At 35.8% G+C, this 144,179-nt stretch overlaps 1 protein-coding gene across 4 annotated transcripts; it reads left to right on the forward strand.

The window, feature by feature from the left end:
• The first annotated feature begins 2,208 nt into the window (after window positions 1-2,208).
• On the forward strand, window positions 2,209-106,941 carry TMEM260 (transmembrane protein 260). 4 transcript variants are annotated; one of them, XM_043988502.1, is made up of 16 exons: window positions 2,209-2,365; window positions 7,242-7,273; window positions 7,971-8,122; window positions 52,981-53,158; window positions 63,471-63,584; window positions 75,468-75,647; window positions 77,027-77,067; window positions 79,804-79,887; window positions 80,702-80,816; window positions 81,904-82,076; window positions 84,526-84,697; window positions 86,270-86,418; window positions 88,035-88,211; window positions 89,854-89,907; window positions 90,989-91,079; window positions 106,821-106,941. In XM_043988502.1, the coding sequence occupies exons 1-16, from the start codon at window positions 2,248-2,250 to the stop codon at window positions 106,896-106,898; spliced, it is 1,908 nt and encodes a 635-aa protein (XP_043844437.1). In that variant the 5' UTR covers window positions 2,209-2,247; the 3' UTR covers window positions 106,899-106,941. The 4 variants fall into 4 exon arrangements, with proteins under 4 accessions (XP_043844437.1, XP_043844436.1, XP_043844438.1 ...); XM_043988501.1 differs by lacking the exon at window positions 106,821-106,941 and adding an exon at window positions 94,151-98,691; XM_043988503.1 differs by lacking the exon at window positions 106,821-106,941 and adding an exon at window positions 97,895-98,691.
• The last annotated feature ends 37,238 nt before the right edge of the window (window positions 106,942-144,179 follow it).

Below are 144,179 nucleotides of genomic sequence, written 5' to 3' on the forward strand. Positions count from 1 at the left end.
TGGCTAAAATGACAACAAAGGAAAATAATAAACGTTGGAGAAGCTGTGGGAAAATTGCAACACTAATCCATGTTGGTGGAGATGTGAACAGATCCAACCATTCTGGAGAGCAATTTGGAATCATGCCCAAAGGGCGATAAAGCTGTACATACCCTTTGACCCAGCAATACCACTTTTGGGTGTTTTTCCCAAAGAAATCATGGAAAGGGGAAACGGACCCACATGTACAAAAATATTTATAGCTGCTTTTTACGTGGTGGCAAGGAATTGGAAGTTGAGGGGGTGCCCATCAATTGGAGAATGGCTGGACAAGTTGTAGTATATGAATACAATGAAATACTATTGTGCTGTAAGAAATGATGAGCAGGAGGAGTTCAGAGAAACCTGGAGGGTTTTGCATGCGCTGATGATGAGTGAGATGAGCAGAACCAGAAGAACATTGTACACAGTATCATCAACATTGAGTGTTGATCTACTGTGATGGACTATATTCTTCTCACCAATGTAATGGTACAGAAGAGTTCCAGGGAACTCATGATAGAAGAGGATCTCCAAATCCAAGACAAAAAAAAAAAAAGAACTGTGGAGTATAGATGCTGAATGAACCATACTCTTTCTTTTGTTTTTGATGCTGTTGTTTTTTTCTATTTGAGGTTTTTCATCATTGCTCTGATTTTTTTCTCTTATAACATGACTAATGCAGAAATAGGATTAATGTTATTATGTGTGTGTGTATATATATATATATATATATATATATATATAACCTATATCAGATTACCTGCTGTCTAGGGGAGGGGGAGGGAGGGAAAAAAACCTGAAAATGTAAAGCTTGTATAAACAAAAGTTGAGAACTTTCTTTACATGTAATGGAAAAAAATAAAATACTTTATTAATTAAAAGAAACATTACAGTTTATCAAACTGGTTCTATATTTTATGTTACTTTTATACTTTAAGCTTGGGGGCAAAGACCAATCCCCCTAATCATTAAGAGAAATTTCTAGCACAGCTGTTTGCAAAACTAAAAGTGTTTGTTCCTTTCCTTTATAAATTCTTCATGGTGCACAAATAAATTCAAAATTGATAAAATTTTTTTTCCTTACATCTTCTTTGAAATCTGACACATATGAAATATATGGCACCCTGAGTTTTCCTTGGGATAATAAAGGAAATTCGACAATTTACTCTTAGGTTGAAAGGAACACCCGAGTTCAAATTCACACTTACTAGCTCTATGACCCTGTGTAAAACACTTAATCTTAGTCTACCTAAGTTACCTCTTTTGTAAAATGGGGATAACAACAGAACCTACCTCCCAGGGTTATTGTGAAGATCAGATAATAATTATAAAACACTTAGCACAGAGCTTGGCATATAGTAAGGTTTATATAAATGTTAGCTGTTTATTATCACTATTATTGGTAGAATATAAACTCCTTGAGGACAGACTGTTTGCTTTAACCCTTATATTCCCCATTCATGGTACAAGTAAGAGGGGTGTGTGTGTGTGTGTGTGTGTGTGTGTGTGTTTACACACAGGTGGCTCTTTACAAGTGTTTCTTACACCGAACTGGATCACATATTGATAATTTGACCTTCACTTCCCATCTCTAAGCCTCAGTTCCTTCATCTGTAAAACGAGCAGCTTGGCAGACTAGTTGGTCTCTTTTCAGCTTTGAATTCTGAACCCAAATGACAAACACTTCCTTCCTAAAGGCAGTTTGTCTTGGTGCCTGCTCCATGACAACTTTCGGGTTGGGTGGGTCTCGTGGATGTAATACCACCCCGCACCACAGAGGGCGATGCGACCCTCCTCCTGTCAGCAGGTTCCGCAGCCGCCTTTTCCTCTCCAGAACTTACCAAATCAGGGCACAGGAGAGGGGGGAGAGGATAGAGAGAGGTTGCGTGGAGGTGGCCCGGCTCTCGTTCCGGCCAAAGTATTTCCTTCCACGAGTTAATTCGGCCTTCTCTCTCTCCAGACTCTCCCGCTGTCCGCCCTTTCCAGAGAAAGCGAAGGCAGCGTGTGCCCACGCCGTAGTGGTGATTGTCCTCTCGCTCCCCCCGTAGTGAGGGGGAGAAGATGTGGTCCTCTTAAGGAGCGGCCTTCACCGGGAAGCAGCCTCGGCAGCTGCCGCTCCGCCGGGTGCACGGGGGTCGAGGCGCTTGGGGACCCAGTCGCCTCCCCTCGCTTCACGTCCCCCGCCCCTGCCCGCTGCTCCAGCCGTCTACCTTGCCTGGGCTGCCCATGGGTCTCCATGGCGACGGCGGGCGGGTTGGCCGCGGCGCCGCTGTCGCCGTGTTCGCCGTTGTGTCTGTCGTGTTCGTCCTCACGCTGCCTCCCTCGTTGCCGGGAGGAGACTCGGGTAAAGTAAAAATTGGGCCATCCTTCCCTGCCCATTGCTTCCTTCTCTCCCTCTTCTTATGAGGTAGGTCCTGGGACCACACCCTCGTGGTCAGCCTCTTCCCCGCTGCGCACGTGGAGTCCTAACTCTGGCCTGTGTGTAGTGGGGAGGGGGGGGCGTTCCCCGCTCCTCCTCGTGCGCCCCGCCCACTCGCGACCAGCCTCCTTCTGGAGAGCGGATAGAACCGCAACAGAGGATTGGTTAGCTCTCTCCTCCGTGTTGCTCTGGGCCCCGCCCCGTCGCAATCAGCCTCTTTCTGGAGAGCGGGTGGAGCCCAGCTCTGGAGATTGGTTAGCTACCTCCTACATTTTGCTTGGGGCCCCGTCCCCATATGACCCTCCTCTTTCTGGACAGTGGGTGGAGCCGTAACCTCTGAGCCTAGGAGGTTCCCCCCTACACCCCAAGACTGTAAGGCCTTTTGTCCTGATGATCCTCCATCTCCGATAACTCTTTTCGTAGGGGAATATACTAGGCACACAGTAAGCACTTAATGAATGCTTGTTGACTGTATGTAGAGGCAGGGGTTGAGTTACTCAGTGTACCTAGACAAGGGCAGCCATTTGACGAGCCCCTTATACGCACCTTGAACCCTCCGTCCAGACACTTGCTTTTTCAGCTTCGAGTTTCCAAAATGTTTAGTGTTCTTAATTTAACTAAATCTTGGAATTAAAGAAGACTTGGGGATCTTTAAAACCAAACATTTCCCCTTTGCTACAAAGACCTTGCTTCTTCAGAATCTTAATCAGCGATCTCATTGATCATACAGGTCAATTGCCTTATTTTATATATGAAAAAAATGAGACCCTGAAAGAGGGAAGTGACTTGGCCAAGGTCACACGGTTAAATAAATTGTAGAGTCCAGCTCAAAGGCAGAACAGGCCCTCAGGGGCCATCATGCCAGCCCTTTGTGCTCATTTTATTTTATTTTTGGGTGGGGCAATGAGGGTTAAGTGATTTGCCCAAGGTCACAGAGCTAGTAAGTGTCAAGTGTCTTGAGTCTGGATTTGAACCCAGTCCTCCTGAATCCAGGGCCTGTGCTTTATCCACTGCGACACCTAGCTGCCCCTTGCGCTCATTTTACAAAAGAGGGAATTGAGGCCTTGGGAGGAATAGAGACTTGCCCCAGGTTACACAAGCAGTAAGCATTGCAAGTAAAACTGGAAACTAGGGCCTTTAACTCCAAGGGTCAGTGTTCTTTGAAACCCTGAACAGAAAATTAATTTTTCTCCTATCCCTAAGTTGCAGTGCACGATTTAAAAATCTTGAATGTATCTTTAGCTCTTTCTTTTGAGACAATGAAGGCACAGTGCTTTTGCAGTCATGTTAAGTGAAGATTTGATGATTTGGTGTAATAGCTCTAATAAAGTTCTAATGCCAAAGTTCAGAACAAATCTGTCCACTTGATTAAATTTGTCTATATGCAGCATCTTCATTCATCTAACTTATGCTAGGGGAATGCCATGGATTTGGGCAAGTTGAGTAAACAGTATTAGTATTGTTTTATTTTGAGGTACTTAACATTGTTACTTGTCCATGAGTACTTCAAACTGGTTTACAGTGAGAAGCTGGAATAATGTGACATTCAAAGAAGAGTGAAGAGAATTGCAAAATATAGTTTCTTATTTAAAAATAAATTTTCTTGGCCTACTTTACATCCTTACAGTCCTTGCAGAAAGAACTTCTAGTTTTCTTATCTGAGTATCCCTCTCTGCTAACCCCTCCCCCCCAAAAAGTGCCATCTCTTTTAGATTAGGCATATGTAATTCTTCCCAAATGTAGCATAAGTCTTTAGAAGATCTTACTAAGTTTTCCATCCTTATGATACTGTAATTTAAAGGCATTGTCAAATCAATGATTGTGTTGTATGTAGATCTTGCTAGTATTTTAAGATAACATTTTGCCTATATAAATACTTTGCCTTTAAGATGAGTGTCACTAAAACTTTTCTCATTTGAAGTTCTTACTTTTGTTTATTTTTATAATTGGTAATGATGAAAAAACTTATTTCTAGTATATGTCAATATAGTCTTTTGATAACTTTTCCTTTTGACTTTTACATGTGTAGATGGAATATTGTACATTTAAAAATGTGTCTGCAAGTAAATGTTCTTTCAAATAAAGTTCATAGCATAAAACCAATACAAAATATTAATTTTCCTCCTTGGTGTGTCCTACTAATTGTCTTGCATGTGCGATCTGAAGACATCACATTATCATGTTTCTCATCCTCTAGTTGTTATACAAAGCTAACTTTTTAAAAAGTTCCAGGACTGGAATGGCACAAGGATTTGAAGTCCTTTGACCAAATTATTGGGGGGGAGGGAGAGGGCCGGGAAAGGAGACTTTCACTACAGTCTAAAGTTTTTGGGGACTAATGAATTGTTATGACTTTGTTAGTTGAGGCCAAGTGAACCTACTAAAATTTTTCATTAAAAGCATCTGCAGAGATTTTACTCCAACTTCCTGTTCATTTGGGCCTGGCTCCATAGGTTGGGAGAAAGTAGAGATTCTCTCAAGAAGAGCACATTATGATGCTTATATATTTTATTACTATTTTCTCTCCTTCAAGTCCAGCACTTAATATAGATACTAAAGCATCTCTATTTAGCTTCTTGTCAAGTGTGTATTTCAATGCTTTGTATCTGAAGCAATTTATCTGTTTTCTCCACCCTAAGTTTTAGTTTAAATGGCCTTAGTAGTTGTTAATGGAAATTTCATGCATCCCATATTTCTCACTAATTTGAAACTCAAGTGAAGTAAAAGACTTGTTAACCTTTTAGTAGGGGAGATGGAGAAAGGAGAAATAAAATTTTTAAAATTGCATTTTAAGTTACTTGGGAGCTACTATGCTGTCTTACACATTCATTTTACGTATTGACTTTAATAGTGAGTATTTATGGCATGTATGGTAATTTTAAAATGATAATCGGTAAGATTATATCCCCTATAATCCATGTGATTTAGGCGCATATGCATACCTATTATGACCTGTAGAATTACTCAATTTAACAATTATAGAAACAAACAGAAGATTAACAGTCTTTAAAAAAATCATTACCTCCTGGCATGGCACCTTAAACATATGATGTTTTAACTTAATGTTGAATCAAATAGTAACAATACTTAACCTTGAACTCATCATGACATGTAACATCCACAGTTGTGCCAATTGCCTAACATTACACTTCACTTTGAATTGTGTCAACTTAGTGTATTAAGAAAATTTTAGTTTTCCTTTTCCTTTTCCTTAAAGAAGTTATTAACATTAAGAAAGTATTTGTGGTACATAAATAGTATCTGTTGTTTAAGTTTGCTTTTAAGGATCTTGATGAGAAAAATTCAAAGACAAGCAACTGACCCATGTAGGCTGATTTTGTCTTAAGCTGTAGAATGCTTCAGAGGCTATGAGAATTAAATAATTATGAATTGATTTTTGGATTTTGGACAGTATGATATCATTGGCATAGACAACTCCTGGTGAGTAATCTCTCCCTCCTAGTGTGGATGACTGCCTGCTCTGCAAATTATATAGTTTTAAAGAGTTGCTTGGGGCATTGAATGGTTAAGTGACCTTCCCAGGGTCACTCAGCCAATATGTCTTAGTGATGAGACTTGAACTCAGATTTTCCTAATTGCAAAGTTGTTATTATGCCATGCTGCTTCAGAGTTACTAGCTTATGATAGACAAACATCAAACAGTTAGAGTTTTACCATCATTTTCTAGTAGTTACTTAGCAGCAAGAATGACAACTTTACATGCTTTTTCAGGTCTTGAAATAACTAAATATGATAAGCATCCTTAGTCCTCTTAAAGCACAGAATATTGACATTGATGTAAATTTCCCAGTCATTTTATTTTAAAAGAAATGATCAGAAATGCTGTTTAAAACGAATAGATTCTTAGAGTTGCATTGTCTCGATTTTTAAGGAATGGTTACTTATTTTGAAAGTAGGACTATGCCAGTGATAGCCAATATAAATAATTTACCTTCTATAATGAAGCCTTATTCCTTTATCTCATCATGGCAAGGAAATGACTTTGGATTCTTGACAATGTCTGGCATGGACTAACCCAGGATCTGAGGGGTTTACCACCAGACTGGCTTCAATGTGTTGTCTACAGCTACTCTGAAAGATCATCTATTATAGAGAGCTTATGATTTTTAGATGTAGGGGGTATTTACAATATATTTACAAAAACAGATCCTTGAAATGTCAATGTAGTCTGAAAGTTAAAAGTTATCCAATCCCCAAATGTTTGAATTACTCAATTGCCTAATATTCCACTTGACTGTGAATTGTGTTAACTTGGTTTAATGAAGACATTAGCCAAATATCAAAACTGAAACTTACAGCAAGCACTGAATATGTTTTACAAATAATAAAATTATTAAAGCATATCATCTATACTGTGGACTTTATGATTGCAGGCATATTTTACTTGACACAGTTATATACATTTAAAGAAGCAATATAGGCAGTTCTGTACTAAGTTCTTGAAAACTAATGCAGTGTTCGGTAACAGTTTTGATACTTTTCAGCAGTTCCTTAAATCAAAGTGTTTTTATGTTTACAGGTTAAAAAAGTACAAATAAAGCATATTTAATAAAACTCACCTGTACCTTGACCAATTAAAAAGTACCAAAGATATTTTGTGCAACAAGATCAGAGGGAGAAAATATTCTTAGAAAATTTCATGCCGTTAAATCTCTACAGATTTACAGTTTTATCCAGTCAAATTAATGCAAAACCCCAATGCAAGCATTTGGATTTTGAAAACTTTGGAGGAGTGTCATTTTCTAATAGTAATTATTGGTTTTACATTATTTTTTCACAGGGGAGCTGATCACAGCCGCATATGAGCTTGGAGTAAGTATTAGTTTTATTGTTTAATCAATGCTCTCATTAACAGTGTTAGGAATTAAGAAAGTTTAATTAAGCATGGAGCAAAGTAGATTAATTTATTTTCAAACCACATTTTTTACTAACTTATAAGTACAGTATGTGACAATTTACTTTAAATTTGCAATCCAATTATACTAAATTATAAAGCAAAGGCTTTACTGTATATATAGTAGCTGTCTTATTATCAACCCAAATTTTGTATAAGCTGTGGAGAATAAAATAAATCGGGTTAACAGTTTTAATAAGTTTTATTATTTAATAAACTTTATTATGGTGCATGATCCCTTTAGGCAAGACCTTAGGACTGTCAGCATGGTGGTAATCCAATATGAGTGTGGTCTTTCAACTTTCTAAGCAATAAAATATTTGGGAATCTCCTTTTTAAAATAGCCTTTTGAGTGACCCTGATTTACTATGAACCTAATAAATAAACCGTTTAAGAATTTACAATGAAATATATCATCTTTTCTAAATAACCAATTAAAGAAAATACTTGTTTATGTTGGCATGAGAAGATTGTTACAGGGAAACTATTCAAAGATATGCTTATGGGGTTCTAGTATTGATAATTTAGTTGAGAAAGGAATTGTTTTTTAAGTTAATATCAGTGTAAATTGTTTTGACTCAGTGAAAACTTTGTGACTTGCTATTTTATCCATAGGTTGCTCATCCTCCTGGTTACCCTTTGTTCACTCTGTTGGCCAAACTGGCAATTGGTCTATTTCCTTTTGGTTCCATTGCCTACCGAGTAAATCTTCTCTGTGCCTTATTTGGAGCAGCTGCAGCATCGTTACTTTTTTTCACAGTTTTCAGGTAAAGTAATTGATAAGTCAAAAGAATTAATTTTGAGTTATTAAAGGTAGCAATTTTTCCCATGAGATCTGTTATTCATATATATATATATATATATATGCATACATATATATACACACATACATACATACACATATATATGTATATAGATAAGCTCATAATATTTTTTCCCAAATGGTTTTTCTAACAAGTGATTTCATTTTGATAATTTCATATTAATGTCAGATAACTCCCTTCAAACAGCTGCCCATTTGGGTTTGTTGCCTACAAAGAAGTGATAGTGATATTCTGTCTCATTATCACATATCTCTTTTTAGGCAGAACTAATGATGTTTGTCATTTCTGAAAATGCAGATGGTCCTGTTGACAATATGAATTTCACCTTTTGGTAAATGGTAAACATAATTACATTACTTACATTGTTGTTGGTAGGCAGCTGCTTTTCTATTACCAGAAATGATTTCCAGTTACCATGTATTTTAGATATTATAATGTTCCATTAATTTTTTTCAAGGAATAGAAAAATTATGCTCAGTGTATTTTTTAGGTACTTTTACTGTTTAAAAGTAAATCAGAAGCATATTTATTTTGCCCTTATTTTTAGAAATAAAGCCATTGGTTGTAGGTTTGTTGTTATTATTTATTCAATTATCTTTGATATTGATGGACTCTACTAATAATCTTACTCTGATCTGAACTTCAGAGGATTATAGTGAAAAATACAAACAAATTTTGAATTCTTCCTGAAAAAGAAAAAAATAAACAATTTCTTCATTCTAAAAACACTGCCACATTTCATGTTAAATAGCTATTTGAAATGATTTTTTTATCTTTGAATAGAGAAGTATTCTCAAAATATAAAACTTATACCTGTTTGAAACTGATTTTTTTTTTACAGTGTCATTTTTGTTAAAGTTGTCATTTAGTCCTATGGTAAAGTTTTTAGCAAGCTTTTGATGTCTCATTTTTAAAAAGACTAGCCTTAGTATTCTAACATTCTTATAACTTTACAAAAAGAATCTAGGTGACCACTTGTCAGGTATATGATTGTAGGAATTCCTTTCACGTATAGCTTGGATTAGAAGACAACAGAGGTTCCTGCAAACTCAAATTCTTTGATTCTATGAACTTGCATCATTTATTATTTTTAATATTACCCCTTTGTATTCATATTTTGTCATCTATCACATAGTAAATTGTTATCTATGTTTTATATAATACCCTTGCATTTTATCCTTACATATATTAAAAGTTATTTCTTAATCTTAAAGGTCGGATTAAAAAATAATTGTTTGGATTGATTAGTGTTAAGAATCCTTTTCCACTTTTCCCTAAGTTGGTCAGAATAATCTTTATTATAGCTATTCCTACTGGGACTGCTATAATTAAGAATCTGTCAGTCTTTTCATTGAGAGAGAAGCCGAGTTTTCAGGATTTAAAAAAAAAAACTGACATAATCTTTCCTAGGTTAAAATTTGGAAATGCATATATTTATATGTAAAATATCATTTTCGAAGAAACATATACCTAAAACTTGTTTATTTTTCTTTTGACAGTTAATTTATGTCTTAGAAAGCCATACAAATATTGATGTAAATATTGTCCATGCCAATATTGCATTTTATCCACTAATTTATGAATTACTAATATCATTTGATACTCAAGTCAATCCATGACAATGGAACACCATATATAAAAGGCAGAGTTTTAAAATGTCCAAGATAGACTTAGAATATAGTTTTCTTTTGAAACAATTTTTTTTTTTAGAAAATGATCTGCATTATTGTACTTGACAGTAAAGGTCTTTACATATTTTGGCATATTATCCATGATGCATTTTTAAAGATCATAATCTTCAATTTGACTTTATTATGTACATATTTATGCTTGTTATTGTCTTTCATTTTAAATCAAAACTGTTTGAAGAGCTTTATCAATATTTCCTACATTCTTTTAAAACATTTACTCATACTATAGTCCTACATATTCTAATATGAAAATGTTTCATTATTTTGAATACAAATAATTGACAAAGTACACATCCTTTGGGAACAACACAGTTCAGTTGACAAATCTGTTTTGTCAAACAATAGACATCCTTCAGAAGGGAGCAAGCCATCTCTATGGTAATAGGACTAACAGTACCCTATTGATTGAGTGGAAGAAGACATTATACAATGTCAGTTGGGTTGTTACAATTTCATTTGTCGTGTGACCTGAACTTAACCTTTAAAACCTTTCTTCTGTGAACATAAACTCAACAGCAGGGCATAGTTTTTGTACCGCCATTACAGTGGAGGCTTTTTTTCAACCTGAGTGTATAGTAAATGTATTCCTTTTACAGATTTACATTTCTGTTAAGCATTTGTTTGAGATATATTTCACTACTTTATTCATTTACATGTCAAATCATCATAATATTTTGATGTCAAATTTACTTTTGTGTCCCTTAATTTAAAAAAAAAATATTTATGAGAACATTACTGTACATGTAGGATTAGTGCTAACTGGTGTGCAGTAAATTAATTCTTTTAACAGGTTTATGTTTTTCCCAGGTAATTGTTCACATGTTGTTCACTATATTTAACTCTTGGGGTGGATATAAAGACCTTTAGTTCCTTTTTAAACAAAGATTGTATTTTAAAAGCAAATTTCTATTTAACTGTATTGATGTAAAGACCAACAATTTTCAGTAAACAAGACTTTGAAAGAACAATTTACTCTGTCTTTGATTACTATGTAATTTTTTGCTTTTTTTGCATCTCTTTAAAAACTCATGCAATGTCATTAACAATGTATTTTAGTAAATTCTTAGAAACGATTGGCAACAACTTAATATTAGCTGTGCTCTTATGTTGCATGTGCATCAGGAAATAGCACTGAATGTTACTGTTTTAGAAAATAGTCTCAAGAAGTAACAACATTGTAATTTTTAATTATGTACATTTCTTATAACTGTCAATATGTTACTCTTTTAGGAATATATCTGAGAAATTATAGGCATTCATAAGATCATAAGTCTAGAATTAGAGGGTATCTCAGAGGTTGTCTGTTTAGTCCAGGACTCTCATTTTACAGGGAAAAAAAAAAAAGGAAACTGAGGCCCAGTGAGGTTAGGTAATTTGCTCAAGGTCACACAGGTAGTAATCCTCAGAAAGAGGATAATAGACTTCATTAGTATGAAATCACATACTTATTCAAGGTAATGCCTATTTCAGTATAGTACTGGATGACATGTGGTAATATCTAATAAAATCTTTGTGATTTTATTGTAGTTTCAGGGTTAAAGTAGTCATTGTGTTCAGTGACTGAAATTTGGTAGAATGATTCTTGAAGTATAAGCTTTGTAATTCACAAAGGAAAAAGTTCTTGTAATAATGCAAGCTAATGTAGATTTAATGAAAGACTATTATTGATTATTTTAATTTAAAAATTATTTTCCAAGAAGTTATGGATCAGAAAAATTAAGTTAAAAGTTTGGGTAATCATGAATGATGAAAAATTTATGATATCCACATACAACAATAATTACCTTTATTTTTTAGTGAAAATAGTTGCGTACACTTGCAATCGCTGTCAGTTAACCCATCATTCATCTTTAAGTTTCATATGCATATTACTATAGTACTCTGGTATAAGAGTGAGACATGTGACTATCAATGTGTATTTCAAAAGCATCATTCTTTAGATTGGGCTTAAATTGCTTTTGCTCCTGGAGTCTTAGATTTTTATTAGGACATTTTGTTTGTTTTTGTGTGTTAATAATTACGAGATAGAGGAATGAGAAATGCATTGTCACTGGTCATCGGGATGGTTAGAGATAGCATCTTTTTAAAAAATTAAAACTGAGTTTAATTATTTAAAATCAGTTATATTAAAGCAGATTCATTCAACACATTTATTGGGCACCTACTCTAAAACTGAAGATAGAAAAATCTGTGCAATTTTTAAAGAACATCGGAGATTTAATCATACCCACCATTACCTGTCAGGTTCTAGTTAATCTGTAGGTATGGTCACAAGACATTATATGAGAGTGAATGGTTTAAAATGGTGAAACTGAAAAGATAATAAATAGTAAATGGTATGTACTTGCTGCATGCTAATTAGAGCATTAAGTTTAGTGCAAGATGTGTCATACCTGTGTACTGGAAGTGTACTGGAACTGATAATATACCCAGCTTAAGATTGCTTATATCTGGCAAATTGTTCTGTGTCATTGTCATTATTTATGGATAGCAGAGAAATTATTGTAAACATTTTTTAAAAATTCATTGCTGTCGAATGATAATTTGATGAAACTTTTGCAAATTGATTGAAACTATTATCATTACAGCTTTGACCATGATTCTATTCAGTAATGAATAGAAAATGTAAATTCCATACCTTAAAGAATGTAGAATCTCCTTATTAAGGAATACTAGGGTTTTCCATTTCAAGTATTATTTTAGATTATTGCCATAGAGAATAACATGGAGGTTTTCCTTATTTCAGAAGTAGCTATGCATAAGTAACAAATAGTTACAAGTTTTAATAGTTGAAGAATGGAAAGTACTGTAGCATTAATTTCCTTTTAGAAGAATATCTGCTGTGATCCCTAGCTAATTGATCATATATATTTTCTCATACTTGTAATAACATTGCATTGAATCAAACTGTTTAAGTACGTTAAAAGCTTGGTTCATTTGCATTTTTTTATAAAGCAGACATATTAGGCTCAAGTAGCAGTGCTTCATTGTTGAAGGAAAAAAGCAGGGCAAAAACTCTTTTTTTTTTTTTAAGACTGTGGAGTCTATTCTGACAGCTAGTCAGAGTTAGAATTAGTTCAAGGAAATGTTAATAATGCACTGCCTAGCCTAATCCCTTTGATATCACCAGGTATCCTCCTGTTCATGGGTTAATTGCTTTAAAAGCGAAGGCAGTATTCTGAGCGGTGGGCCGCTTCACCTTTTCACAGCTGTTACCATTGAGTGACAACTAAATCCCATGTGTAAGATGAGGAAGAGCTCAATCTCCAATTGGGAGAAAATTTATGTAAACCGCAATCCCTTCAGAATGTTCGGAAGTCATAGACTTTCTTGATTTACTCTGCTTTTCCCAGAAAGCTCTATTGTTCACTTTCCTAAGTCCCATCAACCCTTTGTAGCAGAATATCACAGCAGCAGCAGATAGCTTGAAATATATAAATGCTATCATAGCTCTGATTAATAGCAGTGCTTATGAGTCAAGTCTGATAACAGTGCAGCTCTCCACTCAATTTCAGATACTGCTAATGGAATCTGTCTTCTTCAATTGTAATATGAGAAGGCCTAATTTGCTATGGAGCTTGGAGCTGTCACCAGTAGGGGATTGTGGGGTCAGATGGGAGCTGCCAGGTTTTTGCCCTGCAGCTTGTATCTCTCACTTTGAATAGAGCAGCCCCCTGCCTGCCAGTTAGCTGATAGGCCGCTATGGGGTTTATGCCACTATATACAATAGGAAAGGACTACATAGGCTGACTTTATAATTGTGAAGTGAGCTCATATTTCCACAGCTACTGTGCTGCATAATTTCTAATAAGTGGTTTTTAACAAATGTCAGATTATGAAAAGTTTCCTCAATTACAAAAACTTATAAAATACTTAAATTGCTAAATCTGTTTCCTGCCGAGATTTTGCTACTGGAACTACTCATCACTTATTATGGTTGTAATATTAAATGCACATATTTTGTTAAAATTATAAATATAATAAGTTGAAATTCATGTAACTTTTCTGCTCTTTAATGACATAATGAAACCATTTTAATGAATTGAAATAAACATGCTGTTTATAACTTGAACAATAAAGATTAACATTAGAATATGTATAATTTAAAGTATAATAATCAAAATGAAGTTGCTTAATATTGCTAATGAAAAACATTTCACATCTTTCATTCTTTTTATTTTAATTTATCATTTTTAATTTTTGTTGAAATTATATTGGTATATTAATTTTAAAAAATATACATTTTGAAAATTTGGAACACATCCTTAAATTTTAGCTTGAAAGTTACAAGGCTTTAGCTGTGATGATATGCCTTACTCTGTGCCTCTGGGAATAATATGTTGGTGTATACTTTTATCCAATTTTAGTGGTTGTTGTTGAATGCAAAATTCACTCTAGACTGAAATATGCTCTAATCTAGACTGAAAAATGTGACAGCATTTTTTAGTCCTGGTGTATATATATGTGTGTACATGCCTATACATACGTATATACACATACATACATACGTACGTACATACATTTCCAAAACATGGGCCATGAATTGGAGAGTATAAAAAAAAACATTTGTAATTTGGGGAGTTATTTTGTATTAGACTTTCATGAATGCTTTTAGGTTTTGGTCATTGTTTCCTACTATGCCTGATGATTGGCATAAAATAAGTAATTGTAAAATTAAATTGTTCCCCCTTGAATGACATATTTCAGGCAGAATATAACAGGTGACAACAATATTTTTGAGTTTTTGTTAAACTTGAATACAATCAATTTTATCTCTATAATAGCTCTAGCATCTATCCCCTATTTCCTCTCACATGGCCACCAGCATACTTCAGACTCTTATCACCTCTTACGTGGACTACTGCAGTAGTCTCCCAATTGGTTTCCCTACCTTAAGTTTCTCAAATTTCAAATCTATGCTCTTTCATACAACCACCAAACTAATATTCAATCTAAAGCACAAATCTGCTTGGGGCACTCAAACTCCAGTGGCTTCCCTTTTTTGTTGTTGTTTAATGGTTTTTCAGCCCTGTCTGACTTTTTTTTTTTTTTTGTGAGGCAGTTGGGGTCAAGTGACTTGCCCAGGGTCACACAGCTAGTAAGTGTCAATCGTCTGAGGCCGGATTTGAACTCAGGTACTCCTGACTCCAGGGATGGTGCTCTATCCACTGCGCCACCTAGCTGCCCCAAAGAATGGTTTCAAGAATTTTAAGTGGGGCAATGAGGGTTAAGTGACTTGCCCAGGGTCACACAGCTAGTAAGTGTCAAGTGTCTGAGGCCAGATTTGAAGTCAGTTACTCCTGAATCTAGGGCTGATGCTCTATCCACTTCACCACCTAGCTGCCCCGTCCTGTCTGACTCTTCATGACTCCTTTTGGGGTTTTCTCTGCAAAGATACTAGAATGGTTTGCCATTTCCTTCTCCAGTTGATTTACGAATGAGGAAACTGGGACAAGGGTCAGTGACTTGTCTAGGGTCATCCAGCTAGTGTCTGAGGCCAGATTTGAACTCATGAAGATGAATCTTCCCGATTCAAGCCCAGTCTTCTATCCACTGTGCCACCTAGCTGTTCAGTTCCCTATTACTAACTCCTCAATTTGGCATTTAAAGCGTTTACCATCTAGCTCCAACCAACTTTTCCAGGCTAATTAAATGTTACTTTTCAACAAATTTTACAGCCCAGTCAAATTGGCTTTTTTGCTGACCTTCAGTGTTTCATTTCTTGTCTCCTTGCCTTTGTACAGTTTGTGTGCTATAGCTACAATGCATTTCCTCCTCCCCATGACATCTTAGAATCTTGTATCCTTCAAAGCTCAAATCAGCTTCCACCTCAGCTAAGCTGCTGTTTCCAACAGGAAGCCTTTCCTGATCCCCCAGCTGTTAATGTCTTCTTGCACTGAAATTACATTGTATTTATTTTATATGTATACTTTTTTGTTAACATGTCTGTATGATGGAATGTAAACTCTTTGAGGGTAAGAACTTTTATTTTTGTCTTTAAATTCCCAGTACATAGAGTAGAGACTGGCACACATAGCAGGTTCTTATTAAGTGCTTGTTAAATAACCGATTAAATAGCTTTATGTTCATATTTAACCTTCAGTTATAGTAGACGTTGTGTAATAAAATAATATGCTTATAGAAATTCTCGTGCTTTTCTCTGATTTTTTTTTCATTTTAACTTTTTATCTGGTATTTAAAATAAAGATTCAGTTACCTTTTTTTTTTTTCTTTTAGTACTAGTAATTAGTAGACAACTGGAGAGTTTGGAGTGGGGGAAAAAGGACCTCTGTTTTCTTTAATTCTAGAGATCCAAGCTATTGACCAAAGTTTCTTTGGCAAGTAGATGTAACTATGATAGGATTTGATTTCAAGAGATAGTAGGGAGTCATTAGATACTTGTTGAATGAATGGATCAGTCTCTGATGTAATCAGAAACTATTTGGTTTACTTATAGTTTTAGCACTGCTGCATTCATTGTTTATTTAAAGCTTCCTTTTTAGACCTTAGACTTAGCTTTTAGACTCCACATTTGTATATACATATGTATTTGAAAACTTTGAGAAACATTACTTATATATACATAGATATGTACATATAATGCATATGTACATATATATAGTTGCTTTTTATATACTTGTCTTTTAATATTTTAGGGACAACAAGCCTTAGAATAGCTAGAAGTAGAATTTTTGCCTTATTTGCAGAGATAGTGATTTGCATGAACTAAATATGAAAATGGCAAAAAAGGAGTTATTTTTGATGCAAGATAATTGTGTGCCATAAATGACTCCCAAAATTGAATGAAAAAAAATTGTTTTCATAATTTGGCTATTAAGGAGATAGCTTAAAATTAGGTAGCAATTACATATATATATATGTGTGTGTGTGGTCTGTGTATATATATAAGCTGGAAAGGTCCTAGATAGTATTGTTTTGTAAACAAGGCCCAGAAATATAAGACTCGTGATAGGATTACCAATTTATTGTTAATCATGTCCTAGTTTAAGGCATGATTTAGAAAGTTTCTTTTACTGTGTGTTCTCCTGGTACCAGTTTTTGCCAGAGTTCTCCCCTTACCCCTCCTCATTTCATGTCTCAGACATCACCCCTGCTTTCTCTATTCTTGCTGAGGCCAACCCTTGATCTCATTCTCTCTTGTCTACTCCAGCAGATTGCCCACTTCTACCAACATCCATCATCCATCATGTCTTTTCTCTGTTTCATACCCTTTCTCTCTTTCTCTGTCTCTCTCTGCCCCCCCTTTAATCTCTTCTCATCTACTAATTCATTTTTTGCTACCTACTTAGATCTTCCCCATTTTTAAGATATCTTACTATACTGGCTAGCAGTTGTCTATTTTTCCCTTTTTTCCCTTCTTGGCTAAATTTGAACAAGCCATTTACAATGAATACTTCCATATCTTCTCCTCTCATTTTTCTAAATTCTCTGCAATTTGGCTTCTTCATTATTCAACTGGCACTGCTCTCTCCAAAGTTACTACTCTCTCTTGCCAGATTTAATGGCCTTTTTTCAGTCTTCATCCTTTTTGAACTCTTTGCAATATTTCGTACTGTTGAACATGTCCTCATATATATTTTCTTCTCTCTGGGTTTTCATAACTGCTCTCTCTTGATTCTGTTCCTATTTGTCTGACTACTCCTCAGTATCTTTTACTGGATTTTTATGTCACCGTTCCCCAGGGCTCTATTCTGAGTTCTCTTCACTTTCCTCTCTATACTCTATTTTGTGACCTCATCAACTCTCTTTGGGTGCAGTGATCATATCAAAACATATGATTCCCAGATCAATTTATTCAGCTCTAATCTGTCCTGAGCTCCAGTTCCATATCACCAATTGCCTAATGGATATTTCCAGCTGGTGTCCTATGGTCATCTCAAACTCAAAATGTTCAAAACAGAACTCTTAATCTCCTTCCAGCCCCCCAACCCACTTCTATTCTTCCCTGTTGCTTTTTTTTTGTAAACAAGAAGTTTATTTAAACAACAAGATGTTTGACTTGAAGGAAAAACTATCTAGGATCAATTTCTTTATAGTAATTTATCCCTACTGAGAGACAGAGATTGCCCTACATGTAACAGCTACATACAAAAAAGTTATAAAATCGCCCTTGGTAAAAGAAAAACATTGAAATTATCCAATAAAGGGCAGCTAGGTGGTGCAGTGGATAAAGCACCTGCCCTGGATTCAGGAGAACCTGAGTTCAAATGTGGCCTCAGACACTTGACACTTACTAGCTGTGTGACCCTGGGCAAGTCACTTAACTCTCATTGCCTCACCAAAAAAAAAATAAAATTATCCAATCAAACAAGGTATGCAAGGATTTTTTTTGTGTGTGTGTGGTTGTTAAACAGTAAGAGCAAAATAACTTACTGGAATATAAAGGTAAAAGTTGAATGAGCATGCTACTCATGGAAAAAAGGGGTATTTTCAAAGAACCAGTTTGTTTTTTCCCTTCCCCATCTCCATTTGATGTTGATCAAAACATACCATCGGCCATATAGTTAAAAAAAAGTACAAATACACCAGTTACTTTATGTACAATAAAGGAATGGGGGAAGGGAATTAAAGAAGAAAGAAAACTATATTGCAGTAGTCAGGATGTGGATGAACCAAATCTTGGTTTTCTAATTGTGAATGTATTGTTTTCCTTGGGAGCACAGTTTTGGAGTAGAGTTGCAGGTTCTCTTTTTAGTAAACACCACCTATCTGCTGCTGGAATACATCCATTGTATCTTCATCCTCCATTTCCAACTGTGCAGGTGTGTCTATTTCATTGATTGGTTGCCCATCAAATCAGAATCTGATCTGCCTCATTGACAAACTGTGTCATTCGCAATAGGCTTTCATTAGTTTACTAAGTGGTGTGTGCCTCTTAATCTTAAATTGCACCACCAAACCATCTTGCCCTGCCACCTTCAAATTAACATGGTCGTGTTATATGTATAAGGTCTTCTGTTTAGTATTCCAAGCTTCACAAGTTGGTCTCTGTCTTTCTAGTCTTTTAACATATTACTCCCCTCCACACACTGTATGGCCCAAATCCCATCTCTACGCTTAGCACTGGCTGTCCTCTATGCCTGGAATGAACTCCTTATCTCTGCCTCTTAGATTCCCCAGCTTTCTTTAAGAACTCAGTTTAAGCACTACTTCCTCCAGGAGACCTTTCTAGATCCTTATTGCTATTAGTGCCTTCCTCTCTAAGGCTACCTTCTTTTTACTCTGTATTTATCTCATGTATCCTGACTTATATATGTTGTCTCCTCATTAGAATGTAAGTTCTCTGAGACTAGGGACAATATTGGTTTTCCTTTGTAAACCTAGCACTTAGTGCAGTGTCTGACATATTTGTTGTTCACTAGTTTGGTCATGTCCAACTCTTCATGATCCCACATAGGATTTTCTCGGCAAAGATAGTAGATTGATTTGCCATTTCCTTCCCTCATGGAATAGGCAGATAGAGGTTAAGTGAGCTGTCCAGGGTCACACTGCTAGTTCTGGATTTGAACTTGGGTACTCCAGACCCAATACTCTATCCACTGAGCCACAGTGAGTACTGGTAAATGCCTGTTATTTGATTGACTAGTTAGAAGGTACTGTTAACTACACAAGTAGATTGCATTCACATCAGGTAGCAGTGCTGCTTGGAGGGGAGCCACATCTTTTTTTTTTCTCCCCGGCACAAAAATGAATAGAAGTGCTTTAATGAATTTTATGGGGAATGTCAAATATGTATTTAGAAAGACCTATCAGATTTCTGTTATTTGCCTTCTGATTGACATTTTAATATGTAACTAAAATTGAAAATATATTTTAGCAGAAAGGAAAAAGTCACATTATCAGTAGCAAGCCTTTATTACTAGCGTAAATTGTAATGCCCTAATTTACCCAGTGTCAATACATGAATATTATTTATCAGTTAAAAAAACCCAATACTTGTCACAGTTAGTAGTCTTTTAAGAAATTTCATTCAAAGCCCTAAAGATTAGAGTCAGTCTCTCCATCCTAAAAAAACCCCCAAACTAGTTCTTCCTATTGTTTTAATGGTTTTAACACCATCAAGCTTTTCTTATCAAAGTAAGGATTTTCTGCTTTGTGGACAATTTTGGGAGAATTTTTTAAACCACCAGGCTACCTTCATAATACTTAGCATGCCCCTGAAAGATTTCCTTCACTGTTCAATCACTGTATGTTCAGGAATTATAAATTTCAGCAATTCTCTGACAATTCAACTATATTGAAATTTAATTATTTTACACAGGTTAACAAAATGTGTATCACAAGAAAAACTAAACATTGGATTTAACAAAAGCAATACTTCTGAAAGTGGTACAATATTTGTTTTTTTTCCAGGAAGTAATATTACAAAATGATCAACTCTGGGGCATTTTACCACACTAGGGGCACAAAGTTGTTAAAATATAGTTGTGCTCTCCTGAGCGCATAAATCATAATTGTAAGGTAAATAATTTATAAATACCTAATATAATGAATTTTAAAACCTACTTTTAAAATAATTTGATATACTGCATTGTCTGTACCACTACTTTTCTCAGTTAGTGTGAATTATGGAGGACTGACTGTACTGCTCTTTCATATGTTTTTCTCTATGTGCCTTTTTATTAGCCATCCCCCATGTGGAATCTTGGTTTTCCCATAAGATGCAGCACAAGCATCACTTGAAAAAAACTTACTTATTTTTATTGATTTCATTAAATATTTCCCAGTTGCACTAAACATTTTTTTAACAATCACTTAAAAATATGTTCAGGTCCAGATTCTTTCCTTACCTTCAGCCCCTCCCCCTCCTTGAGAGGGCAAATACTGTGATTTCAGTTATACATGTGAGGTCATGCCAAACATTTCCATATTATTCATGTTGCAAAAGAAAACACAACATAAAACAATAAAAATAAAGTAAGTAAAAGGTAATATGCTTCTATCTGCACTCAAGAGTTCATCAGTTCTCTCTCTGGAGGTGGATAGCATTTTTCATTATGGGTTGTTTGGAATTGTCTTAGATTCTTGCCTTGATCAGAGTAGCTAAGTTTTTCATAGCTGATCATCCTTATAATATTGATGTTACTATATATAAAAATGTTCTTCTGGTTCTGCTCACTTCATTTTGCATCAGTTCATATGTCTTCCCATGTTTTCATGAAACCATTCTGCTTGTCATTTTTTATAGCACATTTTTTATAGTATTCCATCACAATCATATACCATGTTCAGCTATTCCCCAGTGGATGGACATCCCCTCAATTTCTAGTTCTTTGCAACCACAAAAAGAGCTGCTATAAATATTTTTCTATATATAGGTCCTTCTCCCTTTGATCTCTTTGGTATACAGGCTGAGTAATAGTATTGTTGGGTCAAAGGGTATGCACAGTTTTATTTTAAATGGAATTTTTCTTTCTGTTTCTACTGGTTTTGTTGATAGTATATAGAAATACTGGTGATTTATATAGGTTTATTTTATATCCTGCGATTTTGCTGAAGTTGTTAATTGGCTTGGCAATTTTTTTTCGTTGATTCTCAAAATATCTGAAAAGAATGGGTTTTGTTTCCTCATTGCCTTTTTTATTCCTTCAATTTATTTTCTTGTCTTACTGCTATAGCTAGCATATGTAATATAATAATGGTGATAATGGACATCCTTACTTCACTGAATTTTATTGTGAAGACTTTTAGCTTATTCTCATTATAGATATTGCTTGTGTCTGGTTTTAGATAGGTACTGTTTATCAGTTTAAGAAAGGCACCATTCAGGGGCAGCTAAGTGGCACAGTGGATAAAGCACCAGCCCTGGAGTCAGGAGGACCTGAGTTCAAATCTAGCCTCAGACATTCAACACTAGCTGTGTGACCCTAGGCAAGTCACTTAACCCTCATTGCCCCTTAAAAAAAAAAAAGATAATGTGAGAAAGGCACCATTCATTCCTATGCTTTCTAATGTTTTTAATAGGAATTTGTAATGTATTTTATTGAATGCTTTTTCTGCATCTTTTGATATAATCATATTTTTTTGTTATTGTTATTGTCAGTTTTCCTGATAGTTTTTCTGATCCTGAACCAGCCTTACATTCCTGGTATAAATCCCACCTGGTCATGGTGTATGATCTTTGTGATATATTTCTGTAATCTTCTCGCTAGTATTTTATTTAAAATTTTTGCATCTATATTCATTAAGGAAATTATTCTATAGTTTTCTTTCTCTGTTTTTGCTCTCCCTGGCTTAGGTATCAAAACAATACTTGTGTCATAAACGGAATTCACCTATTTAAAAAAATAATTTATATAGTATTGGAATTAATTGTACCTTAAATGTTTAATAGAATTCACTTGTAAATCCATCTGGTTCTGGGGATTTTTTCATAGGGACCTCATTGATGATTTGTTCAATATTTTTTTCTAAGATAGGTTATTTAAGTATTATATTTCCTCTTCTGATAATCTGGACAGTTTATGTTTTTGTAAATGTTCATCCATTTTATTTAGATTGTCAGTTTTACTGGAATATAATTGGTCAAAATAATTTGTAATAGTTGCTTTAGTTTCATCTTTATTGGTGGTACATTCACCCATTTTATCTTTGATACTGATGATTTGGTTTTCTTCCTTTTTAAAAAAAATCAAATTAACCAATGGTTAATTTTATTGGGTTTTTCATAAAATTAACTCCTAGTTTATTATTTTTTTACTTTTAATTTTATCAATTTCTCCTCTGTTTTTCGGTGTTTAATTGGGGATTTTTAACTTGTTCTTTTTATTTTTTAGTTGCATGCCTAATTCATTGATCTCCTCTTAATCCCTTTTATTGATGTATGCATTTAGAAATAAACATTTTCCCCTAAGTAGTTCTTTGGCTGAAGCCCACAGATTTTGGAATATTGTCTCATTGTTGTCATTCTCTTTAATGAAATGATTGTTTCTATGATTTGTTCTTTGACTCACTCATTCTTTAGGATTGAATTATTTAGTTTCTAATTAGCTTTAATCTATGTTTCTATGGCCCTCTATTAAATACAATTTATAGGCATCTACTTTGTTTCCAATAATTAGCTATCACAAAAAAGTTCTGCTATAAATATTTTGAAATAAATAAGGACTTTTCTTATATCAGTACTTTCTTTGGGGTATATGCTCAGTAATGGTTCAGAGTGTATGGATGTTTTAGTCACTTTATTTGTCTAATTACAAATTGCTTTCCAAGCCATTTCATAGCTTCACCAACAATGTATTAGTGTGCTGATTTTTCCACAAACCTTTTAACAGTGACTTTTGCCATTTTTGCCAGTTTTGGAGGAATGAGGTGATATCTCATTCTGGTTTTGATTGACATTCTTTTATTTATATTAATTTGGAGCATTTTTATGTGGTTGTGAATGTTTTGTAGTTCTTTTGAGAATTATTCATATCCTTTGACCATTTATTTATTAGGGAATGGCTGCTAATCATATATGTGTGTGTGTGTGTATTTATTTATTTCTTAGATACCAAACTTGTATCAGAGAACTTCAATTAATATTTTTTTCCCATTTGATCTCTTTTCTTCCCATCTTAGATGAATTAATGTTGTCTTTCCAGGAACTTTTCGGTTTCAAGTCCTCTCTTCTTTTCTAAACACAGTTATTTTAGTATATTTTATTAGCAGTCCTGTTGCTACTGGCTCTCTTTTCCCCTTCCCCTTGGTCCCCTCTTCTCATTTGATATTTCCCCTTCCTGTCCTCTCCTTCAGCTAGTCCTGTTCCTTAGTTTTAAGATTTTATTTCCATTTTCCTTTTTCATTTTCCTGTTTACTCTAGACCCTCATACTCTGATTTATGACCCTTGTAATTATCTGGTTTCTCTCTTTTCTCTATATTATTCATGTAATCAAGCCTTCTAGTATATATTCTAGACTTCCCTCTCTAGTCACTTTTTGCTACTGCCCTGGAAAGCTTGACTCATGGATTTTAGAATAATGTCAATTATTGGCGATGGAGAGAGGATGCTGCCCCATGTTGTAGGGCCCCACCCCATGTCCTTGATTATGCTACCTACCACTGATCTATACCTTCTCTTGTTGGTTTTTTCCTATATTTTCCTGGAAATCTTCCTGTATCCATGTTCTCCCTTTCCTTTAAGTACCAGTTTCCCATAGTTGTTCCAACTCACCCTCATCTGAGGACAGGTAGACTTTTCAGGCACCAAATCCACCAGGCCTCATCCAGTCTAAAGTTCTCATTTCCTTTCATTCGCTATTTCTCTCAACCCATGGGAACATTTATCAGTGAGACCCCCTCCCACCTCCAAAGAAAGGCCTTCTTCCTTTGACCATTTCAAACTTTCCTGCCTCTTTCTCTCATCCATTCCCCTGTAGACTCTTCTCTTTCTGAGACCATAGAGCTCACGTTTCCCTCATTGCTAGTCTGTGATTTGACTCATTCGTTCCTTTGAATTCCAGTGTATCATTCATTCCTTTTTATCCTTCTGCTCCCCAGCCTCCATTATTCACCATTCCATGTTGTAATGTGGTTCCATAAAAAAAAGAAAAAAAAAAGAGCATCGATTCAGCTGTAGGCAGTGTGTTTCAAGGTGCTGTCCATAAAATTACTTGTTTACCTCTTCACTGTTACATCTACCAGATTTCCTCTTTCACCCATGTCTCTGTGTATATTTAGAAACAAGTCTCGGCTGTCACACTGTTGCTGATAACTGTGCTTGCCTGTTGCATATATTCACTCTTATTGCATTTTTTTTTGTTTGGGGTGCCTGAGAGGCAAATAATCTCTTTAGTTCTGATTTTCTTTGTAAAATGTTTCCAATTCTTTATTATTCAATGTCCATCTTTGCCTCATACCATTAAGGTGAGATTTGCAGGAAAGGTCACTCTGGGCTGCATCCTGAGTTCCACTGCTCTTTTGAAAATAAATTCCATTCCCTCTTCCTTTTTCTGGTGGATACAGAATAATCTTATATTATTCAAATGTTCTTTCCTTTGCATTCTAAGGTCTTTCTCCTGATAATTTAAAAAACTCATTTCAGAATTTAATTGTTTAAGTTTAACTACTATGGGTCTTGGAGTTTGCAGCCTTGATTTTTGTTTTTGTTTTTGTTTTTTTTCTGGAGGCAATCTGTGAACTATTTCAATTGGAATTTCATTTTCTATCTTCAGAATTGTTGTTGTTTTTATTCTATCCTTCATTATGGTATTAAGGGGTTTTGCCCTGTTGTGCTTTTCTGGGAGACCTGTAATACTTAGATTGTCTTTGCTCCTCCTGTCTTCGAATTTAGTATGTTTTGCTTTCATAATGAGTGTATTTTCTTTTAATGCTTTTTTTGGGCTTCTATTCTTCTAAGTTATCCTTCATATTTACTTTCCGAGTCTGTTATTCTCTCTTTTGTTTCTTTGTTGAGGCTTGCTGTTGCAGATTCAAATTTTTCTGCTCTGTTAATTTTTTTTTTCTGTGCAGACAGAAATTCTTCTCTCGTAATTCTCATTTCTTTTTAAACTATTCAGAAATAGCATATTGTGGTTTCATGTTCTCTTCAAATCCCACAGTCTTCATCTCTTTAAATGTTAAAGGGATCACTTTCCCTTATTTTGAAATATTTATTCATAAATGCCTGAATTTATTTATTAGATCTGGAGGCCATATTTCCTTCTGTTGTTACTATTTTTCCTGTTGATTTATTTATGTTTCAGGTCTTTGAGCTTTTTTCTTCCTGAATACTTGCAGGGTTTTTTCCATATTATTTTCCTTATCTCTAATTTCCTGGCTCCCTCCCTTGTGATTGGGATTTTATTGGGGCTTTAATCTGAAAGTATCTCAGCCTCCTCCCACACTGGACAATTCATAGTTCACCTTCCTAGTTCTCTTCCTCAACTGACTTCTGCATGGTCAGAGCTGGCCCCAGCTGGATGCTATATTCTTTGCCAGGCTTGGTAGAGTGCTGCACAGCCCTCGGCATGCACAGTGTCCTATCCTGGTGGACTGTCTTATTCCCTCTGTTCCTTAGTTCTCTGATCCAGCACCAGCAGTTCAGAGACCATTTTCCTTGGTATGGATAGTTCAGGGCTTTGCAGCACTGGTGTTTCTGGGTTGCTGCTCCTGGTAGGCTTTTACTCCTGAAATGCTGTGGTCAAGCTGGATGTTGAGGCCCTAACCAACTTCCTTATCCTGGAGCCAAAGTCTGTATGACACTGAAAAGAATGAGGGGAGATGGGTGGATTTTGTTACAGGTCTATGGCTTGTCCTTGGGTCTTCTAATGCTATCTCTTTTTTGATATTGTGTGATGTGGTAGAGGGCCACTCCTCCCCCAGCTCTTGCTGATTCTTCCTTTCTTTTTTTTTAAACAAACCTTAAGGGTTGGCCAGGGTTACTGTTTCCCTTAGAGACTGAGGGTGGCCAGTACAGACATTGCTGCAGTGAGATTCCTAATGGCCACTTAAGTGGGACCTATTTTCTATTTTGGTTAATCCTACTTTTTTTTAACTTTTAATCTTTTCACTGAAGTATGGAACTATGAATATGAAATATTGCTCATAATGTCAGATGAAGTTAATGCATAAGTTTTACTGAACTGCTTTGCATTAATCTGTCACAAGACAAGGCTCACTAGATAATGGAGAGATACATTTGGAAATGAATGTGATGTAAAACCAAAAGTATCATCAAACTAAAAAATAAGCACACCTCAATGAGTCATATTGATTGCATTGAAGTGGGTTTCTATCATGAATAGGTCATGATGTCCCCCTTGTTTTAAAACTGATTCTCTTATCAAAGGGGTACTGAAAAGATCTGTCAGAACTTGTAATGTAGAAGGTATAGTGTTGGTAAAGTAAGGTCAGTGCTTTCCAGGCCTAAATACTAGCAAGTAGAAAAGTGATTAGAAGCCAAACTAGAACAGAAGTAGTAATGTTGCTTTTTTGGTTTTGAATGAAAAAAGTATGTTTTAGTATGCACTCAGAGTTCCTCAGTTCTCTCTCTGGAGGTAGATATCATAATTCTTTTTCTTTTAATTAAAAAATATTGTTTCTTTATTTTTAACATTCATTAAAAAATCATGAGTTCCAAATTCTCTCCCTCCTGCTCCTCTCTTACACACTGAGAAGGCAATAAATGTAATATTGATTACACATGTGAAATCATGGAAAACATTTCCATATTGGCCATTTGTGGGAAAAGAAACCAAAAAAAAGTGAAAAAAATCATGCTTCAATCTGTGCTAAGAGTTTGTCTGGAGGTGGATAGCATTTTTCATCATAAGTCCTTTGGAATTAGTTGTCTTGTATCATTGCATTGATCAGAATAGCCAAGTCATTCACAGTTGATCATTGTACAATGTTACTGTTACTGTATACCATGTTCTTCTGGTTCTGCTTCTTTCATTTTGCATCAGTTCATCTAAGTCTTTGCAGTTTTTTTGTGTGAAAGCATCCTGTTGACCATTTCTTACAGCACAATAGTATTCTATCCCAGTCATATACCACAACTTGTTCAGCCATTCCCCAAATGATGGGCAACCCCTCAATTTCCAATTCTTTACTACCACAAAAAAGAACTGCTATAAATATTTTTGTACTTATAGCACCTTTTCCCTTTGATCTCTTTCAGATACAGACCTAGTAGTAGTATTGCTGGGTCAAAGGGTATGCACAGTTTGAGAGCCCTTTGGGCATAGTTCAAAATTACTCTCCAGAACAGTTGGACTAGTTTATAACTCTACCAGCAGTGTATTAGTGTTTCAGGTTTTCTACATCCTCTTCTGTGGCAGGTGAAAGATGAAATGACTGAGGAAACAAAGGCTTGAGCTTCCAAGCATATTGATTTATTAAGCAGTTCATGCCAATTGTGTAACAAATCAGGACCAGTCACCTTCCTCAGCTTTGGCACTGGACCACGAATATAGGGGTAGGCAGACCTTATACATTAAAAACAATTAATCAAATAAGACCACCTAATTAAAAGAAAACAATCAGGATACAAAAATAGGTAATTTGAATTCTAAGTAGAGGAAAGATTAGGAACTTTTCCAATTTGGGAAGGAAGAGTGAATAGGTGCAGTTCCCTGAAATCAGAAAAAAATGATTTTCCACTCCTCCTAAGTATCTGTATTCAATTAAAGGAACATGGAAACAATAACTGATTCATTAGTATGGAGCCAGTTTTCAGATAAGACATTTTAGTTACTTGAGATGTATAATTATGAGAAAACTCCGTGCATCAATCTTCAGATCTGACTGGGTTGCTGATCAATATGACCTATGTCCTTATTTAAGAGTGTCTAAGCAACAAGTAGAAGTAGTGCAGCTTCCTAGCTATGTAGAGCTAAGTTCAAATGGTACAATAAGGTTTTTTCCCTGTTCCCACAATTGAATAACGTTTTCTCACAGTTGAACTAGACCCATAATTGAATAGGAGGGGAACTGAGCTAGCTCCAGAGTTGAGAAACAAGATGGAATCATTGTGGTTCACTCAGTTCCTACAGCTAGCCATTTGATATTCTAATCCCTTCAGTTCCCTCATTCCAACGTTTGTCATTTTTCTTTTCTGTCTTGTTAGCCAATCTGATAATTTATCTTTCTCTAATCAATTGCAATTTAGAGAATTTTTTCACAAGTTGGATAGCTTTGATTTTTTTCTTCGGTAAACTGCCTTTTCATATCCTTTGACCACTTATCAAATGGGGAAAGGCTCATATTTTTATAAATTTGACTTAGTTCCTTATGTATTTGAGAAATGAAACCTTTATCAGAGAAACTTGCTGTGAAATCCCCCCCCCCCAGTTTCTTGCTTTCCTTCTAATTTTGGCTGTATTGGTTTTGATTTGTGCAAAACCTTTTTAATTTTATACAATCAAAATTATCCATTTTACTTCCCATGATCTTCTCTATCTCTTGTTTAGTCATAAACTCCTTATCCATGAATCTGACAGGTATGTTTTATATTCATATTCATCAGTTTATTAAATACCTCTATGTGGGCATTGGTTTAATAAATTCCAATACCATTGCCCCAAATCTAAATTTACACAATATAATAAAATGTCGGGGGCAGCTAGGTGGCGCAGTGGATAAAGCCCCGGACCTGGATTCAGGAGGACCTGAGTTCAAATCCGGCCTCAGACACTTGACACTTACTAGCTGTGTGACCCTGGGCAAGTCACTTAACTCCCATTGCCCTGCAAAAAAACAAAACAAAACAAAAAAACAAACAAAAAAAAGTCATTCTTTGCATTTTCAACTAATTTACCTCCAAACAGTACCTTTGAATGAACCTGGGGAATCAGGAAAAGTGAAGTATTAGAATCCACTATTACTTGCAGGATTGGTCAAAATTGAAATGAAAGCATATATGAAATTTAAATGTAAATAATTTGGAAAATTAAATTATTTTAATAAAAACAAACAAACAAAAAGTTTCCAAACAGATTTTCAGGCTCTTGACTAACAGGACAAAGCAATATAGTGAGTATATAAGTGAGTTAATTAGTGTGAGGATACAAATAGAAAAACAAGATAGTTCTTGCTCTCAAGGAACTCACATTCTAGTAGGGGGAGACAACACATGTAGGAAATTTTATTTGCAAGTCAGATAGAAACATCCAATGGTCCTTAGGGAACAGGTACAAAACAGATAGATGAAAATGCATCTTTATTTCTGCTGATAAGACTATATCTGTTTCTAATGTTGAACCATCTAACAGTACCAAGAATGTTAGTGGTAAGAACTATATTTTCTGCTCATTAGTAGTTATGGCTGCTAAAGACATTGGGGCTGTAGCACCTACGGAAGCAAGTTCAGCCGGCATCCTCACAAGTGGTGATTGCTTGGATTCAGGAAGCATGGCCAGTGGAAGGAGGGGAGGGACTGGTGAAGTTCAAGGAGTAGCAACTATTTGGGATGGTATCTTTACATTTTAAATGTATGTGGTTTTGAAAAAAATATATATTTACCAGCATTTAAAGCAAAAAAAAGTCAGTTTCCAAATAGGTTTTCAGGCTCTTGGGTCAAGTGACATTCAATAAGTATTTATTGTTATCTGGATGGTGACAGTTGGGGACAGTTGGACCTATGATTTTATTGATAACTGGGAACAAACACCCAGGTGAAGAGACTCCTGTCAATGTAAGATGTCATTTTATCTGCAGCTTAGAGTCTTAGAGAGTTGTCTACGATAACTTTAGAGGTTGAGTAACTTTCCTAGGGTCACAGAGCCATTATGTGTCAGAGATAGAATTTGAATTCAGGTTTTCCTAAGAGGGTCACCTCTCTATGCCGTGCTACTTCTTGTAAGCAAAATAAATAGTCATATTTATGTAGTGCTTATAGGTCATATTTATTTAATGTTTTATAGTTTGCAAATCCCTTTACATACATTATGTCACCTCCACACTACAGCCTTCTGAGGTAGGTGATAAAAGTATTATTTTCTCAGTTAAGGAAATTGGTTCAGATGCACTGTTACTTGGCCAGATGTCACATTGTTATTAAGAAGCAGTCTCAATTTGAACCTAGGCCCTTTGACTTCAAACTGGGTGTTCTGTCTACTATGCCACAGTAGTCTCTCTGCTTTTATGGTTTTTATAGCCTTAATACAGGCACCAAGATAAGCATATCAATACCTCTATTTAACAAGTAATTCTATTAAATATGGAAAGCAATAAATGACCTGAGAAGAACAAAGTACTTTCAGAATACAGAGGAGGGAGAGGTTTACTTGTGTTTGGGGAAGTCAGGAAAGTCTTCAATTGAGTAGGTAGAACTTGAACTGGACCTTAAAGGATAGAAAGGTATTTTAGATAGAAGGAATGGTGTGGAGGGGGGAAAAAAGCATGGAGATAGAAACTGTGGGATATCTTTGAGGAACTATGGATAAAGTCAGTTTGTGCCAGTTAAGGATATGTGGATTTTCAATTTTATGGGGACTGTGTGATACATTGATAAAAACTCTGTATTTAGAATCAGAAGACCTGGGTTTGAATCCTGACTTTGCTACTTACTATTTTTGTGACTTCAGATAAGACAAGTTAACCTCTTTGGTTCCATTTCCTTCCTTGAAAAATTGGAATTTGAAAATGGGCCCTGAGGCCTTTTCATCTCTAAATTTGTGGTTATATTTATTCTTCCATTTTAAGGCTGCCACTTTTATTTTTTTTAATCATAAAAGTATTTTATTACTTTCCAGTTACATGTAAAGATAGTTTTTAACATTTGTTTTCATAAGATTTTTAGTTCCAAATTTTTCTCCCTCCCTCCCTTTCCTTCCCCTTCCCCAAGACAGAAAGCAATCTGATATAGATTATAATGTACAATCACATAGAACATATTTCTGCATTATTCATGTTGTGAAAGAAGAATCAGAACGCAAGGGAAAACCTCAAAAAAGAAAAAAAACAACAACCAAAAAGTAGAAACAGCATAGTTCAATCTGCATTTGGAATCTGCAGTTCTTTTTTCTGGTTGTGGAGAACATTTTCCATCATGAGTTATTTGGAATTATCTTGGATCATTGCACTGTTGAGAAGAGCCAAATCTATCATGGTTGATCATCACACAATGTTGCTGTTACTATGTACAATGTTCTCCTGGTTCTGTTCACTTCACTCAGCATCAGTCCACTTAAGTCTTTCCAAGTTTTTCTGAAATCTACCTGCTCATCATTTCTTACAGCACAATAATATTCCATTACATTCATATACCACAACTTGTTAAATCATTTCCCAATTGATGGGCATTTCCTCGATTTCCAATTCTTTGCCATACCATTCTTATTGATACTCATTTTGGAACATATTTCATTTACATGGTTTCTTTCTCAACAAACCTATCATTAGACAAGTTGCTTTTCCTTTGTTTAATTTAAGTACAGGATGCTGTCTTTGGAATATTTTGGCTAAAATTTTACAAAACATTAGAGAAAAATCTGACAAACTTTAAACCCAGTGTGAAAAACATTGACTAATGTTATTGAAAACCCTAATAAAACTCATCTTAATTTACATATTTATTAGGATAATATTAAAATTCCTTTTCCCTTCCTGAACACAGTCAATTTCTTATGCTTAGGCATTTCAAAAGGATCCAGGTTCCATTCAGAATTTTACCTAAGATGTGAATTGGATAATAGAAAAGACCAGCATGTAGTCATTTTGCTAAATATAAAACAGTTTGAGCAATCCAGAAAACTGCAAATGTTCCAGATCAGAAACCAAAAGAAGGCAGAATTGGTGGTAGCATATCAAGCATGACATGATCTGTTTTTCTTTTTTTTTCTTCTTTCTTTGCTGTAATCTCCATTGGCCTGGGATTGCTTTTGTTAAACAAGACTGCAGGACCTTATGTACAGGTGTATTACTAAAGGGATAAACACACCAACTAATGACATGAAAGAAACAGCTGGGCGGCAGAAGTCAGGTGTGTGTGTGTGTGTGTGTGTGTGTGTGTGTGTGTGTGTGTGTGTGTGTAGATGTGGTGGAAAGAACCCTAAGTTTAAAGTCGGAGCCACCTAGATTCAAATCCCACTTGAGACTTTACTATCATGACCATGGGCAAATCATTAAACTAGTTGTTCCAACTGTAGAATAGGGATAATTTAATTTGTATTAACTGCCTCACAAGATTCAGATGAGTAAAGGTCTGGGAGAACAAATACAATCATCATTCCTATTTATATGACTTTTTTTTTACAGAAAATTTTTCTCACAACAACTGTGTGAAGTAGGTAATGCAAGAGAAAAGGATGTATGACTGAACAGGTTCAAATCTAGCGGTGGCTCTGGAGCTTGCTATCTTAAAGAAGTTCCTGATATTAAGTTACTCTGTAGTTATTTGCCTCTTTCTCATAAATCTGCACTCCCCCTTGAGCAGTACAAAATGGCTGCAAAATTAATCTACTAATCAAAGGCTCAAGCAACCTTTCTCAAGTTGTTTTCTCTCTTTCCAGAAAATCATCTTATTCTTCACTGTTGATATCAATGTCTTTTGACATATTAACACTACTGAATATATAAACTTTCATTTCTGCTTCAGTGTTGTACTGGACTATGCTTCTATCACACTTGTACTGAGTTCATAGTATGTGAAGAAGAAATATCCCTAACCACATCAAAAATCTGTGCTAGTGTGTTTGGGGCAAAACTTATTCCAGAGCCTCCAAATTTATCATCACTAGAAGAAGACATTTCTGCTGACATGAAACCAGTCTGCAATTTTCTCCAAGCTTTCCTTAATATTTGACTTTGAACAGAATTCCAGGCACAAGCAACATTTAAAAATGTATGTTTTATGTTACAAGATTGAAAGTCTTGCATAGTATCTGCCTGATGGAGCAACTTTCTCATGAAATTCACTCTTTTAATAACATTCCATATTTTGAATGACATTGGTTGAATCGAGTAATATTGGGGGGACAGGAAGATGATAAAAATTCTCAAACTAATCCTACCTCCTCAGAATTTGCTCTGTAGTTGTCTAGGCATATATTAACTTCACCATCCTCCAGTGAGTTCTAAAATAATCTTTTGCTAAAGATATCAAGTGCTGGAACTAGTCAGAAAAAGTTTTGTCCATCCACACAAAGCAACAGGTATATGTCACATTGGACACTGTTGAAAACTTTAAAATGATGAGATGTCCCAGACACCAAAGGTTTGATTTTATGGGCTCTATAGTATTAGTGTATACAGAAATGGTCAATCCATTCTTATTCTATTTAAATTCCAGGGAAATTTGAATGGCCAGCATCAGCATAGTAGTTTGCTTTAATTTGTATGGTAAAACTGTTCAGAAAGTTAATAGCCCTCAGAAATGAATTTTCTGAAAAAGCCAGAAGATTTTCCTTTAGCATTATATTTGTTTTGTTCATTTTTCCCACCAAGTACATCTAATACTACTTCTAATTATATGTGACATCATGTATAGAGAGCCGTTTTCAGAGCCAGGAGGGCCCTCATTCAAGTACCACCTCTGAAACATACTAGCTGTGAATCCCTGGGAAATTCACTTAACCCCTCACTGCAGAAAAGGTGCTCACTGCCATTGATAGTGGTGAGTTACCTTACCTGGGTCTGGCCTCAATCCTTATTTGATACCTTGTATAATTTGAAATACCAAAGCCACTTTCCCCAAACTTTACACAACTCAGTGTATAATTATTTGTAAACTATTATACTTATTTGTAAAATACTATAATTATTTTTTTAAAAAATGACTAACTCCTTTGGAACTATCTTGGACCATTGTATTGCTGAGAAAAGTCAAGTCTATCACAGTTGATCAATACACAATGTTGTTGGTACTGTGTACAATGTTCTCCTGGTTCTGCTTCTCTCACTCAGCATCAGTTCATGTAAGTCCTTCCAGGTTTCTCTGAAATCGGCCTGCTCATCATTTCTTACAGCACAATAGTATTCTATTACATTCATATATCACAACTTGTTCAGCCATTCCCCAATTGATGGGCATCCCTTCAATTTCCAGTTCCTTGCCACCACAAAAAAGAGCAGCTATAATTATTTTTGTACATGTGGGTCCTTTTCTCTTTTTTATGATCCCTTTGGGAAAAAGACCTAATAGTGGTATTGCTGAGTCAAAGGGTACGCACAGCTTTATAGCCCTTTGGGCATAGTTCCAAACTGTTCTCCAAAATGGTTGGATCACTTCACAGTTCCACCAACAATGCATTAGTGTTCCAATTTTTCCACAGCTTCTCCAACATTTATTATTTTCCTTTTTTGTCATATTAGCCAATCTGATAGGTGTCAGGTGGTACCTTAGAGTTTTTTTAATTTGCATTTCTCTAATCAATAGTGATTTAGAGCATTTTTTCATATGGCAATAGATTGATTGCTTTGATTTCTTCATCAGAAAACTCCCTGTTCATATCCTTTGACCATTTCTCAATTGGGGAATGACTTGGATTCTTATAAATTTGATTTAGTTCCTGATTAATTTTAGAAATGAGGCCTTTATCAGAAACACTGGCTATAAAAAATTGTTTCCCAGCTTTCTGCCTCCCTTTTAATTTTGGATGCATTGCTTTTGTTTGTACAAAAACTTTTTAATTAAATGTAATCAAAATCGTCCATTTTGCATTTCATAATATTCTCTATCTCTTGTTTGGTCATAAACTGTTCTCCTTTCCATAAATCTGGGTGGTAAACTATTCCTTCTCCTAATTTATCTATGGTATCACCTTTTATGTCTAAATCATGTACCCATTTTGACCTTATTTTAGTATAAGGTGAAAGATATTGGTCTATGCCTAGTTTCTGCCATACTATCTTCCAGTTTTCCCAGCAGTTTTTGTCAAATACTGAGTTCCTATCCCAGAAGCTGGAGTTTTTGAGTTTATCAAACAGTATATTACTAATTTACTACTGTATCTCCTGTGCCTAACCTATTCCATTGATCTGCCATTGATACCTGCCACTTTATAGTAAAGCTTCAGATTTGGTACAGTTAGCCCACCTTCCTGTGCATTGGTACTAATAAATTAAATGATTTATTCGGGTCCAGAGATAAGACCTGAACCCAGGTATTCTTGACTTCATAATTTTTCATAACCATAGTAATTTTGCAAAAAATTATCCTAGCCATTTGGGATTTACAAAACATTCTCTTCACAACAATTCTGTCAGAAGGTAGTATATTATCCTCTTTTTACATATAAGAAAATGGAGGCTCTGAGAAACTATGACTGCCCATACCACTACTATGTATACACTATGTGTAAACTAAAGCTGCTTTTTATATCTATGTTAAAATTTATAGTGAAGCATATCCTTGAACATAAATCATAGCAGTGTATCATTAACTCCTAAATTTCTTTCTGATCTCATTGAGTAGGTAAGAGTATATTTTTTAAATGTATAGCTATTGATGGATATACACTGTTCTGTTTCTGATTTGTTTTTACTTTGTATTTTATATATGCTTTCCATATTTATAGTTCTTTGCGATTCTTAGTGGTGGTGTAATTTTTCGTAGTACAGTATTTTAAGGCAGACGTATCAAATATGCAGCCCCTGACCAACTTGCATCAGATTAAAATGTAATTGGGAAATATTTAACAAAATAAATAAAAATACAGTAGAACATAGATAGCATTAATATGTGGTTTTCTAAGTCAATATATGGTTCTCAGGCATCCTTATGTTCAGTTTAGTGGCTCCATTTCTATTTGAGTTTGATACCTCTGCTTTAAGGAATCTGATCACATTGATGTGAGTATTTCCTCCATTGGCACAGGTCACAATGCATCCATATTCTATTCTCCATTGTGAGTTTGTCTTTGTTTTCCCATAGACCCTCTACCAGTATCCTACCTGTTGTGCTGGAAGCCCTTTTCTAGATGCTTTAACATTTTGTGTGGACCATTAAAGCACTTGGTTTATCTTTCTGTTATCCCTTGCTCTCACTATCTGACTGGCCTGTCTTTCTTTTTCTTCTCCAATCATGCATTTCCTGAATTATGTTCCAAACATCAGCTGTATGTACAACATTATTGAATGTATACTGCTGCCTACTTGCTCCTACTGTGCTTCTCTCTATTGCCCTTTGATTTACTCCATTCTTTGGGTATGTGATGTTTCAGTTTTTTGTTTTTTTGTTTTTTGTTTTTTCCCCCCAGAATGGGTTTTTGTATTGGGGAATTGCTTCGGAATTTTCTAAGAACTATAGAATTTTTAAAAACCCAATTTAATCCTCTTTTCTTCCTCCTATTCAAATTTGTGTCTAATTCATTGTCCATCTGCAAAGCTTGCCCTAGATACCATATTAATGTTCTAATTGATTGCCTATAAACATGCCATAGTCTGGACAACAGGCATTTTTCATTCATTTAGATTTTCCTATATGGTTTATTAGGTTTATCTCTTTTGAGTAATCATGTATCTCATTGAAGAGATTCTGTAATGTCTAGGACTCAGTGCAATTCTGAGATTGCTAAATAGGATCATCTCAAGAAAGTACCTTACCATCTATAATGCAGCACTCTTCTGTCTAGAGTCTGCCATAGAAGTTCTCCATGACAGTAGTCAGCACCTTTGGCAAGCTTACATCACCTTCTTTTAGATTATCATTAATATTGAAAGTCATTAAACTGTACTTTAAAGTTTGCTACTGATTGAAGGTGGAGAAAATTACATAAGTATTTTGGATCCACTATAATTTTTTGTTATCTAACTTCAACTGGGCCCTCACTGTTACTAGGAAGTCCTACCGTACCTCCCTTATCAACTCACCATCCCACTCTCCACAGCAGCTCTTCTAAAACTTTTCATCCCTCCTCAGGCCTTCATGTTTCTCCTTCCCCTCACACTCTTAGTTGAGAACTTTGTCCCATATTTTATAGAAAAAAAGGAGGCCATTCACAATAAACTCCCTCTTTTCCCTCTTCCTCATCTCATCACTTAGATGTGTTGTCTTTATATCCTTCTTCACTCGTCTCACTTGATAAAGTGGCCTTACTCCTTACCCAGGCCACCCTGTCTCTTCCAACAGACTTCCTGGTCTGTCATCTTCACTCTATTATTATTTCCAATCCCTTCCTCTCTACTGGCTTATTTCCTTTCTCTAAATGGCATCTCCATGCTGATGATTCTACTTTTAAAATTTAATTTATTTTTTTGGTTACATTTTAAATTTAGAACTGTCTCTTTCCCCCACCCCCATCCTGCAGTAGAGAAAGCCACCATTTGACACAGATTTATGATATGCTGATGATTCTTAAATCTCCCTTTCCTACCCCAGTCTCTCTGCTGACCTCCAGTCTCTCATCTCCAATTAACTTTCAGACATCTTGAACTGGATGTCCAGTAGATATCTTAAACACAATATGTCTAAAATCCCTCATTATCTTTCCCCCTTCAACTCTTTTCCTTTCCTATCTTCCCTATTATTGTATAGGGCAAAGTCATTCTCCCAGTCCCTCAGACTTAGGAGTCATTCTGAATTCTTCACTCTCTCTCACCTCCCATATCTAAGCTGTTGCTGAGGCCTGCTGATTTCACCTTTGCAACATCTCTTGAATAAGCAAGCCCCTTTCTGTCCTCTGACACTGTGATCACTTTAGTGCAAGCCCTCATTACCCCATACCTTGATTACTGCAGTAGCCTTCTGGTGGGTCTTCCTTTCTCAAGTCTCTTCCCACTTCAATTCATCCTCCATTCAGCCACTAAAGTCATTTTCCTAACGTACAGGCCCAGTCATATCATTCTGCTGCTCATTAAGCTCCAGTAGCTTCCTATTGCTTCTAGAAGCAAATACAAAATGTTCTGTTTGGTGTTCAATGACCTTCATAAGCCAACCTCCTCCTCCTACCTTTCCAACCTTACTCCTTACTTACTTACTTACTTACTTACTTACTTACTTACTTACTTACTTACTTACTTACTTACACCTTACTCCCTGTCAGTTACTCTGATCCAGTGACAATGGCCTCTTGTCTGTTCCATGAACCAGATACTCTATTTTGGCTCCAGGCATTTTCTCTGAGTTCTCTCCCATAGAGGGAATGTTATTCCTCCTCTCTTCTGACTACTGACCTCCCTGGCTTTCTTTAAGACCAGACTAAAATTCTGCCTTCTTTAGGAAGCCTTCTCCAATACCTCTTAATTCCAGGGCCTTTCCTCTGTTGATTATTTTCTGTTCCACCAGCCAGAAAAGCTTTGATCTCATTGAGGGCCTGACTGTGTTTGCTGTTCAAGGTAGCTCAGTAGAGAGAAACTCATCACTATCAGTCTGGTCAATGCATGATAAAACTTTCTAATTGTGGCAATCCATGAAACAAAAGTATGAAGTGGTCCTAAATCATGATTACATAGCCTACTTTTGACTCTTAGGTGATAGTGGCAGAAAAAGAGGCAGTGTGAAGAATCACATAATTTCTATATAGCCTATAAATATTAATATTACTGTTTTTACTCTAAAGGTGATATCATTGTCCAGTGAACAGAAAGTAACCATACTTCAGGAAGAACTTAATCATAAAAATTTTGATATTTTTGCTGTAAATGAAACCAAAAGACAAAAGAAAGTTACAACTGAGTGGGAAGATGACTCACAGGTATTCTTGAGGGAGGCAAATAAAGGAGTTGGCAGAGATGGTGAGCAAAATCACCAAGAAACAGTTTACATAATGCATGCTTATGTTTCCATTTTGTATTCATATAAGTATTTGTAAATACATAATTCTGGCTCATGCTTAATCTGTTACAGAGGATGAGGTAAGAGAAAAATTCTTCAAAGAACTGACTAGCACCCTTCAAATTAAATCACCAGACACTTTAATATAGAAGACTGCATGGGAGTATTTGAACTGGAGTCAAGAAAACAAGTATTGCCTCTTAGTATAATCATAGACAAAATACTTAATCTCACTGATTCTGAGTTTCTTTATTTATTAAATGAAGACAGTAATGCCTGCAATACCTATCTCATAGCATGGTCATGAGGATCAAATGAGGTTGTCTAAAGCAGGACTTCTTAAACTTTTTCCACCCATGACCCCCTTTCCCCTGAGAAATTTTTACATGATCCTGGGTATATAGATATATGAAATAGGTTTTCATAACCTTTTACTATTGCCATGTTTTTGGTGACCTCTGCATTCAGTTACTTGACCTTATATGGGGTCATGAACCAAAGTTTAAGAAGCTTTAATTTAAAGTACTGTACTGTGAGAAATAATTCATTTGGGCCTCTCCTCTATTCCAATCAGTATTAATCAATTTGATATGATTCCATAGGACTAGTGATTTTAAATTCTGTATATTAGGCAGATAGTAAATTCACTTGCTTTATTATAGGAGGCTAACCAGAGGCCCTTCACTCTTGCTTTGTCTTGTTATGGTGACCAAGTCCAGTGTGATGGAGATAATTAAGTTATTTTTGTACCTCTGGTCTACTGCCCTCTTGTCCAACATGACCAGGTGACTATCTTATAGTCACTGAGTTAGTGGATTGCTTCTCTCAACCCAAGACACCCCCTGTGCCCCCTGCTGACATACCATTTCTAGCTGATGCATCATTTTTAGCTCATGAAGCAAGGTCTATCAGCAAATGTTGTTCAGGTATTAAATCTGCTATCAAGCCTTATAAAAAAAATTAGGCCCTGGAAGAAAGGGACATTTCAGATAGTGAGGAAGATCTGAGGTCCACTTCATTAGAGAGGAGCTCCATGGACCCTTTAATAAAGTGCTGTTGACTCAGAACTCTGCCTCAGTCTCTTTTATTGTAGGTTGGACAATATTAATCCCCACAGGGGAAGCTAGGTGGTGCAGTGGATAAAACACTGGCCCTGGATTCAGGAGGACCTGAGTTCAAATCTGGCCTCAGACACTTAACACTTACTAGCTGTGTGACCCTGGGCAAGTCACTTAACCCTCATTGCCCTGCAAAAAAAAAGAAAAAGATAATATAGAGAAAAAATATTAATCCCTACAGTACGAGCCTTAAAGAACTATGTAAATATGAGCTATTGTCATTATTATGATTGTACTTATTGAAAATTTTTTACTTCAGTGAAAAAGTTGGCCTAGTAGTATTGTCAAACTCAAATAGAAATAAGGGCCACTAATCTGAATCCTTGTACTGCATATTGATTTAATTTAAAAATGTAATGTTATCTTTATTTACTGTATTTTTATTTTGTAAATATTGATCAGTTACATTTTAATCTGGTTTGGGCTCACTCAGGAGTATTGCCACATGTTTGACATTTCTGACTTAGAGAAGAATAGCTAAACAGGGGTGGTATTGTTGAAAATATGGTTTAGGAATGATAAAAGAGAGAAAATGCTTTCAATCCACACAGAAGCCTCACTCTTATATCCTGTATACTTCCTTTAATAAGCATATTAGATAGTGCTAGACAAAAAAAAAAAAAAAAGATAGTGCTAGACATGATGAGTACCAAATAACACCATATAAATGAAATGGATTTTATCTTAATATATAGGAAATGATTGACTTTACCACTGTGGGAGTCATTTTCAAATCACCTCTCTCTGTACAATGAGAAAATCAACATGTTAGAGCAAAACCCAGTGTGGATGTTAAATTAAGAGAAGGTATAAAAATGATGTGATATGCAAACAAAACAACTCTTAGTTGACCTGTTTTAAGAGGTGTTAATGAGAATTTGGAAAAAAAGATAAAAAAAAAAACAGGTTATTAAGTTATGTTGTTACCATTTTCTAAGGAAGTTTAAGGTAAATTAATCATACAAAATTCTTTTTAAAAATTACAACAGTACTCAGTATCATCAACATTATGTGTTTATCAACTGTGATAGACTTGATTCTTCTCAGCAATACAATGGTACAAGATAGTTCCAAAGGACTCATGATAGAAAATGCTCTCCAAATCCAGAAGAAAAAAAAAAAAAGAACTGTGGAATATGGATGCAGATTGAACCCTACTTTTTCTTTTTTGAGGTTTTTCCTTTTTTCTCTGATTCTTCTTTCACAGCATGACTAATGCAGAAATATGTTTAATGTGATTGTACATATATAACCTATATCAGATTACTTGCTGTCTTGGGGAGGGGGGAGGGAGGAAAATTTGAAACAAAATCTTAGAAAAACAAATGTTGAAAACTATCTCTACATGTAACTGGAAAATAATAAAATACTTTTATAATTTAAAAAATTACAACAGAAATAACCTTGTTGATTGACCATATAATAATTCTGCTCACCGAAGTGTGTTTCTTTCATAAAGTTTATCCAAATACAAATGGAAAAGGAAGGGGGCTTCCTGGTGCTCCTCTTTGTGAATGACATTGTGTTGATTACATTAAGCCTGAAAATATTTCAAAGCTTCCTAAATGAGAGCAATAAAGCTCTCAACTGTTGGATCTCATTATCTACATAGACAAATAGTAAAAGAATATCTGTTGTCTATACCAGGATATGCAATAAGGTAGGCAGCCCATAAAAGTGGTTCAGCAGCAGCACATCTATTTTAGATAGACAATGAACTCTTACTAGAATGGAATAGAGGAAGAAAGTAGGATGTATCGCAATTGTGAAATTCCATAATGCTTTTAAGGGCAGCTGGGTGGTGCAGTAGATAGAGTGCCAGGCATGGAGTCAAGAAGACTCATTTTCCTTAGTTCAAATCTGCCCTTAGACATGTATTAAATCTGTGACCCTGGGCAAGTCACTTAACTCTGTTTACCTTAGTTTTTCATCTGTAAAATGATCTGGTGAGAGAATGAGAGAATCACTCCAGTGTCTGTGTCAGGAAAACCCCCAAATGGGGTTGCGGAGAGTCAGATTTGACTGAAACAACTGAACAACAACAAATAATGCTTTTAATAACCCATAGTATCTCCCTGAAACAGAAGCCCATCTTTTAAATACCAATATTCTTTCAATGAGGCTTTATGTCTGGAGAGTATACCATAATCACTATAGCATCAGTTCTGAATGTGAAATCTGTGAATTTTTTAAAAAAATGTTTTCATAACTTTCATTATAATTGGTTTCCTTTGCAATCCTTTGTATTTTATTAAGTTAGAAATTAGGATTCTGAGAAGGGGGCCATAGACTTCATCAGACTGCCAGAGAGAGGTCTGTGACATAAAATGGTTGAGATAATTAAAAGTTGTAGGTTATCCAAAGGGCAATCACTAGTTGCCCAAATACTCATGCCTGAGGATGAGTAGCCTACAACATATTAATAATGAAGAACTACTTACTTCTCTGGGAAAAGAATTATGAAAAATATTGTCAAAGGATTGTAAGAATAAAAAACGTGAAATGTAATTATGTAGTAAAAGAAAGTGATGATTGATGGACAGTCCTTAGACTCCATTGGTACCCACATAATACCTAGAGGAAAACCCACTATCATACTGGGTGAACTTTCCTGTAGAGGGTTTATGGACATGACAGTCAAAGCAGCACAATGATTTGATGGAGCATGCGGTGTCTATCCCTTCTTGAGCCATCTTGTAAAACCATCACTGTTTTCAGGAATGGATTTCCTTAGCATGTCCAGTTATTGTTCCCAACTTTGTCTTCTTAAGTGCCTTTTCTATATCCTAATCAGGAGCTGATGTTTTAAAGTCCAAATTTGGTGATCCCATTCTAAATTGTTGTGGATATTCCGATAAATCTGTTCTATTTTCTATCTTATTGTTGCTCCTTCTCAGATTTGTCTATTAACTGTCTTGAAATAATACAGCTTGGGGGCAGCTAGGTAGCTCAGTGGATAAAGCACCGGCCCTGGATTCAGGAGTTCAAATCCAGCCTCAGACACTTGATAATTATTAGCTGTGTGACGCTGGGCAAGTCACTTAACCCTCATTGCCCCTCCCCCCCCAAAAAGAGAGAGAGAGAGAGAGAGAGAGAGAGAGAGAGAGAGAGAGATAAAATGGCTTACTTTGTATCTCTTGCTCTAATTTCTGTACTTGTTTATTCACCTTGCACAATTTTTTTGTGGATTTATAAGGAAAAATTATAATTTTCTGATATGTTCATAATTATTGTTGTAAATAGGTTTGTATTTTGAACCGGTATTCCCCAAGGTTGCCAATTTTTTTTTCTACTTGTCAAGGAGATCTAGGCTCTTTAATTTGTGTGTGTGTGTGTGTAGATTTGTTTCATTTCATTTAAATTTTCCCTTGAAATTAATGTAAGTACTTTTTTCCATTTCCCATTCTTCAGCATTGATGACTAATTTGAATAGGTTAGGTTGAAGCTATTAAAACTGTGTGCTTTGTCTCCTTATCTTTGAAATCCTTTTAAAATTTTTTCCTGATTAGATAGTGGTTTTAACCTTTACTGGTTAACAGCCTTATTGCACACAGCTGTTTTGGAAAGAACTACCCCCTTCAGTTACTAATTAATATCTAATTAAGATATAGTCATTTTCATTTTTTGTTATTTGGTACTTGTTGACTTGGTTTGGAGGGTCTTGCCAAATTCTTCCTAGGATTTTCTACCTCTTCATCCTCTATAGTAGATATTATTGTGTAAGTTAAAATTATCTTTATGAAAGTTTTTTTGTTTATGCTTAACGTGAGCACTAAAAGATTCCCCCATTAAAATATAAGCCTTTTGTGAGTAGAGATAGTTCATTCTTTATACTTGAATCCCCAGTGCACAGTACCTGACACATAGTAGGTATTTAATGAATAATTGTTAACTGATACATTGAGATTTATAGATTACCTTAAAGGATGTTGTTATCTTTGGGTACTGAGTAAAATCACCCATTATACCACAGTTGAGTCAACCATTTCTCAATCACAGAGCATTTCTTTTGTTTCTAGTTATTTACAAGTAACATAACTGTAAACATTTATATAGATTTTTTCTTTTTAATGAGGTCCTTGGAATTTATTCCCCATATGGTCAGTTTTATGATTCTACAAAACTCTATAAATCACACACGTACTTATCATGAACCTTTTACTTTTAGCTATTTTCATCCTTTCAGCTGTTTTCCATTAAGTCAGGTATCTTGTATACAACATTAACTTGTTTTATTTACTTCTTTTCAATGATTTTTTTCAATTAACAAATATTTTATTTTCTCTACCTTCCATCTTTCATTTTTCTGAAGCAACAACAAAAAAGAATAACAAAACTCTTGTTATGATTATATCACAATTACCTTATAATCAAAGATTCCCATGAAAAGCTTAAAAAAAGGTGATTAAAAACAGAGATAATATCCACTTCTCTTTCCAATATAATGCTAATGAATTGGAAAGGTCACAGGTTTGGTTCTTGCCAGTTTCCCTCTATTCCTTAACGACAAACATTCTCATCTAGCAGTCTCACAACTACATACCATTTAGTGGTCACTAAGGGAATTGATTGAGTTACTCTGAGTAGTTCAGGGCAAGATATAATGATTACTGTGATGAAATCTTCTAGTTCTTGGTTTATGGATGATGAGTCTATAGTGTCATCTTCACATATAAAGGTCAGTACAAAGATCTTAGGCATGCTTTAATTAGAAAGTTAACATAACCTTATTTAAACACATCAACAAAATGTTTAGATTCACTAGATTCAGTCATTTTACCTTAATTTCTTCAAGCTCAGTCAATTTGTGAAATATTTTTAAATGAATAAACTAAAGATTTTTTGGCTGATTTATATTAACTCTTGGATCACAATGATTTACTAAATATAATCCTATTATTTATTTTACAAACTTATGCCTATGAGTCTTGATTGTTGCTCTTGGAGTAATACACATACTTGGGGTTTTAATTTTAATTCTGTTTAGTTGTCCTCTGTTATGTGCACTTTTTAATAGTGTGGTATAGAGGCTTCAATGTGACCTGAACCAAATTAAAATGTAATTGGGTAATATTTAACAAAATGACTAAAAAATGCAATAAAACATAGATAATGCTAATTTTTAGTTTTCTAAGTCAATATACAACCCACAGGGATCCATTTCTATTTGAATTTGATACTAGTGATACTTTGTATTTTTTATTTTTATAAGCTATAATTTAATTTATAAAGCCTTGGAAATAAGTATAGGGTGAGACAAAAGAATATTTAATAACTCCTTTATTTTCTGTTTTTAATTTACAATACCATGATATCATATACAGTATATATGTATGTATATGAAATAAATATGTATATATAGGAGACGAAAATAATTTGTGACCTTTGGCCCACTCTATACTTAACGTCTTGTGCCCATGCACTCTGAGACTATAAGTTATAAACAGAGCTTCCAAACCAGGAGTTTCCTATACTGACAAAATCCTAGATCTGTACCAACACACAAACTTATCAAAAATGATTGTTTAATGAGCCCTTGCTCAAAAATTTCAATGGCTCTTCATAGCTTTTTGAATAAAATACAAACTCCTTGGTCTGACTTGTAAAACTTTTCATTGTCTAACTTCAGCCAACCTCTTTAAATGTTATTTTACTCTGTTCCCTTTCACATTATACTATGAGATCCTGCTAAAATGAATTACTTGTGCTTCCCTGAAATCATCTTGCTTTCTCCCATCACTTTGCCTTTGTCTATCTCATCATCCATGCCTAGAGTAGACTTCCCTATCACTACTGCCCATTTTCATTTATTGACATCCTTCCCCATTTTTAAGAGTCAAGTCAGGTGCTACTTCCTTCATGAAATGCTTTCCTGTTTCTTTTCTTCACTACAGCTGGAGTTGATCCTTGCCTTTCTTTAGTCTTTCAAGTAAATCCAATAAACACTTAAATGTCTGCTATGTGCAAGGTATTTTGTTAAGAACTGGAGAAAAAGGGCAAAAATGATATAGTTCCTGCCCCAAAAGAACTTCCATCCTACTGAGGGATAGAAACATGTATACTGATAAGTAAACACAAACTATGTACAAAGCAATTTCAGGAGTAAGTGAGCACTTAGAAGTAGGGGGACCAGGAAGGGCCTTCTGTTTAAAGTAACATATGATCTATATTTTAAAGGCACCCAGGGAATTTCAAGAAACAGAGACAAGGAAGTTAATTCCAGAGCCAGAGAAGTTCTCAGAGGTCGAGTCACCTTAATATAAGTGTTATATGTAGGGAACAGCCAAAAGTAATAAGAAATAATAAATGATTGAGTGAATGAAAAAGCATTTATTAAATGCTTAATACATTCAAAGCATTTGGGATACAAATAGAAAAGTGAAAAAAGTCCCTACTTTCAAGAAGCTCACATTCAAATGGAGAAGACAACATATATATGTATATGTATATGTATACATACATACATACATACATACATATATACATATACATATACATATATATACACACACACACACACACACACACACACACATATATATATATATATATATATATATATATTAGTTTAAAGTCAAATGGAATGGTCTAGGTCATTAGCCTGCAGTGGCAAAGCAGATAGTGTTGCATCATCTTTAATTTCATTTCTACTGGTAGAAGTATATTTCTCATGCTAAACTATTTGACAGTCCAATTTGGTGGTGAGAACTTTGTTCTCTGTGTTTTAAGTAGCTGTAGCTGCTGAGGAGTCAGGGCCTACACCACCTGCAAAAGCATTTGCTAAGTCACAAACTATAAGAGTTGATTCTCTGGATGATGACTTCAGAGGCTAGACTTTACTCAAGACCCTACTTTCTCCATAGCTTTTGGACCCAGGATCCTGGGCAATCTCCATTGGAGTCTGAGGTGAGGTGGTAACCATAATAGTAGCAGTGGTTTGATTTGCCTGGTACATCTTGCATCTTATCTCTCTCTCAATGTGTCTTACTGGTTTAGTTAGTCTCCCCTGTAAGTGGTAGTTGGTCAGCAATTGGTGGGGATGGTCTGATCTCTTCTCTAGAGGGGTTACTTTCCAGGTAATGACTGCAGGGCCTGGACTGAAAACAGAATAAACTGAAAATGTGAGAGCCAGGTTATGCAAAGCTCTAAATGCCAAATCGAGGATTTTGTATTTTATACTAGAGGCAATAGTTTGCCACTAAAGATCTTTTAGTAGGGAAGCAATGTGATTAGATCTCCATTTTAGGAATATCAGTTTGGGAGCTGTGGGGAAGATAGAATGAAAAATGGACAAACTGGAAGCAGAGAGGCCAATTAGGTTTATAGTTCCCACAATGGGGACCATGGCTTATATAGGGGTAGGGGAGGAGAAAACAGCATGGCTTCAAAAGAGCTGTGTGTGGTCTGACCCTCATGGGGTGAGTGATCATAGGGTCAGAAGATGGTTCGCATGCCGCTCTCCCATAATAACCAGTCATGAGGCTTGTCTCTTACACAGCTATTCTATATCCTTTGCCCGTTACAATTCCAACATTCTCCCACTCCACCACCAGCAACTATCTGAACTACACTGGGTATTTGCTTTGTAGTATGCTTATGCTCTAACCCCAACCTAGGCATCTATAGCAACAGCTATATGGGTATAATTGAAAAATGTTTGTCTCCTAATACACTCACCCCGTCCTCAAGATCACATTATCTGTTCTACATTATAGGGTGGTAACTAGTAAGAGGCCTGCCATTCCCCTTTTTACTTTGGATGGGACAGAGCAAATTGTAGAATGTATGTATGGTTTGCAATCTGCATCAAAGATCTCATTAAATATTTCTCCCCAAATCCACCCTTCTTCCATACTTCTCTATTTCTATCAAAGATATCATGATTTTTAAAGTTATCTAAGTTCACAATCCCATTATCATACTCAACTCCTTACTTTCATTTACCCTCCATATTCAAACAATTGCCAAATAGTTTCATATTAAAAAATAATAAACATTTTTATTTAAGGTTTTGAATTCCAAATTTTATCCCTCCTTACCTCCCTCCCCTTCTCCCTCACTGAAGTGCCAAGCAATCAGATATAGGTTATACATGTGCAATGATGTAAAACATTACCATCTTAGTCATTTTGTACAGGAAAACTCAAGTAAAAGAAAAAAATGGGGGGGGCAGCTAGGTAGCGCAGTAGATAGAGCACTGGCCCTGGAGTCAGGAGGACCTGAGTTCAAATCTGACCTCAGACACTTGACACTTACTAGCTGTGTGATCTTGGGCAAGTCACTTAATCCTCATTGCCCAACCCCCCAAAATAATTTAAAAGAAAAAAATGAAAGATAAAGTGAACAGTAGCTTCAGTCTGTGTTCAGTCACTATCAGTTCTTTCTTTGGAGGTGGCTAGTATGCTTCATCATTAGTCCTTTGGGATTGTCTTGGATCGTTTTATTGCTGAGAATAGTTGTCATTCACAGTTCTTCATCAAACAGTATTGCTGTCACTGTGCACGATGTTCTCTTGGTTCTGCTCATTTCACTGTACATCAATTCATACAAGTCTTTCCACACCTTTCTGAAATCATCCTGCTTGTCATTTCTTATAGCACAATAATATTCCATCACCATTATATACCACAATTTGGCTATGCCCCAATTGATGGGCATTCCTTTGATTTCCAATTCTTAGCCACCACAAAAAGAGCTGCTCTAAATATTTTTGTATAAATTGGTCTTTTTATCTTTTTTGGGATGTCTTTGGGAAAGAAACCTAGCAGTGGTGTTGCTAGATCAAAGGGCCATTGGGCATAGTTCCAAATTGTTTTTTGAAATATTTGGATCTTTTTACAACTCCACCAATAGTGGATTAGCGCCCCAATTTTCCCACATCCCCTCTAACGTCCAATATTTTCTTTTTTTGTTATATTTGCCACTCAGATAGGTGTGAGATGATACCTCAGAGTTTTAATTTGCACTTATCTGATCAATAGTGATCTAGAGCATGTTTATATGACTATACATAGCTTTGATTTCTTTCTCTGAAAATTTACTGTTCATATCCTTTGACCATTTATCAATTGGGAAATGACTTATATTTTTATAAATTTGACATAATTCTCCATATATTTGAGAAATGAGGCCTTTATCAGAGATCCTTGTTTCAAAAATTCTTTCCCAGTTTTCTGCTTCCTTTATAATCTTGGTTATATTAGTTTTGTTTATGTAAAAACTTAAAAATTTTATATAATCAGAATGATCTATTTTATATTTTGTATTGCTCTCTATATCTTCTTTGGTCCTAAATTCTTCCTTTGTCTATAAAACTGACAATGTCATTTTTTACACCTACTTTTTCATTTGTCTCCTTCTTTCTACTCACACAACCATGACTGTAGTTCAGATTTGTACCCTCTGGTCTATTGAAATAGTTTCTTCCATGGTTTCCCTGCCTCAAATCTCACCCCACTATATTTCACATACCTACAAAAGTGATTTTCTTGAAGGGCAGATCTGACTAGGTCATTCTTCTACTAAGCTAAATTCCAATGACTTTCTATTAACTCTAATATAAAATATAAACAAACTTCCCTGTTGGGTATTTAAATCCCTTGACAACCTGAACCCAACCTACATTTTTAGTCTCCTTCCTGCATTCTGTAGTCTAACCAAATTGGCCAGTTTATTCTTCCTCGCACATGAAGAAAAACAACTAAAATATTGAGATATGAGTAAGAAATTCAGGCATAATGCTATCCATTAAGCATAATGATATAAAGAAAGAGGAATGGATTTATATTGAAAACTTGAGTTGAAATCAGACAATAAAAATACCTTTAAAACAGAAATCCACACATTTTGCTAGCTACATTGATCAAATTAACCAAATAATTACTAATAATTATTATTTACAAGTCTATTTTATCCCTCAAGATATACACAGAAATTTTTCTAAAGTAATGAAACATTTTATGACTGCTTTTAAGAGCAAAAGTGTTTTTGTAATGTAGGGAAATAAAATATTTTTAAATATTGTTTATTTAATCTTTAATCTTTTAAATATCTTTAATATAGTTTATAATATATGTAATATAGCAACAATACATGCATGTAATTTACTAATAAAGTATCTTTATTGGGTGTGCTAAGACTTTTTATTGATAAGGATGTGATAAAAAAATTAGGAAACCATTGAATTATGATCTTTGTTCAGCCAAGAAATCAATAGTTCAAGTATAAACTAGAATAAGTCTTATGAGTAGAGAGAAGGAGATACCAAGGAGTAGAAGTATTGATAGGATTAAGCCACATACATAAAGTTATTGAGGGTAATATAGATGGCAACGAATCAGGGAAGATTTTACGGTGGCAAAATAATAATTGGAAAGCCACTGGTGTCCTTAATAGAGAGAGAGAATTTTGGAGGAGATAAAGGTATGGAAGAAGATAATATAAATTCCATTTTGAACATATTGAGATTATAGCCACTTGGTCCTGAATCATTTTATAATAATTATTTGTGTATTTTTGAAGGCAGGAGCCATATAATTTTTCATTTTTGTGTGCTTGGCACAGGGCCTTGCATGTAATAGATGCTAATTGGTAATTACTGATTAATTGATGGTTGGAAGTGTGAACACCTTTCTCAGAGAGAATTCAAGGAGACACACCCTATGGCCTCATGGTCACTTTTCTGAATGGTCATTACAAGGTAGTTCGAGAATCAAGTTAAAGTCATTCCCAGCTGAGAGCCAGCAATAGAGGGAGAACATGACTCCTGAAAGGGAATAGCTTTTGGTGAAGGAGGAAGGAATTTCTTCTGCATTTTCTCACCACTGCCTCCATCAGTCATGTCAACTAGCACCAGAGCTACTTAGCCAGATGGAGACACCCCATCTAGCAATTGGATTGCGGATTCCAGAGAGATTAAGACACATTTGAAGGTACAGAAACACATGATGCTTGAGGTGAAAATGCTTAGCTACAGAGATGCAGTCATTCAAGGCTGGAATATGCTTCAAGGAGTATGACCTCTGGCAGCAGAAGAGATCTGTCTATAAACTTTTAAGAAACACTATGCGGGGGCGGCTAGGTGGTGCAGTGGATAAAGCACGGGCCCTGGATTCAGGAATACCTGAGTTCAAATCCGGCCTCAGACACTTGACACTTACTAGCTGTGTGACCCTGAGCAAGTCACTTAACCCCCAATGCCCCGCAAAAAAACCCCAAAAAAAAACAAAAAAAGGAAGACTGCCATCCCAACTGAACAATCTACCCAGCAGAGTTGTTGTACCTAGGGGGAACTCTGAGGTCTCCATGGGAAAGAAGGGACTTGGCAGGAGCAGAGTTGTGAATTGCCTTTGCCGAATGTGTTCCCTATGTATGTACCTCATGACATCATACTCTTTAAGTTTGTGCCCACTCTTCCCATGGACACTGTGTGTATTTGTGGAAGAGTGTGCTTCAGTTTTATGGGAAAATGTTTTGTAGTTACTGTACTACTTTAGTAAATGCCTTTCTATGAGATAGTGTTTACTGGATGATTATTAATAGGAAGCACACAAATGGGTGCTATAGTTTTATAAGTAGCTAATCAGAGAGTACCCTAGAACCACCTTTGTGAACCCAACCCATAAATGTGGGCACAAGTTTCAGGAATATCCCAGAAGAAATATTACATTAGTATTTGAAAGGGCCTCATTTGCTATTTAGACCAACACAAACATGAAAAATAATCCGCTTTACAATATACCCAAAAAGTGATTACCCAGCCATTGCTTGACAACCTCCAATGAAGTCCCAAGGCAGCCCATTTAATTTTCAGATAGCTCTGTTAGAAAGTTTTTCTTCCATCAAGCCTAAATTTGTCTTTTGGCAGCTTATACCCTTAACTACTAGTTCTGCCCTCTGGGGCTAAATAGAGCAAGTCTAATCCCTCTTCCACATGACAACCTTTCAAATGCTTGAAGACAGCTATCATGTCCCCCTGGAGTCTTTTCCAGGCTAAATATCCATATTTCCTTGAACCAGTCTTCACATAGTGGGCCATTTCATGTCATAAATCAGAATAATGATCTCATTTCATATAGGTCTATTAGTATTCCCAAAGTTACTCACTACAATCCAGATTTATTCTTGGATTGAAGCATATAGATCCTCTTTAACACTAGGGGATCCTTTTTTTGTGCCCAAGAGCAAAATGTGATTCTTTTGTTTTTAAAATTCACAGTCCTTTCTTTTTTCTTAACATTGTGGTTTACTTTCAAGTAGACAAGTCCTCTCTTGAGAAGAAACATTACTGGATTAAAATTTTTCTTCTCCCCAAGTTTTCTATCTCCACATGATATTAGCCATACTTCCCTTCCCCTCTAGATTGAAATATTCATCTAGAAACTAGAGTGAGGGTTCATAATTTTATTTTGCCATTTCATCACATTTTTCATTTAATACATTTCACTTTTAGGTTCATTTTGCCATCATTCCTCTTGGTAAACAAAGCTGAAAGATGATAGTTTTGTTTCATTTATCTGTAGCCATTCTCTTATCAGGGTTTCTAAAATGACTCAAGCATCAGAGATTTTTAATCTGATGAATACAGCCCATTCTCTCCATCATATATTGAGCCATGTGTCTTCCTTTTGCTACACAGTAGACTAATATATGACTGTTCTAATTAAAATATGGTAGAAGAAAATTATTACAAGAAGTAATGTATTAACCATATAATGTTTTGGAATGGTGGTGGGTGGCTGTCATAATTTCTGCTTCTACAGTATATGAAAATGGAAAATAAAGTAGGGTTTTTTTTGTTGGGAAAGAAGATTTCATGTTATCTGTGTTTGCAGGCTTTCTGGCTCATATGCTGGAGGAATCCTTGCTGCGGGGGTGTTTTCATTTTCTCGCCTAACATGGCAGTGGTCCATTGCAGCAGAGGTTTTTAGCCTAAACAATTTGTTTGTGGGGCTGCTTATGGCTCTTGCTGCACATTTTGAGAAGGCAACAACTGCAGAAGACAGATCAAAGGTAACCTATTTTGATCAAAGTAAAATTATTTTTGTTTTAATTTTTGAATCAATGCTGTATTTTTTAAAGAATTTCAGTTTAAATACTAAACTTATACGTTCCACTTACTGTCACAGCAATCTAGAGAATATTGACTGAATACGTATATTCACTTATTTTACTGTATATTGCTACTCTACCCTTCATAAACCCTTCTCAAATTAAAAAGTCAGTTTCCTATGTAGTTAACCCTTTCTTTGCATGCATGTAGTAGAAAAAATAGTTTTGTTTTGAATAAATGTCTAATAGCTTTAAGCTAATTTTGCATGCCAGTATCATATCCCACACTACTAACAGTGTCCTCTGTTATAAAATAGTGGTTCTTAATGGGTATGACACAAATTTTGCTAAGTGTATCCTTAATGGGATAAATTTATTATTTAGTGGGGATCTATGAGTTCATTAATATAGAGAAAAACTTCTGAGGAACTTCCTCTATCAGCACAGATCAGCACCTTTTCAGAAGCTTGTAGTCTTAAGAGACATGCCTAGGGAACTTGAGAGGTTTAACTTGTGACCCATATGACTTTAACTTTTCTGGGCCTCAGTTACTTTATCTGTAAGGCAAGGTGGTTAGACTAAATCATATCTAAAATCTTTTCTAACTTTAAATTCTATGTCAGTATGAGGTGTTTGTTGTATTAATTCACATGTCCATGGTGCTTTTAACTTTCTTCACAGTAACCTAAAGTATAAGTATAACCTCCATTTTACAGAAGAAGAAATTGAATTTAAGAGCTGATAAGTGACTTGACCACAGGTACAAGATTACAGTGTTTGCTGCCACAGGGATAGTCTTTGGGGAATAAGTTACACCTCCAGCACACAGCTACCCATGACCCACCTACCTAAGGAGAAACAAAAACTTCAGTCCAATTACAAGCTACAACTAAAATATGAAGAACTGTCACTGCTAAAGTTTTGAATGTTGGTGAAGGGTTAGCTATAAATACTCTCTTCTCCATTTCAACTACCTACTGTTAAGGGCTAAAATTCTAGCTAGTCTGTCTAAAATATCTAATGAGTGGTCGCCAATAAATTATAAGCTTTAGCAAGAGTTAGACTTTTAAGCATTTATTAAGGAGAATAAGAATTTGGTAAAGAGAGAGAGAAAGGCCTAGATTCCTATCTATTAAAGGGAGAGCACATTTTTAGCTCCCTTCTCCGCCAGCGTCCCCAGGAAAGAGAGCGAGACTGAGCGCCAGTCTCTTCCTTCCTCCTCCCACTAGCCCGCATCACTTCCTGACTCCTGGTCTTGCCCTCAAAGACCTTCCCTTCATGGGCAGAACTCTTCTACAGTAAGTATCCAGCAGGTGGCGTCATTCCAATTGTTACACTACCTGGACAAATTGGGGTTTGGGACACTAAATGAGGCCTTTTTTCACTAGAGATGTTTCTTGTTAAATAGGAAACTATGAATGGATTTGTCATTTATTCCCTCATGATTAGGATGTGTATAATAAGTAACAAGATGAAGTTTTTCCTTAATTATTCAAGTCTTTGATTTTAAGCCACTTAGTTTAAATCAGCAAAAATGAACATAAAATGTTGAACCATTTTCTCTTTTATCTCCAAATTGGTGGATGTCACTGGAATATTTGCCTAATTGTGAAGCATATTTCCTCCAAACCTACCTAAGTAATGGGAGACAGTGTGGCATGATGGATGGGGAGCCACACACTGGCTGCATGACCCCAAGCAAGGCCCTTAACCTTGGTGCCCCAGGAAGCTGTGTAAGACTTGAAGCAGCAGAGAACACAATAACCCTCGTAGGGTAAAAGAATGTTCTTATTTTGGGGTTCTCTATGCCAGTGAAATCACAGGTCTTATCCTTATAAACAGTCATCCCTAAGGTATCACTAAAAATAGGTTCTTCAAACTTCCAGGTTCCTAACCATGGATAACCATTAGAAATGGCAGAGGATTATTTTGTGAATATAGTGCTTATCCCTCAATTATAGCCAATAGATACGAAATATTTTACTTGCAACAATTCAGTAAAGTAGGGAGTAAGATTTACTGTTGTCCCATTTTGCAAATTGTACAGCAGGAGTTCATAGAGGTGAAGTGATGGCTATCTAGTAAGTTGAATTCTGTATTAACTATCACCATCCCTGCATCTCCTGCCCCTGAGGCAGTGTGGAGTGGTGGTGGTCATAGAACTGGCCTTGAGACTCAGAGAGACTTAGGTATAAGTCCCACCTCTGACACATTTTGGCTGTGTGACACCCTTACCCCCAGCAAATAACCTGTTGAGGGAACTCTCTAAAGACTCAAAGTTTGAGAGAAGATTAAAGATCTGCATCATTAGAGGAAGTGCCTTACCATGAACCTCTTACATCGAAGAAATGACAGGCTAGACCCCAAGACAATAGAGTGTGTTGCAGTTCTTTCTATCAAACAATACTTTTCCATGATCAGGAAAAAAAAAATAGTTTGAGAACCAAGGTTGTAAACCATTTTGACCTTGGTTACAAGTTCACTGATTTTTAGCATGATTGCAAAAAATATATATTTATCCTACAAAACAAAAACAAATGAAATAGTGCTTCAGTTTTTAAATGTAAGATGCCAGAGATAAGAACAATGAATTTTAGTGTAGCTGTTGTCAACAAATAAAACCATTTCTTGATCATCTTTGGCAAACAGAAATGTTTCTATGTGTTATAATCCCATAGAACTATGAGTACCCACAGACTCAAAGGGAAAACAAAACCAATTATGAGTTTGATAGGCATCCTAGAAGTGTGGCTAAAGAACAATATAAATTTTTAGTCTCTTTATAGTTCATGTAATAACATTAAATAAATTTAATGCCAATGAGATGCCTATGGGTTACATTTGAATAAGTGATTCACTTAAAATGAGGAATACAATTCACTATTACTGTTGGGAAATTTATTTCTGAAACTTCTCTGAACTTCCATAAATTCATTCCTATTGAACCTGTTCTTCATCTTTATTACCTCTTCCCTCTGTTCTTCCATATTCTAGTTTTCCTCTTCAACCTCCCATTCTGACTTCATTTGCCTATCCATTATAGATCCTATGATCAGCCAATTCATTGATGTACTGATCACAGCACTGGAATCCTTTGCTCACTTGACCTCCTAGCATTTCATATTTGTTAATTCCCAAAGCTGGGTAATCATCTTTACCTGTTTGAGGTTTTTTTCCCCCTTTTTTTCTTTTTCTTTTCTTTTCTTTTTTTTTGGGGGGGGGGTGGGACTTATGCCTCAGAGTTGGCAAGCATGACTGGTGAAAATCACAAAGCCATGTTAATGGAGTCTACTACAAATTAATGGTATTTGACCTCAGCTGGATGCTCCTTCTATGTACTAACTGGGACGAATTGGGTTAACTTCTTAATGAATTCTAGCTTATACTGTTCTATGTAGCAATTGTTTCAAGCATTCTTTTCAAAATCCTAAACATACTACTACCCAGGTTTTTCAGCAGATAATTTCTACTTTTCAAATAGGGGCTCAGGATCTCTTAGCTTCTCTCCTTACTCCCTAAAAGTATTTTTGTATTATTCTTTTCCTTTAGCTCTGTCTCTGAAGTATCCATTTTTCTTTCCAAGGCTAATCCTATACTCTTTTAAAAAATTAAATTAAAAATTTTGGGTTACATTTTAAGTTCTGAACTGTCTCCTTCCCCAACCACACTAGAGAAGGCTACCACTTGACACAGACATATAAATAGATACATAGATATAGACATATCTACACACACACATACATATATCCATATCCATATCCATATCCATACCTATATCTATATATCTATATCTATATCTAAAACCATACCATGCACACCTCTGTTCATCAGTTCTTTCTCTGGGGTATGTGTAGCATCCTCCTTCATAGGTCCTTTGTAGTTTATTTGGATATTTATAATTCTCAGAATAGCCTAGTCATTCACTTATTTTTTGAATAATATTGTTATTACTATGTACAACATTCTCTTGGTTCTGCTCATCTTATTCTTTATTATTTCAGGTAAGTCTTTCCATGTTTGTCCTAAATTCAACCTGCTGATCATTTCTTATAGCACAATGGGTTTCTGTCACAAATATATACCTCAGCTTGTTTAGCCATTCCCCAAATGATGGACATCCCCTCAATTTCAGTTCCTTGTCACCCTGAAGAAAGCTAATATATATTTTCTAATATATAGATTCTTTTCCATTTCCCCTAATCACCTGGAGAAACAGACCTAATAGTGGTATTTCTTGGTCAGATGGCTGGACATCATTCTAGATTGCTCTCCAAAATGGTTGGATAAGTTCACAGTTCCACTGGCAGTATATTAGTGTTCTAATTTTTCCACATATCCTCCAATATTTATCATTTTCCCTTTTTATCATTTTAGCCAAGATGATAGGTATGAGACGATATTCCAAAGTTGCTTTCATTTGGAATCTAAATCAATAATGATTTAGAGCATTTTTTCATATGACTATGACTATATATTTTTTTTTATCAAAAAACTGCCTGTTCATATCCTTTGACCTTTTATTAATTGGGAAGTGACTTATATACTCATAAAATTGACAAAGTTCTCTATATATTCAAGATAGGAGACTTTTATCCAAAAAAGTCTCTAAAACCCCCCCCCCCCAATTTTCTACTTTCTTTTTAATCTTGGTTACATTGATCTTATTTGTACAAAACCTTTTTAATTTAATGTAATCAAAACTATCCATTTTACATCTCACAATGCTTTCTATTTCTTGTTTGTTTATAAATTCTTCTATCTATAAGTCTGATAGGTAATATGTTTCATGTTATTCTAATTTACTTATCTCCCTTTATATCTAGGTTGTACATCCATTTCTTGATAAATGGTGTAAGATATTGGGTAATACCAAGTTTCTTCCAGACTGCTTTCCAGTTTTCCCCCAAATTTTTACCAAATAGTGAATTATTATCCCAAATGCTTAAATCTTAACATTTGTCAAACACAAGGGTACTTTAGTAATTTACCACTGTGTATCATATGTCTACTGTGTTCTACTGATCTACTTTTGTATTTCTTAGCCAGTACCAAATAGTTTTGATAATTACTGTCTTACATTACAATTTAAGGTCTGGTCTTGCTAAACCTCCTTCCTTTACCTTTTTTCCTTCTTTAATTTCTTAAAGGAATTGTTATTAATAATATTAAATATTTTTTACCTTTTGTTCTTTCAAATGAATTTTGTTATTTTTTCTAGTTCAATGAAATATTTTTTTGGTAGTTTAATTTGGATGGTGTTGAATAAATAGATTAGGTAGAATTGACATTTTTACTAAATTGGCTCTGCCCATCCATGGCTAATATATCTTTCTCCAATTATTTAAATCTAATTTCATTTATATAAAAAGTTTTATAATTATGGTCATGTAGCTTTTGGGTTTGTCTTGGCAAGTATACTTCCAGTTATTTTATGCTATGTGTAGATTTTTAAATGGGGTATCTCTTATAATCTATTATTGCAAGATTTTGTTGGTAATATATAGAAATGCTGATGGTTTACATGGGTTTATTTTATATCCTGCTACTTTGCTAAAATTATTGTTTCAGCTAGCTTTTTAGGTGAATTGCTAGGATTTTCCAAGTACATTGTCATATCATCTGCAAAAAGAAATAATTTTAATACCTTACTGCCCATTCTGATTCTTTCAGTTTCTTTTTCTTATTGCTATTTCTAGCTTTTCTAATACAATATTGAATAACGTTGGCGATAATAGGCATGCTTGTTTCACTCTTGATCTTATTGGGTAAACTTCTAGCTTATATCCATTACAAATAATGCTTGCTGATGATCTTGGGTAGATGCTTATTGTTTTAAGAAAAAAATCCATTTATACCTATGCTTTCAAGAGTTTTTAAAAGGAATGAGTGTAGTCTTGTCAAAAGCTTTTTCTGCATCTGTTGATTTAATCAATTATGTTAATAGTTTTCCTTATGTTAAACCATCCCTGTATTTCTGGTATAAATTCTACTTAGGCACAATGTATAATCTTTGTGATATATTGTTGTAGTCTCCTAGCTAGTGTTTTATTTAGAAATTTTGTATCTGTATTTATTAGTGACCCTATACTCAATAAAAGCTCTTGCTTTAAGGTACTTTGCATATATTATTTCATTTGATCCTTATAATAGTCCCTTGAATCTAGTGTTCTTGTCACTATATTATACTGCCCCTGATTACCTCCTGCGTTCTCTGGGAGTTTGTTTTTATCTCTTTGATGTTTCCCTCTTGTACTGGCCAGTCATTTCTCCCTCAAACCTGCTCAAGTTTCCCTTATCCATATTTAGTATTTTATTTCCCCCTAATTACATGTAAAAACATTCATTAACATTCATTTTTAAAACTTTGAGTTCCAAATTCTCTCCTTTCCTCTCCCACCATGTCCCATTAAGAAGGCAAGCGATTCAGTATAGGTTATACATATATAGTCCCTTATCTTTTTTTTTTTTTTTGGTGGGGCAATTGGGGTTAAGTGACTTGCCCAGGGTCACATAGCTAGTAAGTGTCAAGTGTCTGAGGTCGGATTTGAATTTAGGTCTTCCTGACTCCAGGGTTGGTGCTGTATCCACTGCACCACCTAGCTACCCCACCTCATCTTTAAAAAGAAAAGCAAAGACTATTCTCACACTCTTATTCTTGCTTTTCTCTTTCCTTCTAAGAACTTGACTTCTTAAAATAGTATTATATAATAGTACTACTTGTCTAAATTCTCTACCCATTTCTCGGTGACTTGTAATCTCTATACCTCTATGGCTTAGTTGAAACTACTTTCCCAAAGAGCATCACTGACCTCCTCATTGTTAGCCTTTTCTGTTTCCATCTTTTTCAACCTTTCTGCAAAAGAGATACTATTGACTACTTCCACTCTTTGAAATTCTCTTCCTTGGCTTCTTTGGTACAGTGTTGCTTTGTTTTTTCCCTTGCCTATCTCACCATTCATTCTTTGCCTCCTTTCACTTCTCTCTTTTTCTCCAGCCCTACAAACATAGGCATTCTCCAAAGTTCTGCATTTGTTCTTTTTTTTCTCTCCTGCACTATTATTCTTTGATTAAATGAGATAATTTTAAAATGTGCTTGTAAATATTAGGTATTATTAAAATGTCTGCTACTCCACATTTTTTTGTAGTAGCAAAGTACTAGAATCAAAATAGATACCTGTGGACTGAAGAATGGTTAAACAAATTGGTACATGAACATAGTGAAATGTTACAGTGTTGTAAAAAAACAGAATATAATAACTGCATAAACATAAGAGGACTTTAATGAAGCAAAGTAAGTAGAATCTGTAAAACAATATATACATATATGATGACAATAATAATTTAAATATAATAAATTTAAATGTTTTAAACAAAAACAATCTAACAGTTGAAACTAAATGCCATAAAATTACAATTACCGAGCTTGGCACCCAAAAAGATATAAGAATGTACCACCAACCCTTCTTTGAAGAGATGGGTTATTTGAGATGTGGAATTCTGAACATAATGTCATATTTGGTTAATGTGTTGGTTATTTTAATTCAAGTGTTCTTGTTTTTACTTTTTTTTTTTTTTTTTAGTGAGGCAATTGGGGTTAAGTGACTTGCCCAGGGTCACACAGCTAGTAAGTGTTAAGTGTCTGAGGCTGGATTTGAACTCAGGTACTCCTGACTCCAGGGCTGGTGCTCTATCCACTGTGCCATCTAGCTGCCCCTTTGTTTTTACTTTTTATGAGGTATAGTTCTATGGTGGCATAGGCAAGAAGCTCAGAATATTATAAAAATTTAAGTGATGTATAAACAAAAGATATAAATCAAAATTTAAAATAAACCAAAAAAAAATCAGTTATTACTATCACTAAATCTCAGATGACCACCAGATCTAGCTTAGTCTTTTTTTGTTTGTTTTTGTTTTGTTTTTGTTTTTGTGGGGCAATGAGGGTTAAGTGACTTGCCCAGGATCACACAGCTTATAAGTGTCAAGTATCTGTGGCAGGATTTGAATTCAGGTCCTCCTGAATCCAGGGCCAGTGCTTTATCCACTGTGCCACCTAGTGGCCCCCAACTTAGTCTTTTTTCCAACTTCCAGCCATGCATTGTCAGTTGCCTGTTAGGTATCTCTACCTTGATGCCCAGTCTTTCAAATTCAGCATGTTCAAAGTTGAATTCTTCATCATTTCTCTAAAACCTATTCCTTCTTCTTATTTATGTTAAAATCTTGCCATTGTATAAAATTTTGGTGTTATTTTAAACTTCTCCCTCTCCCTTCCTTCCCACATCCAAACAGTTGTCAAGACTTTTGCTTTTACCTCCTTCTTGCTATCCCAACTCCTCAGCCTGGCATTCCAAAGTCTTTGACAACATGACTCATATCTTTGCAATGTATCTCCCATTCATCACTCCCCTATTCTTTGTACATGATATACATGCTCTACATTTCAGCCAAACTATACTACTCATTATTCTTGCAACCTTTCAAACCTTTTCTGCTTAACCTGTCTTTTATCATGGCCTCTGCATGAAATGCCTTGCTACTACAATATATGTCATCCTCTTGAAATTTTAGTTTTCTTTTGTGACCCAGTACAAAATCTGTCTTCTGGAACCTTCCTGGATTATTTATAATCACATGTAACACACGCATAGCTCTAAACTTGAGATCAGTGAATGAGCCTTACTTAGCTTTTTATTCCCTCTAGTTTATACCATAGCATTTGAAACACAGTAAATATCAGTATCCTTTGTTGAATTATTGAGTTAAATACTAATCTGTTTAATAAAAATAAATATTTGATGATAGATAATAGTTGTGGTAGTGGTGATGACAAAAGGAAACATTCACAGCAGAGAAGGGTAGACTCAAATAGTCTTAACTGTATAGCAGTTTTTAAAGTAGCATGCTAGGTAGAAATGCTTTTATTTTGTTTTTTAATTATTTTTCCAGTTACATGTAAAGATTTTTTTTGAGTTCCACATTTTTCTTCCATCCTCCCTTCCCTTCCCTCTCCCAAGGACAGCAAGCAATTTGATATGTTATACATTACAAACATGTTAAACATATTTCCATATTAGTCATGTTGTAAGAGAAGAATCAGAACAAAGGGGAAAATGCAAGAAAAAATAAACAAGAACAATGACAAAAGAGTAACAATAAAAGTGAAAATAGTATTCTTCAATCTTCATTCAGTCTCCATAGTTCTTTTTCTGAATGTGGAAAGCATTTTTCACCATAAGTCTTTTGACATTGTCTTGGATCATTGCATTGCTGAGAAGAATTAAGTCTATCACAGTTGATCATCACACAGTGTTGTTGATATTGTGTACAATGTTCTCTTGGTTCTGCTCATTTCACTCAGCATCAATTCATGTAATTCATTCCAGGTTTTTCCAAAATCCAGCTGCTTATCATCTTTTACAGCACAATACCATTCTATTGCATTGATATACTACAACTTCTTTAGCTATTGCCCAATTGATGGGCATCCCCTCAATTTCCAATTCTTTGCTACTACAGAAAGAGCAGCTATAAATATTTTTGTACCTGTGGGCCCTTTTTACTTTTTTATGATCTCTTTGAGATATAGACCTAGTAGTGGCATTGCTAGTCAAAGGGTATGCAGTTTTATAGCCTTTTGGGCATGGTTCCAAATTGCTTTCCAGAATAGTTGGATCAGTTCACAGCTCCACCAGCAGTGCATTAGTGTTCCAGTTTTCCCACATCTTCTCCAATATTTGTTATTTCCCCTTTGTGTCAAATTAGCCAGTTGGATAAGTGTGAGGTGTTACGTCAGAGTAGTTTTAATTTGCATTTCTCTAATCAGTAATGATTGAGAATACTTTTTCATTTGGCTGTTGATAGTTTTAATTTCATCACCCAAAAACTGCCTGTTCATGTCCTTTGACCATTTCCCAGTTGGGGAATTACTTGTATTCTTATATATTTGATTCATTTCTACATATATTTTAGATATGAGGCCTTTATCACAAACACTATCTGCAAAAATTGTTTCCCATCTTTCTGTTTTCCTTCTAATCTTGTTTGCATTGGTTTTGTTTGTGCAAAACTTTTTTAATTTAATGTAGTCAAAATGATCCGTACTGCATTTTGTAATGTTCTCTATCTCATCTTTGGTTATATAGAAATGCTTTTAAGTATGACTTTTCACATCTGACCTTTTATTTAGCATTAAATTGTAAAGAATTAATTGTGACATACATTTCACTATAATTGAATTTTTAGCTTTGATTTATTAATTGTATTCATTTTTTTTCAGATATCTAAGATTGGTGCCTTCTGCTCTGGCCTTAGCTTATGCAATCAGCATACGATCATACTTTATGTGTTGTGCATTGCATTGTGGGTTCTCGTCCGACTTTTTAAAGAAATGGTAGGTATTTAAACCTTGTAAAATGGTACAAATAAAAAACTTTTTAAGGATCTTATTTGAGCCTGACATAAATATGGGACAGCTAGGTGGTACAGTGATAGAGTGCTGGGCCTGGAATCAGGAACACTTGTCTTCCCGAGTTTAAATCTGGCCTTAGACACTTACTAGCTGGGTGACCTTGGGTAAGTCACTTAACCCTGTTTGCCTCAGTTTCCTCATCTGTTAAATGAGCTGGAGAAGGAAATGCAAACCACTCTAGTATCTTTGCCAAGAAACCTACAAATGGGTTCATGAATAGCTGGACATAACTGAAAAACAATTGAACAACAAAAACATAATTATTCTTAAGAAATAAGAGAATCTAAGTCCATAATATTTCCCATAGGAATAACAGTCTTGCTTCTTTGTACAAAATATAAATAACCATAATCCCTGAATACAGCAAAATTTTTAAAAAGGATTTATAAAAATTAAACATCTTTGGACATACCCTCCCCCAAGAGATCAAAGACAGAAGGAAAGATATTGATATGAAGGCAAATATTTATAGTAGTTTTCTTTGTTCTGCCAAAGAACTGAAAACAAAGTGGTGCCCTTCAATTGGAAAATAGCTTAAATAAATTATTATATATGAATATAATTGTATATTTTTATACCATAAGCTATGATAAAAATGATGACTTCAGAGAAACCTAAGAAGAACTGTATGTACTGATGCATAGTGAGGAGAATAGAACCAAGAATAAAGTTTAAGGAGCAATTACAATAACATAAAGGAAAATGACTGAAATATTTAAGTATGCCGATTAATGTAATGACCTGTCATGACTTCAAAAAACTGATGATGAAGCATGCTTCTCTCCTCTTTGTAGAGGAGCAATGGACTAGAGATACAGAATGAGATGTACGTTTTCAGACACAACTAGTGTGTGGATTTGTTTTGCTTGACTCTACTTATTTACTACAAGGGAGGGCTGAGGGGCAAGGCGGGGAAAGGGGGAGGGTATGGGAAGGCAAAGTGAATGAGCAGTGATTATTATTAAATCTATTGAACATTTATTAAGCACTTACTATTTGCCATGCTCTATGCTTTGGACATACAAATACAAAGACTGAAACAATCTCTACTCTCAGAGAGCTTACATTTTAACAGGAGAGAAAGCAAAAATACACAGTTATACAAGAAATGAATATAAAAAGGATAAATACAAATATAGAGTATTTTAATACAAAATGTTTTGGGAAAGAGTCTTTGTTGGGACAATTGGGAAAGACTTGATGTAAAAGGTAGTGCCTGAACTGTATCTCGAAAGAGCGATTCTTTGATGCAAAGGTAAGAAGGAAGCACATTCCTGGCATGGGAGATAGCCAGTGCAAAGGACAGAGATGGGAGATAGAGATGAAGTGTCCTATGAGGAACAGAAAGTCACTTTGACTGAACCATAGAGTGCTGGAAAGAGAATAATGTACTATAAAGCTAGAAATAAATTATTATTTTCCTAATTTTAAAGCACCCCTACATTCCTGTTACAAACCCTTGATCGAAATGGAAGTTTTGGGGGAGGGGCATATATAGCTTTATTCATGTTTATAATTAACATGTTTATAGCCAGCATTTATAGGGTGCTTTGGAGTTTGCAAAGAACTTTACAAATATTAACTTATTTTATCCTCATAACATCCCTGGGATTACAGATGAGGAAACTGAGACAGTCAGAATTTAATTGATTTGTCCAGTTACACAGCTAGCAAGTGCATGCGACTACATGTGAACTCAAGTCTTTCTGACTCCAGATCCAGCATCCTATATACTACATCATAATATTATTAATTAAATTAAAATTAATAATATTCATTAATGATATTTTCTTTTCTACTTTAATGCAGTCTGTTTTAAAAAACAGTTTGTGTATGTGTTCTTTCAATTTTCTTATGATATTTTTATATGGCACCTTAATAATTATAAATACTAAATATTCTTATTAATTGATTTATTATTTATTTACTTTTTGGCTACCAATGCATATTAGGAATTATTCTACAATTTATAATTTTAGAATAGCCTGAGACAATGAGATGATAAGTGACTTTCCCAGGGTCACAAAGCCAGTATTTGTCAGAAGCAGGATTTGAACCCAGGTATTTCTGATCTTTGAATAGTTTCTGGAATAGCTGAAGAGTGTAAAGGCAGGAAAGAAAAATCAGACATATTCAGTTATGTTAGTAATGTTGCTCCCATTCTCTTCCTTTCTTTCCCTTTTTCCTTTCTATTTGGGGTGAGGTGGGTAAGGGAGAGGAAAAACATAAGGGAATATGAGGAGAAAGAAACATAAATAACAATTGTAAAAGTGAATGGGATGCCTCTCCTTTGAAACAGATGAGCATAGCAGAATGAATTAGAAAGCAGAATTCAACAATATGTTGTTTACAAGAGATACATGTGAAACAAAAATACACACACACACAGTTGAAATGAGGACCCGGAACAGAATTTATGCTTTAGGGAAAATTTAAAAACCAGGGATACCAATCATCTCAGACAAGGCAACAGGAGAATTAGACATAATTGTGGGAGGTAAACATGAAAATTACATTATTTTCAAAAGCGCCATAAATAATGAAATAATATCAATACTTCTGTGTAAGTGCATCAGATGACATGGCATCCAAGCACTTAAAAGAAAAGCTTATCAAACTACAGGGAGAAAGAGGCAAAAAACCTAAAATATTTGGGGACCTCGGTATGGCCTTTTCAACCTAGAAAAATTAACATAATGAAGTGAATGACCTAAATATTTAGAAACTTACATCTGATAGACTCTAGCAATCAATAAGAAATCAAAGAGTATGTGTGTGTATGTATGTACACACATATACATTTGTGTATATATCTCAGTTTGGCATTTTACATTTACAAAAATTGGCCATATGTTATGGCATAAAAAACTCCTAAAATGTAGAAGAGTTGAAATGTTAAATACACTTTATCCTGACTATAGCTTAATAAGACTTATATTCTGTAAGGGTCTTTTGAAGAAAAGATTAAAATTCAGATCAGGACTAAACATATAAGCCTAAAGAAATATCTGTATCAAAAACCAAATAGAAACAGTAAACAATTGTACCAAAGAAAATGGCCACAATGGAGCAGTGTGCCAAAACTTATTGGATGTAACAAAGACAATCCTAAAGAGAAAAAATATATCACTAAACACTTTCATTAGTTAGCCATACAACTAAAATAGGTGGGGAAAAGCATTGACAAAATATTTTAAAACTATATTGGGGGACAGCTAGGTGGAGCAGTGGATAGAGCACCGGCCCTGGATTCAGGAGGACCTGAGTTCAAATTTGGCCTCAGACACTTAACACTTACTAGCCGTGTGACCCTGGGCAAGTCACTTAACCCGAATTGCCTCACCAAAAAAATAAAAAGAAAGAAAAAAAAAAAGAAAAGGTATTGGGGCAGCTAGGTGGCGCAGTGGATAGAGCACCAGCCCTGGAGTCAGGAGAACCTGAGTTCAAATCCGGCCTCAGACACTTGACACTTACTAGCTGTGTGACCCTGGGCAAGTCACTTAACCCCAATTGCCTCACTAAAAAAAAAAAAAAAAAAAAACAAAACAAAAAACTCTATTGGAGAAAGCAGAAGGACATTCAGATAAGGCAGTTTTATTATTATCATGTTAAGTATATATATGTGTGTATATAAACAAACAATATGATGGAAGTTCACAATTTTCCAGTTCTCTTCAGTACTTTGAATATTGAAATAATCATGGTTGTGGATGTTTAAGATCATAGTAAAAAAGAAAAAAATTTAAATTTTGAAATGAATAAAAATAAGACTCTGGGCCTCAGTTTTTTTCATCTACAAAATGAAAGAGTTGAACAAGATGGCTTGAGAAGATGCTTTCAGAGACCACAATATATGGTGCTTTGGATGGAATGAGGAGAGTTGATATTGAAAGAATCCTAAAAAACCAGAAATTCCCCTTATCATATCAGACTTCTATTCCAGAACTTATAATGGCCTTTATATAAAGCTATTGCCAGGAGATATGTAGCACAAGTTCATTCTATGAACCTTTTTTTCTCTCTCTTTTTTGAAAAAATTATATTTATTTGATATTTTATTTTCCCCCATTACATGTAAAATAATTTTAACATGTTTTTTTTAAAACTTTGAGTTCCACATTCTCTCCCTTGCTCCCCTCCCTACTCATTAAGAAGGCAAGCAATTTGATATAGGTTATACGTGTGCAATCATGTAAAAACATTTCTATATTAGTCATGTGAATGAAAATACACCAATCCTCCCCCTCCCCAAACCCACGAAAAATAAAGTTTAAAAAAAGTATGCTTTGATGTGCATTTAGACTCTAGTTCTTTCTCTGGAGATGAATAATATTTTTCATCAGAAGTCTTTTGAGAATTGTCTTGGATCATAGTACTGTTGAGAATAGTTAGGTCTTTCACAACTGATCCCTGTATAATTGTTGCTGTGTATACTCTTCTCCTGATTCTTCTCACTTCACTTTGCATCAGTTCATGTCTTTCCAGGTTTTTCTGAGAGCATCCTACTCATCATTTCTTATAGCATAATAGTATTCCATCACATTCATGTACCACAATTTGTTTAGCCATTCCCCAGTTGATGGGCATCTCCATAGTTTCTGATTCTTTGCTATGACAAAAAGCTGCTATAAATATTTATGTACATATAGATCCTTTTTTTTGTTTATCCCTTTGGCATACTGATCTAGCAGTGGTATTGCTGGGTCAAAAGGTTTGCAGTTTTTTAGCTCTTTGGGCATTTAGTTCCAAATTGCTCTCCAGAATGGTTGAATCAGTTCACAACTCCACCAACAATTCAGTAGTGTCTCACTTTTCCCACCTCCCCTCCAACACTTGTCATTTTCCTTTCTGTCATATTAGCCAATCTGATAGGTGTGGAGTGGTACCACAAAGTTGTTTAATTGCATTTATCTACTCAATAGTGTTTTAGAGCATTTTTTTCATATGACTATAATTTTGATTTTTTTCTTCTGAAAGCTTCCTGTTCATACCCTTTAATCATTTTATCAATTGAAGAATGGCTGTTATTTTTACAAATTTGACTCAGCTCTCTATAGATTTGAGAAATGAGACCTTGATCAGAGATATTTGCTGCACTTTTTTTTCAGTTAAGATTGCTGTGTGTTTCCCTTTATCCTATTTCCCCATTACTGCCTGTCTCTCTCTCCCTTAACCTTGTTCCTTCTTAAAAGTGTTTTGCTTCTGACCACCCCCTCCCTCAATCAATCCTCACTTCTATCAGTGCCCCCCCCGCTTTCCTATAGATTAAGATAGAATTCTAAACCTAACTGTGTATGTTCTTCCCTCTTTGAACCAATTCCATTGAGTGTAAGTTGAAGTGCCCCCACCTACCTCTCCCATCTTCCCCTCCACTTTAAAGCTTTGTTGTACCTCTCATATGTGAGATAACTTACCCCATTCTGTCTCTCCCTTCCCCCTTCTCCTAGTGCATTCCTCTTTCTCACCCATTAATTTTATTTTTTTAGGTATCATCCCTTCATATTTAACTCACAACTGAGCCCTCTGTTTATGTATACTCCTTTTAACTGTCCTGATAATGAGAAAGTTCTTAAGAGGTACAAGTGCCATCTTCCCATGTGGAAATGTAAACAGTTTAACTTTATTGAATTCTTTATGATTACTCTTTCCTGTTTTCCTTTTTAAACTTCTCTTGAGTCTTGTATTTGAAAATCAGATTTTCTATTCAACTCTAGTCTTTTTTATCAGGAGTGCTTAAAAGTCCTTTATTTCACTAAATATAAAATTTTCCCCCTAAAGGATTATACTTAGCTTTTCTGGATAGGGGATTTTTGGTTGTTATCCTAGATCATTTGTCCTCTGGAACACCATATTCTAAGTCCACTGATCCTTTCATTTAGAAGTTGCTAAATCTGGGCGGCTAGGTGGCACAGTGGATAGAGCACCAGCCCTGGAGTCAGGAGGACCTGAGTTCAAATCCAGCCTCAGACACTTAACACTTACTAGCTGTGTGACCCTGGGCAAGTCACTTAACCCCAATTGCCTCACTAAAAAAAAAAAAATTTTTTTTAATATTAAAAAAAAAAAGTTGCTAAATCTTATGTTATCCTGACTGTGGCTCCATGATATTTGAATTGTTTCTTTCTGCCTGCTCGCATTGTTTTCTCTATGACCTGAGAGCTCTGTAATTTGGCTATAATATTCCTGGGAGTTTTCATTTTGAGATTTCTTTCAGGAGGTGGTTGGTAGATTTTTTTTTCATTTTCTATTTTACTGTCTGGTTCTAGAATGTCTAGGAAGTGTTCCTTGATAATTTTTTGAAAGATGATGTCTAAGACCTTTCTTTAAATCATTGCTTTGGGTAGTCCAATAATTCTTAAATTATCTCTCCTTGATCTATTTTCCAGGTCAGTTGTTTTTCCAATGATATAGTTCACATTTTCTTCTGCTTTTTCTTTCTTTTAATTTTGTTTGATTGATTCTTGATGTTTCATGGAGTTGTTAGCTTCTACTTGCCAATTCTAATTTTTAAAGAATTATTTTCTTCATTGAACTTTTGTATCTGCTTTTCTGTTTGATCAGTTCTATTTATTTTTTTTACAGTGAACATTTCTTAAATTTTTTCCAGTTACATGTAAGGGTAGTTTTCAACATTCATTTTCATAAGATTTAGAGTTCCAAATTTTTCACCCTCCCTCTCTTTCCTCTCCCCTCCACAAGATAGCAACCAATCTGATATAGGTTGTATGTGTTCAATCAATATCAGTTCTTTCCCTGGAGGTGGATAGTATGCTTCATCGTTAGCCCTTTGGAATTGTCTTGGTTCATTGTATTGCTGAGAGTAGTTAAGCAATTCACAATTGCTCATAAAACAATACTACTGTCACTGTTCACAATGTCCTCCCAGTTCTGCTCACTTCACTATACATAAGTTTATATGAGTCTTTCCAGGTTTTTCTGTAATCATCCTGCTTGTCATTTCTTATAGCACAATAATATTCCATTACAATCATATACCACAGCTTCTTTAGTCATTCCCCAATTGATGGACATCCCTTTGATTTCCAATTCTTAGCAACCACAAAGAGTTGCTATGAATATTTTTTGCACAATTTTCTCCCTTTTCTCTTTTTCACAATTACTATTGTTAACTGTTTCCCTCCATCCCATTCTCTTTCCCATGATATTTACTCTATTATCCATCTTCTTTCACCCTATCCTTCAAAAGGGATTTGCTTCTGACTGTCCCCTCCCCCAATCTGCCCTCCCTTCTTTATCCCCTTCCCCTCCTATTTTCCTGAAGGGTTAGATAGATTACTCCACCCAATTGAGTGCCTGTGTTATTCCCTCCTTGAGCAGATTCTGATGAGATTAAGGACTTTGAGCCTATTCTGATGTATATAAAGTTCATTTACTGCCCTGCTCCTCCCCCATTTCTTCCCCTACTCCATAAGCCCTTTCCTGTTTCTTTCATGTGGGATTTGACCCCATGCTACTTCTCCCCTTCCCTCTCCCCCAGTGCATTCCTCTCACCCCTCAATTTTACCCTAAAGATGTCATCATGGGGCAGCTAGGTGACACAGTGGACAAAGCATTCACCCTTGACCCAGGAGGACCCCAGCCCCACTCTGGCCTCAGACATAAGACACTCACCCAGTGCAAGACCCCAGGCATGTCACCTAACTCCAACTTTTTCTGGTTCTCTAGGGTCTTGTATTTGAAAGTCAAATTTTCCATTCAGTTCAGGTCTTTTCATCACAAATACCTGAAAGTGATCATTTTTATTGATGTCCCATTTTTTCCTCTGAAAGATTATAATCAGTTTTGCTGGCTATGTGATTCTTGGTTGTAATCCCAATTCCTTTGCCCTGTGGACTATCATATTCCATGCCCTTTGATCCTTTAATGTAGAAGCTGCTAGTTCTTGTGTTATCCTGACTGGGACTCTGCAGTACTTGAATTCTTTTTTTTTTGGCAGCTTGCAATATTTTCTCCTTGACCTGGAAGCTCTGGAATTTGGCTAAAATATTCCTGGGAGTTTTCCTTTTGGGATCTCTTTCAGGAGGTGATAGGTGGATTCTTTAAATTTCTATTTTACCTTCTGCTTCTAGAATATCAGGGCAATTTCCCCTTATGATTTCTTGGAAGATGATGTCTAAGCTCTTTCTTTGATCATGGTTTTCAGGTAGACCAATAATTTTCAGATTGTCTCTCCTAGACCTATTTTCCAGGTCAGCAGTTTTTCCAAGAAGATATTTCACATTGCCCTCTGTTTTTTTATTCATTTGGATTTGCTTTCTTGTATCTTGGTTTTTCATAAATTCACTAGCTTCCATTTGTTTAATCCTAATTCTTAGGCAATTATTTTGTCAGAGAGCTTTTGTATCTCTTTTTCCATTCGGCTTTTCAAGCTGCTGACTTTTTTCTCATCTTTCCTGCATCACCCTCATTTCTCTTTCCAGTTTTTCTTCTACCTCTCTAACTTTATCTTCAAAGTCCTTTTTGAGCACCTCTATGGCCTGAGACCAATTCATATTTTTCTTGGAAGCTTTGGATGTATGAGCCCTGGCATTGCTATCCTCTTCTGAGGGTGCACCTTGATCTTCTGTTGTCCTCGCCTTTCTCTGTCTGCTCATCTTGCCTTTCTTTTATTCGACTTTTAGCTCCTTAACGTGAGTCATTGTTTCCAGGCTGCACTGTCCCAAGCTTCAGGGGGTCCCAGGTGGTATGATTTAAGGAGGAGCAGATTCTTCACACAACTGGCCTGTTCCCTGGTCCATAAATAACCCCAGGCCAACTTGCTAATCAATCAGATAGCAAAACTTTGTGTTCTGTGGTTTTCAGCTTCGATGAGCCTGTGCCCTTCCCCCACCTGGGCCACTGTTACTCAAGACTACCTCCTGGTTCCCAGCAGGGGTGAAAAACCCAAGTCCCGCCTCAGCACCAGCAGAAACCCCTGTAATCTCCCTCTTGTCAAGAGCTCAGCCCTCTTACCAGACCATGAGCTTAGTTCCAGATGACACTGGTGCTGCATAAGTACCATTAATCTTATCTCTTCCCATTCATTATTCTCATAATCATCACCCTACATTTCAGCTCACCCTTTCTTACAGGTTCCTTTCCTGGTGCTTACAATAAAGCCCAAATATCCCCATTAAAAAAATACAAAACCGGGGACAGCCAGGTGGTGCAGTGGATAAAGCACTGGCCCTGGATTCAGGAGGACCTGAGTTAAAGTCCAGTCTCAGACACTTGATACTAGCAGTGTGACCCTGGGCAAGTCACTTAACCCCCATTGCCCCAGGAAAAAAATTAAAAGCAAAAACAATACAAAACCTTCACTAAATCCTACCATTCCCTCCTGCATTTCATCTTATTTCTATCTTTCCTGTTTCAGTCAAACCTCTTAAAAAGTCTGTCTGTACTCTTCATCTACTCCCTCTTCTCTCTTTTAAATGCTTTGTAATTTGCCTTCTGACCTTATTACTATGTAGAAACCATTTTCTCCATAATTACCAGTTATCTCTTATTTACAAAGTCTAATGACTTTTTCTCAGTTTTCTTTTTTGACCTTTTTGTAACATATACAGTGACATATACCCCCTCTTTCTGAATAATTTCTCATCTATGGGTTTTCTCAACACTGTTTCTTCCTAGTTCTTCTTATTCCTTGGCTGGACCATCAACCATAATATGCTCCCTAACTGTGTGTTTCTCAAGGCTATATTCTGACCCTTCTCATTTCTTTCTGCTCTTCTTTGGTTAGCTCATCAGCTCCCACAAATTTAATCATCATTTCTATGCAGATGACTCGTGTGTGTGTGTGTGTGTGTGTGTGTGTGTGTGTGTGTGTGTGTGTGTGTGTGTATAGTCATAGTCTCTCTCTGAGATCCTGTCCTGAACTATCAACTTTCTATTGGATATTTCAAACTGGATATGCTATAGGCATATCAAATTTAAAATTTACAAATCAGAATATACTCTATTTTCCCAAACCCACCTGTTTTCCATACTTCCCTATTGAGGGCACCACCATTCTTCCTCTCACTCAGGTTCACAACTCAGGTGTTATCAACATCTCACCTTCACTCACCTCACATATCTGATAAATTTCTAAATCTTTTTTTCCCTCCTTAATATTTCACATCCATTAACCATTACCCTTCTATTAATGCCATTATCACTTCTTGCCTCGGTTATTATCAGTAACCTCCTAAGTGGTCTCCCTTCCTTAAGTTTCTCTCCTCTCCAATCCATTCTCCACATAAGTGCCAAAGTGATTTTTCTTAAAACACAGTCCTAAGTCACACACCCTTAAGAAACTCTGGTGATTCCCTGTAATCTTTAGGATTGAGTATAAATTCCTTGGCATTTAAGGCTCTTCATAATTTATCCTTTTAATCATTATTACCTCTTTGTTCTCCATAGTCCAAAATTCCATACTTATTACTCACACATGACATTCCAGCTCTTTTCTCCATGTTTTTGCATTGGCTATCTCCCATTCCAGGAATACATTTCTTCCTTACCTCTGCTTTTTGGTATAACCAGTTTTCTTCAAGACTCAACTGAAATACCATCTTCTGCAAGAGGGCATTCTTAGTCCCTTCAGCTTCTAGTGTCTTCTCCCTCTAGGGTACCTTATGTTTTGTTTGTGTTTAATAATACCTAGGTACATTTGTGTTATCTCCTTCTTTAGGATATAAGTTCCTTGAGGACAGGGACTGTTTTGCTTTTGTCTTTGTAAATGTAACTGACATGTAGTAAGCTCTTAATGAATGAATGCGCACTATGGATAAATCTTCTAAGTGATTCATTCATGTGACTTGTGCTTTCCAATGTGACTTCAAAAAGAGGCATTGTGGTGTACTTAGATAGCCAGCCTCAAAATCAGGAACACTCTAGACTCCACTCCTGCCACTGACACATACTGTCTGTGTGATTCTTGGCAAATCACTTTACTTCTGAAAGCTCTAGGTAATTCTTTTAGACTTTAAATTATAGAATAGTTACTGATATGCATTGGTATAGGGATTTTTTTCCCCACTGTGTAATTCCCTACAGAGGTCGTTGTAATCACAGGCCCAAAATAAAAAAAGTAGTCTCTGGAGACTCAGGTAATGAATAGTGAGATAATGAGAACCTTCTGTAGATCAAGAAAATGCTTTAAAATTTACTTCTAATAGCCTAAAGTGCATATTCTACATTACATATTGTGGTTAAGAAAAGTTATTTTTAAACTTTAATGACCATTTCAAAACAATATTGTAATGGAAAGACTTTCCCACTGTGTTATTTTACATGAAGCATCTAAAACAGCTACCCAAGAAATACTTGTAGTGGTATTTCATAAGTTGTATATGTTATATAATCATGAAAGAGAAAACGAACCAACTCTACTGCTGATGAAGACACTGAAGTATACCAACATTGGAGGGACATTTTCTGGCATATGCAATACAAGCCAACAACACTTAATCACTTCAAAGTGGGTTATCTTAGCTTTGCAGGGTTTCAGCCATCTATGTATGTCATGACATGATTTAAATGTAAAAAATGCAATGAATATGATACTCATGAGCCTTTCCTAATGTCATTTGCTCCACTCAAATTTTACCCAGCCATGCAAAGAAGATCAGGCTGATGAAATTTTCTTAGTAATCCATAGTAATCGGAAGGTTTAACAAAGTATTTTGTGGTGACTTACTATAAATTGAGAGATCAACTCTGTAAATATATTTCATGTTTTTCTTGGTGTGTTCTTAAAGTTCCAAATAATTAAACTAAAGTAAACATTGTAATACAATCTTATGTGTTTTGACACAGGAGCTTTCCCTAGGCCATTTGCTAAAGCTGAGTCTATTCTTCTCTGCTGGTTTTCTGCCTTATCTCTACCTGCCTATCTCATCCTACCTCAATCAAGCTCGTTGGACCTGGGGAGACCAGACAACATTTTCAGGATTTCTGACTCATTTTCTTAGGGAAGAATATGGAACATTAAACCTGGTAAATTTATTTTTTTAAATCCTTTTAAAATGAAATGTATAAGAAAACTTCCTTGAGTTTTTTCCCTGGGCAATGATTAGAAAAATTACATTTGTTAGACTTTTCATCATAGTTATTTATATGACAAACTTTTCCTTGGGATGTGCCTTTAAGGATGCTTTAGAATGTGGTGGAATCATTTAATCCACTTTTTTTTTTTGCTATTGTGGTAGAATAATATTCTTTTCAGAATAACAAGCATTATGCTGCCTACAGTGGAAACAACATTTCAATAATTTTAGCAGTAGGTGTCACTGTGAGCATTGGGTTTATGAATAAAACTATTAGAGGAAAGTTGAAGAATAAATCCAATATTTTGGGATGCATTGGTTGAATTATGGTCATTCACAAATTTGTTGTATACTGTCAATTCAGTAAGTTTTTCTTTAAAAGGTAGGTGTTTTATTTATATATGTATGAACACACACACACACACACACACACACACACACACACACACACACAGAATCACTATTTGGAGAAAATGTGCTTCCGAATGAGTCTAAAGGTCTTCGTTTCACCAAGATGACTATTAACATGCACCATATATAATTTAAGGAGTGATGAAAAACCCAATCTAAAGTGAGATTACAGTATGTTTGGTATATGAAAAATGGAAGAACAATCAGTAGTCTCATTGAGAGGCTGTTTTGATTAGGATGGGTAGGATAATCATTTATTAATTCTTTATGCCATAGTCAATATATAGAAATGTCATTTTATGGAATAGTGCTCATTATATGAAAATGTTCATTGAAATTCAAGAGGACTTGGAAATAGAGAATTAAAGTCACTTAGCACTTGTGAGATTAATAATTATGCATCAGCAGGCATAATGGGACCAAAGATAGTAGAAGAACTTATATATAGATGATTAGAATTGTCTATAAAGCTATAGATAGCTAAAAAAAATGAAATTGTTAATTAACTCTTCCTTCTGAAAACATTATTTCGGTTGGTGTTTAGCTTATGATGTAAATCATAGAAAGATAGATTTACAGCTGAAAGGTATGTTAAAGGTCATTTAGTCTAACCCCATCATTTTAAATATGTGGACTTGCCCAGGGTCCCACAGATAATTATGCCAGACTGGTATTCAAAGTTAGGTTCTTTGCATTATTTTCTGGAGTTCTTTTTAAAACATTATAACAGCTTACACTACCATGATTGTTCTTTTAAAAAGTACTTTCTTAAGATTCTGAAATGTTGATCTTGAAAGATAAAATGTATTATATAGTCTAAATGTATTATTTAAAAATTTTTAAATTAAAAACTAAAACATAATATGATTTCATTCTTAGATGCATCATTGAACATAATCATTTCTTTCTTATGACCAGGCCAAATCTGAGACCGGATCCAGTATGTCTGAAATATTATTGTGAGTAAAAAATACCTGGAATAACTTTTAAATGTATTTTCTATTACTAGAATTTATTTCCCAAAACTTGTCAGGATTGTTTGCTTTCCTCTGAGTAAGGAGCATCCAACTCTGATATATGTTTCTACCTTTGGTTGTTTCTTTGTATACGGCTACTTGTTCTTGAATAAAAAACAAAAAAAGAGGATAGACATGTTGTCTGAAATTTTTATACTAAAATATAATACTTCTGTTTGATATAAGATGACCCAAAACAGAATTTTTAGAAATAGCTTATTTTTTGTCATAGATTTTTGGTAATAACCTTTCTTTAGAAATTATTATTCAAACATTTTATCTACCAAAATTTGAACAAATGTTTTCGTATAATTCGTATAATGAACTAAGATTTTTAAATTCTTCAGAGATTCATTTATTTAGGATTTCAAAATATGTTTAAGCTGCCATTGTAATACATGTGCAAATAGAAAAAAATTCTTCTTGACTTCTGTATTGATTAGTAGCACCTTTTAGAGTCAGTATGATGTAGAGCAGAGGTATCAAATTCATGGCCAACAGGTATCTGCAACACTCCTGATCATGGCCAAACCAGATTAAAATGCAATTGTTGATTAATTTTTTAAAAGTACATTAAAAGATAGATAAGGTTAATTTGTGGTTTTCTAAATCACTTTCTGGCCACCAAGGATCCTCATGTAAGGTTTAGTGACCTATATTTCTCTTTCAGTTTGATAACAGTGGTGTAGTGGATAGAAAGCTAGTCAGTCTTGAGTTCATGTGCCACCATGAACTCATACTGACTTTGTGACTGGACAGGTCTTAGTTTCTCAGTGACCCAGGCAGAACTCTAAGATTATAAATTGTAGAACAAATGCTGATTGATCTACATTGGTAGAGGGAATTAATTTTCTCATCTGTAGTTCCCTATATCACTGAAATCAAAGGTCCAGTCAAAAATCACTCTTATTAGAAGCTAATTGCAACTGAACCACTTCAATTTATTTTTTCAGCAAGTAATATGACTTGCTAAATCTTAAGTAAAAATTTTTGAAAAGGGGATTTGCTGACAAATAGACAAATTGAGACTACTTGAAATCTATCTTGCCCTAGAGGGAATTAGGAAGGGAATTTTAAAAAACAAATGTTAAAATTTGTTTTTACATGTAATTGGAAAAATAAATTTTTTTAAAAATTAGAATGACTAATATAAAAAAAAGAAAAATGTTCCTATCCATCTTTATTACTTTAACTGAAGTCTGAATCTCCTAATAGTATTCTTAAGTAAAAATGAAAGGAAATGCATTTTTAATGAAAGAGAAGACAAATTGTAGCTCCTCATTATTAGTAGTAATTTCTGTACATTATTTATTTAGAGGCAAAGGACTTTAGAGTTGGAAGGGACCTTAGATATCTTTTATAATCCTTTCATTTCCCTGAGGAGGAATCCCTATGACCCAGAGGGATTAAGTGACTTCACCCAGTTGTACTCTTCTGCTAAGGAGATAAACATCCAAACCATTATTTGTTCATTCTTCTTTCATTCAATAAACTCTTACAGGTACCTACTGTACACAAAGCACTATGCTAGGTGTGAAGGTCAGTACAAAGATAGATCTTGTGTAGTCCATGCACTAAAGGAGTTTACAAGTACATTAAGTGATGTGACTCTACCTTGGTTCCCAGTTTCTTCTAAATATTCCCTTGGCATTTGACTCACTTTTGAAAACTCCTTTTCCTTCCTTTTTTTCTTGTTTACCCTTTCCTTAAACTATAAATATTATGTCTTTATTCTCCTAATGGTTCTATTACTTTATTTTTCATTCTTCTTTAGTCTGTCACAAAAAATGGACAGCCTCTGTGCTCTTCCACTTTTTTTCTTCACCTTAATTAGATGTTATGCTTTTTTTATCTTGTGATATTGGTGTCAGGGAGAGATCACTTTGAGGTGAAGAATATTACCTACTGTTTTAAGTAGAAGAAGTTCCTAGAGCAAATAGCTGTTGATGCATCACCTGGAATGGATAGTAGTTATGTGTTTTTTCAGTTGATAAAATAATTTAAGCCTAAAAGAAGCATCCTATTTATCTAAGATTGACTAAATACTATGTGCACCAGAAGAAATTGACATAAAAGAAAGCATCTCTTGGGAGAAATGATTGGGCACTCAGTGGAGGGCAGGGTTAATGGAGATTTCTTTTTTTGCTACATTTCCGTTAAGTCTGACAAGTAGATGTTCTCTAGAAGGACCTCCAGGAACTAGTATTGCTTTCAACATTTTAATTCATTGAGGTAGTGTCTACATCTGTGTCAACTTGAAGTTCTAAGAACCATTTTTTTAACTTTTGGTCAAACCAGTTAGCATGATCTAACTGAACTACAGAGGTATAGTCAAAAGAGACCTGTTACTGCCCTTGGAGATGATCTCACTCCTTGATTGACAAACTGATAATTGACCAGTAGCCAATTTTTGGAACTCTTCTGAAAGTGTGTGTGTGTGTGTGTGTGTGTGTAGACATAACCTAAGTTTAACTCTCTATCATGTTCTTCTATGTAGTCTTTTTTTCTCCTAAGCTTCAATTTTTTGAAATTTTAAAATAATATGTTCTGACTAGTATATGTTTTGGATTTCATCAGACATACTTAGGAAAAAATGCTTGATTTAGAATTTTAAATCATTTAAAATATAAAATTGTTTGTTTTCTGACTAATGAAAATAATGAAATGTTTACTTTTTAGTTTCCAGATGGAAAATATGAAGGTTGAATTATCGATTAATATTCAAGTCCTTGCAGTTGTAGCTTGTTTATGTTTAGCAAGACAGTAAGTAATATCTTGACTTTTGCTGTTTTGTTTTTTCTATTAAGTGAATGAATTTTCACTGTGTGGTTATATAATTACATTCTGAAAAACCTAATGTTACTCTTTTAGTTTAAGTCAGATTTACACACTTTGTAAATACTGTATGATTTCCAGATTACAAAAGAATGTTGAAAAATTGAATTGAATAATGTTACCTTTTCAGGGTAACCAAGTTAATCTCTTGATAGTCTTAAGCTTTTAAAGCACTTATAACATTCATAGTTTAAAATAACTTATTTAGATATCAGTTAAAGTTAAGAGTACAGTCAGTCCACAGTTTACATTCACCTGACTTATGTGTGCATTGCTATGTAAGACTAGTCAGCAGCTGAAAGAATTCCCTTAGTTTTTTACTACTACTGAAGTTTATATTTCTTCTCTTCCCTTACCTTATTTCCCCTTCCCCATATGCCATTTGCTTCCTAGGACTACCTACTAAATCAGGACTAATAGTAAGTGAGGAGAGGGTAAAACCCAGATGACAAATATCCTTCACAATAGGCCTACTGTGTAGCTAACTCTGCCTCCATTTCATCTCTTCAAAAAGTAGTGCCATTTGCAGTTCCATAAGAGCTCTACCTCAACTCCAAATGAGGAAATATTTATTACTTTCCTCTGAAATGTAAACAAATCTTTCTTGATACCTGTTTATACAAAGAGGTACCAAAAAGCATCTACTGACATTAAAAAAGTTCATTTCAGTTTTTGTAATGTTTATTTTTTATTTTAAATCCAAAATAAAAAAACCCCGACATTGTTGTATTATGTCTTACAGGAACAAACAAAATCCACCATTGGTTTGGCTTTTTGTTGGAATGCTTTGTGTTTATTCGTTGTTCTTTGCTTGGAGAGCAAATTTAGATATTTCAAAACCTCTTTTCATGGGTGTGGTAAGTTTCACACAGTTATTTCCCTTCATCTAGACTTTTGTAAGGCTTCATCAGCTTACTTCTTAACAAACACTTTAGAAGTAAAAATAATAATGAGAATGCAAAATTAAATTAGAGTTATGACCTTTTAAAAATCCATCAGTTGATTAACGGTAGGTAAATACAAATAAATTCAAAGTGGGTTTCATTTAGTCAACTACTACTATAGCTCCTGCTTTGTTCCTGTTTAAAATATAATTATTTCCAGGATATGAAATTTATTTCTGTCAGGCTGAATGCATTGTTCAGCCTAGAGATAGAACTGGAGATTAGAATTGCATGTAATCCCTATTTCATTTCTCTTCCATCTGTTTAAGCAGAAAATGTCAAGCTTCTCTTTGTCCTTTATTTTCTTCTCCTTTCTTCTCATACTCTCTCACTTGGTAATGTCATCAGTCCATTGGGTTTAATTATCATCTCAATATAGATAATTTTCTGATCATTGCCTCTAGTCCAAACTCTCCTGAGCTCCACTTCTACACCATCCGCTGTGTAGTGGAATATCGAACTGGATGTCCCATAGATAGGCATTTAAAACTCAATAGGTCCAAAGCAATAACTCATTATCTTTCCTCTTAAAACTATCCCTCTTTTGAATTTGCCTGTTTCTTTCAAGGGCACCACCATCGTTAGAGTCACCCAAGTCTTCAACCTTGATGTTATCTTTGACTCCTCAGTTTCCCTCCCTCCATGGGTCCATTTGATTCCCACATCTTCTCATTTCTACCTCTGCCACCTCTCTCACATCTTCTTTTTCACATATCCACTACCTGATTCTGATTAATCAGTCATTAAAATTAAGTGCCCACTATGTGCCAGGCACTTTGCAAGACTATAGGGATACAATTTTTTAGTATTTGGATAGAAAAGTTATAGGGTTAATAAGGAATAGGTCAGAGGAATTAGCTTGAAAGACTTGGATGCCAGCAAACTAATAGTGGCAGTAGTAATTAGTTCTTGCAGGAGAGCATTTAAAGGTATTTTTATGTATGGTACAAATACATATGCTAGTCTGCTGAACACATCTTGTTCATTTAATGCTTCCTAGGTAGAACGCTTCTGGATGCAGAGCAATGCAGTGGTGACCGTTCTGGCTGGCCTTGGCTTGGCCTCATTTTCCTCCCTGAGTAGGAGGATGCTGAGCAGCAGCTCTATATTTCAGTTTCTGGAATGGCTTTCAGCAGCCATATTTGTACTCTACCAAATTTATTCTAATTACAGGTAATAAATTAAGAGGCATTTTTAGAAGACGTAACTGATGTTTCATTATTTATTTGCACAAATTTGTGAAGAACCCAAGTGACTAGTGTGATCTAATGTATTTCAGGCTTCTGAGATTATCTAGTCCCTCTGTATTGCTTATCATCCTTCACAACCCCCATTTCTTATATTTATGACTTAGAGATGTAAAGTGTTTGCTATTGGCAAAATTTCTTCCAAAGAACCTCCAAAGGAAGACTGTGGTTTTGGGAGAAACAGTATGAAAAACATGGGTCAGGAATAGAGGATATTATATATTTTGAGTTTTATTCTCCATTTGTCTATGGCATGTTGTTATGTGCCCAGAATACCACATGCTTCAGCCTGCTCATCTTCTAAATATGTACAGTAGTGCTTTTCCTTCTCTTGCTTTGTAGTAATACGTTAATTATTTAATCAAGAACATTTTTAAGTGTCTTCATCAGCTTATAGGATCATAAATTCAGAATTGGAAGGGATTTAAAAGGTTATCAAGTGCAACCCCCTTCCATTAACAAACAAGTAAAATGAACTCCACTGAGTTGAAAAGTGATTTGCTCCAACAAAATATAGGTTGTATGTGGGAGAGCCAACATTCCAAGCCAAATCCAGTGACCTTTCCACTGAACCATGTTCCCTTTCTTCAGCTAAGGAACTATGCAAATATTGAGGGTTTTAGCTCTTGTATTTTACATTTTTGGTCAGTCAACAAGTATTTATTTACTTATTTATTTATTTAAGGCAATTGGAGTTAAGTGACTTGCCCAGGGTCATACAGCTAGTTAAGTGTTAAGTGTATAAGGCTGGATTTGAACTCAGGTACTCCTGACTCCAGGGCTGGTGCTCTATCCACTGGGCCACCTAGCTGCCCCAACAAGTATTTATTTATAAAGCACTTATATGTGCTAGGAATTGTGCTAAGTAGTAGGTCAAAGGCAAAAACATGGTCCCTGCCTGCTTGAGGGCAGAGACTGTCTTCTGCCTCTTTATATCCCTACTCTTAAATGCTTGTTGATTAGTCGATTGTACAGTCTCATGGCAGAGACAACATATAATAATTAGGTACACATATGGTACATACAATATGACATAAAGGTAATCTGAAAGAGGAAGACATTAGCAGTTTGGAGGGAGAGAGGAAACCAGGAAACTTCATGCAGAAGTTGGAATTTGAGCTGAATCTTGAAGGAAGTCAAGGAAGCCAGGAGGCAAAGGTGAGGAAGGAGTGTTCTAGACAGCCAAGGAGAAAGTTGTGAAAACAGGAGATGAGTATTGTGTTTGAGGAGCTGTAAGCAGGCCAATTTAGCAGGATAATAAAGTATATGGAAGGGAGTGAAATGTAAGAAAGCTGAAAGTTAGGTAATGGCTAGGTTACCAAGAACTATAAAGGCCCGGATGTTAAGATAAGGCAGGAACCAAGACATCTGGAAAGGTGTGATATCTGCAGGACAGGTACATTCATTTTTACTTCTTAAAATTTGCTTTGGGGTTAGCCTTTGCATAAAGTATCAAAAACATTGGAGATTAAAAATGGGAATTATACATGCTTTATCAAAACAGCAATTAACCAGAAATATGGTTTTGTTTACAGATGTGTTTATTTGCTTTATAGCACTACACTGGTTATTCTTTAGTTATTTTAAAGGACAAAAATTAAATGCTATGTTTCTTATTATTAACTATAATGCAACTAATATTAATTACAAGTAAGGATTCATTTGCTCCATTTTTTGGCAGTGCTTCCACTCATCCTTTTTTAATTTTCATGGAAAGCTTTTAGATTTTATGCCATTTTTTCAAGTACTAAGAAAGTCGGCTTCATGATTAAAGAGTCATACTGCTGTTATGTGCAATTGCAAATATTCACTATATTATTAAAGGCAAAATAAAGTCTGTGCTCATTATTTCTTATCTTTCTCCTTATTAGACTCAATTCCCTCTGGCCTTTTCCTGAACAGTTGAGAGAGGGGAATAAAGGGAGCTTATGGTTCAGGGAACTGCTCAGATTTGCCATTTTGGGGAGGAGTTTATAAAGATTGAATTTTTATTTTTTAAAAAAGTAAGGAAATTTAATTTTGCAGTTTGAACATTCCCAATGAAATAAATGGGAATTATATAGAACTATCCAAAACTCCAAATGAAATTGGTTGTAATCATGTTGCCATCCCTTAGCAATTAACCTGTTTTCTTGCTTTCAAAGAGTTAACTTACTTTCAAAGATGAAACAGTAGACTCTTTTCAATCATAGAATTTGGCCCCTTCCTCTCCATCTTTTTAAGTGGCATTACTCTAAATTGGGATATCATCTCTACGTTGGATGATTAATGTTAGAATCCTTCTTATGGATTAGAGAAAGGGGAAGGGAGTGTCATCTTATAATTGTAGTAAAAAAATTGAGTTTTCAAAAGATATTTTTGTCCTTTTTATTTAGCATTTGTGACCAAAGCACTAACTATGTCATTGATAAATTTGCAAAGAACCTTCTATTCTCTATGCCTCATGATGCAATCATCTTACTCAGAGGAGATTTGCCAGGGAATTCTCTTCGTTATTTGCATTACTGTGAGGGTCTGAGGCCTGATGTTTCCTTGGTGGATCAGGAAGTAAGTATACTAAAAATAGATTAAGTATATTATAATTTAAATTTTTAAAAAGTCACACAGGGTTGGGTTTTTTGGTGAAGTAGATTTTATTTTTGTGAAGATAAAATTTTCATGACCAATGTAATAATTAGAATGTTACTTCATATTCCCCTGGTTCTTTTAACCATTCAAACAAGTTAATAAGACTACCTTCTTTGTTTCTTTCTTTTTTTGGTGGGGCAATTGGGATTAAGTGACTTGCCAAGGGTCACACAACTAGTAAGTATCAAGTGTCTGAGGCCAGATTTGAACTCAGGTCCTCCTGACTCCAGAGCCAGTGCTCTATCCACAGCTCCACCTAGCTGCCCCAACTACCTCCTTTCTTATGCTGAAGGTATTAAGAATTGACGAGCTTAATTTTTGATTTAAAATAAAATCCTAGGTTGACGTAGTAGAAACTATGAAAAATTTTCAATGTATAACAAGTTTATTTTTTTAAAACATTTATTGTAAATAATGATATCTGAGCCATGCAAGCAAACATACAAACTCACAAATTTAGGGATTAAAAGAAATTATGATGACCTTAAAGAAATAACTTTGTGAGAAAATAGAAATTTCATTAAAAATTAAAATTATGTTACTGCAGAATGTTTTTATGAGCTTGCTGCACCTTTACCTTGGGAGAGACTAGTGAACATTTCTTATTTCATTAAAATAACATTGTGAACCTGAAAATGTATTTTAAACAATGGGCACAATGATAAGAAAGATGAATTCTTCTATCAGTTCATCAACAAGCATTTATTAAGTTCTTCCTGTGTGCCGGGCACTGTGCTAAGCACTGGGGATACAAAGAGAAAGTGAAACTGCCTGTGCCCTAGAAGAGCTTGTTGAGAAATATGACATGCCCGTAAATAAGGAGACATTGGAGTTATGAGAAGCACTGTTGGGACTGGAGAAAAGAAATTGTTCTTATTTTTAAGGTGCCTTGTTAACACTTGAACACATTTTAGAGCAGGACAAGAACTCAATGAATGAAGGAAGATTCGTGGCCATTTTTAGAAGATAATGTCCTTTTATATAAGTTTGCTTTTTTTGATTTTTGTTTTTTTACAGGCAGTGGGGGTTAAGTGACTTGCCTAGGGTAACACAGCTAGTAAGTGTCAAGTGTCTGAGCCCGGATTTGAACTCGGGTGCTCCTGAATCCAGGGCTGGTGCTTTAACCACTGCGCCATCTAGCTGCTCCCTTTTATATGAGTTTGCAAAGATATATACGTTAAACATTTTTTCTACCTCTTGTTTGGGTTCAGCCAACTTGAGTTTCATTCTTTGGTTTGATCCTGGGAAAATGAACCTCCCAGATTATTTTTTGGGAATAGATTAGTATTAGTAAAACATAAAACCCAGGATTTAGGTCAGTAGAAAAAAAAAGACTATTATCTGCCTATTTATGTCTACCTATACCTTTGAATGTCTATAAATTAATTTAATGAAGTTCCATTTTCATAGTCTATTAATTGTATTTGTTCATTTGATTTCTTTTTAGAAACCTGAAATTAAGCATGAAGTTATTTGTGATTTTTCTGGCAGATGTTGACTTATGAGTGGTATTTACCTAAGATGGCTAAGCATTTACCAGGTATCTACTTTCCTGGGAACCGGTGGAATCCTGTGGAAGGAATATTACCTAGTGGAATGGTCATGTTTAATCTTTATCATTTCCTCAAAGTAAATAAACAGTAAGCATTCCTTTCATGTAATAGCTTTTCTAAAATCTTTAAGCTTTTCAAAAATTGTTTATGTAGCAGCTGTGCCTCATCCAAAAGAACAATTTTCTACACTGATTTCCCTGTCACTGGTGAGATTATCTTTGTAATTAAATTGAATATCTTTGCAGAAATAAAGCTAGGCAAAAATAAATGTTATTTTTCTGAGTGAAGTAAAAATAAAGACAGATTAGCAAGAATGGCATATGAGATCTTAGCACAATTCAGGGAAATTAGAGATGTACCTGCCTACTTGAAATCTTTGTGGGTGGATAGCAAACAATTAGTTTCCCATTGATGAACACCATGGCCACCCTTTTAATGTAAAGCAAATGTTTTCCAGGAATAATCACTGTATAAAAATAGCCCAAGATTTAAAAAAATAAGATGAAGCATTTTTATGACTAAAACACCTACAGTTGTACTAGCTGAGAAAAATTATGAGAGTTGTCAATCCCCATGCTTCTGGGCATATCGTTTTTGCTAACTAATGTCAATGGTATTGTATGTTTGTCCTTTTTTTTTGAAAGGTTGAATTTTGTCTGGACTTGGGAGTTAGAAACTTTGGTGGACTCTGTTGGTTTATTTAAACATGTCTTTTCTGTAAAGGAATCCTGAGGAATTCCTTGTGGTTTTCATAGTAAAGTAGATGAAAGCAAAGTGATGCAGTGGTTTTGGATACTCAAAACCTTAATAAACTTTTTAGTAATTATTATCAATAACTACTAATTATTAATAATATTGATGACAACAAAAGGTATGAAATGAAAATCTGCTAGGAATAAATGTTCATGAGAGCAGTGTTTAATATTTTCTAGTTTTATAGATTAGGAACCATGACAATATCAAAATTAGGCAGTTGATTGCTGTCTTTTGTTCTGAGATTATTAGGAATGAAAAGGAACTACAAAAATATACTGCTTTTATATCTTTAAATGATGGTATGTCAAAAGTTTCAATATAAAATCATGATCCAATAAATATTGGATTAAATTAACATTTTTAAAAGTTTATTTCTGTAGATTCTAGCTTAAAAACAGCTATGATTAACCCCTAAAAATTGGGACAAAAACCAGTTTGGCCAAACCAAACAACATGCCCCATAATTGTTGTAGAATTGTTTCTTAACATACTAGTAGAAATTGTGCATGTTCTGTCTCCCAATTTGATTTTTCCAGCCTAATCTGGAATCATATTCCTATCTATGAAATGAAAATTTATTATCAAAAGATAAATGTGAAAAGATAAGTAACATAAGGATTTTTTTCTTAAGAGTCTTTGTTTCTTGAAACTTGCTAGCTGTGTGACCCTGGGCAAGTCACTTAATCCTCATTGCCCTGCAAAAAAAAAAAAAAAAAAAAAAAAAAGCTTTATTTACATGGTGTTTATTATAACACTGGCAGACATACTTTTCCCCTTGTCATTTTTTTACACTCAGCTAATTTTTTTTTTTTAGAAAGTCTAAATGAAACTAAATTACTTACAAATTTTATGAGTAACAATGCACTGTGCTATGAGTAGTATAAATTTAACATTTAGATCCTGGAGCTGAACTTAAAGATAAATCCCATTTGTTTTGTTTTCAATAGCAAAGAAACATTTGTTTGCATAGGACTTCATGAAGGTGACCCAACTTGGAAAGAGAACTATTCACTTTGGCCATGGGGTTCTTGTGACAAATTGGTTTCTTCAGAGATTATATTCAACCCTGAGGAATGGATTAATCTTACTAGAAATATATATAACTGGACTGAAGAATATGGGAGGTATGAACAGTTTCATTTGTTTAGATGGTTGTTTTATGTGCCTGATATAACCCTAAGTGTTGATATAATTTGTATTTTCCATTCAACCAACATAAAACTTTGGTCTGTGTCATATAGGGACAAAAGGGCCCATTCAAACAATCTTTACCTTCAGAATTTCACAATTCCATTTCAGTCTGAAATGAAATATCTAGGTTGGCCTCCATTAGTAAGGAATTGCAGTTTAGAAGCTTTTACTTGGGGACCTAAAAACTCCATTTTTACCATCAGCCTTTGTGTAATGATTGCTTTGTCTTCATGAGGACCGTCATTGATCTATATGATAGCCCAGAAATTGATGTGCCTAGCTACAGCAATAAGAATTATACAGGAAGCAGGATAAAGTTGTGGGTGCTTGCCCCAGGGAGTACACATTTGAGACCTACTCCTAGGTGTAGTCTCTGACTTTTCACTTTGGAGGACAGAGCAACAGCAGGAGGAGGATTATTAGGGGAAAAAATGATTGGGATAAAAATGATGACACAAAAATAGTGCAGAACCAAGTGGCTAGTCTCCTCTGTCTATGGTACAGTTTAGAGCAAAGCTTCTTAAACTCTGAGAGTCATGAAACATTTGGCAACAGTAAAAGGTTATAGGGCAGCTAGGTGGTACGGTGGATAAAGCACCAGCCCTGGATTCAGGAAGACCTGAGTTCAAATCCGGCCTCAGACACTTGACACTCACTAGCTGTGTGACCCTGGGCAAGTCACTTAACCCTCACTGCCCCACAGAAAAAGAAAAGAAAAAAAAGGGTTATGTATACCTATTTTATATACATATATACCTGGAGTCTCATAAAAATTTCTTGGGTAAAAAGGGGTTGCAAGTGGAAAAAGTTTCAGAAGGCCTGGTTTAGAGGATGGAGCAATAGCAGCAACAGGAGCATATGTTTATATGTGGGACCTTTCTGTCTTTGATATAAATATATATCCCTAGCAGTGGGAACTATGGATCAAAGGGCATGGACATTTTAGTCAGTTTATTAGCATAATTCCAAGTTGTTTTTCAAAATTATTAGACCAACTTACAGCTTCTTTCTTCCCCAAACCCCTCCAACATTGACTTTTGTCACCTTAGCCAATTTTCTGGGTTTGAAGTGATAAGTCATAATTGTTTCAATTTGCATTTCTCTTATTAGTGATTTGGAGCAGTCTTTCAGATGGTTATTAATAGTTTGGCATTTTTCTTTTGAAAACTATTTGTTCCTATTGTTTGACCACTTATCCATTGGGAAATGGCTCTTGGCTTTGTAAACTTTTGTCAATTCTCTCCATATCTTGAATATCAGACCCTTATCAGAGGTATTTGATGCAAAGATTGTTTCCCAGTTAATAGTTTCACTCAACTTTGCTGCATTGATTTTTGTTCCTGAAAAAGTTTTCAATTTCATATATCAAAATTATTTATCTTCTGTTATTTTATTCTGTTCTTTTACTGGTTAAAAACTTCCTCCTAGCCATAGGTGTGAAAAGCAGCTGATCCCCTACATCTACATTTTAATATATAATATGTTTTTTTGTATTCGGGCACTATGTCATAGAGACAATACATCATTAACCTTTTATGTAACTGCCAGAAACAGATTATTTTATTCTAATTACAGGTTTGACCCATCTTCTTGGGAAGCTGTAGCTAATGAAGAGATGTGGCAAGCAAGGTGATTCTGCATTTGTATGCACTAATGATTTTAGTGTCTTTTGAATAATATAGAGAGGTGCTGATGGTCCTTTCATCTTGGTCGGTAATAGTGGGAGATGAAACTTTTTTAATTAATAGAGCATAAGAGGCAGAATTTTGTGAGTATACTCTTAACTACCTTTCAGACATATTGTCTGAATATACTCTGAATTCCCGCTTACTTTCTCTGTATTTCAATTTTCCCTGCATGTCAGTAGGACAGTTTATATTGCTCAGTACTCTGTGACAACTGAAACATGGTAGTATTGATGCATATTTTAAAAAACTGAATTAATTTTCTCTTGGACCTCTCCCCATCTTGGGATAATGATAACCATTTTGAAGGCATCACTATACTCCTAGTCTTCCATACTTGAGTCCTGAGAGTTATCTTTAACTCAACTCTCTTCCCTTATCCCCTACATCTAGTCATTTGCCAAGTCCTGACAATTGTACCTCTTTTCCTATTTCCCTTTGTTTTTCCTCACTTAATAACATATTTTCTGAATTGAGTATCTTTACAAGTTATCAGTCTAATAATAGGGGCAAAAGGGGGCAAAGGTATATCATATAAACTTACCTCGTCCTGCTTTGTAACTTAATGCTTTAAACCTCAGGAAGACCTAAGCAAAATAAGTATGCAGATGATTATTTGTATTGATTTGTGTGCTATATGTGATTTGGAAGACTGAATGCATAAAAAGTATATGCCCACCCTTAGAGAACGAAGCTTCATATTGAAGAACTAGGTAGCAGTTGTGATGAATGCTTCTGAGACATGTTGATTAACTGAAAAATATTCCTTCTCATACTGCTTCTTGTATGGAATACATTTTATCTGGAGGAAGGAATTGTTTCTAATAGCCAATTTAATTTTCTTAGCTGGTATTTCAGTTTAAACTTCCATAATGATGAAACATAAATATTAGTACACAGAAAACATGCTTTGTGTATTCTTTGCCTGTGGGATACTTTTCAGATTTATCTTTGAATGTAAAATAGACTATATTTAGTTAAGTAATTAATACTGTGATTTTATTTACACATATTTTCTTTTCTAGGATGAAAACAGCATTCTTTATCTTTAACCTTGCAGAAACTGCTAATGTGCCTACAAATATGAAAGGAAAACTTTATGCTTTTGCATATAATGTATGTTATTTTATAAAACATACTTTTGGTTATGGGGGGGTGGTAGTATGGGGGACTTATAAAGAGTAATTTATTCTTTTCTCTTCATCTTCTCTGGCCTTTGTAGAGTGGTAAGCTTAACAGATATATGGATAAATACCCAAATGTATTGTTTTACAAATCAGTTTATACGTGTCAAGTGAATTTGTAAATAACAAGTCCTGCCAAACAAATGTTAATTTCCTCTGTCATATCTATCTTGACCTACATACTATTGAATTTGAATGTAAAATTCGTTGGTATTTTTTAAAGATGCAAAACAGTGGCAATAAGCTTTACTTCTAACCGTATTCCTGGGGTGGGGCTAACTGACATGGCCATACAAACACTAGGCCAAGCACTTTGTGACTAGAGTTGTGAGGGAGGACAGAGGAGAAACATCCTTGTAGCTGTAGTTTTATTTAAATATCTTTCTCCAGAGCCCTAGAAATCTGGATCTAGACTTTCCTATCTTAAGTAGTCTAGGGACCTGCTCTATAGGAAAAGAAGATCTTTTGACATAGGAATTCCCAGAACTAGATGTGTGGAGGGTTGGGGTATTCCTTATTTCCTACAGGCACAACTGTGAATCTACTAAGCTAGGGTATATGGTCAAGTATTCGGGTCAAGAGGATAATTTGTTCTTTTGACTTCTTACGATCAATTGAAGGATTACACTGCACAACTGTAAGCAGTGATTCATTGTCAAGCTCACATCCAATTATATGATATAATATGAAGCAGTGGAAAGTACAATGGCCTGAAAGTCACTAAAGTTCATGAAACAGTTGTTTTTTTTTCCCCTAGCCTATATATTCAAAGATTATCAATATTTTAATTTTAGGTCCTTTTTTCCCCCCCAATAGCCACACTGTGTTTTGGTTTCATTTTTGCCAGACCGTAAGCTACTTGTGGATAGGGATTGTTTAATTTTTGTCTTTGTGTTCTCAGTGCCCAGCCTAGTACTTGGCACTTAGAAGAAGGACACTTAATGATTCCTTGTTGAGTGATTATATTACTGATTGGTTGTTAGATAAGCCACTTAATCCCTCTGAACTTCCATCTGTAAAAAGAGTAGGTGATTTATAAGATTTCCTTCATCTCAAATTTTATGTTTCTGTGGAAAAACAAGTGGCAGAACTGTCTTAGGCCCAGTACTGTTTATCATATCAGTAATCTGACTCACGACTAGCTAATTTTCTTGGTTAGAATATTATGGAAACTCTGATTGTGTTTGATTGATACCTCTTTGGACTAACCAGATTTGCTCTGTTTTATGTCTATAAGGCCAGTCCCATCTATCTGTTCTCAGATGTATGGTCACAGTACTAGACAAAATGATGTGAATGTTTTAGTACAAACCACACTCATCACCACGACTGGGAAGATTGTTCAGAACAGTGAATGATGATGGATCAGTAGCAGCAACATTATATATAAAGGGTAGCATAATTATTTACAGTGACCCAGATGAAAAGGTGATAAGCTATAGAAGACCTGTTTGCTAAGTTCACAGGCTATGACAAAACCATGGTAGGGAACAGAAATGATCAGCATCTTAGAAACTTGGATTCAAATTTAAGTACTTTGCTAAACTGAAAATGTCAGAAATAACAATATATAATAACACACTTAAGAAAAAACAAACCCTCTAGATAGAAGATGAGAAGTGGTTTTGTTATATAGAAGATAAATTTCAGTGAATATCAGAAGAAAATCAACTTATGAATTAGCAACAAAACATAGTTAAAATAACAGTATGGTATGATGGTGCAACAGAGATCGTGGTATGTAGAACTTGAGTACTTAATTGTCTTGAGCAGTTGGTGAATTTTTTTTTAGCTTGGAGAAAGTTTATGGAAGAGAAGCAAAGGTAGCTAAATGTTTAGAGGAAAAGAAGACCTATAATAAAAAAGACTGAAGAGCTTTGATTATTTCACCTAGAAAAGAGAAGCTAATAGTTTACTAAATAATGATCTTTATGTATGGGAATGTATATAATGACCATTCTTTCTTCCAACTGCTTGAAAACCTTCAATCAGCCTTCAAATCAACCTTCAGTTCTAATGTTAAGCATTAGAATAACTTATCAAAAGCACGTTACAGAAATTCTTTTTCTAGAGTTACAAGGTCCCTAGTTGGTCTCATATAGCTTTGGGTGAGTGTGATAATTTGTTAGGGTCCTTTCCATTCCAGTAATTCTGTGAATATTGATTGCCCTATGCAAAAATAACACCTTCCCCCTGACAGAAGTTTTTTGCTCTATGATTTGTTTCTTGGTAAATCTAAATTTTAACACAGAGGTCCTGTTAAGGATATGAAATCACTAGGCAAGCAAGTGTTTAGTTTTTGCAGATTTCTATCTGACATTTATTTGTTTGTTAGATTTTAGTTGTGCCTTTCTTCTCTTTCCTCTGGAAAACTCAATTATGTGAAATCTCCTATCCCTCCCAATAGATATAATATCTCTGGTGCTTAAAATCTGAATGCCTGAAGGGAAGAGAGTATCAACCTGAAGTTAAAAAAATGTACTTATTGTTTTAAAGAAGACAAAAATTTGAATGTTGTACCTAAAGACAGTTAAAATTGTGAGTTTGTTGAAAGCTAATATGGGAATATATATATGTTTTTTTAAAAAAACACTTTTAAAAAGTAAACCAACTGTAAAGGATATTTTTTCCTCTAACAGCTAAATTTAGTTTCCAACCTTTCTGCCTGTTGAGTAAATAGCTTTCCATGAATTACAGCTAAATCCCTTTCCCAGAACATCTTTCTGGAGGAAGAGCATTCTGTTCTAACACAGTGTGCCTTAGATTTCCCCCAGCAGTATCCTAAAAAGCCCAGAAGCAGTTTTATATGAAACATATTTGCCACCTGTTACTGTGACAATTACAGTAACATCTTCACATTTTCTGCATGATGCAGCAAGTATTAGATTTTATTGGTTTCTTGACTTTGTTGATATCTATGCTATGTGTGCTTTCTGGATTTTTTTGTGTGTGTTTAGGAATTGTTTCTCATACAATGAAATATTAAATACATACTTTTTTCAGCTATATAAGGAAATTGTACATCGACAAAAGGAACATCCAGCAAATTGGCACAAGAACTATGCCATAGCCTGTGAAAGAATGCTTCGTTTTCATGAAATCGATGTGAATCCTGAAGTCCTGTTGTCTGAAACTATCAAACATTTCCACCTCTATGTGGAGAAAGTGCAGGATGATCCACAGCGGGCTAACATTTTAGGGGCTCTTAAGCACCTCAGAAAGGAACTGCAGGGACTAAGAAAGACCAAAAGAGTCTGAGGCAGCAACATTTGGAAAAACGTGCCTGTCATCTAGCTTCATGATCCTAAGTCCTGAGAATTGTCCAACTTTTCATTCCATTCTTAAACAGAAGTTTTTAAAGGAACAGAAATGTCAGTGATAGCTTCTAGAAATAATGAAAGCAGTTAATGTGGTAACCTGCCTCAAGACAGAAATGTTCCCAGTGTCTCTTAGTGATGAGGGTGGAACCACATGGAAAATTGTTTTGTATTATCAAAATGAGGATTTCGGAGGAAATTGCTGAAAATTTTTGTTAAAATAGTCATACAGAAAATTATTCTTTTATAGGAATCTAAGATAGAATTAACTTCTCCCTATTTTCATATCCTTAAACTTACTAATTTAGAACTCAGGAACCTTGTTTCCTTTTGCCAACGTGACAAGGTTTCATATTTTTAAAAAAATCCTAAGACTTTTCTATTTCTTGCCAGTGAATTTTGAACAGAAATGAGAGACAGCATGCAACATTTTTTTCCCTTCCCCCACCCCAAATCATCTGGCTGTTTGCACAAAACTTCTGCAGCTCTGGGCTAAATCCCAGTCTGATGATATACTAATAAAAGTACAGTTGTTATTGTCTCATCTTAGGTGGTGCTTTTAGATTATCAAACAAGTAAAGCTGATTTGGTGTTCACTTGTATCATGAATTGTAGCATGAATTGCTGGGCAAGTAAACATTTTCCCATTTTATTAATTATTTTAATATTTGTGTTTTCTCTCTATTTGTACTTTCAGACATACCAAATCTTCCTAATAATTAGTAGGCCTATGCTGCCAAAAATGCAAAAAAGAAATTATATAAATTCTGTTACAAGCAGCTTCTATAGATATTGATAAAGAGAACATACTAAGAAATGCAAATAATGGTTCTTTATTTTATTATGACAGTTAATTAATAGCAACCTGTTTTAATGAATAAAGTCACTTAGAGTCCTTCAGCACTTCCTAAGTAGAGGCCAGAATCGGTAGGGATTCTTTCCCCCCCAATTGTATAGCTCTTAGACTCCAAGCACTATATAGGCCCCTGTATAGAAATGCTCACTAATGAAGAGGGAGGGCTAGAAGCTTGTCTGCATTCAAAGATCACTGGTGAGTCATTCAGCAAGAAAAGGCCCCTTACTAGGAATAGTCACAGTTCCGTGGCATTGTACTAGCAAAAGGGTCTGATCAAAGGTCTCCTGTGGAGCTTGCATGGTTCCCTTTCATACTACGACCATAATTAAAACCACTAATTCTCTTTTAAAATGCTGCAGGATGCCATGTAGGCATCTGTCTGGAGTGTCCTTTGTGATGTCATAAGCTGTTAAGGACCAGTGCCGAGGGCTTTTGAGTGAAATGCCAGTCATGAAGGTGCTTCAAGACAAGGGTGCCTCTAAAGGCTTGACAGGGCCTTGACTGCACAATTCGAGCTGAATTTGCCCCCTTGTCAGCTGCCAGTAAATAAATCTCAAAGGGGGAAAAGCTGAAGTTTCATTACCTGATCCATGGGGCTTTGTTGGTTTTGGCATCACACAGGGGAAGCTCTTGCCCCTCCATTCTGTGGATTTGAAGATGTCCATTGGAGCCTGCAGAGCCTGGATAGGGTTCAGAGCAGAACCTTTTGAAGAGTGTCAATAGTTGTAACAGTTCAGCTGTTAGGAAGACAAATAAATGGAGGAGCTCATTAATCCGCTTTTGGCTCTCAGTGCCTTTTGCCCTTTTATCACAGCCCTATTAGGCTCCTACTCATCTTGAACCAGAAAAAAATGAATTGAAGTTGTTGAGTACTAATTGGCAAAGACTTTTAATCATGGGCCAAGAACTTTCACTGACTTGAAAGTAACTTCTCCACAGGGAGGAACCCAAAATCTGGTTTACCCTAAAACAAAAACCAGTTGGAGTTCAGTGTAGTATAAAAATTTAAGGAAGCATTGATAAATTGTCTAAGTTTATCCACTTGAAAGAAATTATGTACGATTATAATTTACACTTTTTTAAAGCAGAAATACAGTTTTAAAACTTATTTTCCAGGAACTCATTATCATTATTGACTTGAATATGAAGAAGATGTGCATATTTGATGCATGTATATAAAGTAATGTTTCATGTTTACACTGTAAGGAATGGTAAATGAAGGCCATATTTTGTGGCTTGTCTTCCTAATTGTGTTTTTGTGTATTTCCATATGCTGTTGATGTTTCGTCTTAGTATTGTCTATCTTCAACATCTGATGAGTGGATATATAGCAAAGGGAAAGAAAGGATTTCTGTAAAATTAAATGATAAAAGTAAATATGATTTACTATTTACTATGATTTAACACCTTTGGCATATAAAATTAAAAGGTGATTGGGTAGAAGGGTATGGGGTTTAGGAATGTTAGGCTTCATTTCCAGTTCTAGTACTTGGAAGAGTTCCATACTGTCTTGTAAAGTTGGGCAAATTGCTTTTGTTTTCTCTGATTCCTCTTTTCTCTCCTACTATATCTTTAACACTATGAACTCTGACAAAGGAGACTCCTATTATGTACTACCTCATGCATTGCAGGAAAGTGAGGGGAGGTGACTTCCTCTTGTGAAATGTTGGCTAGCACTTTCTGAGCAGCATCCTGGGAACAGAATGGGTTGGCAAGGCTATAGAAACCCCACAATGCCAACTTCTGCCTGCACTTTGGCCTCAGGAGCAAGGGAAAACCAGACATACTGCCAGTATGCTCCACTGTCCTGCTGCCCTCATAGAGAGGCTGTCATGATAGGACTGTGTGGCAGACAGAGGAAGGGGCCGCAGCTTCCCATATTATCTCCCAAATCACTGGGGCAACAGTCCAACCTGCTGTCTGCTGACTACTATGCCCCTCCATTACTACCCTGCTGCATGAAACTTAGCTCCAAGTATCAGCTGCCGTTAAATCTTGGTGGTTATTGACAGTGCCTTGTGAATTCTTTCAATATTGCCTGCTTTGCCCCCCCCCTTTTTTTAAAGGATCTATTTAAGCCAGGGAGCCCTTTTGCCCTTTTCGGGAAACATGTTATATTGATATTTTTAATTGAAAAATAGAATTTGTTGACGCTCATATTCAGTTATTTCTAGTAAGGCAGATACTATAATTAATAGTGAATCTAGCATGAACTACTTTCTGTGAGACTTTTTTTTTTAATAATGAAATAGACAAAAACCAATAGGAGTTTTTAGCCATAGTTGCCACCAGTGATGCTTAAACAGAGTGTGCTACTAACAGGCCCACAAAGAATGGGGGATTTGTATTTGAACATATAGTATAAGGCTCCTGTGGAATCATATCCACTTAGTCTGTTTTATTATTATTGTTTATTTTATTATGCATGTATGTATGGAAATAGATTGCTTTTGTTCAGGTCACCTATACTCCAGCTTTTCCAGACTGATTCCAAGGCATCTGGCTTTTTATAGAAGTTACTTGAATTTCACAGGACAGATAGTTTTTCATTGATCATCTTCATTCTTGTTATAGAGTCCAAAAGGTGCTAACATTTCCAAAGAATTTTGGGAACATTTATGAAAAGACAAGATTTTGGCATAGCGTCATAGAGCAAACATGGAACTAAGGCTTCTGCCATGATTCTGACATTAAATGAAGATATCATTGTTGTCAGTACCATCTACAGGTCTGTTGGAATATGGATCAGCGTGGGAAATCTGAATCAAGCACAGGAGAACAGCAGTTTTCTTTCCTAGATAAGGGACAGACAAAGAGAACCAAATTTCCTAGATAACCCAGGAAGAAAATACCTCAAGGCCTGTGGGATTTCTTTGGAACTGCATCCTTCTGACTGCTTTTCAGTTTATTAGTCTGCATTTAGTTAATCATGATGAAAAATACTAATTTATCTTGAATTGAAGTAACAATGTCATAGATTTGCCAGATGGAGAGATGAGTCTACATAGTCCACCAGTAATTGCTAGCTTAGAGCTCTTTGTAAATGGAAGTTCCCTGGGTCTTTTCTGCATCATTTACTAAGATTTATTTTCATTAATATTATGATATTTTCAGAGTTGAAGTAGGGAGGTTGAAGAAAGTTCAGATAGCATGGAGGGCACAGTTGGACCTCATTCCTATCCCCATGATCTATCATCACAAAACACATAAATATTCCTTAAATGTATCTGTTAACATGGAGAATGCACTATTACATTGTTCTAAAAACAGCTCTGTTTTGTTTAATGGTGTTTTTCATATAGACATATAGAAAAATTCATAATATCATTTAGTAACTATTGTTTGGATTTTGTTTTTAATAAAAATTTCAAATCTGTACTGTTTAAAAGTCTATTTTTATCAAATCTTAATTTGTAATATTATACCATCTTTAAAATTTAATAAAACTTGAATAGTGTAATACTTGGATAGTTAATTGGTTCTGTGATCTTATTGATGTAGAACTCAAGAGGGTAGATGATAATCAGTCATACCTTCTTAATCTGTGTAACTCTTGTCCTCATCCTTGCATGAGATCTTTTTTTTTTTTTTTTTTTTTTTTTTTTTTTTTTGCGGGGCAATGGGGGTCAAGTGACTTGCCCAGGGTCACACAGCTAGTAAGTGTTAAGTGTCTGAGGCCAGATTTGAACTCAGGTACTCCTGAATCCAGGGCCGGTGCTTTAACCACTGCGCCATCTAGCTGCCCCCATGAGATCTTGACAAAGGATCAGTCTACCCAACATGCAGAGGACCTACAAATGGGTTTCTGTATTATGAGGACACCAGTGCAACAGAGAGTTATTTCTTGGTATAGCTACGTGACCAGCCCTCCTTTTCTAGTCATACTTCTCTTTAATGTTATCTTCTATTATTCTAAAGAAGATCATAGATTTAGAGCTGGAAGGGACCTTGGAAGTCACTCAATCCACCCTTGCATTTTATAGATTTGGGAACTCAAGGCCAGACTTCAGTGATTTGCTCAGGATCACGTGGTAGATGTCTGAGGCATGGTTTTAACCCAGGTCTGCCTGAAAGCTCTTATACTCTATCCACTACACCTCACTGTGCTGGAAATGCTAGATGTATGTATGTTCATGCTGTTCTCCATTGCCCTTTGAAGGACCTGCAGTTTTGATTTTCCAGAGATGTATGGTATTCTGTGATTCAGAGCCGTAGCGCTTCTTTGGAAGAATATTAGCATTTTAAAGCTAGGGTTTTGTTTTAGGAAGAAGCTAGATATAATAGAAGATGCTACATAATTTCTCAAATTTATTCTGTTCTGTTCTCTTCCTCTTATTCAATTCTGGACCTACAGAATTCATCATCCATCTGCAGGGTCTGTTTAAAATCTATGTACTCTTGCAGCAGCTCTGTAGTCCATCCAGCCAGCTGCATGTCATAGTCTAGACAATAGAAATCCTTTGTTTTTTCCTGTTTGAATTGTCAGACCAAACTCTCTTGAATGATTGTAGATCTCATTGAGGAGATCATGTTCTGAGACTAGAATATCTCTGAAAGATACCATCATCTGTATGAAATCCCTTTTCCATCTGGACTCTGTGCTGGCTGGCCTCCATGACAGTGCCAAGCACCTTTGGCAAACATTTGTCTCTTTTATAGTTTTATATTAATAAGAAGAGATTTTTCAAACAAAATTATCTCTTGTTAAGAGGCTTCATGAAGTAGAGAAAAGAGGACTGTACTCAGGATTGGAAGAAACCTAGACTCAAATCTTACTTTAGACATTTACTAGCTATGTAAGAATTTAGACTCTCAGTTTCTTCACTTGCAACATACAGATAGGAATACCTATTGAACTTATAAAGTTATTGTGAAATAATTTATATGATCAAGAATAAATGGGATAAGCTATATAACCACTTCACAAACCTTAATGTGCTATACGAATGTCAGATATTATTGTTACGTATTTCAAGGAATTTTGTATGTTTTCAACATCTACATGGGAGACACTTTTGAAGGAGGGCCTTTGAGTTGTCATTTTGCCCATGTCAATCCAAAAGCATTCTTAAGTGCTTACTGTATTCCAGGCATTCTGAGACAGAGGCTGTTTCATAGCCATTTAGAACAAGAGTTCTTAAACTGTGGGTCATGACTCATAAGGTCATGCAACTGAATGTGGTGGTTGTGAAATATTTGGCAACAGTGAAAGGTTATATATACCAATTTTATATACTTATATACCTGGGGTTGCATAAAAATTTCTTGGGTGAAAAAAGGGGTCACAAATGGGAAGTTTGAGAAGCCCTGAACTAGAACTACATGGGAAATATCAGGCAGCTGTTTTTTGTTTGTTTTCCCCACCTAAGCTAGTTTCCATAAGATTAAAAGAATGCAGCTGGCCAGTGGCCCTAAACTAGAACTTTGTCAGTTTCAAAATGAAATCCATTCTAGCTTGACCTTGTATGAGGAAAACATCTGTACACAGAGGGAAGTATTAGCTGCTTCCTGGCAAACAGAAACATAAGCAGAAAATGCAAAGACATGATTTTACAATAGGCAAAGGTTGGGAGCCATGGGGAGAAGAAACCAGGCGCATAGGACAAATGATACACGCCTGCCCCTATGATTGTGGAGATAGGGTTATTGGAATTTAAGAGCAAGTAATTCAGCAGATGCCTTCCACACCCACAACATATAACACACTTTCTACAAATTCCCATTTTCCTTGAGATTTTGCAAATGAGTTTATCAGTCAGTAAGTGAACAAGCCTTTATTAAATATTTATTATATGCCAAGCACTAGGAATATAAAAGCAAAACCAGTACTTACCCTGAAGGAGATCACATTTTAATGGTAGAGACAGAATACAAATAATTATGTATAGACAAGATATATTTAGTGTAAATGGAAGCTAATTTCAGAGCGAAGGTCCTAGTAGCTGGAGGACTTGGACAGGTTTCCTGAAAAAGCTAAGATAATATTCTACTCCACTGGTAACTTTGGATGCCATAACTTTTCACTTGGCCAGAAGATCAAGTATGAGTTGGCTGAGGTAACTTATTTGCTTATTTGACTTCCTTGTAGCATTTGTTTTATATCAGTTAAACTTCCATAGGAAATGGTGACTGTCCATATAGAAATGTGTTCCATTATTCCCTCTCCCCAATCTTTTTTTGTTTCTTTGGTTTTGTTTTTGCATTAATAGCTTAAAACTTAGTTTGGCGCTTTGAAAAAGTTAGGTTTTAATTGGATGCCATATCCTTTCATTTTAATTTTTCTGATGTGGTATTGGTCTAACAAGTCATTGGTCTTATGACTTAGATAAATGATGCAAAAAATGACTCATACATTGGTAAGCAATCATTTACTGCAAGATATAGTTAATTTCATATTGTGTATATGTGTATTTTTGTTTATGTTATTCAATGCTCACCATGTCTAATGTCTTTCAATTCTCTTTTTGAAGAAAAAAAAATTATATATTATGCCATATGATTACTTATATCACATCACATAATATATGTTGAATATTATAATTATATATAACACACATAAATATATTATGTAATGATTATATTAAATATTGTAACATATTAAATATAATATATAATACTATGGTTAATATGTAACATGATTATATATTATGTTATATAATCAATGTAACATATAACATATGGCTTCTAAAAGCCTTTGACTTCACATTTCTTATTCCTAGACCATATTTTCCAATGCCTTTATGCATATTTTTTCTTTGAAACCACCAAGTTTTAAAGTACATGTTGGTTTAATTTGGAGGGGCTTAACAAGTTCTTTCAAGTAAGATAGGCAGAGATTTTGCTCTGTTTTTATCCAGACATCTTACCTGTGGGAAAAAGTATTCTTGTAATGCTAATGCATTTAAAATATTATCTAATGGGGATTTCAGTTATTTATGATCACTGAATGGCTAGATTATTGGAAATTCATAGGGTAAGCTATGTCTTGCTTACATGGAAAAAATGTGTCTGTGATTTACTTGACAAGTTCTGTTTAAGAGGAAAACTATAATAACACTACTTCAACATTCAAGCTCAACCCTAAGTTACTAGAGCTACAACTAAGGTGTTGGACCCCCAAACCCATTACCAAAGAAAGGGATTTGGGAAGATTCCAGATTGCAATGAACCCAAAAATCTTCCTGACATGGTACACATTGCTATAACAGAATAGACAATCTTCTCTTTTATTGCAGTACAACCTTCATCATTATTTTTATTGTCTACCATTACTTTATTTTTTTAAAACAGTTACATGTTAAGATAGTTTTCAACATTTGTTTTTATAAGATTTCTAGTTTCAATTTTTTGTCCCTCCTTCCCCCCTCCCCAAGACAGCAAGAAATCTGAATAGGTTATATATGTACAATCACATTAAACATATTTCTGCATTAGTCATGCTGTGAAAGGAGAATCAGAGCAAAAGGGAAAAACCTCAAAAAAAGAAAAACCAAAAAAAAAGTAGAAATAGTATGGTTCAATCTACATCTAGATTCCACAGTTCTTTTTGTCTGGATTTGGAGAGCATTTTCCATCATGAGTCCTTTGAAACTATCCTGAACCATTCTCCCTGAGAAGAGTCAAGTCTATAACAGTTGATCAACACACAATGTTGTTGGTACTGTGTACAATGTTCTCCTGGTTCTGCTTCTCTCACTCAGCATCAGTTCATGTAAGTCCTTCCAGATTTCTCTGAAATAAGCCTGCTCATCATTTCTTATAGCACAGTAGTATTCCATTACATTCATATACCACAACTTGTTCAGTCATTCCCCAATTGATGGGCATCCCCTCAATTTCTAATTCCTTGCCACCATAAAAAGAACAGCTATAAATATTTTTGTACATGTGGGTCCTTTTCCCTTTTTTTATGATCTCTTTGGGGAAAAAACCTAATAGTGGTATTGCTGCGTCAAAGGGTATGCACAGTTTAATAGCCCTTTGGGGATAGTTCCAAATTGCTCTCCAAAATGGTTGGATCAGTTCACAGCTCCTCCAACAATGCAATAGTGTTCCAATTTTTCCACAACTTTTCCAACATTTATTATTTTCCTTTTTTTGTCATATTAGCCAATCTGATACAACCTTCATCATTTTGAATGGCACTGAGATCTTTTAGAACATCTCCAGGGGCAGCTAGATGGCGCAATGGATAGAGCACCGGCCCTGGATTCAGGAGGACCCGAGTTCAAATCTGGCCTCAGACACTTAACACTAGCTGTGTGACCCTGGGCAAGTCACTTAACCCCAATTGCCTCACCAAAAAAAAAAAAAAAAGGACATCTCCAAAGTTGGGATTAGTCCTTGTAATTTTGAAAAGGCTGACAGACCAGGGATACCCAGACTGGCTGCAGAAGCTACAAACTGGGGTGGAAGGATTATTGCAGTTCCTTGTGGGAAAGGGCAGGAGGTGGTGCTAAGACTAGAATCTTCCCACAGTTTACTCCTTTGAAGTGAGTTTTGGGGGTGTAAAAAAAACCCTGCAAAACATTGTTGTTAAATTGCCTTATCTCTGTCAAAAAATTGTGGAGCGGGGACAGCTAGGTGGCGCAGTGGATAAAGCACCAGCCCTGGATGCAGGAGAACCTGAGTTTAAATCCAGCCTCAGACACTTGACACTTAACTAGCTGTGTGGTCCTGGGCAAGTCACTCAACCCTCCTTGTCCCACAAAAAAAAAAAAATTGTGGAGCCTTAATAGGAACCAGGTTATAAAATGGTGATAAACCTTTCATAAGGAAGGTAAATGATATAGCAGATGAGAAATTAAGTGTTCCTTAAAGGAGAAATGAAAGCTGTGTTTCAGGTGGGATGTTTAATAGTAATTGGATTTAATGACAGATACTTTATATGAACTAAGGTGTTTGTATTTATAGCTTGCTCTGATACATCATTTACGGGCAGAAATTAAGGTTGCTCAGAATATTACCTGGTTTTAGATGTAACTATATTATTTTCTTTGGGAAAAGAACTGATTAGTTTTTCTTCAATAAAAAGTACCTGCCTATTAGCCCTACAATAGCAGTTAACCAAAGTGCAAAGTGACTCCTATTAGTGACTAATAGGAATTTACCAGCCATTTTAAGACTTGTTTTTCAATCTCAAGTAACACTGAACATTACAGGGAAAGTTTGGACAAAATTTTCAAGAGGACTTTAGTTATGTGTAAAAGATCTTTGGATCGAGACCACAGCCAAAAAACAAGAACTCATTAAGTGTCCCCTGTGTACCAGCTGTTGAGGAACACAAAAACAAACGTGAAACATTGTCTCTGAAGAGCTAATGTTCTATATGGGGAAACAACATATACACAAAATAGATAAAAATTAATAAAAAGTAGTTTGAGTAGAGTAGAAAGTGGAAGAGACATTAGCAATTGGGGAGAGAGAGACCAAGATCAGGAGAGGCCTCATTTGGACATGGCTCTTAAGCCTTAAAGTAAATTAGAGATTTTAAGTAGTGGAGGTGAAGCAAGATTCCATGGGAAGAGAAAGGGAGTGGCAGACAACATATGCCAAAGCATGGAACAGGAAATGGAAAGCTATGTGTGAGGGATGTCAAATAGGCCAGTTTGCCTAGACAATAAGGTGCACGAAAGGGAGGAATGTATAAATAAGCCCAGAAAGGTAGGTTGCAAAAGACTTAATGCAAAGCAGAAATTTGTACTTAATCCCAGAGGTCATAGGAAGCCACAGGAATCTCTTGAATATGGGAGTAATACATGCTGTAGTATAATCACTTTGACAACCTTGTGAAGGATAGATTGGAGAGGAGATAGGCTTGAGGCAGGGAGACAAATTAGAAGGCATGTTTTAATATGATTATGTATAGCTTTGATTTCTTTGTCTGAAATCTGCCTGTTCATATTCTTTGACCATTTGTCAATTGGGGAATGACTTATTTTTATAAATTTGACTCAGTTCTCTATATATTTGAGAAATGAGGCCTTTATCAGAGATATTTGTTTCAATGATTCTTTCCCAGTTTTTTGCTTCCCTTGTAATTTTGGTTACATTAGTTTTGTTTGTGCAAAAACTTTTAAATTTTATATAATCAAAATTATCTTTTTTACATTTTGTTTTACTCTCTATATCTTCTTTGGTCCTAAATTCTTACTCTGCCCATAAATCTAACAGATAAATGATTCCATACTCTCTTAATTTGCTTATGGTATCATTCTTTATGTTTAAATCACGTACCCGTTTTGACCTTGTTTTAGTATATGGTGTGACATGTTGGTCTATAGCTAATTTCTGCCATATTGCTTTCCAGTTTTCCCAGCAGTTTTTCTCAAATAATGAATTTTTGTTCAAAAAGTTTGGATCTTTGGATTTATCTTATACTAGATTACTGTAGTCATTTACTATAGTGTAATTTATACCTATTCTATTCCACTGATCCACCTCTCTATAATGTTTTGATAATTACTACTTTATAATACAGTTTGAGATCTGGTATTGCTAGACTACCTTTTGTATTTTTTCCATTGATTTCCATGATATCCTTGAACTTCTGTTTTTCCAGATGAATTTTGTTATTATTTTTTCTAGATTTACAAAATATTTTTTCATAGTTTGATTGGTATAGTACTAAATAAGTAAATTAACTTAGGTAGGATTGTCATTTTTATTACATTGGCTCTGCCTACCCATGAGCAATTAATATTTTTCCAATTGTTTAGATATGACTTTATTTCTGTGAAAAGTGTTTTGTGGTTCTGGTTTTATAGTACCTGTGTTTGTCTCAGCATGTAGACTCCAAATATTTTATATTGGTCATAGTTATTTTAAAAAGAATTTCTCTTTCTATCTGTTATTGCTGGATTTTGTTGGTAACATATAGAACTATGGATAATTTATGTGGGTTTCTTTTGTATCCTGCAACTTTGCTAAGGTTGTTAATAATTTCAAGTAGCTGTTTAGTAGATTCTCTAGGATTTTCTAAGTACAATATCATATTGGTGGAGCCAAGATGGCAGGGGAAAGGCAGTAATCTCTTGGAGCTCCCAACACAATCACACCAAAAACCTCCAAATACTTCCATAAGACAATTCCTGAGCAGTAAAACCCACAAAAGGACAGGGTGAGATTATTTTCCAGGCAAAGATGGCTTAGAAGGTTGGCGGGAAAGGTCTGTTGTATAGGGGTGGGAGTGGAACCCAAATCCAGGCTGTGCCAGCACAGATCCAGCCCCAGACAGGCCACACCAGAGAAAGAGACCTCCAGAGCCTTTGAATCAGCTGCAGTAGTGGCTGCTTCTGGAACTCAGTTCACAGTCTGGTGAGAGGATTGAGCAGTTGGCCAGGGGGAGATAGCAGGGGTCTCTGCTGACTCTGAGGCAGAACTTTGTCATTTTGCCAGTGCTTGGAACCAGGAAGAAGTCTGGAGTGGTGGGCCCAGGTTGGGGAGGGGTACAGGCTCACCTGAAGCTAGCAACCATAGTGAAATAGAATTCTGTTTCCAGGTTAAAGATCAAGTAAGCCTGGGGCTATTTACAGACCAGAGTACAGTCCAGGGAAGTAGAGAAAATGCCTTTCCTTAAATCATACCACATTGGACTCTCTGAAGCTTGGGACAGTGTGACCTGGAGGCAATTCCCCACTTTAAAAAGAAGATAAAAAGTCAAGAAATAGGCTAGAAAAATGAACAGACAGAAGAAAATGTAGACCATTAAAAGTTTCTTTGGTGACAAGGAAGATCAAAATATACCCTCAGAAGAAGATAACAAAGTCAAAGAACCTATATCCAAAGCTTCCAAGAAAAGTATTAATTGGTCTCAGGCCATAGAAGTGCTCAAAAAGGACTTTGAGGATAAAGTAAGAGAAGTAGAGGAAAAAATGGACAGAGAAATGAGAGTGATGCAGGAAAGTCATGAAAAGAGTCAACAGCTTGAAAAGTGAAATGGAAAAGCTCTCTGAAGAAAATACTTAAGAATTAGGATTGAACAAATAGCAGCTAATGACTTTATGAGAAATCAAGACAAAATAAAGCAAATCCAAATGAATGAAAAATTAGAAGGCAATGTGAAATTTCTCCTTGGAAAAACAATTAACCTGGAAAATAGATCCAAGAGAGAGAATTTGAAAATTATTAGTCTACCAGAAAACCATGATCAAAAAGAGCTTATATATCATCTTCCAAGAAATTATCAGGGAAAATTGTCCTGATATTCTACAAGCAGAAGGTAAAACAAATTGAAAGAATCTACCTATGACCTCCTGAAATAGATCCCCAAATGAAAACTTCCAGGAATATTATAGCCAAATTCCAGAGCTTCCAGGTCAAAGAGAAAATGTTGCAAGCAGCCAGAAAGAAACAATTCAAGTACTGTGGAGCCAGTCAGTATAACACAAGATCTAGCAGCTTCTACATTAAAGGGTTGGAGGGCAAGGAATATGATATTCTGGAGGACAAAGGAACTGGAATTACAACCAAGAATCACCTAACCAACAAAACTGAGTATAATCTTTCAGGGGGAAAAAGGGACTATAATGAAAAAGGGGACTGAAAAGACCTGAACTGAATAGAAAATTTGACATTCAAATACAAGACCCTAGAGAAGCATATAAAGGTAAAAAGGAAAACAAAATCATGAGGGATGTTAAAAGTTTAAACTGTTTACATTCCTACATAGCAAGATGATACTTCTAACTCATAAGAACTTTCTCAGTATTAGGGCAGCTGAATGCCAAGTGAAATGTACTATATACAAAATAACAGCAATTTGTAAGATGATCTGTTATGAATGACTTAGTTATTTTCAGCAATGCAATGATCCAAAACAACTCTGAAGGACTTATGAAAAATGCAATCCATCTACAGAGAAAGAACTGATGGTATCTGAATACTGATGGAAGTATATATATATTTTTAAAAAGTGTAAAATCATATCATCTGCAAAGAGTGATAGCTTTGTTTCTTTGTCTTTGTTACCTATTCTAATTCCTTTTTCTTCTCTTATTTCTATAGCTAACATTTCTAGTACAATATTAAATAATAGAGGTAATAATGGGCATCCTTGCTTCACTCCTGATTGTATTGGGAAGGCTTCTAGTTTGCTGATGGTTTATGAATTTGGTAGGACTCCACTTATGTTTTCAAATAATTTATATAATATTGGGATTAATTGTTCTTTGAATGTTTGGTAGAATTCACTTGTGAATCCATCTGGTCCTGGGGATTTTTTTTAGGAAGTTCATTGGTGGCTTATTCAATTTCTTTTTCTAAAATTGGGTTATTTTAATATTATTTTCTTCTGTTAATATGGATAATTTATATTTTATAGATATTCATCCATTTAATTTAGATTGTCAAATTTATTGGCATATAATTGGGCAAAGAGTTCCTAATAATTGTCTTAATTTCCTCTTCATTGGTGATGAGTTCACCTCTTTCATTTTTTGATACTAGTAATTTGGTTTTCTCCTTTCCTTTTTTTGATCAAATAAGCCAGTGGTTTGTCTATTTTATTATTTTTCCATAAAACTAGCTTCTATTTTTATTTATTAATTCAATGGTTTTTTCACTTTCAATTTTATTGATCTCTCCTTTGATTTTCAGGATTTCCAATTCACTGTTTGTTGGGGGATTTTTAGTTAGTTCATTTTCTAGTTTTTTTAGTTGTATGCCCAATTAATTAATCTGCTTTTTCTCTATTATATTGATGTAAGCAGTTAGGTATATAAATTTTCCCCTACAGACTGCTTTGGCTATATCCCATAAATTTTGATATAATGTCTCATCGTTGTAATTTTCTTTAATGAAATCATTGATTGTTTCTGTGATTTGTTCTTTGACCCATTTGTTTTTTAGGATCAAATAATCTAATTTCCAATTTATTTTTATTTTTATTTTATTTTTTGCAGGGCAATGGGGATTAAGTGACTTGCCCAGGGCCACATAGCTCATAAGTGTCTGAGGCCGGATTTTGAACTCAGGTCCTCTTGAATCTAGGGCCAGTGCTTTATCCACTGCACCCCCTAGCTACTCCCAATTGATTTTTAATCTCTTTTGCAATTATCCATTATTGAATGTGATTTTTATTGCATTATGATTTGACAATGATGTGTTTACTATTTCTTCTTTTCTGCATCTGGTTGTAAGGTTTTTATGCCCTAATATGTGATCAATTTTTATGTAGGTCCCATGTACTGCTGAGAAGAAGGTATGTTCCTTTCTATTCCCATTCAATTTTCTCCAGAGATCTATCATGTCTAACTTTTCAAGAATTGTCTTCATTTCCTTAACTTCTTTCTTCTTTATTTTTTTGTTAGATTTATCCAGTTCTGAGAGGGGAAGATTAAGGTCCCCCACTAGGATAGTTTTATTATCTATTTCCTTCTGTAACTCATTCAACTTCTTCAAAAATTTAGATGCTATGCCATTTAGTGCATATATGTTAAGTATTGATATGACTTCATTTTCTATGGTACCTTTCAGTTAGATATAGTTTCCTGGGACAGCTAGGTGGTACAGTGGATAAAGCACTGGCCCTGGATTCAGGAGGACCTGAGTTCAAATCCAGCCTCAGACACTTGACACTTACTAGCTGTGTGACCCTGGGCAGGTCACTGAACCCCCATTGTCTGCAAAAAAAAAAAAAGATATAGTTTTCTTCTTTTTCTCTTTTAACTAGCTCTATTTTTCTTTTGTGTTGTCTAAAATCATGATTGCAAACCCTGCTTTTTTTGCTTCAGGTGAAGCTTAATAGATTCTGTTCCAGCCCCTTACATGTACCCTGTGTGTATCTCTCTGCTTCAAATGTATTTCTTGTAAACAACATATTGTAGGATTTTGGTTTTTAATCCATTCTACTATCTGCTTCTATTTAATGGGTGATTTATCCCATTCATGTTTATAGTTATGATGACTAACTGCTTATTTTTTACCTCTTCATCCCCCCCACCCCTTCTCTCCTTCCCCCAAATCCCTTCTTTTGTATCAATCCCTCCTCCCACTTCTATTATCCTCATCCCTTTTTAACTTCCTTATAGGATAAGATAGATTCCTATATTCAATTGAGTGTGTTTGTTATTCTCTCTGAGCTAACTTTGATGAGAGTAAGGTTTAATCTTTGTCCATCCCCCCCACCCCATCTTCACCATAGTTCTTTCATGACTCTTTTGTGTGTGTGGGGGGGGGCAGTTCACCCCATTCAATTTCCGCTCTCCTTCCATGCAATTTCTTTCTTACCTCTTTATTTTGTTTGTTTTTGGGGGTGTCATCCCATCAATGTCACCTTAAAACCACATCCTCTGTCTACTTATACTTCTTCTAATTATTCTTATAATAAAGTTGTTAAGCCTTACAAATATTATCATCCCTTCAATATCTACTTAAGATCCACATCCTCTCTCTACATATACTTCTTCTAATTTCTCTTATAATAAAGTTGTTAAGACTTACAATATTATCATATAGAAATATAAACAGTTTAAGCTTATTAAATTTCTTACAGGTTTTATTTCTTATTTCCTTTTCACCTTTTTATGTTTCTCTTGAGTCTTGTATTTGGAGATCAAATGTTTTATTCAACTCTGGCATTTTAACCAGAAATAATTGAAAGTCCTCTATTTCATTAAATATCCATTCCCCGCCCCCCCCCATGAAACAGTATATTCAATTTTGATGTGTAGGTGATTCTTGGTTGTCAACCTAACTCTTTTGCCTTACAGTATATTATATTCCAAGTCCTGCAATTCTTTAATGTGGAAACTGCCAAGTTCTGTGTAATTCTGACTATAGCTCCATGGTATTTGAATTGCTTCTTTTTGGCTGACTGCAATGCCATTTCCTTAATCTGTGAGCTTTGAAATTTGGCTATGATGTTCTGGGGAGTTTTCATTTGGGGATCTCTTTCAGGTGGTGATCGGTGGATTCTTTCAATTTCTATTTTGCTGTCTGGTTCTAATATTTCAGGGCAGTTTTCTTTGATGATTTCTTGAAAGATATTGTCCAGGCTTTTTTGTTTGTTTGTTTTTGGTCATAGCTTTCAGATAGTCCAGTAATTCTTATATTATCTCTCCTGGATCTATTTTCTAGGTTAGTTGTTTTTACAATGAGAAATTTCACATAGTCTTCTATATTTTTTTAATTTTTTGATTTTGTTTTATTGTATCTTGGTGTCTATTCAATTCTAATTTTTAAAGAATTATTTCTTCAGTGACCTTTCATACTTCCTTTTCCATTTAGCTAAATCTATTTTTAGGGAGTTATTTTCCTCAGTAAATTCTTGTATTTTTTTCACAGTTCTCTCTTTTTTTAATTAAAAAAACTAGCTAATTTAGTCAAACAAAAAGAAAAAAATCCCTGAAGGTTGAATAAATGAAGAATAAATGAATTCATCATATATGAATAATATACAGTCATTATAAATCAATAAAAGGCAACCACAATGCATGCAAAAGAAATTAAGAAAACAAGCAGACATTAGTATTCCGGCCTTATGATAATAAATTGAAGAACTTAAAAGAAATAGATGTACCTCTTCAAATATATACAATAATTGAATAGCACAATGGGAAATCATTAAGCTCAACAGATCTTTTGGGGTTGGTAGTGGCAGGAGGAGAATCAAGTAATTTTTTTTTTGTAACAAACATTTATTTTATTTTTTTCCAGTTACAGTCAACATTCATTTTCATAAGATTTAGAGTCCCAAATTTTTCTCCTTCCCTCCCTCCCTTTCCTTCCTCCTCCACAAGACAGCAACCAAGTTATATATGTACAACCCACAAGTGCTCTTTTTATCAGTTATTTCTATGGGGGTGGATAGTAAGCTCCATCATTAGGCCCTTGGGGTTGTCTTGGATGATTGCATTACTGAGAGTAGTTAAGTCATTCACAATTGCTCATTGAATACTGCTGTCACTATGCACAATGTCCTCCCAGCTCTGCTCACTTCACTATACATCAGTTCAAGAGTCTTTCCAGGTTTTTCTGGGATCATCCTGTTTGTCATTTCCTATAGCACAATACCATTCCACCACAATCATATACCACAGCTTCTTCTGTCATTCCTCAATTGTTGGACATTCCCTTGATTCTCAATTTTTAGCCACCACAAAGAGTTGCTATAAATATTTTTTGTACAATTTCCCCCTTTTCTCTTTTTCATTATTTCTATTGTTAACTGTTTCCCTTCCATCCTCTTCCCTTCCCCATGATATTTATTCTATTTTGCATCTTCTTTCATCCTATCCCTCTTCAAAAGGGATTTGCTTCTGTCTGTCCCCTCCCCTGCTCTGCCCTTCCTTCTTTTGCCCCTCTCTCTTTATCCCCTTCCCCTCCTATTTTCCTGCAGGGCTATAAAGATTACTCCACCCAATTGAGTGTGTATGTTATTCCCTCCTTGAGCCAATTCTAATGAGATTGAGGTCTTTGAGCCAATTCTGATGACTGTTAGGCTCATTTACTGCCCAGATTAAATAGATTACTCCACCCAGTTGGGTGTGTGTGTGTTAATCCATCATTGAGGCAACTCTGATAAGTTTAAGGTCTTTGAGCCTTTTCTGGTGAATGTAAAATTAGTTTACTGCCCTGCTCCTCCCCCATCTCTTCCCCCATGCCATAAGCCTATTCCTGTTTCTTTCATGTAGGATTTCACCTCTGCCCTTCCCTCTCCCCCAGTGCGTTCCCCCTACCCCTCAATTAAACCCTAAAGATGTCATCATGGGGCAGCTAGGTGACACAGTGGACAAAACATCCATCCTGGACCCAGGGGGATCCAAGCCAAAACCTGGCCTCAGACACAAGACAGTCAACCACTGCACAACCCCAGGCATGTCCTCCAATTCCAATGTTTTATGGTTCTGTAGGGTCTTGTATTTGAAAATCCAATTTGCCATTCAGTTCAGGTCTTTTCATCATGAATACCTGAAAGTCCTCTTTTTCATTAAAATCCCATTTTTCCCTCTGAAAAATTATACTCAGTTTTGCTGGGTAGGTGATTCTTGGATGTAATCCAAATTCCTTTGCCCTCTGAAATATCATATTCCATGCCCTCTGGTCCTTTAAGGTAGAAGCTGCTAGATCTTGTGCTATCCTGGCTGGGGCTCCAAAGTACTTGAATTCTTTCTTTTTTGGCAGCTTGCAACATTTTCTTCTTGACATGAGAGGTCTGGAATTTGGACATAATATTCCTAGGAGTTTTCCTTTTGGGATCTCTTTCTGGAAGTGCTCAGTGGATTCTTTCAATTTCTATTTTATCTTCTGCTTCTAGAATATGGGGGGGGCAGCTAGGTGGCGCAGTGGATAAAACACTGTCCCTGAATTCAGGAGGACCTGAGTTCAAATCCAGCCTTAGACACTTAACACTTACTAGCTGTGTGACCTTGGGTAAGTCACTTAACCTTCATTGCCCCACAAGAAAAAAGAAAGAAAAAAGGCTTTAGAATAGCTTTCAAATTATCTCTCCTGGACCTATTTTCGAGGTCAGCAGTTTTTCCCAGAAGATATTTCACATTGCCCTCTATTTTTTTTATTCATTTGGATTTGCTTTATTGTGCCTTGGTTTCTCATAAAGTCACTAGCTTCCATTTGGTCAATTCTAATTCTTAGTCAATTATTTTTGTCAGAGAGCTTTTGTACCTCCTTTTCCATTTGGTCAATTTGACTTTTCAAGCTCTTGATTTTTTTTCTCATGTCTTTCCTGCATCACTCTCCTTTCTCTTTCCATTTTTTCCTCTACCTCTCTAACTTTATCTTCAAAGTCCTTTTTGAGTGCCTCTCTATCCTGAGACCAATTAATATTTTTCTTGGAAGCTTTAGATATAGGGGCCCTGATGTTAGCATCTTCCTCTGAGGGTACACCTCAATCTTCCTTGTCACTAAAGAAACTTTCTGTGGTCCTCACCTTTCTCTGTCTGCTTATCTTGCCTTTATTTTACTTGACTTTTAGCTCCTTAAAGTGGGGCACTGTTTCCAGGCTGCAGTATCCCAAGCTTCAGAAGTCCCAGGTGGTATGATTTAAGGAGGATCAGGTTCTTCACTCACCTGACCTGTTCCTTGGTCTGTAGATGACCCCAGACTAACTTTATATTCAACCAGCTTTGTGTGTTGTGGTTGAAAGATCCAATAAGCCGGTTACCTCCTCCCCCCACCTGGGCCACTGCTGCTCAGGCCTACCTCTTGGTTCCCAGCAGGGGTGAAAAACCCAAGTTCTGCCTCAGCACCAGCATAGACCCCTGTAGTCTCTCCCCTGCCAAGGGCTCAGCCCTTTCACCAGATTGTGAACTTAGTTCCAGATAACACTGGTACTTCAGCTGATTCAGAGGCTCTGGGGGGTCTCCTTCTCTGGTTAAGCCTTCCTGAGACTGGATCTGTGTCAGGGTGACTGTGGGGTTGGGCTCCACTCCTGTCTCAGCACAGCAGCTCCCTCCTTCTGGCCTTCCAAGCTGTTCTTGGTTAGAAGATGATTTCAGCACATTCTTCTGCGGGTTTTGCTGCTCTAGGCATTGTCCTATGGCATTATTTAGATGGTTTTTGGAGCAATCGTGTCATGAGTTCAAGAGCTCATGGCCTTTCCTCTGCCAGGAATTCCTTTTGGGCCTGAGACCAATTTACATTTTTCTTTGAAGTTTCACCTGTAGCCATTTTGTTACTATTGTCCTCCTCTATGTTTATGCCTTGATTTTCCCTATCACCATAGTAATTGTCAGTAGTCAAGCTTTTTTTTCTCATTTTTGTGCCTTGATGTTTTAATGAGAGAGTTGGTTTCTATTTCTGCACTGTCCCAAGTTTTTGTGCTGAGACTCTGGGTCTTACTGTTGGTGGCTTTCACTGGGCTTCAGGGCTTAGATGCTTGTTTTCTCTGTAGAGTAAGCTTCCCTTCTTATTGGTATTGGAGGTCAGTATTCCCTTTTGGCCTCCCCTGGGTTTGCACTGGCCTTCTCTAGGGGTGGTTTCCTGGTGCTGGGGTACAAAAGTTAACATCTTTCTGGTGGCTGGCCCTGGAGGAGTGATCTTGTTGCTGGTCAACCCCAGGGGTGGTGCCATGCTGCTGGGTTGATCTGTTAGAGGGCCTCTCTGTTAGCAGGCCCTGGAAGAATAATTTTGTTTGTAATCTACCAAAGTGTAGGGGTCCTGCTGCTGGGTTGCTATGGTAATTGAGTCCCTCTTCTAGTAAGCCCAGGAAGGGTAATTTTATTGTGTTCTGCTGAGGATTGGAGTCCCCTCCTGCTGGTTTGCCCTGGAAATAGTCTCTTTCCTTGGAAGTCACAGGGGTGGGAACTTGCTATTCACCAGTCTTGGGCAGGGCTTAACTACTGGTCAGCAATGGGGTCAAAGCCTCCCTGGTGGTCTGTGCTAGCTATGGGGTACCTGGTGAGAATCCCTGCTATGCTGCCCAGACTACTCACCTGCCTAGGGGGCTGCTGGTTTGCAGGGGGATAGAACCATGCTGGTCATTTGCCCCAGGCTCAGAGCCCTGCTTCAGACCCCCTGCTGTAAACCCAGAAACTACTGCTGCTGCTGCTGCTGCTGCTGCTGCTGCTCTTGGACCTTTCTTCCCTCCCACCCCGGTAAGACAGACCTTTACTGCTGGGCTGTTAGGCTGCTTCCCTTTTCCTGGAACAATTCAGAGACAGTTTTATATTGGTTTGGAAGGGAAATCTAGGAGAGCTCTAGACATCTTGGCTTGACTTGTTTTTTAAGATTTGGAGTTCCAAATTTCTCTCCCTTCCTCCCTTCCCTCTCTTCTCCCCAAGACAGCAAGCCATCTGATACACATTTCCATATTAGTCATTTTGTGAAAGAAGAAACAGAAAAATTAAAAACAATAAAAATGGTGCACTTTGATCTGCATTCAGACTCTATCATTCTTTCTCTGGATGTGAATCTTTTAGAATTCATACAGGGGGGCAGCTAGGTGGCACAGTGGATAGAGCACTGGCCAGGGAGTCAGGAGTACCTGAGTTCAAATCCGACCTCAGACACTTAACACTTACTAGCTGTGTGACCCTGGGCAAGTCACTTAACCCCAATTGCCTCACTAAAAAAAAAAGAAGAAGAATTCATACAGGACAGTTTCAAGAGTACACATAGAGGAGGCATCTAGGTGGTGCAGTGGATAAAGCATAGGCCCTGGATTCAGGAGGACCTGAGTTCAAATCCAGTGACATTTGACACTAGTTGTGTGACTCTGGGCAAGTCACTTAACCCTCATTGCCCGGAAAAAAAAAAAAAGAGTTCACATAGAGGGGTGGCCTGGACAAAGGCGAAAGACCATCTCTTTTTCAGACAACTGGAGAAAAGGAAGAGAGAATGGGGTTGATGACAAGAGTTTTTGAGATGTAGATAAGGGAGAGAGCTCATGGCTCATGACTTCTGTTTTCTCATTAAAGCATGAGGTAAGTTCCTTTAATGAGAGGGTAGGTAGGTGTGGTATAGGCTTAAAGAGAGAAAGGGTTTAAAGCAGTTGTCAAGGGAGTGGAATTTTTGCAGGACAAGCCTGATTTCAAACCAATCTGATGGTTCGCCATCTGGGATTGAAAAGAAATGAGATGGGGCGGCTAGATGGCATAGTGGATAAGGCACTGGCCCTGGATTCAGAAGGACCTGAGTTCAAATCCAGCCTCAGACATTTAACACTTACTAGCTGTGTGACCCTGGGCAAGTCACTTAACCCCAATTGCCTCACCAAAAAAAAAAAAAAAAAGAAAAAAGAAATGAGACATTTGTTCACCATCTGACATCCAAAAAGGGAGAAAGATGAGGAAAAGAAGTTGTAGTAGCTGTAGTTGTTGTTGTTTCTTTAGCAGTAGACCAGAAAAATATATGTAGCAAGGACACAGCCCTGGTTCAGGTAAATGCAACCCCACTCCCACCTTGTTTCCATACAGAAACTTGTCTGGTCGTAATGCTGTGTTGATACTTCGGGCAATAGTATATCACTAAAGTGGGGAAGAGGGGATGCTCCCCTAGGCTGAGGTTTCATCTTGAGGATGGCTCAGAAGCTGTCAATGGCTCAAACTCTAGCCCTCTGGACCAAAGAAATCTGAAGCCTTTTAGCTCATCTACATTTTAGGGAAAAACTAACCCCAGCCTACATCCTAGTGATCCTGGTAGAGGTCACACAAGAGAAGGTGAAACCTGTATTAAAGAAAATAGCTAGGGATGCCGTGTCTTTTATGATGGGGGGAGAAGGTGGGAGGCAGCCAAATTTACATGAATACTAGAAGATGAGAATAGCATGAGAGGAAGAAGTCTGAATTGAAAGCGTGGGGATTCTAGAGGACATAATGGAAGGGGCAGGCAAAACTGAATTGGGACATGAAACGGGGTGTAGATGAAATAGAGGGTTTAAAAGAATTAGAAGGGGTGGCAGTGGAAGGAGGATTTTTTTTTAGGCATCCTGGGAACCTCTATCACTGGAATAGGGAAAGTTTTTTGTCCTTCATTCATGAAGAGGACCATGACATCAGAGTTATGCCACGACTTGCAGTCAATTGGATTTAAGCGAGGGAGGGCTGTGCAAGGTCACCAACCTCACTCTCTCCTCCAGAGCCATCTGGGCCCAGTGCCAAGATATATATCAGGATGACTGGAGATGGCCCTGGATTTTTAAAGCAATTGGAGTTAAGTGACTTGCCCAGGGTCACACAGCTAATAAGTGTCTAAGAAGAGCTTTGAACTTAGGTTCTCCTAGCTTCAGGGCCAGTGCTCTATCCACTGTGGCACTTAGCTTGCCCCAGTTGGAAGAGTAAGTGGTGGGAGTTTGCTAGCCTTTTGTTTGAGGCATCTAGAGTCTCATGGACAGCATCGGTGTTCTTTCAAGTGTTAAGGAAATAGGGAGAGTCAGTTCACCTGTACCTTGCCAGTGGTAAGATGACAGAACAATAAGATGCAAAAGGAGTCAGTTCTTCCCCAGTCCCCTCAGTGATTTAGAAATATTGCTCATCCCACTTCACATCCCACTCTATTTGTTCCTAAAGGTAGAAAAAAAATTATATAAAAGGGAATAAACACTTATATAGCTCTTGCTCTATGTCAGATATGGGTACTTTTTACAATTATTACCTCATTTGATCCTCACTACTACCCTAGGAGGTAGGTGTTGTTATTATATCCATTTTACAATTGAAGAAACTAAGGGAAGCAACTAGACCACAAGGAATGCCCAACTCTACTCTCACCACTGAGCCTTATCAAAGCCTCCCATGTAATGCACTACCCTGCAGCAGAGCTCCAGTGTATACAGCCTTGCTGTGCCTATCTCCTCTCACACTGAACAGAAAAAATGATTAACATGTTAAACATATTATAACTCAGGAAATTATGTTATGTGAGGGAGAATATTCTTTAAGAAATGCAAGTTTAGGGGCAGCTAGATGGCGCAGTGGATAGAGCACCGGCCCTGGAGTCGGGAGTACCTGAGTTCAGATCTGGCCTCAGACACTTAACACTTGCTAGCTGTGTGACCCTGGGCAGGTCACTTAACCCCAATTGCCTCACTAAAAAAAAAAAAAAAAAAAAAAAAAAAAAGAAATGCAAGTTTAGCAGCAGCTATGTGGCGCAGTGGATAAAGCACTGGCCTTGGATTCAGGAGGACCTGAGTTCAAATCCAGCCTCAGACACTTGACACTTAACTAGGTGTGTGACCCTAGGCAAGTCACTTAACCCTCATTGCCCTGCAAAAAAAGAAAAAAAAGAAATGCAAGTTTAAGCATCAATGAATGAGATGGAAGAAATTAAAAAGGTTTAATTAAATTATAAATTATTATGTTTCTACCTTCTCAAGATCTCTTGTATATGTTCATTCTCTCCTCTGACATGGCCACCACCCTAGTCCAAACCCTTACATATGGACTGCTACAAGAGTCTGATGATTGGTCTCCTTCTCTTAAGTCTCTTCCCACTCCAGTCTATCTTCCCACCTTTCAAGTATTCTTATACCTTAGATCCAACCTCTATTTTGTAGTTCAATGACACCAGTTTCCTTGATGTTCTTCTAACAAGACAATATGTGTCCTGACTCTGGGCATGTTTACTGTCTGGCTGCCATGCCTGGAATTCTTTTGTTTTTCTCTACCCCTTAGTTTTCCTGGCTTCCTTCAAATCTCAGCTAAAGTTCTACCTCCTATAATAGCCCTTTCCTAACCCTTATTTCGGCACCTTACTTCCATTGATTATCTCTCATTTATCCTGTATGTATCTTCTTTGTACATAGTTGTTTGCATGTGTAAGGACTAAAATTCTAGCTATACTGTGGTCGCCAATAAATTATAAGCTTTAGCAAGAGTTAAACTTTTAAGCATTTATTAAGGAGAATAAGAATTTGGTAAAGAGAGAGAGAAAGGCCTAGATTCCTCTGTCTATTAAAGGGAGAGCGCATTTGTAGCTTCCTTCTCCACCAGAGTCCTCAGGAAAGAGAGTGAACCAGTGCGCCAGCCTCCCCCTTCTTCCTCCCACAAGCAAACGTCACTTCCTGACGCCAAAGAAAAGACATGTGGTCCTGCCCTCAGAAGCCCTCTCCTTATGTTGGAGCTCTCCTACAGTAAGTCTCCATCAGGTGGCATCATTCCAATCGTTAGACATGTCAGCTCCCCCATTAGACCATAAGTTACTTGAGTATAGGTACTGTCTTTTGCCTTTCTTTGTTTCTACAATGCCTGGTATATGGTAGGTACTTAAATTCTAGCTAACTGACTTATGGACATTGTCTCATCAATGCATTTGCATAGGCTGCCACCCATGGCTGAAATATTCCTTTTCCTCATCATATCCTAACTTCTCTGGATTTCTTCAAGATTCTTCTCAAATCCTACATTCTTCAGGAGGCCTTTTCTTGTCCTTCCACCCAGTTCCCTACCAGGGCCTTACTCTGTGATTACCTTCACACTGTATATATTGTGAATGTACATAGTAAGTTGCATGTTGTCTTCTCTATTAGAATATGAGCTATTGGAGGGTAAGGAATATGTTTCTGCCTTTCTTTGTATCACCAGCTTTTGGAAAACTGTCTGGGTGGTGAATATTAAGAGCTTAATAAATGCTAATTGACCTAAATGGGATAGGCTTGGACTTCCTGGCAATGACAAAACTACCTGATAAAATGAGATTGTATTTTCAAAGTGCTTTCCAAACCTTAAAGCACTATATAAATGATCACTATCAACATCAGCATCATTGTAACCATTGTCATCATCATTTTATAGAAACATTCTTGCCATTAGCCATTTCCACTCTGGTGGATGCCACTGCTAATGCTGTGCCCATGGAAATTGCTACCACCACCATTCCAGGTGATAATATCACTACCACAGCTAAAGACCTGCAAACTTTTCAAAACTTACAAGATCACTTAGACACTTCTATGTTGGGGTACTTTTTTAACCTAAGAGCAAGAAAAAACAACCATAGAGATACAGAGGTAAGCTTAAACTCATGGCCAATGTGGAGGCCTGGTGAAGAAATGGGACCAGCTTCCCCTCCTCAACATGGCTTTCAGGAGACAATTCAAAGTAGTTTTCATTCTTCAAAGCTAAAAAAAAACTGGGTGGGTCACATTTTTTGTTTTTTTCCATTGAATTCTGTCTCAAAATCCAATTAGGGAATTTTTCATAATTTCCCATTATAAATCCCTAAATTATCAATTCTTCTGGCTTAGCAGCTAATTAAAGTAATCTTCATTATCACTTCCATGGCTAAAGATAGGCTCACCTAAAGCTTCCAGGTGGTCACCAGGGTTGGCAACTGAGCATGTTGCAAGGTGGAGGCAGGGCAGGAGAAAAGGCATTAAAGAAAATATTAACATATTAAAGAAAATAAAAGTGAACTCTAAGTTGCAATACACATAAGAAGAGGTGAACTTTTCCCAATCCCACTAACTCTTTGCCTTCTTTTTTTTTTTTTTTTTTGCGGGGTAATGGGGGTTAAGTGACTTGCCCAGAGTCACACAGCTAGTAAGTGTCAAGTGTCTGAGGCCGGATTTGAACTCGGGTATTCCTGAATCCAGGGCCGGTGCTTTATCCACTGCGCCACCTAGCCACCCCCCACTAACTCTTTATAAAAAAGAATTATGTGCTAAAAGTAGAATAATTCAAGCTGAATCCATAGGAAAAGAGAAAACTTTGATGAGATAAAACTTCTTACAAATTTACAATAGAGAACACTAATCTTTACAGCACTTACTAAGCACCCCATTCCCCACTAACGTCCAGAATCCCTACAAGAATATACAGAGTGGTGCAGACCTATCCAAGGGCTTGTACTTAAAACCCACATTAGTATTCCTTCCTTTTGCAATCTTTGATGGCACACCTCACCCAACCCCAACCCTCAGTTTTCCACTACTCCCCAATAACGGGAATACACTAATTCTGCCAAGCTAAATAAGAAAGAATTTGAAAAGAAGCATAATCTGTTTGGGGAAGCCCTAGGTTGGGGGCACCCAAGGCTGTACAGACTCTGGAATGCTCTCCTCACCCTTGCCCAATGCTATAAAAAGAAGCAGGTGCTGATTCAGCCCAGCCAGAGAAAGAAAGGGAAAGAGTTAAAGGTAGATTGCATATATGCCTGTGTCAGGACTAAAAGAAAAGGTAGTGAAACCCAACTAGGGTCAGTACTGTCTCCCCTGAGCCTGCTCATGGCAGACACCAAAGCTGGGAAAATCTTAATCTGGCAACATGTAAGGAAACTGAGACACTTTTATAATCCTGAAGTTATATTCACCAGTCTGAAAGCAATCAATGGGGCAATATAAGGGATAAAATTTTTTAAAAGACAATTCAACAAAAACTGAGAGCACAAGCAGATAAATAAATAGGAAGGATCCTAAAACTAGGAAGATGAGTACTAAATCATCAAAATGATTACAAAACTAATGTAACTGTTACAAGAAAGTGACTGATGAAACATAGAATCTTGTGAAATGCAATCAATCAATAAAAATATATTAAACACCTATGTACTAGGCACTGTGCCAGGCACTTAGGACAATGCAATAAAGAAAACAATCCTTGTTGTACATCAGCTTACATTTTCATGAGGAAATAAGAACGTTTGTGAAAATATACAAATGCTATGTGAAGAGAATTAATACAAGGTAATTTGAGGGAGAGGGCTCTAGGAATTTAGGAAAGACTCTGTCAAAGACAAGATCAGTTTGTGGATCTCTTTTGCTTAACCATTTTTCTTTGTTGCAAGGGATTTTTTTTAAATCACTTTTTCAATTGGGGGTGAGAAGGATTTGGGTAAAAGAAAAGAGGGTCATTGAACAGTTAAAAGAATCATGCTGAATTTTAAAAGTTTTTTTTTTTAAAAAAGCTATAGAGATTCATGGTCTCACATTCAATAATCTTTTTCTGTTCTCTTGGAAATGCTCATTTTGGGGGGTTTTAAGTGCAGAATAAAAAAATTAAAAATACAGGCAATAAAATAGAAATTTGTTAGAAGAGGGAACACAAACCTGGTATTTTGGAAGATGCCATTACATGAAGAATACAAAGATATTAAAGAAGGAATAAAAAAGGATGTAGACCATGAATCATGGAATAAAAGCTAGTAGATAGAAAGAATTATAGAAGAGGAAAAAGCATAGAAATCATTTTAAAAGGTCCAGAAAATTCATAAACAAGTTGGAGAGGAGGAAAATAAGGGAAAATATTGAATTACTATTTAACTCAGGGAGGAAAAGGAAAAAAAAACACCAAATAAATGACAGAAAAATAAACCAATAACTTAAGTAAACTTCTAAAACTAGGGAAACATTTGACAAATGTTAATGGAGGGGGTAAAGGTAAAACAATATTTGTAGAATAGGGTCACATTAAAATAGTTTAATTATAATTAATAGTTGAGAGAAAGTACTACTGATTTAAAAGATAGAGGATATTAAAAAAAAAACATTTTAAAGGACAATATTAGAAGCACAGATAGAGGCAACCTAAACCTCACTTTCATAGTTTTAAATGTGAATGAAACAGTTTAGCTAATAAAATGAAAGAAAGAGTGGCAGAATGCCTAAGAAAACAAAACCCCACAATTGGTTATTTATAAGAATCACATACAAAAAGCAAAGACATACCCAGAATCAAAATGAAAAGCTAGAACATTTGCAATGCAACCAATGAACAACAACAAAAAGCAGAAATTACAACCATGTTACCAAGGAAAGCAAAAAATAGGGCTTCAAAGTATCAATAGAGATAAAAAATAAAATGTAATTATGCTTAAAGGAACCATAAAGAACCAATATAAATATTATAATTATATGATCCAAATGACATAAAACCTGAATTCATAAAGAAAAAGAATAATTGAATTCCCCCCAAAAATCCCACATTAACAAAAAAAAAAAAAGGACTTTAATATTTCTCCCATAGCTGGACAAATCTAACAAAAAGACAAAAGGGAAAAAGTAAAATAAAGAACCAAACTAAGTTTTGGAAAATTTAGAGCTAAAAGATTAATGTTGCTTTCTGAATAAGACCATTAAGTAATATACATATTTTTGAGGACCATATGAAATATCAGAATACTAAATGTACTTTATAGGTTATAATACAAAAAATAGTAATAATTTCAGGGAGCAAAAGAAATAAAGCTAAATGAAAGTAATAGTGCAATCAGATATGATGAATTGGTCAAAGAACAAATCAAGGAAATAATTAATAACTGTGAAAGGCAACAAACTGACTCCTTAAAGGGAAAAAAATGCATCCCTAAATACATGCATTAACAAAGTAGAAGAAGAGAGGATTAATGGGTTACTTACATTTATTAAAATTAGAAAGCCAACAAATAAGTTCAAAATAAATACAAAAGAGAAAAACTTAAAAATTAGAAGAGAAACAGACAAATTGGAGAGCAAAAAGACTACATAACTAATTAAAAAGAAAATCTTGTTATGTGAAAAAACAAAAATTATAATCTCTAACCATTCTAATTAAAAGGAGGAGGAAGATTGAACTGATAAAAATTTTTAAATGAACAAAATAAAATTATGACAGACCCAAAAGGAATTAAAAGAATGATCAGAACCTGTATATTGTTAAGTACTAACAAAGCTGATAATCCAAAAGAAATGGAGCATTACTTACCAAAATATGAAATATTTAAGCCAATAGAACACCAAATAGAGACCTTAAATAATCTAATCTCATAAATGGAAATTGAGCTAGCTACAAAGTAACCACTAAGGGAAAATAAACAAACTTTCTATCCAAATGAATTTATAGTTGAATTCTATCAAATGTTTTTTTAAAACCCCTATAATATAAATTGGTCGTCACATTTGATAAAATAAAAATTCTTCCAAACTCCTTTTTTAAGCTAATGCTTAAACCAGAGAAGGACAAAGCAGAGAAGAAGTATAGACCAACATCATTAACAAATAACAATTTTAAAGTTAAATAAAATGCTGGCCAAAAGATTATAGCAATCTATCCAAAATACATTCATTTGATTTATTGCAGGAATATAAAGATGGTTCAATACTAGGAAAACAATGAACACAATCATATTAAAAACAAAAATGTTGCTAACCACATGACTATATTAATAATCTAGAAAATAAGCCTTTGACAGTGTGCAACATTCATTTATGCAAAAATGCTCTGGGGGCAGCTAGGTGGTACAGTGGATAAAGCACCTGCCCTGGATTCAGGAGGACCTGAGTTCAAATCCTGCCTCAGACACTTAACACTTACTAGCTGTGTGACCCTGGGCAAGTCACTTAACCCTCATTGCCCTGCAAAAAAAAAAATGCTCTAAAGTATAAGTATGGGGAATCTTTAATATTATAAAAAGCAAGCACCTAAAATAAAAAGTTAGTATACAATGGAGAGATAATAGAAGTTTTCCTCCAGTATAATAGGAGTGTAGTAAGGATGTTGAAAAATTACCATGCTATACATCATTACTGGAGCTGTGAATTTATCCAACTATTCTGAAAAAGAATTTGGAATTATGCAAAAAAGAAAGTGACTCTTCCCCAAGGAGGCCAAGGACATTAAGGCCTGAGTCGTGAATTGCTCTATGCACCTTATTTTCCCTACTTAAGTATTTCCTTGCTATATTTCTATAAATTTGTTCCCAATCTTCTCCATAGACATAGCATGCCTTAGTATTAGAGTATGACCTAAGTTTGTCCATGGATTGTTATGATTATTTTTGCTTTACATTCTATTTAGAAAATATTTCATGATAAAGAGTTGCTACATTAGCTAAGTGAAGCACACTGATGGGGGCTCAAGAACTATAGATGCAAGAAATAGATATATAGATTTTTTCCAATCCAGAGTTATACCTAGAACCCTGAGAATGAGCTATAGTAATATGGCCATTTCTCCTCTGGAGGGAAGCCCCCAACCTGTCAGTGTGAGTATAGTTGGAGGGAGACAGACAGACCAGAGAGAAAAGAGAGAAGAAAGGGTTCCTGGGCAGTATACCACACCCATCCTATATCTGGCATGCAATAACATATAAAGAGAAAGAAAACCCTCCCTTTCCCCCAAAACAAATCCCATTTGCTTATGTCATTGAATATAGAAACTTTCTGGGTTAAGATGGAAATATTGTTGGAGAATAAAGCTCTTTTACATTCACTATTAGCAAATATCTAAATTAGCACTAAAAAGAACAAAGATTAAGAAAACAAAAGAGAATGAACACCAATTTCCTCTTTCCACTTCAGGACAGTATAACAAGATGGCTATAAGTCTGTGGGAACTGGTAAAAGAGTATACAGCATGTCTTCTGACAAATAGCCTGAAGCTTTCAGACTCAGCAGAGACTCACCAAGGGCCCTGAAATCATTCTTATGTCAAAAGTCCTAAAAGCTGTGAGTACTCTGAGCAGGAATATTATGGGAAATTGAAGCCAATGCAAACTCTGGTAATCAAGACCTGAAGCTATTGGGATCCCAGGCCTTCTCTGACCAAAAAGTAGTAGGGGATAGAAATAGCCCCCAGAGACCATTGTTCAGGGAGCCGGAGTGGGTTATCACACATCCTGAAGAACTTGAAGCCACAAAGAAAGTAAAGACAAGTCAACAACTGGGCTTACTTGTTCTGAAGCCTTCTAGGAAGACTGGGAATAATATGATATATAACATATTATTGAAGTCTATGAGAGCAGAGCAGGTTATGGAACCACCTGATTGTACAAACTGAAGGCTTAAGGCTAACACTTACATTGGGCCTCAAGGAGAGAAGGCATAAGGCAGATCCTGGATTCAGGGTGACCTGAATTCAAATGTGGATTTAGACATTTACCATCTATGTGACCCTGGGTAAGTCACTTAGACACTCAGACAAGTTTACTCTATATAAATGCTAGCAATTATTATTATTTTATTAATAACAGCTAATAATATCCTAGTCTCCTCTCCCTAATCCAAAACTATGATGACTGCATTCAGACAATATAGGGAACAGAATCAAACAAGGCCTACTTACCTCATCAAAGAAATGCTTGGTCCTAGTATGTACAGATACTAAGGCTGGGGATAGGAGAAAACAAAACACTGTTCACTATGAATAAATAAATACTATAGGTTAAGAAAAGCCCAAGGCATTAACCCAGAAGAAGAGAGTAATTCTGCAATTACAAACAGAGCCTCTGAGAAATGAATGGTTAGTGCACAAGGACTCTAGGAGTGGCTGGAAGAAATGAAGCAAAACATTTTTTAAAAAATTGATTTTCAAGTAGAGCTTTTAAAGTGGAAAAGGATAGAGAATAATAAGTTATATTAGAAGGTAGAAAAGCTTACCCAGGAAATTGACTCTCAAAAATATAATGGATGAAATAGAACTCAATGATTTCACAAGATGAGAAAAGTAAGAAGATTGAAAACTTCTAAAAACATATAAAGCAAATACTATCAAAAATAACTGACCTGCAAAGCAAGTTGAGGAGAAATCATTTAAGAATCATTATACTTCCTGAAAAACATGGCCAAACAAATAACATTGCTGCAGCCCTATGTGGACAATATATTTCAAGGTGTTTTAAAAGAAAATTGCCCAGATATATTAGAACCTGAAGCCAAAATGAAAATAGAAAGGATTGTCAACTTTTCACTTCCTGAAAAGGAAAATTCTCAGGAATGAAATAACCAAAATGCAAAACTTTTTAGGTCAAATGAAAAATACTATATATAGCTAGCTAGAAAGAAAGAGTTCAAGTACCAAGGAACAATAATCAAGATCACTTAAGAATATGTCATAACTATCATAGAGAAAAATCTCACAATGCAATATTCCAAAAGGTCAAAGATAAAGGCTTACAACCAAGAATAACTTACCCTACAAAAGTGAACATGATCCTACAAGGGAACATAGGATTTTTAATAAAATAGATAACTTTCAAATGTCCTCATTAAAATATCAGAGCTGAATAGAATTTTTGAAATGCACACTCCAAAAACCAGAAAGGTAAATACTTTTGAACAATTAAAATGGGCTAAATGTTGAAATTATAGTAGGGAAGAGATGTATCCCTACTGACAACCACTGTTTTCAAGGGTGGCACATTGGAAGCAGCTAGGTGATGCAATGAATAGAGTGCCAGGCCTGAAGTCAGGAAGACTCATTTTCCCAAGTTCAAATCTGGTCTCAGACACTAGCTGTGTGTCCTTGGGTAAGTCACTTAATCCTGTTTGCCTCAGTATCCTCATCTGTAAAGTGAACTAGAGAAGGAAATGACAAACCACTCCAGTATCTTTGCCAAGAAAACCCCAAATGGGGTCATGAAGAATCAGACATGAATGAAGAACAACAAAGGGAAATGAAGAATGATGAATACAAAGACTGGATATGTTTTTCTCTGTTTTGTTGGTTTTAGAAAAGGAAAGAAAATGGAGGGAAACAGGAATATACTAGAAAAGAAATGAGGAGGAAAAGGGAGAAGATTACTATTTCTCATTTTTGGGGTATGGAATAAGCAAAGTATTCAAACTGAGAGGAGGGGGTAGAGGGAATGGATGTCTCATGATCCTTACCAAATCTGAATTGGAGAAAGGAGGGTTGAACACAAATAAAGAATATGGTGCTAGGGGCAGCTAGATGGTGCAGTGGATAGAGCACCAGCCCTGGATTCAGGAGGACCTGAGTTCAAATCTGGCCTTAGACACTTAACACTTACTAGCTGTGTGACCCTAGGAAAGTCACTTAACCCCAATTGCCCTGCAAAAAAAAAAAATAATATGGTGCTTAAATACATTGAATTCAACAGGGAAGGGGGCCAGACAGGGCAACAGACAGGGTAGATTTGGAGAGGAAATAGTCAAAAGCAAAACAAATTACAAATTCAAAGAGTAGATATTAGCTAAATAGAATTTATATAACACTTCTTAGGTTTATAAAGTACTTTACAAATATTATGTCATTTTACCCTCACAATGCTGACAGGAGGTAGATGCTATTATTACCTCTATTTTATAAATGAGGAAACAGTGACAGAGGTTAAATGACTTGCCCAAGGTCACACATCTAATAAATGTCTAAGGTAGAATTCGAACTCAGGTCTTCCCAATTCTAGGCATAACATTCAATGGGGTGTGGGATGGATGAAGAGAGAAATGCCAGAGGAGTGGGAGCAGAGCACTTTAACTATAGATTTTTAATGTCGAGCACATTTCTTTTCTTTCACCACTTTCATTGTAAAAGGTAGAAAGATAGATGTGGGGGAGAGGAAAAAGAATAAGATGTAAGGAAGGGCTTTTGTTTTTTAGAGCAGAAGAGTCAGATGAGTTAAGGGGGAAGAGATTGAGATTAAAAAGTTACCGTTAAAACATATTAATCCTACTAAGAAGAGAGCAGAAGAAAGTTGAAAAAGGGGTTCAGACAAACACATAAGTAATGGTATGACCATGTTAGTTTCAATACCTTAATAGAGATTAATGGTTTCATATACAATCAATCTGCCTTTTTTATCTATGAAAATGGCAATGCCCTTATGTGTTGGTGTTTGTAAAATTTACAGTAAACTAAAGATAATTTTGGGTAAAATATCTGATAACAATTTTACTCTTGAATCAACAAACAACAAAAAGAACAGAAACAAATTTTTTTTCTCAACATAATACAAATCTACCTTGAGGCGAGAGTCCGCAAATCTTGCAATGGAAAATCATTAGATGCTTTCCTAATATCATGCACAAAGCCAGAATTCCTGTGTTCATTACTTTTATTTGCCATAATTTTGGAAATTCTAGCAGTTGAAATGACAGGGAAAATAACGGGATTAACACTGTCTATGAAATTTCAAAAGTATCAGTATTAGCTATTGACATTATCACGTATTTAGAAAATCTGTCTTGACCAAAAAATTAATGGAGACAATAAATGAGTTCAGGAGAGTCACAGGAGACAAGATAAAGAAATCATTACAAAAAAAAAAAAAGAAAAAAGAAAAGAAAAAACCATCAAAACCCCATTGACAATAAAAACCCAGGCCATCAACTGTTTGGAAATTAACCTTACATATGATCTGTAGAAAGATAAGAAGTGGAAGGATAAAAACCAGACCTATGATTTTACAGGTTTAGCGAACACCTGGGTGAGGAAACTTCCTGTTTTTGCTGTTCTTTCTCTGTAACTTAGAGTTTTTTAGATTCCATTTACTACCTGGTTAAGTTATTTACCCAGGTCACATAGCTGGTATGTTTAAAGTTGGGATTTAAACCTAGGTATTTTTGGCTTCAAAATTGGCTCTCTATTCACTATGCTATGCCATCTCTCAACAATAAATGAAAGACCAAATTAATTTGAGGGACATTTAATGTTCATGAATAGGTCTAATATGGAAAAAGGGGCAATAATCCCCAAATTAATGTATCTATTTAAAGTATTACCAGTCAAAATAGTGTATTTCTTTATGAAATTGATTACATTAGAGTAAAATTTGTATAAAAAAGCAAACAGGCAAGAAAATCAATAGATAACCTTGAAGGAAAAAAGCAGGTTACAGTTTTCTTTCCCAGATTGAAAAAAAAATTATAAAGCAATAATTAAAATTATCTGGTTCTGGGTAAGAAATAGATTTGTAGAATTGAATAGAGATATCAGACAGCCAATCAAATATTTACAGAAAATTGGCATTTCTTAATTATAAAACAGTTGTAAATGGGAGTAAATACAAAAGAAAGTAGTCTAGCTGTACCAGACCTCAAACTGTATTATAAAGCAGTAATTATCTAAACAATCTGGTACTGGCTGAGAAACAGTGTTGGATTGGTGAAATAAATTAGGTACAAATTACATTATAGTAAATGACCATATTGATCTAGTATATGAAAAACCCAAAGATCTAAGCTTTTGGAAGAAAACTCATTATTTGACAAAAACTGCTGAGAAAACTGGAAGACAGTATGGCAGAAACTGGGTATAGACCAATATTTCACACCATATACCAAGTTAAGGTCAAAATGAGCACATAATTTACACATAAAGGGTGATACCATAAGCAAATTAAGAGTACATGGAGGGGGCAGCTAGGTGGCGCAGTGGATAGAGCACCGGCCCTGGAGTCAGGAGTACCTGAGTTCAAATCTGGCCTCAGACACTTAACATTTGCTGGCTGTGTGACCCTGGGCAAGTCACTTAACCCCAATTGCCTCACTAAAAAAAAAAAAAAGAAAGAAAAGAAAAAGAGTACATGGAATAGTTTATCTTTCAGATTTATAGATAAAGGATGAACTTAAGACCAAAGAAGATATAGAGAACATTATAAAATGAAAAATAGATCATTTTAATTATATAAATTTAAAGGTTTTTTGCACAAACAAAACCAATCAAAATTATAAAATTATAAAGAAGCTGGGAAAGAATTTTTGCAACAAGTATCTCTGATAAAGACCTCATTTCTCAAATATACAGAGAACTAAGTCAAACTTATAAAAATTAAAGTCTTTCTGCAGTTGATAAATGGTCAAAGGATATGAACAGGCAGTTTTCAGACAAAAAAATCAAAGCTATCTATAGCCAAAAAAAAAAAAAAGCTCTAAATCACTATTGATCAGAGAAATGCAAATTACAACTCTGACTTAACAACTCACACATATCAGGTTAGTTAATATGATGGATGGATGGATGAATGAGAGAGAGAGAGATTGAGAGAGAATGCAGTTGTCAAGCACTATGGATACATATATGAAGCACTGAGATAATTGCTAGGTACACAAAAGCAAGCAAGGTGATCCCTTCCTTAAAAGGAACTAATATTCTAGGGAGGGAAGAAACAACATAAAAGAGAACAAGAAACTGGGAGTGGGGGAGGGATTTATATATAAAGTGACATGGTTTGGAGCTGGTGGCCAGAAAGTGAAATGAAGACTTGGTTCTGGGAAAGATAAGGAAAAAGCTCATCTATCAAAGCCCAGGGTGGTTCCAGGAGACCCAACTAAGCAGTCATCCTAAATGCATATAAGGACCAAAATATAATGATAACAAACAAGAAAAATGGAAACAATTTTTAAAGATAATTGTAGCAAATCCTTTTCATCATGAAGGATATTGGACATTAACATTATAGACTCAGAGTGTTTCAAGGAGATTAGAAATGGCACTAAGAACAAATATGGGGAAAAGTATCTGGACTTAACTAAGAACATATAGAGGAGGTCCGTTCTGGATGTGAGAAAATCATTATAGTGTTGTAGGGTCAACATAAACTGGAAGTGAACCTTACCTGGTTTGAGTACTTAGCTTCCAGGTTGTTTAAATGGCCAGAATGACTATATATGTGAATCTTTTCTTCACTAGTGGATGCTGGTGCTGCCCCACACCTGAATATTGCCTTGATTGACCATACTATACTCAGGGATGGTGGGCATGGCTGGGAACCCTATAACAAGCTACTTGCCTAGTTTTAGGATTTTGGGGCTGCTAGGCAATACCTTCCCATCCCTAGTCCCCACACCCAGCTTCTTCTACATCTTTAACTTTCTTAAATTTATTCTTTGGCCCTTCTTGGTCACTGCCTTGTTGCTTTGAATAATCCACTCATTCAGTAATCCTTAGGCCCTGACTACCAAATCTAAGTGACTACAATTCTCCAATCAACACTTCTATGACTTCTAGTCCCCCTCACAAAGAGGCCTCAACTCATCACTTCAACACCTATCCCATTCCCTGCCCCCTCATTTGACAGTGCATTTGACTGTTCTTTGACCTTATCAAGACTTCTTTACTTTTGACTCCTCTGTAGACATGGCTGTCCAAGCTCCAATGACCAGAACCTCCCCTCAGTGGATTTATCTATGTAGGAGACAACTGAACCTGTCATTCCTTCCCTTTTCCTCATTTGTCAAAATCCTGCCCTTTTTCCCTCTACCAAAACTTTGGATTTCTAAAGAGTACTTGAAATAGAAGTAACAGAGGACTTCAAACACTGTGAAGGACAAACCCACCAAGACCCCAGTAAATTCTGGTGGTGATATTAAAAAAATTATAAGGATATTTTAAAATCAACATAAAAGCTATATGAAAGGAAAGAAAACCAGACATGATATATGAAAGAAAGGAAAAAAGACATGGGAAAATATCTCAGATCTCAATACCCGCCCCTCCAAAAAGGAAACCTGAGAAACAGAAAATCACAACCCATTTTTCTACTCCCATCTATTCAAAATATCTGAGTTTTTAATCAATTACAAAGTCTTTATTATTATGTACCATACACTGTGAGAAAATAATTATTAATAATCAATTTCTTGTAGGACCCAGGGATCAGTCCTCTCCCCAACCACCCCCCCCACTCCAAAAAGTGGAATTCTTGAAAGTTTGTCATCAAATCTCATGGGAGACAAACCCAAGGGAACAAAAGGAATGGAGATAGATTCTTTTGTCAAGATTCCAGAAGGATGGATGGGATTAAACCACAGGTGTGGTTTGTCTTTGTTTTTGAACTTTGTCTTGAGCAACTTGAGTGAGAGGTTTTTGCATTTCTTTCCCTGATGTCATCTCTAGAGTTCATTTTAATATAGATGACTTTCAAGCCATGTCAACCAATAGATTTGAATAATGCTAACCAATTAGATTTGTTTGATGTATATGACCCAATTATATTTGATTGATATATATAATGACCCTCCTCATATTGAAAAGGGATAAAAAAAAAACCCAACCTGTACAGGGGCAGTTAGATGGTACAGTGGATAAAACAGCAGCCCTGGATTCAGGAGGACCTGAATTCAAATCTGGCCTCAAGACACTTGACACTTACTAGCTGTGTGACCCTGGGCAAGTCACTTAACCCTCATTGCCCCCCCCCCCAAATCAATGGTTTATCTATTTTATTGGGGTTTTTGTTTGTTTGTTTGTTTTATACAAAATGAACTCCTGGTTTTATTTTTTAATTAAATGGGGTTTTTTAAATATATTTTCAATTTTATTAACCTCTACTTTGGTTTTCAGGATTCAATGGTTTAATTGAAAGTTTCTTGACACTTAACAGCTTACCCTTCACTTAGGTGTAAACTCACAAAATTTCCCCTATGAAGTCAACAGTAATTATTTAATCATCTCATAGCATACAATCATTTGGAGATTTTTTTCCATTTTTTTAGTTTTATCCACTCAAGAATTAAAACAATCATATGCTAATAAGCTTAGTGACCTCAGTGTCTTGTACTTCCTGTAATTCCATAATCTTCAAAAAGGAGCAATTCTAATAGTCTATGCTCTGGGCACCTATTTTTCTTTATGCTTTAATTTTATCGGTTTTTTTAAAATAAAAATTACTTCTCTTATCCTTTAAACCATCAAACTGATGTAGGAGGCAAAAAGGGGTTAATGGAAAAACCTAAGACCCAAGCTCTAGTTCAGATATGAGCTCTAAGTGGGATTCAGACCCCAGTTAATGGATAATTTACAAGTCAGGATGCTGAGTTCTCTTACCCACATAAATCAGTACCCATAACGGGAACAGAGGGAGAGAGGCCATCATGAAGACCTTAGACTATAACAATGGAAAAATAACAGGCTATAGAAATTTAGACTAGAAATAAAAGAAAAATGAAGATGTTTTGAAACTAAGCATCAGAACCAGAAAGAGACATGTGAAGAAAAGGCCAAATTTGTTTCCAGATTCACCTTATGACATATAAACCCCCAAAACACACCTCCATTGAAAAAGGTACCCACCTCAGGGGGTGGCTTAGGACCCCAGGAACTCCAAATTAGGATAGGCCCTCCCCTGTAGCTCCCAGAGTTGGAGATTATTATAATGAGACTGATAATCAATTTATCCATACTATAAATATAACTGTCTTTCCACTTTTCTGGTTCTCTCCCTGTGGTCACCTACAGTATTGTAATAAAATTTGGGAAACTGAGTCACTGAGTCTTGTAATTCTTTTGGGACTCATGATCAATTTGACCCCAAGTTCCATCCCACATCAAAACTATTCACAGCTGAAAGAGGCATCACCATATATAAGCATATATGATTTAAACCCTGGCAGCCACTTCAGTTGGCAGCAAGGGAATTGTTGAGTGTACCCCTGAGTGCAAGTATGTGAATAGATTCTTTGTGCAGCCCTGGCCAGAGCTAGGACCTGGTGGAGGAGCTGGTCCTGAGTGAGCAAATTAGAGATTAGAAATAGATATTCTCTGCTAATTCTTCAAGTTGTCACTTTGTCAGGATTCTTGGTGTCTTGGCTTCAAGAGACAACTGCAAATTGCTTTCCCTATGGTACGTAATTTTTATTTTGGAGAATTTTGAGAGAAAATGTTTAGTTCTTCATTTTGTTGATCAAATGATACAAATGTTAATTTTCTTCATTCTTTTTTAAAATCTCTTCACAACCTGGCCCTTTCCTGTTTTTGTAGTCTTCTTACACATTCCTTCCAATCATATACTCTTTGGATTAGACAGACTGGCCTCCTTGTTGTTATGCACACTCAACACTGTCCTGTCTCTATGCCTTTGTAGTAGATGTCCCTATGCCAAGCACGAACTTCTCTCATCTCTCTCTTTTTAAATCCATGGTTTCTTTCAAGATTCAGCTCAAATACAAACTTTATGGGAAACCTTTCCTGTTCCCCCAAATGATATCTCCATGCCAGTTGGCCCTGGATTCATGAGGACCTGAGTTCAAATCTGGCCTCAGACAGATGCTTACTAGCCATGTGACCCTGAGCAGGTCGCTTAACCCTCATTGCTCTGCAAACAAACAAACCCAACTATATAGGTATGAACAAAAAGACGTTCAGGAGGGGACATCAACAAGTAGGACATTAAATTTAATATATATTTTTTAAAGTAACAAGCTCTTTGTGATAGAGATTCACAGCTTCACATAAAATAATTTTTTCCTGTTCTTTGAAAATGTTAATGTTTGTTGATGTTTGTGTAGGTTCAAAAAAAAAAAATTCAGGACACAGAAAATGAGAAAAAGACTTAATGACCTGTACTGCAATCAGGTGAAAGTTGTCAAATGTTTGGCACTGGACATGATTATTTGACATTTAAAGCCTCTTACAATCCTGTCCCAACCTTCTTTTCCAGCCTTATTATGCATTGTTCTTTCATACACTACCATCTAGTCAAAGTGGCTGACCTTCTTATCATTCTGATTATACACAGCTCCCTTTTCTATCTCTCTCTCTCTTTGAATTGACTGTTCCCCATTGACTGGAATCCTCTCTTTGCTCACCTCTGTCTTTTAGAATGCTGCATTTCCTTCAAGACTCATCTCAAGCACCACCTTCTGGTACTTTATCCAGTGTACTACTTAATCTCCACAGGAGGAAGCTGGAGCTAGCTCCTATGGGTTTAAGAGAACTGATTATTAAAATTTCAGTGTCACTTTTTACATTGAGGAAATTGGCAAACCCTTGATTAGGGCTTGAATGTTGTAGAGTCTAGACTTAATAGAGTGATGGAAAACATTTTTAAAATTCAGATTAAATGCAACATCAAACACGCATTTTCCCTTGGTGAGCCTGTTTAACATTTGCCAACACATCACTGCTCACTCTCCATGACCTCTGCCATTATCTTGTTATATCTATTGAGTATGTATTTTGTGTATAGCTGTAGATGTAGTTTCATACCCCTTCTCTACCTGATACCTCCTTATTATATATGTAATCCATGTGGGGAAGTCAGCAGATTTGGATACTAGAAAGTTCGTATTACTAGACCTAATGAAATGCCCCAGCTTCCCACACAAGATACAGATAGAGGACAATACCTGGGTGTTTAGTCTATGATATTCTGTTCAGGATGGTCAATCAGTGATTAAAGATTTATAAAGTGCCTACTATGTTCCAGGCATTGTGCTAAGCACTAGGGAAAGGCAAAGGACAGTGAACTCCCTAGAGGAGTTCACAATCTAATGGTGGTAGACAACATTCAAACAACTATGAACAAACAAGTTGTCTACAGGATAAATAGAAAACAATCCATGGAGGGAAGGCATTAGAATTAAGAGGGATTTGGAATGGCTCCCTATATAAGGTGGGGTTTTAACTGGGACTTAAAGGAAGCCTGGGAATCCAGGTGGTAAACTTTTTACAATAACAAAGATGATGACATAGCATCACATGCAAAACCCAGATTTGAAATTACATTTGATTTGTTCCCCATGCAGAAATCTAAGCCAGGATTTTTGCCATTAGATGGTGAAAATTTATGTGCAAGTGATGCAGAGTCCATATCCCCTTTGTCATTGATCAAAGCTCTAACTATTGCCAGAAACAAAAAGCAATGGCAAGTTTCCTTAAGTCTTTGTTGTGTTAGTGGGATCTGGGGAGTTAAGGCCCAAAGACTCCAAATAATAAGGGATAGTTCACTTGAATTTCAAAGTGTGGTTAGATCCTTTGTGAATACACCAAGGCCAAAGTACTGTTATACGGATAGCAAAAGAAGAGGCCCAACATTAGGAATTTTCATGACAATGGGCTCTGGCCTTTTGGAGAAGATGTGATAGAGTTATGGATGAGGTGACAGAACAGCTCATAAGGCACCAGGCATCAGACTTGGGTAAGTTGAATTATTTGATGGAAAATTCATCTAAAGTATAAAACCCTTGGAATCATATATCTAAAATGTTTAAAAGATTGAGACATTCTATGTCTCTGAAGTATCAATAGAGATGGTGCTATCAGAGTTTGGAAGTATCAACAAATAGAAAAGAGAGTCATTGCCTCAATTTGGGGAGACAAGGACACCCAGAAGCAGTAGTATAGAAAAGAATAGTTTCTCTTGATATAGAAGATATGAGCAATCTGAGCCAAGTAGAGAAAGGACCAGTAGACCAGAATGACTTGAAGGCAGATCTCAGCAATTCTATAGAAAGTTGGAAATGTTTGTGATGTAACAAATTGAATCAGTGTGTGAAAGTGTATGAGCTGGGGGCTGCTGGGTGGTGCAGTGGATAGAGCCCCGGGCCTGGATTCAGGAGGACCTGAGTTCAAATCTGACCTCAGACACTCAACACTTACTAGCTGTGTGACCCTGGGCAAGTCACTTAACCCTCATTGCCCTGCAAAAACAAAAGCAAAAAAAAAAAAGTGTATGAGCTAGTAAAAAAAAAATCAACATAGGAAAAAGTGCATCCTTGTTCACCTCAAGAATAGCTGCTCACTCCTGGTCCAAGGAAACTAAGCAAAGGACTATCCCTGCAGGAAGAGTCAACTGAAGAGACTCAAAGAAGATCTGATGAGAGTTGAACCCAGGGGCAAATCCATCCTACCTGGTAAAGCATGGGAGAAGAGGGGAAACCATCATCACCAAGAGAAAACCATAAAGTCAAAACTTATGTATGTTACAACTGTGGAGAAAATGAGCCATATACAGGCCATATACCCTCAAGAATTGGAGGGAGATTTAATAGTGCAGAAGCTGAGAAACAAAGGACTTGCTTTGGGGAGAGGAAATGACACCAAGGAAGGAGGCTGCCATGGTCCCTGAAAACAATGAGAGTGGGCTTATTTGCAATTTGGGGGGTGGGGGTGGCAATGAGGGTTAAGTGACTTGCCCAGGGTCATACAGCTAGTAAGTGTCAAGTGTCTGAGGCAAAATTTGAACTCAGGTCCTCCTGCATCCAGGGCAGGTACTTTATCCAACTGTACTATCTAGCTCCACCCCCCCCATTTGCAATTTCTATTGGAACTTTTCTACCTGGACTTAAAAAGTCTCATATAGAATTGAGTGTGAACATAAAATATACATAAGCCTACTGTCTGAACCATAGGGCATAAGTGATTGATGAGTGTGTTCCAATCATTCTATGAGAGACATTTGAAGAAAATATCTATATAGATTCTAGAAGGTATTGGTCTTGGGAAAATGAGGGAGAAAAACTACTGTGAGAATCAGAGATCTGCCCTGAGGAGAAAGCATGTGACTTGACATCTGGAAGTTACGTCTATAGAACCACCTGTAGTCATGTCAATCAAAACTATCAGCCAATTATCTTGGAGCTGTGTGTGTGGGCGGCCCGGTTTCCTGTTTCACAGAGGGCTTCTGGGAGAAGCTGCTGAGGATCTGCCTGCTTTTGTTCAGGACTTCGGCTTGGTGGGAGACAGAGAAAAGGCAGACAGAGAAAGAGAAGAAAGTAGATAGAAAGTAGATAGACTTTTCTGGCATTACGGGATCCCATGTGTTGCCTTTACTCTTTAATAAATCCTTAAAAACCTAAACTCTTGCTGAATTTATCAGTAAATCTTAGCCAGTTTTCCCCCAAAACTGGGTGGCAGATAAAGACCCACATTAGATTTTAAATATCACACCACATATTTGGTATATGTTGAAGTGACTTGGAATTTCCTCAAGGTTTTATAGGTGTCAACTAGGCAATTAGTATTCTGGATCTTGTATGTCCAGATCCAGTATGTATCAATGAAGTATCAGCCTTAACTAGAGATAATTAGTTTATTCATTATTAGTAAAATGCTGAAAATGACAAGCTAGAACATGATGGCACCATGTACTGACCATCCCTGTAGCTTGTAGGCAAGGCAGAGTCTGGAGCAGGGCATCCTCCTTGAAATCTGTTTCAGGAAGGTACCTGTCAACCAGAGTGAGAGGATAAAGGGGTGGAGAATACTTTTAATGTGTGTGGTGCAAGTGTGGAGTGAGATCCCAGGGTGAAGGAGTTTCTATGACATGGTAAAGAACATGTATTATAACTACATTGTTCAGCTAACTACACACACATTTTTGCAGTTATGCTTATTTGCTTTACCATATATTCATGTATTGTTAGAATGCTCACATGTATCACATCTGGCATATAATTTAGACATGTGTTCACTGAAGTTGCTTGACAAAAGATGTTTTGTTCTGTGCTATATCTGTTGCATGTATTATTACTATATGTTTGCTGTTTATGACAACTTAAGATAATTATTTGGAATGCTGGGCCATTCTTCCTGGTAAGTGCTGATGAGCAATTTGATGATATGTTGTATAATTCAGGTATGCCACAGATTTTGCAAGGGACTGCAAAATTCCAAACCCCAGGGAGGAATGTAGCTTCCTATTAGTCCCAGGGACTGCTGGGAGTTATATTTTTCCAAGCTTGAAGGAAAGGCTGAAGGATTATAAAAGGCAGGAACATTGGAGGTCTGTGGAGAGAGAATTTAAAGTATGAATATGTTCCAGAAGTGGAAGCTATTTCCAAGTGAAGGATCCAGACTTGTTTATAATCATAAACAGTTGGAACCTTGCCTGGCTCACTGGTCCAGTTACAAAGAGATTTGCCTGAATTGAACTTGTTATTCTGCTGGGACCTCGTAAATTAACAAAAATAGCATTAATACAGCACTTTAATGTTTGAAAAGTGGTTTACAAATATTTTCTCACTTTAACCCAGAAACAACCCTGAATGTAAATGTTGTTGCTATTGTTAATAATTATTCCCATTTTATAGATGAGGAAACTGAAGCAGACACCAGTTAAGTGATTTGCCTAGAGTCACACAGCTGGTAAGGGTCTGAGACAGATTTTATACTCAAGTCCTTTTCACTTGTAATCAATCTAGTGCTGTATCAACTGTGTCACCTAGCTGCCTCAATATACTATTGACCTTCCTCCCCATTGCTGCCTGGCATCACTTATCCTTTTGGAGTTTCCTGCTAGTTAAAGCCCTATTTATTTGATACAAATACCATTGTATTTATATCCTGATAACATAAGCTGATTTTTATTGCATTCTGAGTGAGTGTTGGAGGAAGGAGTAAAAGAGGCAAATGCAGTGGCTAGCAAAGACTTTTTTCAGAATGTACCATATGACAAGTAGACCAGTTTCTGATCAGTGGCTAGGGAACCCATTGGTTTGGGGGTTCCAAACTTACTAAATTCCATGAATATGTAGTATAAATAACTCCCCCAAATAAAAGAGGGAAGGACAAATGTGAACTCTGGAAACCAATTGTCTGGACTTTAAAGGAAAAAAATACATGGGTATTATCATATTCTCTGATGACATAAAGTAGAGGGGGAGGCCTTCACTTATAAAGCTACAAAGGACATACTTTATAGAGCTATTCAAAGAGTTCTCAAAAAAAGAATTTTAAAATTTAAGTAACTATTTGAATGGTTGATTCAAATCACTAATAATAAGGAGAATGTAAATTTAATCTCACAAGTAAAAATGATGAAAGTTGAGCATAGTCAATGTTGGACAGATTATGAAATGATAGGCTCATTAATATACTATTGGTGGAGGCAGCTAGGTGGTGCAGTGGATAAAGCACCGGCCCTGGATTCAGGAGTACCTGAGTTCAAATCCGGCCTCAGATACTTGACACTTACTAGCTGTGTGACCATGGGCAAGTCACTTAACCCCAAGTGCCCAGCAAAAATATATATATACACATACTATTGGTGGAGCTTTAGATTGATTTAACCATTTTGAAGAGCAATTTGGAATTATGCTAAGAAATGTAATACAATGTCTATATGAGGGTTCCTTTTTTTTTTTTTTGCCTTTTTGTATGTTTGTTTTCTGCAGGGCAATGGGGGTTAAGTGACTTGTCCAGGGTCACACAGCTAGTAAGTGTCAATTGTCTGAAGCCGGATTTGAAACTCAGGTACTCCTGAATCGAGGGCCAGTGCTTTATCCACTGAGCCACCTAGCTGCCCCCTATACAAGGGGTTCTTAACCATTTTGTAGGTGTCATAGACCTTTTTGGAAGTCTAGAGAAGATTATGAATCTATTCTTAGAACAGTATTTTTAAAGTATAAATGAAATAGAATTAAAAGGAAACCAATTATATTGGAAAATAATTATTACCATATATGTGTATATATACATATATGTATATATCTTTATATCTATCTATCTATCTATCTATCTATCTATCTATCTATCTATCTATCTATCTATCTACCTATCTATCTATACAAGTTCACAGAACCCTGGTTAAGAATACCTGGCTATAAACTTTAATTCAGAGATCTTACTGTCAATAAGCATTTATTAGTCAACAAGCATTTATTAAGTACTTAATATGTATGTGCCAGGCATTGTGATAAATACTGGAAAGAAATATAAACAAAAAGTCTTCTGTCACTGAGCTGACATTCTAATAGGGCAAGTCAACATATAAAAGGAAGCTGAAAAGGGGTGAGGTTGAAGGAAAGGAGTACTGGGTTATGTTTTAGAAATTTGGAGAATAAAGGATAGCTGTCCTAGACTTTCTCAAAAGGGAAACTCTGGGAAGAATTCTCCAATGGGAGAAGGGGAGTTTAGGGGCAGAGGGAGAAAACAACTGAGCATATACTCTAAAGAGGTCAAAGTTAAGAAGAAAAGCCCTATACATACCAAAATATTTATAGCATATAGAATGAATTAGAATGAAAACTCCTTGTGAGTAGAGATTGTCTTTCTTTTTTATTTTTGTTGTTCGGTTATTTCAATCATATCCAACTCTATGTGACCCAATTTGGGGTTTCCTTGGAAAGATACTGGAGTGGTTTGCCATTTCCTTCTCCAACTCATTTTTGCAGATGAGGAAACTGAGGCAAACAGCATTAAGTGACTTGGCCAGGGTTACACAGCAAGTAAGTATCTGAGGCTGGATTTAAACTCAGAAAGAGGAGTCTTTTTTTTTTTTTTTTTTGGTGAGGCAATTGGGGTTAAGTGACTTGCCCAAGGTCACACAGCTAGTAAGTGTTAAGTGTCTGAGGCCGGATTTGAACTCAGGTACTCCTGACTCCAGGGCCGGTGCTCTGTCCACTGCAACACCTAGCTGCCCCTAAGAGGAGTCTTCTTGACGCCAGGCATGGCATTCTATCCATTGTACCACCTAGTTGCTCCATTGTTCTGTGATTGATAGCAGCACTTTTTGTCCTAGGAAAGAATTGGAGACAATTGTAGATGTCTATTGACTGAGAAATGGCTAAACAAATTGTGATACATGAAAGTAACAGTAGATTACTATAAGACATAGTAGATATGAAATATACAAAGACAAAGAAAACATATGAATTGATGCAGATGGAATTAAGCAGAACCAGTAAAACACCATCCACAATGATTACAGTAATTTAAATGGAAAAAAATAAAAACAATAAAATTGAAACTGAACACTATTTAATTATAATGCCTACATTCAAGAAAAGATTGAGAATTCACTTCCCTCTGATCTTTTTAGAGGTTGAGGAGTATTTGTGTGAAGCATGGCCTGAAATATCAGACATAGTTGATGATGTATTTGGTTAGTTTGGGTAAATATTTTTTTTCTCTTAAAAAATTATTTGTTACAAGTTATGGTTCTCAGGGGAGGGAGAAACATATTGGGAAATGAAGATAATATAAAAACAAAAAAAGCAATATATTATTAAAAATATGAACTCTCCGAGTGACTTAATTGGGCATGTATAAGGGATGACTGACTGTAATGAAGAAAGACAGGTCTGTTTCCCAGTGGTACCTACTAGTCAAGTATCTTTGTATGGAGACTGTAATGTTATTTTAAAACTCTGGGTTTCACTTCTATGCAGCCACTGAAAAGGAAGAGGGAGCTGAGGTAAGACTGGTCATACGGCTTAGTATTTCAAAAGGTTTTTACAGCTTCATTAGCATTTGCAGATAGAAATACATTTTCAGTGGCATTATGCTAAGTAATTATTCTTACAGGATGTGAGATTAAACACATTTTTCTCAGCATGAAATTCTTCTTGCCCCATACCGAGTTTGATGACAGCTTTTTAGTTCAGATAGGACAATGCATACACACATATACATGTATATGTGATATATAGACATATCTATTGATAATATATACATCCATATAAATATGTATGTATAATGTAATTTTTTAAAGCTAGATAGAATGCCCTAACCAAAGGTAGTCCTCACAGCAAAATATTTTTTGGCTAGGTTGAATATTAAACCTGTTACTCCAAATTTCACGCTTTGAATTCCTAAAGCAGATGCAGGATAGTGATGCCAAAAAATTAAATGGAAATAATGTGACTTGTCATGTGCACTCTGTCCAGTAGAGTGCGCACCAGATAAATGTTGTGTATGTGTTTGTGACTGCCGCTGATGAGGCTCCTTTGTAATTGCTTCTGTAAAAATATGTAGCAGCATGCTTGGCCACCTTATTTACATTTTGGAATGTGGTTCAGAATAGGGGGTTTAGATTTAGAACTTTGTTTTTGTTCTATCAATACATGGGAGACTTTTGGTTCTTGCAACATCATGTTTACAAATGTGCACTGTTAAATTTGCTGGATTTAATTGTTACAGTACAGTGAATTATTGTATTGTTTCTGACTTTTTTTGAGGAACATTCAAACCTTATATAGGCCTCAGGGTAGGATAAAGTGGCTTTGAGCCTATCCACCTCTCAAGAGCACATTATTTTTCTTATTGCACTGTATTCACTTTACTGATGAAAAATTTAAAAATTAGAGAGT

Source organism: Dromiciops gliroides, chromosome 2, assembly GCF_019393635.1.
Source record: "Dromiciops gliroides isolate mDroGli1 chromosome 2, mDroGli1.pri, whole genome shotgun sequence".
Lineage (NCBI taxonomy): Eukaryota > Metazoa > Chordata > Mammalia > Microbiotheria > Microbiotheriidae > Dromiciops > Dromiciops gliroides.

Excerpts from the sequence above, each read along its gene's own strand:
- TMEM260 (XM_043988501.1), top strand. The coding sequence starts at position 2,248 with ATGGGTCTCCATGGCGACGGCGGGCGGGTTGGCCGCGGCGCCGCTGTC. Across the intron at positions 7,274-7,970 it reads CAGCCGCATATGAGCTTGGA|GTTGCTCATCCTCCTGGTTA; the intron begins GTAAGTATTAGT and ends TTTTATCCATAG. Across the intron at positions 75,648-77,026 it reads AATATGGAACATTAAACCTG|GCCAAATCTGAGACCGGATC; the intron begins GTAAATTTATTT and ends TCTTATGACCAG.